The following is a 144179-nucleotide window of genomic DNA, read 5'->3' as shown; positions in this document are numbered from 1 at the left end:
ATGAACTTCTGTATTTGTGCTGGTTTCTCTGGAAGAGCAACAAGTACTCTTAAACACTGAGCCTTCCCTTAAGCACCCTCCCCCTCACCCACTCCCACTTTAACACTACTGGTGAGAACAGAGCATTTCCAAGCTGACTTTGCTCTAGCAACCAGCATTACATCATTACATTTATAACAAGATATCTGGTGACATAAAGCTGCTTAGATGTCAGGACCTGCTCATTGAGAACTGAACCTGAACTCTGCTTGGTTTTTGTAGAAGGACCACTATTTGTGAAGCTAATGAAGATGCCCTGTTATCTAGAATAACTGATGTCACTTGAAAAGAACATTTCTTTATAAGCTTCTTAACAGATAGTAACATCAGAACTTTAAGAACAATGGAACTGAACTTCTGGGCCTCATCTTAGACAGTACTTGATTTCCGATCTTGAGAGAGATGTGGGAATTTTTCCTGTAGAATTTTTCTTTCTTTTCCTGTAAATGTCTCTTTCATGCTTCAGTGTGGGCATGTTTCTCAATTCTCAGTCTGACAAAGTGATCCACGTAAGGCATTGCAAAGAACTACCTCATGCTGTATCTCTTATTTAGGTACCAAGGTATAGGCCATGGCTTCAGTTTATGCCAGATGACTCTTCCAAATATGTCCCTTCTCCAAGCACCAGGAATTTGTTTTTCTTGATCAGTCTGAAGAAGTCTTAAAGCATCTTCCCTCTCATGGACAACTTTATCTAAGGCATCCATGGAGTCAACAACATTTTCTAACTGCTCTGGACTTGGCATTGGCAATCTCTGTCACTTGGCCTCCTGCTCTAGAGATAGAAGCATGCTTCTTCCCTTCAGAAGGACACACCAAAGCTTATGTAAGTCTTTATTACTTTTGTTCCTCTGCTGCTGGCTGGCCCATGATGCTCAAGATATGACTTTTTCTTCTCCCCAGTACTTTGGGTCATCAAAACATTCTTCTAGTCCTTTCCTCAGCATGGGGGTTTGAAATAGTTTACATTGGAGAAAGGATGTAACATGTGGTGTGTTCTTATGCAGCAAACTAAGAGAAGGCCCAGAGTGAGCAGGGGCCTTGGGATTTACTAGGGAACAAGCAGCCTTCAGGAATGCTGAGGCTTTTCTACAAATACCCACTAGACTGGTCGCAGTCATGTTTCTAAAGTAGACCCACTGGGCCTGGGACCAAAGTTTTTAAACCATGGAAATGAACTCAAAGAGGACAAAACCAAAATTATTTGCAGGCAACAAAAATTAGCAAATGCCTGAAGAAAATGAGGGCAAATTAGGATATAAAAATTGAGTTTAATAGGTGGTTAGAAACAAAAAAAAAAAAAAAAAACTGAAAAGAAAATGCAGTAAGGCAAATAATAATGATTCATAGAGAAGCTGTGGGAGACACATTATAAAACTTGAAGAAAAGGTACAGGAGCTACATGCCTCAGTCATAGAAAATGAATTAAAATGATGGTAGGTTAAGGCACAATATTATTTACTACGGGAACGGTTAGGTAAAAAAGAGAGAGGGAAAAAGATATATATATATCTTTATACATATATATATATATATATATATATATATATATATGTATGCATAAAGAGAGAGAGGGGGAGGGAGAGAAACTGTCTAGATTCTTCTCAAAAAGAAAGAAAACTAGAAAGAGAACTACAATCCACATTGTACTGTTTGGCCATTTGCTCATACTTTGTTTCCTGATTGTTCCCTATAATTCTCTTTGTACACACGTGCACATCTGCATAGGCTGGGGAAAGGAGACTCAAATATTACCCAAGTCTCTTTAGAGATTAAAGCTAGGAAATCAACTCTTTTCCTGATCATAATGAGACCTGGGATTCTCAGGAGACTTCTGAGGTTCAAACCTGATGTGATGATTGTGACAGGTTAAAATGGATTCCAGCTCAGCATGGAGGTGAGAGCTCATAAACACAAGCCATGACCTGGGGGTCTGTCCTTAAATCACAGGAATCTGAGCCCATGGTCTCTGTTCAGATGGCAGGGCTACTTGTTATCATTGTGGTGAGTTTGGTTCTTTCCCACATTAGACTGATGCAAAAATAAACAAACAAATAAATAAACAAATAAATAAATAAATAAATAAATAAATAAATATATAAATGTCACCGAGTCTGCATGTGGGAATAGATCAAACATAATGGTGATTAGTAATTCAACTGAAATTACTTAAAGAAATACAAGCCATTTTCTCAGATGCATTTATTATTTTCTTTATTGGTTATTTTCTTTATTTACATTACAAATGTTAACCCCCTTTCCAGATTCCCCTCGACAAGCGCCCTGAGTAGTACTATATGGTGTAAATGTACCACATTGTCTGTACCCGTTCTTCTATTGAGGGATATCTAGGTTGTTTCCAGCTTCTGGCTGTTATAAATGACGCCGCTATGAACATAGTGGAGCATGTATCCTTGTTATATGTTGGATCATCTTTTGGGTATATGCTCAGGAGTGGTAAAGCTGGGTTCTTAGGTAGAACTATTGTAAATTTTCTGAGGAATCACCATACTCATTTGTAGACTGTCCAGAAACTGCATTTTAATGTTAATTCCACTTCCCCAAGAAGGGCTGCCTAGTCACATGACTCAAAATGGACCTTCCCATTTTAATTAGTAAAATAAAGGATACCCAGAGACTGGGTAGGGAAAGGGAGGTGCAAAGGGTTGAGAGGTCAGAGGAAGTCAGAGGATGGACGGTGAAAGTTGTGGCAAGATTGAGGTTCCCACGGACCAGCTAGACCCAGATGATATTTATTGGCATTAAATAGTTATAAACTTTAAGGATTTTATAGGTTTAATATTTCATATAGAAGGGCAGTTAGTATATTTGTCTATTTGATGCAATCTTGTGTAGAGGGTTTGTGGATTGAGAATTGAATATATAAACCTGTATGATAAGCTATGGAGCTATAGAGTTATATTTATGTGGGCTTTGGAGTTAGAGAAACACCCCGGGGCAAAGGCAGAGAACAGGTGGTAGAAAACAGCCTGGGAAGGGAGTTTCCAGGACAAGTTGGATTGGTGGCTGCTCAGAGAGGGCGCCAGAGGTGCGCACAGCTCTGTATCAGGATCAGGCCTGAGGAGTGAGACCTCAGGGCCAATAAAGAAGAGATAAACCGATATTTTATTTTTTTAATATTTACTGCAAGAGGTGTCACAGCAAAGTGTTTAGCAAGAATCGACTAAAAGGTTTATAGCTATCAGCCTAAGAGTTAGTTAAAAGGTGTTTATTTTCTGTGTAAGAGGGGGCAAAATGCCAGTTTGAGTTACGCGGTGTCTCAGCATGGGAACCTTAAAGAGACAGGCTTTCTGACAGGCTGTAGTGTCTTGTGGCAAAAAAGCAGGTGACCCAGGTACACACAGAGATAAAGAAAAAGAGAGAGAAAGATATAGAAAAAATTAGTCACTGACTCCAAGAGAGAGTGGTGATTTTTGCAGGTTAAGGTTTCTCATTAGCAGATGGATATTAAGTTAGGTATTAATAATGAAGCTCTGATTCTCCAGACTGAGAGAGAAGACAGACCGAAATACTTTGGCCTAAGGTCCTAGATTTACAGAATTGTTTAGTAAATGCATTAAAAGTTGGTTCAGAATTGGAAAAGGTGTTTACTTTCTGAGGAGGGGGCAAGCACCATTTTGAGTTACGTGGTGTCTCGGCGCGGGAAACTTCAAGAGACAGCCTTTGCTGACAGGCTGTAGTGTCCTGTGGCAAAAAAGCAGATGACCCAGGTACACACAAAGATAGAGAAAAAAAAGAGAGAAAAATGAAAGAGGGAGATAGAAAAAGAGAGGGAAAGATAGAGAAAAAGAGAGATGGAGAGAGATAAAAAGAGAGATACAAAGAGAGAAAAAGAGATTAGAAACTATTTGATACATTAAAAAATTATTTTCAAACATTAAAAAGGTTATTTGTTTGTTTTAAGATGGTATAAATGATTAAGATACAAATCAAGTTTGTTTTTCTAGTTAGAAGAATAGAGTATAGAATTTACCTGAATCACATGGGAATTTTCACCAGCGGTTCAGAACTAAGATGTGTCTCTACACCAGAAGAGTGAATACAGACAGATATTAAAGTCGGTATTAATAATGAAGATCTGATTTTCCAGACTGAGAGAGAAGACATATCAAAATACTTTGGGCTAAGGTCCTAGATTTATAGAACCCTTTAGTAAATGGATAAAATATTGGTTCAAAATTAGATGAAGAAAATTAGTCACTGACTCCATGAGAGAGAGAGAGAGAGACAGAGAGACAGAGAGACAGAGAGAGACAGAGAGAGAGACAGAGAGAGACAGAGAGAGAGAGAGAGAGAGAGAGAGAGAGAGAGAGAGAGAGAAAGAGAGAGTGTTGTGATTTTTGCAGGTTAATGTTTCTCATTGATAGAGACCTGTGTCACAGAGAATATATAGAGAAATATATTAGGGAACTATTATTAATTAAATATCTGATACTCCAGATTGAGAGCTAGATAGATGAAAATAAAGTCTTGGTTTACACATTGCTTACTTATTGATTTGTAAGTGATAGTAGTTGTTTTGTGAATTGTCCCATTAAGGCCACGTGGCTCATCGGATGCAGGCTAGCGTGACTTTATAATAATTATCTTAATTGTTTACATTGTTTCAAAATAGATATGATGTTGAGTTTTGTGTTAATATTATTTCTGTGGGAGAGAATACAAGATGCAAGATACATTAGTTGCCAACTAAAGGACACGCTATTTTGGGAAAAAGGTTTTTCTTTGCGTTTTAAAAAAGTGTGATTTGGTTTTATGTGCCTTCCAGGAGGAGGGAAAGATGATCAGGGACTGTGGGGGAAGAACAGGCGAGAAGCCCTGAGGCCAGCAGAAGGAATGGAAATATGCAACCTCAGGGCTCAGGGGGAGGAAACCTCTCGAATCTACCAGAGACCTGGTATGAGAAAAACTCTCAGGACTCAGAGGAAGGGGCCTTAAAGGAAATGCCCAGCAGTGGGGAGAGGGAACTTGTAGAGCCCACCTCCAGTACAAAGAGAGGGCATCAAGTGGAGAGACGGGATAGCCATCCCACAGTCAAAAAAATCTGACTGGGAATTGTTCCTGCCTGAAAGAACTGCAGGGACAAAAAACAAGAAGAGACTGAGGGAAAGGAGGTCCAGAGACTGGCCCAACTTGGGATCCAGCTCAAGGAGAGGTTCCAAGGTCAGACACTATTACTGATGAGATGGTGTGGCAGACAGGAGCCTGCTGACTAAAACACATACAGATACTTACACCCAACCATTGGGGACCACTGTGTTTGAATTAGGAACAGGGTGAAGAAAACTGAGGAGGAGGGCTACTCCATAAGAAGACCAGAAGTCTCAACTAACCCAGACCCCTGAAATCTCTTAGACACTTAGCCACCAACCAGGCAGAATCCATGAGCTGGTCTGAGGCCCCCCAACACATACACAAGCAGAGCACTGCCAGGTCTGGCCCAAGTGAGAAGAAGGCCTAACCCTTGAAAGACTTAAGGCTCTAAGGAGTGGGGAGGCCTTTGTGGGGGAGGGCGTCCTTTGGAGACAGAAGGGAGGAGGAATGGGATGAGGAACTGTGGGATGGCAGACGGGGGTGGGGGTAATGACTGGACTGTACGAAACTAAATGTAATAAAAAAAAATCTCCTTCTCTTATGATAAAAATAGTATATTTAGGATCACTTGGATATTCTATTATTTCCTGGGATGGAAAAGTAAATATAAGTCTGCACCAGTGTAAGGAAATGTAAACTTTTAAAAACCAAATGCAAGAAAGAAGATTGTTAAAGAAACAGTGTGTTTGCACTAACTGCTTTATAAGTCATATGCCCAGGTGAAAACAAGTCTATTCTGTTTTTCTGTGTATGTTTACCTGTGTTAGCAGGAATGTCTTTGATGTGTGTACAAGTGCCACACCAGAGAAGAAGGTGTCAGATCCCCTGGATCTTAATTAGCAGGTGGTTAAGGGCCTGGGTGTTGTTATTTTAAGTCAAGCAAACTCCAAGAAGAGTAGTTTCTGAGTGACTTGCACAGAATATATACTTTTGGTTATTCAATAAATAAAAATTTCTAAACATATTAACAACAAAAACCTAAAGAAAGAAGCAAATAAAAGATCCCTGAGATCATTATTAAAAAGTTTAGTATGGGGGGCTGGAGAGATGGCTCAGCGGTTAACAGCCCTGACTGCTCTTCCAGAGGTCCTGAGTTCAATTCCCAGCAACCACATGGTGGCTCACAAATCTGGTGCTTTATTCTGGTGTGTCTGAAGACACAGCTACAGTGTGCTCATATACATTAAATAAATTAAGAAATAAATAAGTGAAACCAAGTGATATTTACAGAACATTCCTCCCAAACACAAAGAAATATGCCCTCTCAGCAACTCATCAAACTGTCTCCAAAAATTGATGGCATGCTCAAGCAAAGTGCAAGGCTCTACAGGTAGAAAAAAGGAAAGAAAGAAAGGAAGGAAGGAAGGAAGGAAGAAAGGAAGGAAGGAAAGAAGGAAGGAAGGAAAAGAAAAAAGGAAAAGAAAGAAAATAATAGAAAAGAAAAGGAAAAGAAAGAAGGAAAAAAATGGCCCCTGCATCTTATCAGTTCACCACGGAGTAAAGCTGTGAAATTGAAGAATACATCAGGAACTATAGAAAAAAATCTCTCAAGTTCATAGAACAGTTGGATTAACACAGCAAAAATAACCATCCTACAAAAACCTACAGATTCAAATTAGTCCTGATCAAAATTACAACAGAATTGTTTACAGACCTTGAAAAAACAACTCCAACACTTCATATGGAATAACAATCTTGAACAATAAAAGAACCACATGGCATTGGCATAAAGACAGACATGTTGATCAATGGAATCAAATCAAAAACCCAGACATAATTCCACCCACAAAGGACAACTGGTTTTTGATTAAGGAATTCACATAATATAAGGAAATACATAATGAAACAAAGATAGTACTTTAAAAGAATGGTGCTGGTAACACTGTATCTCTCCATTTTAAAAAATGCAAATGAATTCAAATTCATCACCCTGAAAAAAACTCAAAACCAAGTGGATGGAAGACCCCAAATTAACCAGAAACTGGAACTGAAATTGATCAAAGCGAACACCCCTGAATGAGCCGGCACAGGAGACAACCTTCTGAATGCAATACCAATGGCTCAGGCTCTAAGACCAACAATTAATATATGGTACCTCATGATTCTGAAAAGCTTCTCTAAGGCAAAAAGCAAAGTCAACTGGACTAAGAGACAAGACAGCCTAAGGAATGGGAAAATATGCTAACCAAGATATATATTTCACAAACACAAATTGTATAAAGAACTCAAGCAACAAAGTTGTTCAAAGAAAAAAAATTCAATTTAAAAATGAGATACAGGTCTAAGCAGAGAATTCTCAAAAGACAGAATTCAAATAGCCTAGAAACGCTTTTAAGAAATGCTGAACATTTTTAGCTGTCACAAAAATGCAAAGGGAAACTACTGTGAGATTTCTCTTCGAACAAGTCAGAATAGCTAAGGTCAATACTACAAATGACAGATCATGCTGACATGGAGGTGGGGGAGGGGAGCATTGTTCCATTGCTGGTGGGAGGACAAACTAATGCAGACACTATGGAAATGAATATTGTGTTTCCTCAGAAAACTGGGAATTGGGCTACTTCAGACCCAGCTTGAGCATTTACCTAAATAAAATGCTCCACTCTACAGGAAGGATACCTGTTCAGTACGTTCATCTTGGCTTCACTCATTAAACTCTATTCTTACACAGGTCCCTCTTTATTTTTCATCCCGCCAACAATCCAGGGAGGTAGGAGGACCCTCACTCAGTGGTCAGGGCCCAGCCTGAAAAGAGCTGCACAGTAGAGCCAGGATTAGTGATTCAAAGAAAGTCTTAGCTACACAGCATGAGGAAGGCTGAGCTACATGGGGCCTTGCTATAAAGAAATATGAAAGCCCTTCAGAGGGCTGGAGTGATGGCTCATCGGTTAGGAGCACTCACTGTTCTTCCAGAGGTACTGAGTTCAAACCCAGCAACCACATGATGGCTCACAACCATCTGTAATGAGATCTGATGCCCTCTTCTGGTGTGTCTGAAGACAGCTACAGTGTACTTATATATAATAAATAAATAAATCTTTAAAAAAAAAAAAAAAAAAGAAAGAAAGAAAGCCCTTGAGAAAAAGAAATGGAATTTTTAGTGAATTGGAGACACTGGAGAGTAGAAACAAGTATGAGACCGGAGCAGTGATGAATAAAGAAAATGAAATTTAAAGAGTAATAGCAACAATTGACTTTAAAAAAAATATATATATATATTTGAAAGTCGGCTAAGTACGGTGAGTTTGAAAAAGAGCAGACTCTTCCCTGGTAGAGGGAATGGCATTAGTAAGACACTGTTTCATCTTGGCCCAACATTAGCTGCTGAGATCTGTAACCTGACACACACAGCTACAGCCAATAGCCCCTATCTGAAATCTCTGACCTAGGTTATGGGACAGCATTATAACTAAAGAATTTAGAAGTTTAATCAAGAGAAAAGCAAGGTCATTGCCCTGGGGAGCAATAGACTGGGATTAAGGTGACCTGACTCAATGCAGCTTGTCTCAGAAACAGTTTGGTAATAGGCTGAAGATATAGCTGTCCTAGGATTAGTACGCCTTCACAGGAAGAAGAAATCACTCTAAGCAATAATAAAGATTAATTACGAAAAATTAATGACAATAATAAAGATTAATTACGAAAATCTATGACACCATGCATTTGGCTCTGGACAGTCCTCAAAGACAAATCAGCATAGAACAGATGTTGCTATCCACATGGGCTGTCACTCTTAAGTCTCTTTTAGGATCAAAACCCAGGTTTAGATATGGACTGGAGACTGCAATTCCAGACACTTCAGCGGTTAGGAGATCTACAGAGCAAAGATATTCCCACACTTATTTCATAAGTACACCAGTGCCCTAAAATAGCAGGTCATTCTCCCTAAGTGGTAAGTCCCAGAGAGTGAGAAAGACAGCAAAAGTAGAAGATGGAAAAGATGAAGCTGCAGTGGAGAGCTCGGTAGTTTTTAATAAATTCTAAATCATTCAACTTTACCAAGGAGGACTCAGGATCCAGATGCTGGTGTGAAAGCCTCCTAGTTCAGAAAGGCAGAGAAAGCACACCATTGATGTTCCTCTTCAGCTGAAATCCCAGAAGGAATCCCTTTCTGATGCTCCAGACTGAATATCTTTCTTTTCAGCTTCCTAGACATCTCTCTGCCCTCCCAACTCCCTCTTAGTCTCTATGATTTCTTATTTAATAATCTAGGTTCTCTTCCAATTCCCTGGTTGATTTTCTTATCTCTTGACCTATAGTTGATTTTATTTAATCATGTTTACACTCGGGGTTCACAGTATGATCAAAATATGCTGTGACAGAAGTCTTGCATAAGCTACATGTCATGCCATATCTCCTAAGAAAAATAGCATCTTGGATACTACTTACAGGTGAAATATGGGAGACTTCTTTGAAGTCATCAGAAACTATCATACAATGGGAAAAACTCAGGAGGAGTCTAACAAATCCATGCTGTTTACAGGGAACACGGGATATGTGAGGTACATTACTGAAAAAGACAACAGTGGACCTGGGACTGATAACCACAGCCCCATGGGTGGCAAGAGTTAGGTCCTCAGGATGTGACATAACCCCTCCCCACAGGTCCTGCCCCAGACCATTACCAGCTTTCTTTCCCAAGCATATTCCTTGATTTAGAGAAGGACGTCTGTAAAAGTAATTTTATTAACTTCACGTAATTGTCTTCTCTGAGGCATATCAGTCTGCTTACCTAGCCTAGTCATTAGCAATTTCTAATCACTGTACAATCATATCTAGTCTTAGAATATTTTCATACTCAGAGATTTGATGCTGAGCAAGTTCACCTTTCCTAGTTCTTCCTGAACTCTTGCTGGCAGCTCAACTCAGCTTTTCTGGCTCAAAACTCCTCTACACACTGACTGATTCAATCCTACTCCTCCCACCCCTCCCCCCCCCCCCCACATCTTCTGAATCACTCTGCTTGGTCTCATACTAACTCTACCAACACGTTCTAACCTTCTGTCTCCCTCTCTGGTTTGTTCTGTCTTTACCTGTGTTTAGTTTGTCCTCTCTTCAACTTATTACACTTGGTTGTAATCCTATGATGTCACCTTGACCAGCTTGTTAGAGGCCAGTTCTTTGATAAGCATGTTTGGTTTTGAGAGGCCAAACCCATTTCATCTCGGTACCAGCATCCATCTTAAAGGAAAGAAAAGCCCAAGAACTTGACTTGCAGCAGAACCCAAGATGCACCAACATACAATGAAGGACCACAAGGCTTGTCCTTGGCAGAGTTTACTCCCTAGCTACTTCCTAGCAATAGTTACTCAAAGATTCATTTGATTGTTCCAGATGCACTTTCAGACCATTTGTGATGGTATCCAGTCTTGCTTCAGAGCACCTGTCCGCTTACAGTCATTCTATTAGATATTTGACAGACTGGATACCCCCTTCCTCACCCCCTCACTTGCTCCTATTTTTCTATAAAACCTTGTCCTGCTGAGGGTTCAAGGCTTCTCTACCTGCCCTCCCTGTCTTGCTCTTGTCACCACATAGGACTGTGGTTATAAGCAGTAAAGAGACCATAACACTACTACATAGAAAACGGCTCCTGGCTGGTTTTGTGGGGGTTCAAAAACATTTCCTGGCACAACAGTTTCATAGCCGGGACAAGAGACAAAGGTACATCTTTTATGTATAAAAGCAGATCAGGCCTCAAGGTTCTCCCAGCATCCCTCAGTTCGACCTCATCCCTACCCTATCCCTGAACTTCCCAGCACAGGGCTAGCCTGCCCTTGCCCTAGAGGCTCTTTCCCAAATCATCCAGTCATTTGGTACCCTTATCCTCCCATCCACCCCCTTCCCTTATCTCACTTTCATGCCTGCTTCCTCTCTCTCTTCCTGGTGACCTCGGACTTTGGGGCCAGTGAACTTGCCCAACAGCAACTTCCCAATAAACTGGCACTACATTTTATCTAGTCTGGCTAGAATTTGGCTCATTTCATCAGCAGAGAACAAAGAACTTATCGATGAGGATGGGCCTACTGGTTCGTTGTGGATCGGGGTTGTCCCCTTTGTTGGGGTCTGGAGCCATGTTGCTGAACAATCCTAGTGAATCCTAGCATCCTATCTCTAACAGGCACGGTTAGCATAGTACCTATCTGTGGGGTGTTTTAGAGGGAGTCTTCCCTCACCTAAATTCTACTCCGCGTGACTTACACTCTCCTAAGCATTTGGAATTCCTTTACTCCTCTACATCACAGCTTAATACTGGAGTGCTACCCAACACTTGAGATACCTTTTACAACCGCCACAAAAAATAGAACACCAAGTGGATCTTACAACGAAATCTTAAATGCTAAGGTCAGAAGTTATAGACGTTACTAAGTAAAACTCGGGCTCTTCGAGTTTGACATTTTGCCAAAGATATTTCTGCACACAAGCCCCTACTGCAAATGTCTGGTAAAGGAGCCATAGTGAACTAATTCAGAGACAACCGCCGGATCCACGCAACGAGTAGGACTAAAAGAGACCCCACATGTGGCCACATCTGTCCTCTGCTTACCGAGTCCCAGGGAGGACCCACCACACCAGCTCCCGAGGCGCTGCCGCCTGCTTCTCCCCGACGTGGGCAGTGACCCTATGCTCACCGTGCCGCAGCTTCGGACCTTGCCTGAGCGTCCCTCAGAGCACCCAGTACGCAAGTCCACTTCTTCCTCCAGAAACCAAGGTGGAGAGCTTACATCTATAATTTTGAAATTAACCCCGGAAGTCTCCTCGGACCAGGAATCGCGTGACTTCCTGGAATGCTGGGAATTGTAGTTCCTTGGATATAACAAACGCTCATGGGAAAGTATGGTGACCTAATTGTCTAAGCACTTGTAACAAGTGACTGAAGCTTTTCGAGCTGGCAAATTCCGGGGGAATTTTCCTGATCAACGTCCATCTCTCGATCAGTATTTAATATTAAATAAGTGTCTGCTTTCAGTTTGGTTTAAAATAGTTGAGTTGATTTTTTTTCCAGCAAAAATCAGGTTTAACATACAGAGATAACTCTGCCTCACAATTGCTCTTCAATCCCTTATACTGGAGCGTGAGCTGAGTTGCCAAGGATGCTAAGTGTTCTGAGGGTCAGATTTTTCACATCAGGAAGCTGAAGCAGCATCCTTACAAAAGCAAACACTCTCTAAAAGAATCTAAGATAAGCAGTTAGCCAGAGGGGCTTCCAGCACAAACTGGCTGAGATAAGTTAGAAAGGATGTCCTGACCTTGGGTTCCTAGAAATACAGTTGGGTAATTTCTTACAGAATTCTTGATCAAGGAGATCCAATTCTAGTTCAGACTGAAATGGGAGTGCTCTGAGTAAGTGTGCTAATAAAGCTGGGAGCCCTACACTTCCTGTTCCTATGTAAGCCTCTCTTTTCTGCTGGTCCTCTTGATGTCTAGGTGTCCTGGCCTCATTTGGTCTCACTTTGCCTAAGAGAGCACTGGCTACCTGGGGGTACACACCCACTACTGAAAATGTAGATTTGTGTGTGTGTGTGTGTGTGTGTGTGTGTGTGTTTGTGAGTGTGTGTGTGTGTGTGTGTGTTCTCTACTATATAGTCTCACAAATCCCAGACTGTTCTGGAACTTACAATGTAGCCAGGTATGTCCTTGAACTTTGGATCCTTCTGCCTCCACTTCCTGAGTATGGAATATGGTCACGTGCCTCCTGGCCACGCTCAGGATACTAGCTTTGTCAAATCAGCATTAGAGTAGAAGCAGCTACAAGAGAGGGATCTTGTTTCTCCCATGCCTTGTATGCTTTAGGTTGCTTAAGATTAAATCTCAGCTTTGATGCGCGAGTGAGCACACACACACACACACACACATAAAGGTTTTTTTGTTTTTTTTATTTTTCAGTTTAATGCTGGAGAAATGGCTCAGCGGCTGGCATTGGCTGCTCCTTGAGAGGTCCCAGATTCAATTCCCAGCAGCCACGTGGTGATTCAAAACTTTCTGTTGAAAGACCCCCGAAGGGAGACCCTCATTCAAGTCTCAGGAGAGGCGCGCACCCAGCGAGGCAACGAGACCAGACTTGCTGCAATCGAAAGAGGAAGTTTATTGAAAGTGAAACAGAGTGAGATCTCAGGCCACCATGCTGGGGTCGAGACTCATATACCACACAGGGGTAGAGGAGTTCCACCCAGTCTAGAACTTGTAACGAGCTTATAAAGGCAAAAACCACAAAAGAGGGGGAGGATAGGGGAAGAATGAGGAAATTCAAAGGGGACAATGAGGAAATTCGAAGGGGAAGAATCATACATTTTTTATCAGTACACCCAGGACACACCTAGGGCATTGGAACATTCCACAGAGGTCAACAGGACCTTCTGCGGCTATTTTGGGAACTCAAATCTCAAGAAAGTTCTGGGAGCAGAGGAGAGGGCCCTAGGGCAAGGAATCAGTGTCCTTTGACAACCCTTTACTCTTCACTGTAACTCCAGTTCCAGGAAATTTCTTGGTCATTTCTGGCATCGTGGGTACCAGGCATACACGTGATGCACAGGAGGTCAGGCAGGTAGGTCACACACTTATATCTTTAAAATAAAACAAAACCAATCAAATCAAAAGACACTTTTTCTTTTCTAATGCCAGATTCGTACATTTAAAAAAAAAAAAACAAAAAAAAAAATGAAAAAGAAACAGCAAAAAGGAACTTGAACCATTCAGAGGCATCTTCTTTTTGTGTGTTCTGTTTAAGGTTCTTGAGATGAAGAAAGCCTAGATCTTAGCAGGTTAGCTTCAGAGGCATAGCCTCTGGGTGGAAAGAAAACAGGTATGCCATACCCTGCTAAGCATGTGGTCTTCAGTTTTTTGGTTTTTTGGGTTTTGGTTTTTTATTTTTATTTTTTTTATCTTACAGGATTGTATTATCCTGTGGCTTCTGCTCATGAAGCTGTAAAAATGCTTTTTCCTAACTTTCATGTCCCATGTGTTTGTCAGGGTAAGTCAACTATGCTGCAGTAACAAGTTAATGCCCCAGATCTCTAATGTAAAGGCTTATTTCATTCATTTCTAAATTGTTCCATTTATTTATTTGTATACAATGTTGTACCTTTTACTTAGGAGACACTTTTATTTTTCTCACTTGTGGCTGGAAAGGTGGCTTGGTTGTTAAAAGTGGAAGCTCACAATCATTCATAATCCAGCTTCTGGGGAATCTAGCACCCTCTTTAGGCCCATGTACCTGGGCACATGCACACATGCTGGCAAAAGACTGGTACACAATGAAATAAAAAGAAATAAACAGTTTCAACTAATATTCTTCTCATTATTCACATCCAAAGTAGAAAAAAATGAATGATTTCTTTCCGGACAGGTTATTTAAGAAGATTGAAAGCTATCAGGGTATGGGCTGTTTAGAATCTGAAGAGACAATCTGTCCTTTAAAGGCTTTGCCTGTCTCTCTTTATTGTAAGTGTGTCCATATGCCACAGTGCACAATTGGAGGTCAGAGGACATTGCCAAGGAGTCAGTTCTCTCCTCTGTGTCAGTCCTGGGCTTCAAACCTACTTGAACTATAATGCCAGCACTAGAAATCTTGTCCAGCTTCCCTCTCTCCATCTGAGGAAACTCTGTCCCCATTAAGTTTCCCTCGAGATGCCTGTTTATCTTGTTGATGGCAGCCATCATTCTTTCTGTATCTAGGAATGTAACTAGTCAGGATCTGTGTTAAACTGAAATCTAGCCACATTTCTCCTTCATTGATGGCTTTAGCTCACTGTGTATTAAGTCAATAAGTTTCATCCATGGTGGAATATGTTAATATTTCCTTAAGAGTTTTATTTTTTGGAAGAAAAGATGTTTATTAAATATCACATACTATCATGGGTAGTGAGTGCCAATGACTGGCTTTGGCCCGCATGTGGTGGGTAAACTGAGGCAAGCAGTCAATGGGGATAAGTGCTTAGAGCCAGAGTGGATCCAGATGCCTGCATGGGCTGCTGCCAAAGGCAGCCAGAAATTAGAGAAGTTACACAGCAGACTCTTTCTGAAAAAACAAAGCTTAATTCCCTGGATCTGGCACTCCCCGTGGCCAGCAGAAAAACTAGAAACTCTTTCACCTCCTTGGGGCTGGCAAGAAAGAAAAGGAAAGATAAGATTAGCACATGCATATGTGTGTGTACACGTACACATATACACGGGGGGGGGGGGGGAGAGAAGAAGGGAGGGAGGAAGGGAGGGAGAGAAGATAAAACAAAAAACCAAGTCCAATAACTTCATTTATACAAACAGACATGTATACATACATACATGCATGCAAGCATAGAGACCTACATGCATGCATGCATGTATACAGGCTTACAGACATATATCTTCACATTCACATGTAGAATGATTACAGCAAAGCTCCAGCAAGCAGGCTCCAAACATCTCATATATACATATGCACACATAAATACAGACAATTGTTAGCAAGCTCCAACACACCCAGAGAAGCCTTACATACATATACACATACATATAGTTGATTGATGGAAGGAACAATGTTCTAAACCTCTACTCACACAAACCTTACACAGAGTTGATGGAATCTCTAATCCTCATAGTTTATTCTTTCTTCCATAGCTTCTATACCCCCTCAAAATCGTTCAAGCAGCATAAAATTACAATGTGATTACCTTTTAGTTTTCTTCTAGTGAATGATTATGAAAAAACAGTGTGTTCTGCAACAATTTTACAATAAGTAACATTATGTACTACAGATAAAGAAAACAAATTATTTCCAAAAAACCCACATATATTTGTAAATAAGCAACTGGTTATAGAATAACAAATTGTAAGAAAGCAAGGTCATTTTCTCAGCCATTTTCCCTTAATGTCAGGCAGTGGTTACACATAATTATTTTATTATTTATCTTTAAAAGAACCTTGTAAAAATCGTAAAACAATCACAGATCTAAACTTTCATTTAAAGATCAGTCACATCTCCCTTAAATCCTTAAATCCTAAAAATTCATATCTTCTCAGCAAGTCTTAATAAGTCATATCAGGAAGCTGAGGGGGAAATGGGTGTTAAAAATCAATCATCACAAGTCCCGCCTTAGTTACAGCTACGTCAGCCATTGTTCTTATTCCCTGACCTAAAAGGTTTTAATTTAACTAATAAGAGGTGTGCCTTTCTGAACTTCAAATTGTTCCTTTAGATTTTCTACATCAGCGCCCCCAGTAAAAACATCTCAACCTCCTTTCGTTGACAACTTCACTTTTCCAAATGTTTTTAAGAATGGCGGCCATTGCTGACAGTCTATGTCTCTAAGTTTTCCACTAGGGTGGTGATTGAATCATTGATCTGCTCCAGCAGCGATGCCTGAAAGAGATCAAACATTGTTCTTGTGAGTGCCAGATATGCTGCTCAGTGAAGGGACTGGAAGCTTCCTTACAGTGTCCATATAATTCTTGAAGTGAGAAGGATATGAATTTCAGCCCAAATACAGAGAGCAGAGTGTGGATTCAGAAATGCTCCTCCCAACATTGTGACCTTGAGTATGTTATGTAACCTCCCAAGCTGTCATTCATCACTTCTGACAATCCCTGTGAGAGAGGTGAAAGGGGACATTGCATCTCTTTTTAGAATTACAACAGGGCCACTGACTGCTGAGCAGTAATTCACTGCACCTGTCTGGCCACAGCCACCCAGGGTGCTGCAGATTTTATCCATGTATCATCTGGAGGGTTTGTCCTCATAATCTCCTGGCTGGGAACTGAATTGGGATATTTGTCCAGCATCAAGAAAGAAGATCTTAAGCTGGACGTGGTGTCAGAGGATCTCTTGAGTAAAGACCAGCCTTGTCTATAGAGCAAATTCCAGGGCAGCCTGGGCTATACACAGATATTCAATAAAATCCAAAAAAAAAAAAAAAAAAAAAAGAGAAGAGAAAATAAAGAAGGAAAAAAAGAAAGAAAGAAAAAGAAAGAAGGAAGGAAGGAAGGAAAAGGGGAAAATGAAAAAAGAACTTGCTATGATCTGCCCTTTGTTCTTTTTTTTCCTTCAAAACAGGATTCTATGAAGCTCAGACTGGTCCAGATTGAATGTGTAACTGAGGTTGATCTTGAATTCAGACCCTCCCACCTTTGCCTCAAAAGTGCTGAGATTACAGGCCTATGTAACTACACCCAGCTGTTCCATTTTCTCCCCTACCTTCTCTCTCCTCCTCCCCTACAACTTTCTTCTATGTTCCTCCTTTTCTCTCCTTCAGTGTTGGGAATTGAACTCAGGGCCTTATGCTTGCTAGACAAACATTCTACCCATGAACGATACCCCTGAGTTTTCTTTTCCTGATGTGACTTTGAACAAGTCACCACCACACTCAATACCTTTTGTCTTTCTTTTTGAGACAGGTTCTCACCATGTAGCTCTGCCTGGCCTCAAACTCACAGAGGTCTTCCTGACTTCATTTCATGAACGCTGGGATTAAAACATACAACATGCTTCCTCAAGTCAATATCTTTTTAGAGGGGAAGCCTGTTGAACAGGTTTTCTCTGTGTAACAGAGCCCTGGCTGTCCTGGAACTCATAAATATCTGCATGCCTCTGCCTCCCAAGTTCTGAGACGAACGGCATAAACCACAACTGCCCAGCTTGTCACCTTTTTAAAAACGTTCCTTTTATTTTTGTATATAAGTCTATGTAAGTATATGCCATGAGTATGCCCTATGAGGCTAGCTGGATCTATGGCCATAGTGTTGAGAACCAGATTCAGGTCCTTTGTAAAAGGGGCAAGAGCTCTTAACTGCTGAGCCATCCCTCCAGCCCACTTAACTCAGTGTCTATCTACGAAAGGCATTTTTTATGATGCCCACTTTGTGTGATATAGAGCAGAGAGATGAACATGGTCTGAACTGTGTCCCCACACCCCCACATGTCTGTCCAAGCTCTAGACTCCCCAGTAGATGGCTGTATCTGGAGGGAAAGCATTTACGAAGGTAAGCAGGCAATGGTCTAGCCCTACTCCAGCAAGATTACTGTCTTTTTAAACAGGGAACTTCAGCAAGGAGCAAGCACAACGGGGTTGTATGGGAACAACTAAGGAAGTGACTCTGTCTAAAAGCCAAGGAGCTAGACTCTTAGAAAAGCCAGACCACCAAAGCCTGACCTTGGGCTTCAGCCTCCAGAATCAGGAGCAGTTAGATTTCTGTTGGGTAAGCATCCAAGTCTCTGGTGTATTGTCATAGACCAGGCAGAAGATATTCTAGGCCCACTGTCCTAGCCTGAAATGGTTGAAACTGGGCCTAGTTTAGATTTCAGGATTTTAAAGTACTTGCATATATAATGAAACATCTTAGACATGAGGCAGAAATTCAAACACATAATTCATGTGTGTTTTATATACATGTATTTATAGGAGAGGGCTGCCTGACACAAAAACAAGGTACCTTTTCAGGTAAATGTACTGGCTTCACAAACCTCATATGGGCTGAGTCTGTGTGGTATACCCTCTCAGTGGAAGGAGAGAACCAAGTCCTGCAAGTTATCCTCTGACCTCCATAATGTTGCATGAGCGCACACACACACACACACACACACACACACACACACACACACACACAGGGTGGGGGGAAGATAGAGAGAGAAAGTCAGAGAGAGCCAGACCTGACAAAAGCAGCTTAAGGAAGGCTTTGTTCAGGCTCCTGGTTCCAGAAGGATACAATCCCACCTGACAACAAAGATGTGGTTGCAGGAACCTGAGGTGGCTGCTCACATTGTGTCTGTAGTCCAGAGACAGAGAGAGATGAATGTTAGTTCTCAGCCCACTTTCTACTCTCTATGTAGTCCAGGTCCTCAGCCCACTAGATGGTGCTGCCCACATCCAGAGTGTGTTCCCTCCTCTGCTGAAGCTTTAAAGAAATGTCCACACAGACCTGTCTAGCAGCATGTTTCCCAGATGATTCTAAGTTCAGCCTAGCTGACAATAAAGACTGGGGTCACGTAAGATCAGGGACAGAATTATCCATTGATGGCATTACTCTGACACTTGAAGAATTATAAATGGAGGGATGTTTTGCACTTTGAATTTTCATATTAGGGGTTATGAGCCTGTGATGGCTGGCATGCACATAACAGCTGCTCAGTGAGGTAACAAGTACTGTTCAGGAAGAAGTCCTGAAACCAAGAAATGCATTTTCATCTGCCTGGCACAGGAAGGCATCCTCCTATGGGGTACAGGAGACTCTGGAGTGTTTTCTCAGAGCAGAGATTGGATAGGCTTTCTCGTTTTCCCTTGGGAGATTGGGGACTCCTCTCTGTGTGTTTGGCATCCCCAGGGTTAAGAGACACAATACATCCTACAACCTTAAAGAGCTAGGAGAGAAAGGGAGGCACTGGGGAGATTACACCAGGCACACCGATGCACACCTGTAATTCAGCACAGAATCGGAACAGAGCAGATAGCTCTAAATTCCAGGCTAGCCTGGTCTACAAAGGACGTTCCAGGACAACCTCCCTCTTTTGACCCAGAGATGAGCTTGCAATTATGCAACACACCTGACTTGCTTGCTTATTTATTTACTTATTTATTTATTTAATTTGTTTTATTTAGAGATGGGGTCTCACTGTGTAGCCTTCGCTGGTCTGAAACTTCCTTATGTAAACCAGGTTGGCCTGGAACTCTCGGAGATCTACCTTCCTCTACCTCCCCAGAGTTGAGATTAAAGATAGATGTTCACCACTGTGCCTGCCTATTCCAGGTTTTGATAGGATTTCTCAAGCATCCCTGGCTGACTCCAACTTCTGATCCTCCTGCCTCACTTCCCCAAGTGCTCGCTTTATAGGCTTAGACTGCCACAAGGGGTTTTCTGCAGCACAGGTGGTCGAACTCCATGATTTCTGCACACTAGACAAGCATCACAGTGAACTCCTCCCACAGCCTGGACCACAAAACCTGCCCCCTTTTCTCTTTTACATGCCTGGATATCTCCAATTACACAGGGATTTTCCAGACACAAATGGAGTCTCTGTGGACTGGTTGTTTTTATCCCAGTCAGGGGGAAGGACACTGGGACCAGCTGAGGGAAAAAAATGCTGTCCTGCTACCTGAATCTGTGCAATGGGGCACTCCCCAGACAAAACCCTGATCTGGTCATTTGGAGACGAGGGCCCCTCTTGTAGGTAGCACGAATGCCCAGTGAGCTACAAGACAGGCCTGAAACAGCAGGCATGAGATGAGTCATCCAGAGCTATTTCTCACCCAACATTTCTCACTCTGATTGGTTTGCTCACAGGCGGAGCCCTCTTTCTTCTCAGAGCTGAGTCAGTTGCCTGAACTGGCTTTGCCCACTTTTGGCCTCCCTTGGGGCTCATTACCCTTGCCTTCAACACAGGGGTCCCCTGGGGCTGCTGAAAGTCCCCATAAAGCCTTTCTTAAGGTCTTTCCAGCATCCCCTTCTGCTTCTTCCTTTAATTAGGTATCAGAAAACATCCTCTTCAGAGCAGCCCTCCCTGGTCACAGTCCCCATTGTTAGAATGGGCTGTCCTCACAGTTATCTGCTGTCTTTTAGGATAGCCACCTTCCCCGACTCTTCAGAAGCCCCACCTGTGCACATTGTCTTGCTCCTTCCTTCTTCTCACATCCAATCACCGGCCAATTATTTCACTTCTACCTCACACTTGGTCCAGGCTGTGGCTTCTTCTCTCACTGGCCCTGCCTGATGGGAGAGACCATTTCCTTCCCACTGATGTAGAGAACTCCAATCTGCCCTTCCCTCACGTCTATTTTTAACATACCAGTGACCTCGAGTGAACCCCTGGAAAGGCACACAGTCCATAGTGGTCTCCCACCTCCTTCTACTTCTTTTCAGTCCCCTCTTTCTCCTCTCACAACAGTCCCCCTGCTGGCCTCTGTAATAGCTCCGTCCCTCAGGGCTTTTGCACCTTCTCTGACTGCCAAGCTTTCTCAAGATTCAAGAAGCCACCTTCTTTCTCAGGACAGTATTTCTAGTCACATAATAAAAGAAAAACCAGGAAACCCCCAACTTCATTCACACTGAGACATGCCCTACCTCTCTTTCACACCCACAGTGTCCTGACCACATCAAACTTGTGTGAGACCCTCTGCTCCGGCACACTCCACCATTTGTTTTTGTTTTAATTCTTTTGACCATGGCTTCTTAGACCAACTGTCTCCATGTTAAGGTCAGAGAGCTTATACTAGGCATGTGAGTTGTGCTTAGACAGTGGAATCTCATGTGTCCTAGTCTAGCCTTGAAGTCCCTTTGTAGTTGAAGATGATCTTAAACTTCCTGTCCTTCTGCCTTCTGCTCTTCCCCCCAACCCTCCAAAGGCTTTGATTAACTGTCCAAGGGGGAAAGCCCCAGGACTTCAAGCATGCTTACCAAGTGAACCACACCTCTGGCATTCGGATACTGGGTGCTGAGTGTTAAATGGGCATTGTTCACACAGCATCACAGCAAGCTGCAGACATAGCCAAATGAGCCCTGGAGTCCTTGTCACCTCTTTATGTCATGAAGTCTGCATCCCTGCGCTCAAGTTCTTGCTCCCTGATGGTGGTTTGCAAGAGGCATCCACCAGGGAGCCATAGATAAACACATAGAGGCTGCTGGTGGCCAGTGGGCTGCTGTTGTATCTCAGGATCTGGGTCAGTCAGGCATTGGAAAGATTAGAGTCTCCCTTCCATCCTGCTTTCCTGGGAGCCCTAAAATGCCTTCTGATACTAATCAACAACACAAAGAGTTGTTGAGTGTCAAATGACTTTTGCTCAGTTGTTCCTATTACTAGACATCACAAGCCTCAGATCAAGCTGAAGCCTGAGTGAAGTTAACATTTCCCCCATAGCTTGAAGATTTCATGGCTGGCAAGCCTCGGGCTAGAACAGTTTTTTAAACACTTCACAACCCCTCTGTTTGAAAAGAGAGGAATCCTGATTGGCATTGGTCCTACCTTGCTGCTTACTGGAATTGACTGGGGAAACCTCCAAGAGATTGTCTGCGAGAGCCACTCATGAGTGAACAGGGTCTTTCCTTGTTAAATACCTCATGCCTGGTGTAGTGACAGCAAGAATGACGGCTCTGAGGAACAGCTACATGTCTACTTCTTTCAGAGATCTGTGTTTTCAGCAGTGTTGACTCTTCCTGATCGGCTCAACATACCCCTTGCTGGAGCTCCAGTAGCAGATCTCACATCTTTCTGCAAAGCTTCCTAAAGCTCATTACCTTGGCCACCATTAGGGCCACCCACTTACATCTACTATCCCAAGTATCATCTCCACCAGCCAAACGGTCAGTTTTGAATGAGTGGATTTAAATTGTGTAGGAAGAATAATTAAAAATAATAAGCCAAATGAGGTAGCACATGCCTTTAATCCCAATGCTCAGGAGGCAGGAGCATCTCTGTAAAATAGAAGCCAGCCTAGTCTACATAGTGAGTATCATGAAAAGACTATCTCAAAGAGAAAAAAAATCCAAAAAGAATATATAGCAATTTGGTAGATTTATGGCAGAACATCACTAAATCAGGCTCTTAAAACACAACCTGCACAAATCTACTAGGAAAGCCCCTCTGAGGCAGCCAGCTGGAGTTCCCAGTAGACAGAGTCCTGGGCTGAGTGAGGGGCCCCTGGGTGAGTCTTATGAGTAATAGATGTATGATGTAATCAATTGGGATCTCACAACATCTAACAGAAACCAACTGGGCAAGTTGAGACAATCAGGTGAAATTTCTAATGGAGCTTTTGCTTCACAACTGAGCATCCCAGAGCTGACGTTCCAGGTTCTCTCTCCCTCTGGCCGGCACTTTCCCATTACTGGATGGTGATGATAGTAACTTGTTGGCAATGGCCGCCCTTCTAACTCTTCTCAAGGGTTCACGGTTTCGCTCTTGGGAAGTATTTCTCTTTACTTCCCTTCCACTGTTAAAGAGACCAGCCCATCCGCAAACAAGGATTCTTGGTGACACTTTCAGACAAACAAGCTAGAGTCTGAAATGGTGGTGGTGATGGTGGACAACCCTAGTTCCAAAGCTAACTAACTTCTTGGTGAGATTAAATAACCAGACAGTTTACTAATAGAAACATCATAAAAGGCAGACTCAGTCTTTGTCCCCCTGTTTCCCAGGAGAAGTGAGCCTGTGGTAAAGTGGTACTACTGGGAAGAGGGGGCTAGGGAAGGTTTATAGTTGACTAAGGATTTTGGTAGTATTTGAGGAAGAAACAGTGTCACACACAGGGATACACAGGAAGAAAAGACCTGTCTCAAAATAAAAGGTTTTATGCAACATTTGAAAACTTTGTATTAGGGCTCCCACACAGCTCATGGACAAGGGTTATTGCCACCAAGTCTGATTATCTGAGTGTGATTTCCCTGACCCCACATAATAGAAGGTAAAAACCCACTTCTACAAGTTGTTTTCTGACCTCCACCTGCAGGCTGTCCTACCATCCAGATAATCAAAGGAACAAACAAACAAATAAATAAAAATTTTAAAGTATTCAACTCTACTGAGAGCATAGTAAACATAGTCTACTACTTAATTTACTATTTTGTGTTCTTTTGAGACAGGATTGTATGGGGCCGGCTAGTGTCAATTTTGTTTTTAAATCATTTTGTTTTGTTTGTTTGGTTGTTTGGTTGGTTGGTTGGTTGGTTGGTTGGTTTTTGGCTTTTTTTACTTACTAATTTATGAGTATGAATTTTTTTTGCCTACATGCAATTATATGTGCCACGTGTGTGCCTGGTGCCCATAGAATTCAAGAGAGGACATCAGTCCCCTAAAACTGGAGTTCTAGATGGTTGTAAGCTACTGTGCACATACTTGGAAGCAACCTAGGTCCTCTGCAATAGAAACAAGTTTTCTCAACCACTGAGCCACCTCTCCAGCTCCTTCAGTCCTTCCTCAAACTCTTCTATACTGATCCCTGACCTCAACTCAATGGTTGGCTAGATGTACCTGCAACTGTCTCAGCCAGTTGCTGGTAGAATTTCGCAGAGGACAGCCATGCCGGGCTCTTTTCTGCATGTACAACATGGCCTCAATAATAGTGTCGGGACTGGGTGTGTGCAACCTGAATAAATGAAACATCGGGAAAAAAGAATGGGTCATCAAGAGAAAATGTCCTAAGAAAAAAACAGTAAATTAGCTAACTTATCACCAAACTCCATCTTGTCTCTTTTGCCTTCTACAGACATCGTGCTAAATGATCTATATGTGGTCCTAATTTAGAGTGTGGCTCTCTCCTTCTCTAAATCTATGCGTGCTTGTTAAAGAAAAATCCAAAATCTCTATCTCTTAACAGAAGAGTCACTTGGTATGGACAGAGGGAAAGAAAATAAGGAACTGATCTATGGCCACTAGTCTCATACTGTTTGTTATTCTTTTCATTCTTTAGAACTTTTTAAAGGTACAAATATTATCTCAAAATCTATAAGATCATTATTTACTCTGAACTTTCTGTAACGATACTAGTATCATACTGAATACTAACTAATTCTAGAAATAAGCTTTATCTAGCTTCCTGTGTGTGTTTTCAGGTTTGAGTCTGAAGCAAGTAACTACAAAGTTTGTATACCTTGGATGTACTAACAGATCACTGTCTGAAAACCTTTCTGAGATCTACTGAATATGGCATTTAAAATGTTTAAGTTTTCTAACATTCCTAACAGTAACCTATTAGGTTTCCGAGATGATGATAAGGCCCCCCAATGGTGAATCTATCTGGATTGTAGTAATTCTACCACTAAAGCAAAACTTGTGGCTCATGTCTATAGGCAGGTGAGGGCAGGCACAAGATAAGGCAAAGCCTGTGATTGGACAGTGAAAAAGTAAGGCAGGGACAGAGTTTCTGAGAGGCCAGAGAGATAGAGGAGGAGGGAAGAAGAGAAAATGGAGGAGGATGATAACCCAGACGTGTATGGTTTTAATTAGCCACAGATGGCTATGTGTATCTTATAAGAGATGGATTTTTACAGGACAATTTGTCTTATCTAGATGAATGGTTTATATCAATATCAGTTGGCTCTGAGTTTATTATGTGGATGTATTGTGGAATGAGGATTTACTGATATAAATCTGATTGATAAATCACAAGCTTCTAGAGTTTTGATTTTGTAGGGTTACTGGGAATTGTGACAATAACCACAGGGGATGCTAAAAATGTGAGCAGAGCTCACAACAGAGAGTCGCAAGAGGGTGGCTGCTGCTGGAGACAGAGACTAGCCAAGAGGGCCGCTGTCAAGGACAGAGGGCAGGAGGAGGTAGCGTGACATGGTTTATGGAACCGTTCACCTTTTTAAAAATGTTTACCGCTATAAAAACTGCCCTATCCCAGGTTCTGTTCAAACAGTGGACACCTTTGGGGTTACTGCTATGTTCTACATAGCCAGGGTTGCCACTGAATTGACAAATACCACCAAAGATCAACTTCAGACTACAAACTGCTCAGGACATTCAAACTGCTGAGTTCATGTGAGACTAACACAAACATTCTACAGATCTTGACCTAAAAAATATTTAATACTAAGACTGATAGATACAACCAAGCTGGGGATTGTGGAAAGCTTGGCAGAAGTAGCTTCATTATTGTAAATAGGTTTACTGTGTTAGCATTAAAATCTTTTCTATTTATTTAGACAAAAAAAGGGGGAGAAGGGATATAGAAACAATATAGGAATATTAGGAAAAGGGCAGATTATTGAATCTGCTCCAACAGATTTTGTATCTTGATAGAAAAATAAGGTTATATTTGGTTGCATGGGTATAGATCTTTGTATACTGATATAAAATTAAGGTTATATTTTGGTGACAACATATCAGGTCCTTTTATGATATTGTACCTATCTAATTCTTAGTTGTGTGAGTTATCTGCAGTGGAAAGTCCTAGCCTTTTTGAGAGCTACTATTGCAAACTTTTAGGATAATTAAGAAATGCAACTTAATAGTCAATCAAAGTTATGGTTTGATTCAATAATTACTGGTTCAGTTAATCACAGATTTTTCTAAGCTAATCAGAGAGTAAATAGCTAGAGATGAGCAAAATTTACCTATCAAATATTCTGAGATAGATGGTCTTCAAAACGCTCAGAGATCTCTAGAATATGGCACTCAAAATTATTTTTTTAATTTAAGACTTTTTAAATTAAATTGAACAACCTTATTTTAAAAACGCAGATAAATGTACAGATTTTAAGCATTTTTTGCATAAAAGTATATGAATACATTTAATTTAAGACTTTTTAAACAATGAGACATGTCAGGTCCTGGCAGCACCCCCATAGTATTTCAAGGAAAATGGTGAGGATGGAAGAACCTCCCTCCACGCTGCATTTACAAACTAGACAGGAAACTGCCTGTGCCTCAGCTGCTGACAATATGATGTCCAAAATGTGAAGAAGCAGAACACGTGGGGAACTGAACTCTGCCAAGACAAGGTAGAGAAATTCCTCATAATTCTTGCTTCACAGAAAAATTGGGATGTTCTGGGAAAAGAGATGTTGCAGAGGAGTCTTGGCACTCAGCAGTCTCTGTCACTGCTATAGTTTTGGACGCTGCTTTCTCTGTACTTCCTGTTTATTCCAAGCATATTTATTCTTCTCAGGTCTCTGATGGAGTTAAAGACTAGATAGTGAATAGTCCCACAGTTAAACTTAAGTTCTTTAGAATTTAGGAAAATGTGTTAAGGTCTAAAAAGATGTTTTTAGGTTGATAAGTGATAGAAAGTACAGAACTTTGGACTCACCAAGACAGGACAGATAGAAGAGTACCTTTTCCAAGGTTGCCAACTACAAATAAACTGGATGGACACTGAGCATGTAATTCTTACCAGATAGTTTATGATTTATTAATATTAGAAAGTCTTTTATTTAGACAAATTTGAAAGGAATTTTTTTTCTAAATTTTTTTCCATCTCTCCTGTCCTTCTCCACACCTGATGCTGAACTCCCCCCCATTCCCTTCCTCATTCCCCACTCCCTCTCAGATCCCTTTCTACATCTGCCTCTTAGGGTTACTCCATTCCTTTTCCTAAGTGAGATTCCAGCATCCTCACTTGTGCCTTTCTGCTTGTGTAGCTTCTTGGGTAGACAAAAAGGGGGAGAATATACTGTCATAGTGAACCCCAAGATTGTGAACTGGAAACCCCTGTTTCTTGTGGTGTTGCTTGGTCCTGGGACATACCTTTACTCCAAGAGCTTTCTGTAAATAGGATTAAATAGAGCCAACAATAGCTCAAGAAGTGGTTCAAGCATCAGCTGACAGGGAGTGAATGTAAGAAAACACAGGGAGTAGAAAGGAGCTGAAAATTATTTAAGACAGTGTGGAGAAGAAGCTTGTTCCTTCGGGGACATCAGTGGAGTAGGAAGGGTAGCTGGTGCTTGCTCTGCCTCTCTGAGCAAGCAGGCTTTCACCACAGTGTCTGGCTCCTGCGTCTTGATTGGCAAAATTGAATGTTTTGAGCTTTTGTTTTATAAAATAAGAGGACAATGTGACAAGGGCTGCTCCACATAGGGGCTTGTTTGGCTGAAGTGGGCATCTGAGGTCTTTATTGTCATACCCTAAGCTGGAAACACAGTTAGGCTGTGCTAGACTCAGTATCTTTTGGCCCCATTCTCCAGATATCTTCTGAGAAAACAGCCTATGTGAGGCCTGACTCTTACCAATGACTTAGCAAGTGGTTTCTCTAGAAATGATTTACATATAACAGACCTTCAGGACCCTGACCAGAAGCAGTGACTAATGGTGGCTTTTCAGAGTTGAGGGGCAGGCCAGTAGGTGGAGCCTCAATTCACCAGTCCTTCCAGTACAAATGTGGAGCTGCCCTTAGATTGAGGGCCATGGGGTCTGGGTGTAGAGTGTGGTAGGCAGGAACAAAGGTTGAAAGGGTCAAAAAAAAGTTCACGGGAACACTGGCTAGGAAGTACATTGGAAGACTCTGAATGCTTTTTCCCACCTTGGGGTGATGTAAATGTGTTCAAAAGTAGGACGTTTATGATATTTCTGAGAGGATTTAAGTTTCAGGTCTTTGTAAACTCTTAGCATAGAGTAAACAGACAACCTGGGCCATGGTCAGTCCTGCCAAATCAAGAATACAGGGCTAGCAAGGGGCTTATTGTGTAGACGCACTTGTAGAAATGCCTGGGTGTACAGAGAAGCAGGAAGCAGTGAAGAAGCCACGGAAATGGCCATTTCATGGTATAGTTAAAGGAAAGGGGATTTTGTTGTTGGTGTTGGGTTTTGTTTGTTTGTTTTATTTTGCTCTTTGTGAATAGGAGAAAGAAAATATTCAGAGACACCTGAAAGAGTTGGGGGCAGAAAGAGAAGTGGACTGGACGTGGCCAGGGTGATCTGTGAGAGGTGAGCATGGGAAAGGATGGAGACGGACATGGGTGTGGACAAATCCCATAGGTTAGGGACGGACATTAGCCAGGGAAAGGAGACTCTGTGGACTTGGAAATGAATAAGGAGTGCTGTAAGGAGGGACTCAGGGAGCCTAGAGACTGGCGTGGGCTTTGGAATGCAACCATAGGTACATGCCCCAGTGCCAGAGACAGGAAATTTACAAGATCCTGAGGAATGCTGGCTTTTCTCCAACTTCCAGTCCTTCTGTAGTCCTCATTCTAAGACATACGGACTGTCTGAGACCAAATACGGACCACCCTCCAACCATCAGAGTTTGATCCTCTGAACCATGTTAATAAAAAAAAAAAAAAAACAAAAAAAACAAAACCGAATGAGATGGCACATGCTGTGATCTCAGCACATCTTTGGGAACATGAGAGGCCTCGGGCCAGCAAGTCCGGAGGACACAGTAGTGCAGCAGCGTCCACAAGAGAAACCCTGCCTCAGAACAAGGTGGAAAGGGAGGGCCAACACTGGAAAGCTGTCTCTGAACGTCACCTATTCCCTGTGACACCTGTGCATGAAGACTCACACATGTGTGTCGCATGCACATGTACATACACTAAAATAGTCAGTTTTTTTTTTTTTTTTTTAAGGATAAGGGTCTCCAGGGATGAGGCCCCTTTCCCAACCCCAGCCACAGCGAACCTCTGCTAGGGTCTATGCTGAACAAAGGTCTGGGGACATGTGTGGAGCAGAAGTTACCTGTACTGAGGGAGGGCAGTAGGGAGAGATGAACTTCTAGATCCACAGTATTATCATTTTGAGTGGATGTGTCATAGTCCATAAAGTGAGCGAACCTGTTTCCATACTCACTTCCTACTGTGACTCAGAACATTCCCAGCAGTTACAGATACAGTCTAAGGGACACTTTTTAAATTAATAGTCTTTATGTTGTGGTTGTTCATTTCCAAATCAGACTGCTGATTTTCACTGGTTTGCTGATGAAATTATGGAGCAAGAAGTTGTAAACTTTCTAAAAATTTTGTTCTTTTGCTTTTCCTAACAAGGACTTTCTGACAAGGATGCTTTCTCTGCGAGGTCGTACCACTAGTCAGTACAACGGATTGAAGTTGTTTTCTATCTCACTTTCCCTGTAACTATTATTATGATTAAAAACCCCACAACTAACTTAAAGGCCCAGAAGACTAACAAAGACTGGTTTCATTTGCATGCCTGTCACGCGCCCACGCTTCCCGCTGATAGGAACAGGCGTGCAACAAACAACAAGATTCTTCTGCGGACAACCTTTATTGTACAGCACTCTGAGCAGGGGACTTCTTGAGCAGGAAACTTCTCTCTGAGACGGGGACTCCCTACCGGGGTCTACTGTATAGGCGACCTCTCACGTGTAGTCTCCCACGTGCAATCTCTCTGCCCAGTCTCTCTCCACGTGGTATCTCTCTGCCATCTCTCCACGTGGTGTCTCCCGCAATCTCTCCACTATCTCCCTCTCCACGTGGGGGCGAAATGCACTGCTACATATGCCTAAGACACTTGTGTTGCTACCTGATTGGTGAATCCTCCTGTAGCTCAATCAGGTGCCCCGATATTGGGCTGTGACTTATGTGGTTGCCAAGCAACACGAGGGGAAAGGTTTTGTAGGCTGAACAATGGGCGTGAAGCTGTTGCCATCTATTGGCGCCAACGGCTTCCTACACATGCCTTTGGTTACTAGGAAGGTTGGACTTTCACCATGTGTGATTTTTTATTTGGTTTAAGCTGGTGCAAGCTATTTGGATGCTACATTTTTATTCTCCCTGAGTGTTTAAACACCTGCTGTGTTCTGGGAAGCATGGGCTCCAGGTTCTTCTGCCCCTCCCTGGCTCTATAATTATTCGAAGCTGAAGTGCCAAAATTTAGTCTCACCACCAGCCCAAGAACCAGGTATCTTCTTGCAATGCTGTAGGTTGCATGTCTTAGAAAAATAATAAAACTTCATTAGAAACTACAGTGGTCTATACTGTAGCCAGCAGCATGTGAGCAGAGTAAATCATTGGGTCAGGATATATTTAATACACCTTGCCAACATACTGGAATTGGTTTTAATCTGGCGGTACCCAGAGTCAACAGAATCTGCCATATATTCGTACTACATTTTTCACTCATAGCTAAAATGTAACATTAATAACTAAGTCTATGAAGACACATTTCCAAATGCTGTATTTACAACACAGGCTGCATATACCTCAGTGTAAAATTAATGGACACTATAACTATACTGAATTAATCCAACTACATCCAGAGCTACTGCCAGTCCCATTGTCATTGGAATTTAGTGCATGCCCATAGAGGACACAGGACCTATCTCCCTTCTGAGCCCTTGGGACCACAGACATACACAGCAGGGACAATGATTTGAGACAGAAGCAGACTGTGGATTGAAAGCAGACTGAGGCTGAGGGGCCCACAAAGGGCTGCAGAGAACCTTCCTCCCCAAGCTCTAAGATGGAGTCTACAGCCAGGGTTAGCACCCTAGCCTGGACCTGGACATGGATGTCCCATGCTAGATTCCCATGGAGGGACAGAGGGCCTAGACAGCAGCTGCCTGAAAGGTTGCTTCGAGCAGATCTAGACATTTAAGCCTTCTGAGCATTTGTGTTCGAACTGCCACTTTAGCCCCCACGTGTGCTCAGGACATGGACAGCCACCAGCTCTCCTAACTGCTCTTTCTGCAGCTGCCTGAAATCAGCACACAAACACACACTGCCAGCTATAACACAAACAACAGACAGAGAGCCAGTTCAGAAGCACAGAAGCAACTGGTTTTTCCACAGTCAGCCACATCCGGGGAATAAAAGAATCTGAGAGGACTGCAGAGTCCTGAATCCAACACCAGAGGGAGACAAAGGCCCAACAGGCTCCAGATTAGATAATAAGAATCATCTATTACTGTGTGAGGGGCATGTGGGCTTTGAGGTTTAGGAAAGCTTCTTTTTGAAGATGGGTACCCTTGCACATGAAACACGTATGTTCAGAATTGAGAGTATATCTTGGTAGATATCCCTTTGATGGTTATAGAGTGTTCTTCCTTATCTTTTTTGAAAATTTTTAGTTGAAAGGAAAATGTATTCATATATTAGAATGGCTACTCCAGCTTGCTCCATTTGCTTAGAAATTTTTATAACCTTTTACTTTGAGGTAGTATCTGTCTTTGTTGCTGAGGTGCATTTCCTGTATGCAATAAAATTCTGGGTCCTGTTTAGATATACAGTCAGTTCATCTATGTTTTTATTGAGGAACTAAGTTAATTTTAAGAGATATTAAGGTAAAGTGATTGTTGCTTCCTGTTACTTTTGTTGTTAGAGGTGGAATGATATTTGAGTGACTACTTAATTTTGTGTTTGTTGAAAGAAGATTAGTTTCCAGCTTTTTCAGGGTACTGTTTCCTTTCTTGTGTTGGACTTTTCCATGTCTTAGTGTTTGTAGGGCTGTATTTCTGGAAAGATATTGAGTCAGTTTGTTTTTTTCATGAATATACTGGTTTCTCCACCTATATTAATTGAGAGTTTTGTTGGGTGGTTCCTAAGAAAACTAGACATATTACTACCTGAGGACTCAGCTACACCACTCCTGGAAATGCAACCAAATGATGTTCCAACATATAATAAGGAAACATGCTCAATTATGTTCATAGGAGCCTCATTTATAACAACCAGAAACTACAAAGAACCTAGATGTCCTTGAACAAAATAATGGATACAGAAAATGTGGAAAAGTACAGGCAGAGCCTTGAAAGAAAAAAAAAAAAAAAACAGGAACTCAAGGATAAGGAGTGACAAAAGGGAAGATATGAAGCATAGACACAGACTTAAGAGAGGAATTAAAATTTCATTGAGGAAATTCCTTAGTCAGAGAAAGAAGGTAATGAATGTCAATCAAATATTCTTAGAAAACACCTTTGGTATATCTGGTTATTGTACAACATCAACATCCGGAGGATGATCATCCACACGTTATCAGGAGTTCAAATAGCAATCCATGGATGTGTTCCATTTGAGGAAATTTGTTAAATATGTCACTACTTTTTAAATGCGTTCTGCATTTGCACAACAAATTCTGAGTTCTGGGCCTATTAAAAATAGTATGATCCCCCAAATCTAGAAGGATATGGCAAAAGCAATACTAGAACACATGTCACATTTAAAATGTTTCTCATGGTAGAGAAACATAGGTCAACTTCTTGATGAAGGTTGCTTTCCTGAATCGGGGATTCTGGCTGCATTTGATGAGGGAACTTTGGCATCCTGTTGCTTGGCAGCCTTGAATGCCTGGGACCGAGTGGAGGATCAGGGGAAAGAATTGACCTGCTTCTTCAAGTCATGTTAGTTATAAGGAGAACTCGCATGACATTTTTCAAAGGTTTACTTCAGCTGTGGAAATAGTGCATTAGATCCAGCCACAAGAAAGGCAATGATTAAGTTTTTAGCCTTTAAACAAATTAATGCTGAATGAAAGTAAATAATCAGATAACTGAGAGCAAGTACAGCATCTAGAGGTGAGTGGATTAGACATAGAGCTGATGAGAGACCTCATTCACCTGATATGACATTAGTAGGAGAGGCTGCCACTAGAGGCTTAGAGATAGACAACATGAATTTTAAATGTCTTAAATGTGATAGTAGGGGCTATTCCAAAATAAACTGCTGGGGATTCCAAATTAATCTCAAAGGGTGCTTACACATTCTCAAATATATCAAAGGTGTGACAAATTCTGACTTTTCGCTACAGAATGTAGAGCAAAAACAGACAAATGGGTCGAACCTTACCAAAAGTCTCTGAGGGGTCCTCCTATAGGTCCCAAAGCCAGGCAGGGAGAGTTCTCTTCCTCAGGACAATTAAACATTACTGGCCTAAAAACAGATATTTTGAGACCTCTTAATGATGCTGAGGTAAATTCTACAGACAATTCAAAAAAGCAAAATGGGCAGAAACAAATTTTTTGGCAAACTTTCATAGAGGATCAAAGGCCACAACTCAGAATACTAGGAAACTACATTGAGATTGAAGTGATGGTTAACATTGCAGCATATATCATCATTATCTCTCCAAAATCGTGGACTTCACATTGGCCTCTTCAAGACATATACCTCCAATTTCAAGGAGTTGGAACTTTATCACAAAAAAGCAAAGCACCACAAATTAAATGTATAAGATCTGAAGTTCAAGTAGGAAAACTGAGGTCATACATGGCTGACATAGCAATTTACTTAGGGGATGAGAACTGTTGTGACAACAAACAGCAGAAATTACTAGCCCTTAGTTTCACAATCTGGCCACAGAACCAGTCTGACTCCTGACAAAACAAATTAAATTAATTAAGGAATGTTATCAGAGATATTTATAGACTGCCTCGGCTGTCCATAAACAAGATATATCAGGGGCTGACTATTTAGGTCTACCTCAAGGAGCCACTGCTGCTAAGACAGTATCACCTTAGCACTATGGTAGTTGGCTGTTTGATCAATTTGAATTTATCAATAGGACAGTTAGTCAAGGAACAGCTGGAGACTCAGCCTATAGAGAATATCACCAGCTCTTGGAATCTATGGCATTTGTCATATAGATAAAATATGACAACAGTCACGTGGGGACTAGCCGGGAAAATGGCGGCTTCGGGAGAGAGTAGTGCTTCTGTCGGCGAAGGCAGCACAGAGGAGGCATTTATGACCTTCTACTGTGAGGTGAAACAGATGGAGAAGAGAGATTCAGTTCTAACGTCCAAAAATCAGATTGAAAGATTGACTCGCCCTGGTTCCTCGTACTTTAATCTGAACCCATTTGAGGTTCTTCAGATAGATCCTGAAGTGACAGATGAAGAAATAAAAAAGAGGTCTCGCCAGCTGTCCATCTTGGTGCATCCTGACAAAAATCAGGACGATGCTGACAGAGCACAGAAGGCTTTTGAAGCTGTGGACAAAGCTTACAAGTTGCTACTGGATCAGGAACAAAAGAAGAGGGCCCTGGATGTAATTCAGGCAGGAAAAGAATACGTGGAACACACTGTTAAAGAGCGAAAAAAACAACTAAAGAAGGAAGGAAAGCCTACAAATGTAGAGGAAGATGATCCGGAACTGTTCAAACAGGCAGTCTACAAACAGACCATGAAGCTGTTTGCTGAGCTGGAGATTAAAAGGAGAGAGAAGCCAAAGAAATGCAAAAGTAGAAGCGCCAGAGAGAAGAGATTGAAGCCCAGGAAAAAACCATGCGAGAAAGAGAGTGGCAGAAAAACTTTGAGGAAAGTCGGGATAGTCAAGTGGACAGTTGGCGAAATTTCCAGGCAAATACAAAGGGGAAGAAGGGGAAGAAGAATCGGACCTTCCTGCGGCTACCGAAAGTCAAGATGGAGCAGCGGGAGGGAGCAGGGGGACGTGGTGGAGCCTCCCTGGCCAGAGCCTCCCCTGCCTCCTCCTGCTTCAAGGACTCATTATTTCTCCACCTCCACCCCAACGTAGAGTAGCGATTGCTTTTTAGTCTGTTTTGTTTTCAATACAATTTAATATCAATCAGAGTAATTCTTTGTACTTTGAGAGGAGGGACTTGGTCTAACCTTCCATCCTTACCCACGGAACCACCAGGACTGGAAGAAGCTACTGACTCATGCTGCCTTCTTTTCCCACAGCTTGTAACTCAATGTTTTATATTTGAATTGCAGTGGCTCGAAGGTCATGTATAGTTTGTGGAAATCTTTCAATTAAATGTCTTACTTACAGTGATGTTGCCCCAACTCCAGATTAGCCTGGGCCACCTTGGGAAGCCATCTTTGAGGCCCTTGCTCCAATAGGAGAGGCATTGGGGTTTCACACAGCAGGTACTTGTTGCCCTGACACCCTGTGGTGTTTGGCACAAGGATCCAGCCACTTAAACCTGCTCACTTTCCAAAGAGTTCGCCATTTTCCAGCCAGTCCTATTGTGTCCTCGCTTGTCTGCATTCATTAGTGGTAATATTCTTTTACGTACAATAAATTTTTATGCCCAAAAAAATATGACACAAGGAATTTGTTCGCATATCTAGGAGCAATTGAGATTATTCACCAATGGGTGCTTTGCAGCCTGAAATCAGATTGCCTTCTTTGTTAAGGAATGGCCGATATTTGCAATCGATCTAAAAATTGCTTTTTCACAATTTCTCTTAATGAACATAAGGAAAGGATTTCGTTCCCGGAACCTACTTTCAATAGAGTTTACCCAATAAAAAGATATTATTGGAAAGTCCCTACATATGGAATGTTAAATAGCCCTAACTTGTGTCAATATTTTTTACAACAGCCATTGAAGATGATTCGCAAACAATTATCCCTATTCATTATCTATCATTTGACATCCTATTGCCTGGTTCAGATTGTGGTGTCAGAAATCCCACAGAACTCCTTGGCTAATGAAAAGACAGACTCTGCCACCTCTACCGCTCTATCTGCCTGGCATGGACAAGTTCCAGAAAATTGTGAGATGGCCTGACTCTACAACTTCTTGGCTGTTGAATCTGGGAGACTAGCCTTGCAAGGCTACTGGGCTCAGTGAAGCATGGAGTTTCCAGTACAGACAAGGGAAGCCAACCCAAGCATAACCGAGTCAGCAAGAGGCTTCGGGTTGGGATGCAAGAAGCTTTCGGAGAGAAAATCTCTTCCCAAACAAGGGTTTTATCAGCTCTTCAAAACAAAGGATTTTAGGCGGAGAAATGGTTTTTACATGTGTCTTTGTACTTTTCACCCAAACTCCCATATATAAGGTATAGAAATGGTTCAAAGTCTGATCTGGTTTTTACATGTGTCTGTGTACTTTTCACCCCAAATCCCATATATAAGGTATTGAAATGGTTCGAAGTCTGATCATTATTACTTCCTATTCACTTGGTCTGAGGATTTGGGGAATTCTTGTCTACATATTTGAGGGAAGTTCTGATTCTCTCTAGAGAATATGTGACCTGCCGTGATGTCTTGCTGAGGAGGTGGAGCAGTGATAAGCCATGGCTGATGTGGCTGGGGTCTACTTCATATCCTCCTACAGAGGTAGGACTTAGGGCATTGCCAATGGCCTAATGGGCTGTGCACAACTTCAGGCAGTGTGAAGATTTCTAATTTTTGAGAGATTGTGGAATTCCTGCTGTCTCATTTCTCATTCCCAGGGCTTCTACCATCTCAGCATAGAATCAAGGTTGCCAAAATGGCCTACTTGCCCCACCATAACTTCTTGGAAGTATGGTTGAATGCAGCAAAACAAACAAACAAAAACAACAACAAAAATGAAAAAAATTGCCTTCTTGTGGAATGACAATCACCCCAGAAAAATACAAAGAGGGGATTCTATTAATTATGTAGAATACAGAAATAGTCTGCAAACAGTTCTGTCATAAAAGGTACAAATCCAGAAGAGCCAATTGATGACTCTTAATAATTTTCATGAGGGCTCAGACTATCTGCCACCTGGACCAGCAGTTCACAAAGGTTGAGGCCTGGTGAGAAGGAGATTTGAGCAGCCAGGGAGCAGAGAGAACTCTGCCGAGTGGGCACGAAAAGCCCGCCCCTGCCCTTCCTAATCCAGGGACCAGGAACCCAGCATTGGGACCTCTGTTCCCACGTGGTGGCTTTGGGGCACAGAACAGGGCTTGGCATATCTGCCACCTGGACCAGCAGTTCTCAAAGGTAAAGGGCTGGTGAAAACTTGATCCGAGCAGAAAGGGGGCTGAGAGATCTCTGCTGACTGTGCATGGAAAGTGCGCTCCTGCCCTGCCTGATACAGGGACCAGAAACCCAGCATTGGGACCTCTGTTCCCACCCGGTGGCTTTGGGGCAAAGAACAGGGTTTGGACCATCTGCCACCTGGACCATTGGAGATCCAGGAACACAGACCAGGTACAAGGGAAAGGCAAGAACATATCACTGAAACAAGATGGCAAGAGGAAAGCTAAAGAGGATATCCCAAGAAAACCAAGACAATCTGGCAACAACAGTACCCAGCTCTCCCATCACAGCAAACATTGGAATGCCAAACACTCCAGAAAAAGAAGACGCAGACCTAAAATCATATCTCAAGACGACGTTAGAGATCCTTAAACAAGAACGGGAAGAAAAAAAAATAAGCAGAAGCTTTTAAAGAGGAAACAAGAAAATCACTCAAGGAATTCAAAGAAGTAGAGGAAAAGAGAACCAAAGAGATGAAGGAAGGGAAGAAGGAATTTAAAAAGGAAATTGACACAATAAAGAAAACACTAAAAGAGATAACCCTAGAGGTAGAACACCTAAAAAAGAAATCAGGCACAGGAGAAAATTTTCTGAACAAAACACCAATGGCTCAAGCTCGAAGATCAAAGATTAACAAATGGGACTTAATGAGATTGCAAAGTTTTTGTAAGGCTAAAGACATTGTCAAGAAAATAAAACAGAAACCAACAGAATGGGAAAAGATCATTACCAACTTCACATCAGATAGAGGCCTAATATCCAAGGTATACAAAGAACTCAAAAACCTAGACACCAGAGAATCAAACATCCCTATTAAAAAATGGGGTACAGAGCTAAAGAAAACATTCTCAATTGAGGAATATCGAATGGTTGAGAAACATCTATGGAAGTGCTCGACATCCTTAGCTATCAGAGAAATGCAAATCAAAACAACCCTGAGATTCCACCTCACACCAGACAGATTGGCCAAGATCCAAAACTCAGATGACAGCAGATGCTGGCGAGGTTGTAGAGAAATAGGAACACTTCTCCACTGCTGGTGGGGTTGTAAACTGATACAACCACTCTGGAAATCAGTCTGGTGATTCCTCAGAAAATTGGACATAGTACTACCTGAAGATCCAGCTATTCCACTTCTGGGCATATACCCCAGATACACTCCAATATACAACAAAGATACAGGCACCACAAAACTCATTGCAGCTCTATTTATAATAGCCAGCAGCTGGAAAGAAACCAGATGTCCTTCAGTAGATAAATGGATTCAAAATTGTGGTACATTTACACAATGAAGTACTACTCAGCCATCAGAAACAATGACTTAACCAAATTTTTAGGAAAATGGTTGCATCTAGAGAATATCACCCTGAGTGAGATAACCCAGTCACAAAAGAACAGACATAATATGCAGTCACTGATATTGGGATGCTAACCAGAGTGACTCGGACTGCCCCAGAAACAACTCACAGACTGTGTGAAGTTCAAGAAAAAAAGAAAAAAAAAAAAAAGTCATGCTCAATCCTTACACACCAAGAAAACTTTGACTAATTCCAGGTTACATCCTGTTTTACATGTACTTTTTGCTCATTGTAACTAGTAAGACCTTAATACACACTATCAAACATTAAAAGAAAAAGAAAAAAAAAGCCAAGCACTGACACAATTGTATTTGTATACATTTATGCAAAAATGTTTAAAATTTTTTTCTTTCATCTTTGTTTTTTAAAATAAAGTTTAAAAAAATAATAATTTTCACAATTTATTGTGAGATATTAACTGGCTATGGCCTTCGATTCACTTGGCCATTCAAAAGCTAAGCACAGGTAAAAATATGATTAACCAGCTACTGATAGGAAGTAAGCAAGAGGTTTTGGAATTCCGTAAAAGAAAAACATGATCTTAAAAACAAAGTTTAAAGAAAGAATTCTCGGCCTTAGGATGTCTGTTTCCAGCTGGTGGCCTGTGCATCCAGAAAAGGCGCTCAGGCCATCTGTCACCAGGAACAGTGAAGATCCAGGGACATAGGCCAGTTGTGACGGTGTAGATGGCAAGCAAAGAATTCTGTGCCAAGTGTTGGGAAAGTGTGCCCACCCCCAAATTGGTTCAGTGGAACAAAAACCTGCCTTAGGGTGTCTGTTTCCAGCCTGCAGGCTGTGCTTGCATAACAGGCACGCAGGCCATCTGCCACCAAAAACAGCTGAGATCCAGAGCCACAGGATTGGTGAGATGGCACTCCGAGTAGCCAGGGAGCCTTATGTGCAGAACAGGCACTCAGGCAATCAGACACCAGGAACAGCAGATCCAGGGACACAGGCCACGTACAAAAGAGAGACGAGAAACAATCACTGACAACAAGACCACATATAATCACTGACAACAAGATGGCAAGAGGAAAGCAAAAGAATGCAACCCAGAGAAACCAAGACAACCTGGCAACGCCAGAACCCAGATCTCCCATCACAGCAAACAGCAGAATGCCAAACACTCCAGAAAAAGAAAACTCAGATCCAAAATCACACCTCAAGATGATGATAGAGATCCTTAAACAAGAACAGGAGGAACAGCATAAAAAAATAGAAGCTTTTAAATAAGAAACAAGAAAAACACTCAAAGAACTAGAGGAAAACAGAACCAAAGAGATGAAGAAATAGAAGAAAAAAATTTTAATGGAAATGGAAACAATAAAGAAAACATTAAAAGAGACAACCCTGAGGTAGAAAACCTTAAAAAGAAATCAGGAGTCACAAATGCAAGCATCTCCAACAGACTACAAGAGATGAAAGAGAGAATCTAGGGGGCCAAAGACAACACTGAAAACATAGACAAAAAAGTCAGAGAAGATGCAAAAGCCAAAAACCTCATAAACCAAAATATCCAGGAGATCCAGGACACAATAAGGAGACCAAACCTAAGGATGATAGGAATAGAAGAGGGTGAAGAATATCAACTAAGAGGAACAATATATATCTTTTTAAAAAATCATAGAAAACCTCTCTACCCTTAAGAATGAGATGACCATGAGCATAAATGAAGCCTACAGAACTCCAACTAGAGTGTACCAGAAAAGAAATTCTTCCCGACACATAACAGTCAAAACTGCAAGTGCCCAATCAAAGAAAGAATACTTAATGCTGTAAGGGAAAAAGGTCATGTAACATATAAAGGCAGACCACTCAGCATCAAACCCGACTTCTCAACAGAGACTATGAAAGATAGAAGATCCTGGACATATATCATGCAGATCCTAAGAGAACAAAGTGGCAGCCCAAGCTGCTATATACTGCAAAACTCTCAACTACCATAGATGGAAAGAACAAAATATTCTAAGACAAAACTAAATTTACACTAAAATACCTAAGCAAGAAAACCAAAAGAAAGACTCACAGGCCCAATTCTACCTCTAAAAGCAAAAATAGCAGGAAACAGCAACCAATATTCCTTGATATCTGATAACATAAATGGACTCAATTCCCCAATAAAAAGATATAGGCTATAGACTGAATACATTAACAGAATCCAGCATTTTGCTGCATACAGGAAATTCATCTCAGAGACAGACACTATCTCAGAGTAAAAGGTTGGGAAAAAAACCTTCCAAGCAAACGGCCCCAAGAAGCAAGCTGTAGTGGCCATTCTAATATTGAATAAAGTAGATTTTCAACCAAAAGTTATCAATAAAGATAAGGAAGGACACTTTTTACTCATTACAGGGAAAATCTGTCAGGAGGAACTTTTAATCCTTAACAAATATGCTCCAAATACAAGAGCACCCATATTTACAAAAGAAACCCTACTAAAGCTCAAAAAATAAATTGCATCCCGCACAATAATAGTGGGAGACATAAACATCCCACTCTCATCAAGGGACAGATCATGGAAAAAGAAACTGAACAAGGATTCAGTGAAACTAGCAGAGGTTATGAACCAATTGGAATTAATAGATATCTAAAGAACATATCATCCTAAAACAAAAGAATACACTGTCTTCTCAGCACCTCACAGCATCTTCTTCAAAACTGACCATATAATAGGTCACAAAACAAGCCTCAATACATATAAGAACATTGAAATACTCCCATGCATCTTATCAGATCACCATGGTCTAATACTGGTCTTTAATAAAACAAAGACAACAAAAAGCCCATATGCACATGGAAAACCAAACAATGCTCTATTAAACGATAGCATGGTCAAAGAAGAAATAAAGAAATTAAGGATTTTCTAGAATTTAATGAAAATGAAAACACAACATACCCAAACCTATGGGATGCAATGAAAGCAGTACTGAGAGGAAAACTCATAGCTCTGAGTGGTTCCCCTCCCCCCCAAAAAAAAGAAAAGAAAAGAAACTGGAGAAAGCATACACTAGCAACTTGACATCACAGTTAAAAGCTCTAGAACAAAAGAAAGCAGTTACACCCAAGAGGAGTAGACGGCAAAAAATAATCAAAGTCAGAGCAGAAATTGACCAAATAGAAACAAAAAGAACCATTCAAAGAATAAACAAAAGCAAGAGCTGGATTTTTAAGAAAATTAACAAGATTTATAAACTCTTAGCCAGACAAACTAGAGGGCAGAGATAATATCCAAATTAACAAAATCAGAAATGAAAGTGGAGACATAACAACTGAAACTGAGGAAATTCAAGAAATCATCAGATCCTATTACAAAAGGCTATACTCCTCAACAAAGCTGGAAAATGTGGAGAAAATGAATTCCTAGATAGATACCAGATGCTAAAGTTAAACCAGAACCAGGTAAATGATCTAAATAACCCCATAAAACCTAAAGAAATAGAAGCAGTCATCAAAAGCTTCTCATTCAATAAAAAGTCCAGGTTCAGATGGGTTCAGTGCAGAATTCTATCAGACATTTATTGACGACCTAATACCAATACTCACCAAACTATTTCACAAAATAGAGTCAGATGGAACACTACCTAACTCATTTTTTGAAGCCACAATAACTCTCGTTCCTAAACCACACAAAGACCCTACAAGGAAAGAGAACGTCAGACCAATCTCACTTATGCACATTGATACAAAAATACTCAACAAAATCCTTGCAAACCAAATCCAAGAACACATCAAAACAATCATTCACTATTATCAAGTAGGCTTCTTCCCTGAGATGCAGGAATGGTTTAATATACAGAAATCTATCAATGTAATCCACCATATAAACAAACTCAAAGAAAAAAACCACATGGTCATCTCACTAGATGCTTAGAAAGCATTTGACAAAATCCAACACCCCTTCATGTTAAAAGACTTGGAAAGAAAAGGACTCCAATGCCCATACCTAAACATAATAAAAGCAATATACATTAAACCAATACCCAGTATCAAACTTAAAGGCGAGAAACTTGATGCAATCCCACTAAAATCAGGGACTAGACAAGGGTGTCCACTCTACCCCTACCTATTCAACATAATACTGGAATTCCTGGCCGGAGCAATTAGAGAGCAAAAGGAAATCAAAGGGATATAAATTGGAAAGGAAGAAGTAAAAATATCACTGTTTGCAGATGACATGATAGTGTATGTAAGTGACCCCAAAAATTCCACCAGAGAATTCCTACAGCTGATAAACAACTTCAGCAAAGTGGCTGGATATAAAATTAACTAAAAAAAAATCAGTAGCCTTCCTCTACTCAAAGGACAAACATGTGGAGAAAGAAATTAGGGAAATGATACCCTTCACCATAGTCACAAATAATATGAAATACATTGGTGTGACTCTAACTAAGCAAGTGATAGACCTGTATGACAAGGACTTCAAACCTGTAAAGAAGAAAATCTAGGAAGATCTCAGAAAATTGAAAGATCTCCCATGCTAAGGGACTGGAAAGATCAACATTGTAAAAATGGTCACCTTACCAAAAGCAATCTACAGATTCAACGCAATCCCCATTAAATTTCAACCCAATTCTTCTTAGAGTTGGAAAGAGCAATGTGAAATTTCATCTGGAATAACAAAAGACCTAGGATAGTGAAATCCATCCTCAACAACAAGAAAACATCTCCAGGAATCACTATCCTTGACCTCAAGCTATATTACAAGGCAATTATGCTAAAAATCGCATGGTACTGGTACAGAGATTGGCACGTGTATCAATGGAATAGAAGATCCAGAAATGAGTCCTCAGATATATGATCTCCTGATTTTTTAGAAAGGAGCTATAAACATTCAATGGAAGAAAGACAACCTATTCAACAAATGGTGTTTGTCCAACAGGCACTCAGCATGCAGAAGAATGAAAATATAGACCCTTACTTACATCCTTGTACAAAGCTCAAGTGCAAGTGGATCAAAGATCTCCACATTAAACCAGGTACACTGAAACTATTAGAAGAGAAAGTAGAAAAAACCTTAGAATACATAGGCACAGGAGAAAATTTCCTGAACAGTACACCAATCAATGGATCATGCTCTAAGATCAAATATTGACAAATGGGACTTAATGAGATTACAAAGTTTCTGTAAGGCTAAGGACACTGTCAAGAAAACAAAATGGCAGCCAACAGAGTGGGAAAAATTCTCTACCAACCCCACATCTGATAGAGGCTTAAAATCCAAGGTATACAAAGAACTCAAGAAGCTAGACACCAGAGAATCAAACAACCCTGTTAAACATGGGGTACAAAGCTAAACAAAAAGTTCTCAATTGAGGAATATCCAGTGGCTGAGAAGTATCTAAGGAAGTGTTCGTTATCATTACCCAACAGGTTAATACAAATCAAAACACTTCATACCAGTCAGAATGGCTAAGATCAAAAGTTCTCATGACAGCAGATGCTGGCAAGGAGGCAGAGAAAGCGGAACACTTCTCCACTCTTGGTGAGGTTGTAAACTGGTACAACCACTCTGGAAATCACTGTGGCGATTCCTCAGAAAATTGGACATAGTACTACCTGAAGACCCAGTTATTCCACTTCTGGGCATACACCCCAGTGAAGCTCCAACATACAACAGAGACACATGCACCGCAATGTCCATAGCAGCCCTATTTATAATAGCCAGAAGCTAGAAAGAACCCAGATGTCCTTCAGTAGATTAATGGATACAAATATTGTGGTATTTTTACACAATGGAGTACTGCTCAGCTATCAGAAACAATGACTTAACCAAATTTTTAAGAAAATGGATGCATCTAGAGAATATCATCCTGAGTGAGATAACCAGGTCACAAAAGAACAGACATAATATCCAGTCACTGATATTGGATACTAACACCAGAAACCTCTGAACACCTCAGAAACAACTCACAGACTATATGATCAAGAAAAAAAAAGGAAAAAAAAAAGAAAATGAAAAACCATTATGCTTAATCTTTACACACCAAGAAAACTTTGACTAATTCTGGGTTACATCTTGTTTTACATGTACTTTATGCTCATTGTAACTAGTAAGATCTTAATGCACACTATCAAACCTTTAAAAAAAACCAAGTACAGACAAAAATGTATCCGTATACTTTTATGCAAAAATGCTTAAAATCTGTACATTTATCTTTGTTTTTTTAAATAAAGTTGTTCAATTAAAAAAAAGAAATAATTCTCTATCATTTGGGAAAAATGCCAAGGAAAATATGAGGCAATTTCCTATTTGCCCATTACATAACAAAACTCCATTACTTGTAGAAATTAAACCCAACAGGACACATAGAAATAATATTTGGAAAAGAAATACCATCCTTTTTCCAGATTGGTCAACTGAAATCTGTGAATCATACTATAGACATATATTCAGGATTTCAATAAGCAACTACCTTAATATCAGAAAAGGCTGATTCTGTAATTATACATTTATTAGAATTTATGGCCATTCTGGGAATGCCCATATAAATCAAAACTGACAGGTAATAGCATATGTACTTAATATGATGAAGCAGGTTTTTTATCATATTTTAAAATAAAATATGATAAGGCATATTGTTTAATCCTACAGGACTAGCGATTGTTGAATGATCTAATAAAATCTCAAGGAAATACTTAATAGAAGAAAGGGGCCAACAAAATTTCTCAGAAATATATTACATAATGCATTATTAACAACAAAGGTTTTGAATACTAATGAACAAAAACTACAGATGTTAAAATATTCTTTTTTTTAAAGATTTATTTATTTTCCGCATATGAGTACACTGTCACTCTTCACACACTAGAAGAGCCCATCAGATCCCATTACAGATGATTGTGAACCATGATGTGGTTTCTGAGATTTGAACTTTGGACCTCTGGAGGAGCAGTCAGTGCTCTTAACCACTGAGTCAACTTTTCAGCCTCTGAAATACATTCTTATAATAGAATATAAAATGTGTTAAGCTGAGGGAAGGGTATAGCATGGCTTATACCTTCAGTCCAGAGCTAAAGAAAGTTTTATTTATGTACAGTACAGGGTAAAGTAGGGTAGGCAACCTGTAGATTGCGATTTAAAGGAGTAAGCTTAAGGCTCACCTTTACGAAAAAGACTCTGATTCATGATGGGTGAGTAAGTTTGTTATTTCTCAGAATGTACTAATTTACATGTGTGAATGATCAAACCAGATTGGTATGTGTGAAATTTTAAATGCTATCTTGAGAGAGTGAATATTGAATTAAATGTCTGTAATATGTAGATATGTGCAATTCTCAACGACACAGTAATGTTGCCTCAGAAATTTGAGACATGGACTATGATGCTGTGTTTCAGGTGCAGATAGCAGAAGCTTACATTGACATAGGGGCGTGTTCAAAAGTATCTCATTGATGCTCTTCCTTCTACCAGGGAAGAACCTGTTCTTTAACAAAGTCACTATAACTATGCATTTCTCAATAACATTCATCTTTCAGCATAAAGATGGCAGATAAAACAAGACCAAAGTGGAGGAATGGTATCACCAAACCACCTTTAAGGAGCTGTAGGGAATGGCAACCCCAAAGAGAAGTCCAACTAAACTAACCCAGAAGCCTGGGCTCTCCCAGTCTAACCAGCCAACCAATGGTCAAAAAAGAGATCTTCAAAGGCATATAAAACATATGCATCATAGGACTTCCATTTTGGCCCCAGTGAAAGAGAATATGTTATGTAGAGACTTTTATTTCAGGCCATAAAGATGCCTGGCGGTGGAAATGGGGCTCTGCGTGTAACGGGAGCACCCTCTCAGAGGAGAAGCAGAGGGATAATGGCAGAAATATCTTTGGAAACAAGGCTTGGGATGTGGAACAACATTTGGAATGTAAAAAAATTATTAAATTTTAGAAAAATAATGTTTTAAAATAAAGTTTAAAAAAAAGAAAGGCAATAAATAAAGAGAGAAAGAAAGAAAAATAATGAAAGGATAACTTAAGATTTTGAACAATTCTTTAAATGCTTCAGAGCTAGTCAAGGTTCCTTTTTTCAAGACTTCTATTTAGTTTTATATCCCATTTCTTGATTTCATTGTTTAGTATTCTAGAGTTTAATTTCTTGAGATAGTAGTATATTTTACATATTAGTGCTCTATCAGATATTTGATTAGTGAAGAGCTTTTCCCAATTTTAAGGTTGCCATCTTGTCTTATTTAGAGTGTACACTGACTTTCAGGTTTTAATCTCCCCATTCTTTTTGATAGTGTTTGGTTGAAACTCTAAGTTTTTGAACATTTAAATTGCAACTTCAGCTTGTATACTGGAACCATTTCCTGAAAATGTTTGTTCGAGGTGTTTACTTTGAGGTAATGTCTGTTTTTGTCTCTGAGTTATGATTCTGATATGCAGTAAAATACTCAGTCTTGTTGAAATATCCATCCTGTTAGTCTATGTCTTTTTATTAAAGAATTGAGTTCTTTGATTTTTCAGTGGTATTAAGGACCAATGATTATTGCCTCCTGTCATTTTGGTTGTCACAGGTAGAATTTTACTCATGTAGGTCTCTTCTCTTGCATTTATTGTGAGACTAATTCTAGTGGGTTCCTCAAAATGTAGCCACTGGAGGTTCTTTGAGGAACGCCAATCAGGCTTCTATAGCATGGCTCTTACCGTGCATCTTAGAATGCTCTTCCAAAAACACTAAATATTCCAAATCTAGCAAGCCTCAGTTTCCATGGATTTCTAGCATGATATGGTTAATTTACCTGAGACCATGACTTGCATCTTCCCCAATTTCCGTACGCTTTCTTTACATAACTCCAAGAGTGTGTCTACGTGGACCTATTTTATGCACCATCAACATGATTCCTGATTTGATGATGCATTCTGAATTTTGTAGATATATTCTAACATAATACTGTAGAATTGAGTAAAGATTTTTTTTCATTATTTCTATTACTCCCCAATGTACTCCCAGAATATTTAGAGTTATAAACTGTGCAAGAGTATATGCCTCATATACTATATGGAACATCTTTATTTAAATATTTGTGATATAAAAAGATTTTAAATATAAAAAGATTCATGATATTTGTATGGACTCACTCAAAAGATTAAGATGAAGATAATATCTTAATAGTGAGTTGAGTTATTCTTCAGAATCTACCTTTTAATATGTTAAAATTTTTAGCATTCTATAAATTATTTAAGAATGGAAATCTAAGTTCCCAAAGGTTAAGGCCTGGTGAGAACAAGATCCGAACAGCGGGGGGTGGGGGCAGAGAGATCTCTGCCGAGTGCTCACGGAAAGCTCAGCCCTGCCCTGCATGATCCAGGGACCAGAAACCCAGCATTGGGACCTGTGTTCCCACACAGCGGCTTTGGGGCGCAGAACAGGGCTCAGCCCATTTGTCACCTAGACCAGCAGTTCCCAAAAGTTAAGGCCTGGTGAGGAGGAGATCCGAGCAGCCAGGGGGCAGAGAGATCTCTGCTGACTGGGCATGGAAAGGATGCCCCTGCCCTGCCTGACCCAGGGACCAGGAACCCAGCATTGGGACCTCTGTTCCCACCCAGCGGCTCAAACAAATCAGTAGCCTTCCTCTACTCAAAGAACAAACATGTGGAGAAAGAAATTAGAAAAAAGATACCCTTCACAATAGTCAAAGAAACTAAGAAATACCTTGGTGTGACTCTAACTAAGCAAGTGAAGGACCTGTATGACAAGACTTTAAACCTCTAAAGAAGGAAATCGAGGAGGTTCTCAGAAAATGGAAAGAACTCCCATGCTCATGGATTTGAAGGATCAACATTTTAAAAATAGTCATCCTACCAAATTCAATGCAATCTCTATCAAAATTCCAAACCAGTTCTTCATTGAGTTGGAAAGATCAATGTGCAATTTCAGCTGGAAAAACAAAAGACCTAGAATAGCGAAATCCATCCTCAACAACAAGAAAACATCTGCGGGAATCACTATCCCTGACCTCAAGCTATATTACAAGGCAATTGTGCTGAAAACTGCATGATACTGATACAGAAATAGGCATGTGGATCAATGGAATAGAATAGAAGATCCAGAAATGAGCCCTCAAGTATATGGTCACCTGATTTTTGACAAAGGAGGTGTAAACATTCAATGGAAAAAGGACAGCCTATTCAACAAATGGTGTTGGTCAACTGGCACTCAGCATGAAGAAGAATGAAAATAGACCCTTTCTTATCTCTTTGTACAAAGCTCAGATGACAGCAGGTACTGGCGAGGTTGTGGAGAAAGAGGAACACTTCTCCACTGTTGGTGGGGTTGTAAACTGATACAACCACTCTGGAAATCAGTCTGACGATTCCTCAGAAAATTGGACATAGTACTACCTGAAGATCCAGTTATTCCACTTCTGGGCATATACCCCAGAGACACTCCAATATACAACAAAGATGCATGCACCACAATGTTCATAGCAGCTCTATTTATAATAGCCAGAAGCTGGAAAGAACCCAGATGTCCTTCAGTAGATGAATGGATACAAAAATTGTGGTACATTTACACAATGGAGTACTACTCAGCCATCAGAAACAATGACTTAACCAAATTCTTAAGAAAATAGTTGCATCTAGAGAATATCATCCTGAGTGAGATAACCCAGTCACAAAAGAACAGACATAATATGCAGTCACTGATAGTGGGATGCTAACCCCAGAGGCTCGGACTGCCCCAGAAACAACTCACAGACTGTGTGTAGCTCAAGAAAAAAAGAAAACAATACAAAACAAACAAACAAACAAACAAAAGCATTGTGTTCAATCCTTATACACCAAGAAAATGTTGACTAATTCCGGGTTACATCCTGTTTTACATGTACTTTTTGCTCATTGTAACTAGTAAGACCTTAATACACACTATCAAACCTTAAAAGAAAAAAAGAAAAGAAATCCAAGCACTGAAAAAATGTATTTGTATACATTTATGCAAAAATGTTTAAATTTTTTCTTTTATCTTTGTTTTTTTTAAATAAAGTTTAAAAAAAAAAAAAGAATGGAAATCTAAATTGTTCCTTGTGGTACAGTGGAATATTAAGGCACAAAAGTGCAGGATACCATAATGATCGGTAATATGTTCAAATGGGTAGCTTTGTTCTGAGTGTTTCTGCAGTTTTGTTCAATTGAGGGGTATTAATGACTTCAGAGCCATTCACAAAAACAGCACAGTTTGAATGGATATCTCTGAAATGATGTCATGTTTTCATTTATTTTCTTGTAGAGTTTTCTGTCATTCTAGTTTTTATTCAAGAGAGAGAGCAGACCAACTGCTAAGGATCTGAAAACCTCTACAACTTTTCTGTTTACAACCTTTTTTGTCATTCTTTTTATTAGATACTCTGTATTAACATTTGAGATGTTGTTCCTTCCACCACCCCCGCTCCCATTCCTCCTCATCCTCCATTTTTCTTCACAAAGGTACACTCCCTCCTAATCACCCTCTCCACACCATTTTCTTGGCATTCCCTACATTGGAAAAACATGCCCTCCCTGGACAAAAAGCCTCTTCTCACATTGATGCTCACAGACACTGCTAACTTCAGTTACATATGCAACTGGATCAACAGGTCTCTCAATATGTGCTCAAAGTTTGGTATTTTAGTAAGTCTAGACTCTGGACAAAAATCTTCCCTGTTTTAGTTTACACAAATCAACATTTGTAATACAGTGTGTCTAACTTTTGTGATGTTACACACTGACATGTGATTCAAATTATTATAATGTGGGCAGACTAACTCTGGATATGAGTGAAGGTTTTTTGAGTTCCAAGACCAGTGGAATTATAAGTTTTCCTGTATTTTTAAGCGGGCCCATGACAGGGCATTTGTGGCCCAAAGTAATGTTATCCAACCATTCAAAATTATTACTAAAAAGGTTATGCTAGAGCCTTGCAGAAAATTTTCATGACATCCACATATATTTTATGAGAGACATTACCTGGGAAGTGAAACAGATATTCATATTAGTATCCTAAATGAAATTGAAAAAAATTAAGTCAATCTTGTTGAATCAGTCATTTTATAAACAGGACAATGGGAATAGAGTTGTTTACCACAGCACAAAGAACTCCTAAATAGTTGTTTCCAAAAGCAGGAAACTGGTATGTAATAAGAATTATGAATTCTGGATCATCCAAAGAGACATTATATCTAGAGACATATTAATATATAGTATAAAAAATGCAGTCCTGGTAGATCAGTTAGTCAAATACACCGTTTAAAATATAATTTGTATGAATTGATATTTGAAATTCTATATAATGCTGTCAGTTGTTTTACATATGTTGAGCTGTGTTTAGGTATGTTATTGGTATTTTCTGTAGCCATGAAAATGTTACACAAACAATATATTCTTCTGGCTTCCACTTGTCTTCCTTTGGAATATCTGAGGGTAAAGAATAAAAGTTTAATGAAAAAAACTTTCCTATATTGTCAAATTTTCAGAGTTTTTCCAAGCACTAGTAATTGACATTTTCTGAGATTTATTCATTGAATGAAAGTATTCACAAGATTTTTTGTAGTCATATAAATTATCTAATTTGGATCCTAAAGTGTTGCAAAAAATACACTTTGACTTAAACTTATGCCACAGTTTTTTCAGCAAAAAAACTTAAAAAAAATTTTTTTTACAAGGTTTCTCTGACCTGAAATGAAGTCATGGATATTTCTGCATACATCATATCCCTTAAAAGTGTTGACTGTATGTATTCTGTTACATTCTAAGAGGCAAAAAAAAAAAATCACACCTTCAATGTATTTAAAAGTTTTCTCTCCTGTAAATATTCTCTAATGAATTTTAAGGAGATATTTATTAGTAAACATTTTCTCATTCACTTAATTTCTTTACTGTATATAATCTATCTGTCTGACATTGTAGGAAACAAATGTGTCATGTATGACATTTAAATGAATTATTATATGTATGAATTTTACGATGCTTTATTAGACTAAGTTTTTGGGCAAAGCATTCATCACATTCACTGAATCCTGTATGAATTCTCTGATGAATTTTAAGATTGTATTGTTGGCTAAAGCATTCGCCACATTCACTGCATTTTTAAGGTTTTTCTCCTGTATGAATTCTCTGATGAATATTAAGATTGTTTTGTTGACTAAAGCATTTGCCACATACACTGCATTTGTAAGATTTCTCTCCTGTATGAATTCTCTGATGAGCTTTCAGACTCAATATTCTCAATAAAATTTTCCAGAATCATTAAGGAACTAGAATTTGGCAAAAATAAATACAAGTCCTCCTTCCACAGAGAGGGGAGCCCTACCCCAGGCCCTGCTCAATCCCTTTAACATACCTGGATTCTTTGTTAAAGTCTCCTTGGCCTTTACCATACAGGGCCATTAGAATTGACTTATAGCTATGCAAAAATGGTTTAGCATACAGAATCCTGAAAATAGGAAAATCTTACTCAGAAAGAACCTGGAACTTTCCACGTATCAAAAATGAAAGACACCAACAACTGGCAAAAAGATAAACATGAAGGAAAAAGAAGATGTCATGAAAATGTCTCTTTTCTCTGAGGATTTCACTTCATCCTATGAGATGTGAGAGTCAGTCACACAGTAAACAGAGTCCTTTTCCAAGCAACACTGACGAGGAGGAAGGAAAACTGCAAGAAAATTATTGTGACCCATAAAATCCAGTCTATTGAACTTCTCCAACAACAGGTCTCTGGAAAAAAAAGTTCTTAGTTCACGATCTAAGCATTCAAACACCTGCAAGAAGTCCACATTGCAGAACTCAACAATCCATGAATGTGCATGGGAAGAGAGCTTTTCATGAGCCAAGAAGCCACGTTTCATGTAATTGGAAATCATAATTACTCAAAAGATGCTGTCTAATTATGTCTTAATCTGGGGTAAGTTTGCTATTTATAAAAATATCTTGGCCTGATGTCTTCCTCTAGCAGCAGGCTGACCTGAACCAAGGAAGGATTCAAGGAAATTCAGGAGGAATGGCCATCTGTGGTACCTATTAACATATCAATGAAGAAAATGATTTCTAGGCACTTCCTTAGCTCCAGATTTTCTCCTGGCCAGTCAATCTATACTCCATCCCCCAACCCCAGTCACTAGGCCTGGTTCAGTCTGCTCCCAACCAGATACCTCTGCTCTCACCCTCACACTGATTTGCCAAAAAGTAGTCTCACCACCAGCCCAAGAACCAGGTATCATCTTGCAATGCAGCAGGTTGCAAGTCTTAAGAAAATAATAAAGCTCCATTGAAAACTACAATGGGCTACGCTGTAGCTTGTAGCATGTGACCAAAGTAAGTCTCTTGGTCAGGATACATTCAATTCAGCTATCCAACATACTGGAATTGCTTTTAATCTGGCAACACTCAGGGTTAACAGAACCAACCATATACCTTGTCCTTAGCTGTACCTGCCTGAAATCCTGTCTCCATCTTTCATTCAAACCTAAAGTGTAACATTAATAACTAAGCCTATGAAGACACTATTCCAAACACTGTATTTACAATGGAGCCTGCATATACCTCGGTGTAAAATTAATAAAGACAATAATTATACTGAATTAATGTTAATATTTACAGCCATGTGATAGTGCTTTACAACGAATATTTTCTAATTCAATCAAAACTGCCATGAACCCTCATATGACTCATATCTACAAAGCTCTCTCGGGATGCCTGTTCAGTCCCCTGGAAGAAGGGTAATGAAATGACAAACAGAAAAACAGGAGTTAATTTGAATGAATTTGAATGTGAGGAGCTTTGTTAAAGTTTTAGAAAGAGAACCCAGGTACGTAAACGACAGATATGGCCAAGAATCTATGAGGTTATTTTAGAAAAATATTCTGGTAACCACATAAAATTAATGAAAATATCACCACTAACACAATTCACAGGACCTCACACTTTCTGACAACGCTACAATATCCACAACAGAACTGTGAGAGTGGTAGCAGGAAATGCGCCCCTGCCCCACAGCCCTGCTCTGCTCCTGCCCCTTTCCCAGCCCAGCAGCTCCTCTGAACTGGCAGGAGACAGGACCAACTGCTGAATGTCCTAGGAGGCCGGCTCAGCAACTGCAGCTTCAGGAAGTTTTCGGGTACCTCAGATACTGAGGACTAGATTCCTACCACAACTCCTGACCACGAGACTACTGCGGTGCAGGAAAAAAGATGGAATGGTGGAAATTCCTGTCATTAAGGTCTGATTCTTCAGAAAATCTCCTTCTGGACCCGCCCATTATTCAGCAGCTTCCTGTTCCGCAATTCTTCTAAACCCACCTACTTCTGGACCTTTGGATTAATTAATTAGTGGGAATCTCCATATGAATCAAAACAGTCATTTTAAGGAATATTTTAGAAATGTAGCATTAGACAAGGAAGGAACTATAAAGCTAGATTCAGGGATTTAAACCTTTACTATTCTATTCTCTACCAATTCTTCTTAGGTAAAGGAAAACAGTGGAAGACATTGTACATTAGTATCTAGACAAATTACACAAAGGAACAAGAGGGAGCCCATCACACTTTCCTCTCATGGGGGTAAAGTACATGGGACATAAAGACTCCAACATACCAATAATTTTGAAAAAGGTAAGAGTCCATGACACTGTGGTAAACAAATGTCTCAGTCAAAGGAATTTAAAGATGATGACTATAATCAAATAACACTTGCTCTGATCAAGCTCAGTGCCCTTGCTGCATATGTAGAGAATACCCTGTTGGTGACAGATGATGCTTTTCCTAGTGATGAATACCCTTGAGGTTAAGGGTTAGAAGGTGCAGAGTCAATGACCAAGTCTCTGGGTGTCCAGCAAGTGGTCAAAACAGACTCGGTTATTGCACGAACCTTTAATACCACCATAGGGCATCTCAATGGCTCTCAAGAAGCCAGATGTGGGGCTGCCTCTTTCTCATCGGATGGCACCACTGCCCAATTCAGAGTCAGAGGACTTAAGCCATGCCAGGAATTCTAGTATGGCTTGGGAGTAAAAGGCATTGTGCCTGAGCATGGTTGGCTAAACTTCTATATGTCGTGAACTGTGCATTGAACAAAAGTAAAAGGATTTGCATGTATAACATGGGATCTACCTTCAGTGCAAAACAAAACGAAGAGTTTTATTTGTATACAGTACAGGGTAAAGTTAGGAAGGCAACATGTAGATTGGACTTTAAAGGAGTAAGCTTAAGGCTCATCTTTATGAAGAAGAACCTGATGCAAGAACGGTGAGTGGTTTTGTTATTTCCCAGAATGTACTAATTCACCCAGGTGAATGAGCAAACCAGATGGTGTGTGTGAAAGTTGTAATTGTTATCTTGAGAGAAACAATGAATATTGAGTTTTCAATTAAGTGTCTGTCATATGCAGATATGTGCAATCCTCAATGTCAGTTATGTCACCTCAGAAATTAAAGACATGGACTATGTTGCTGTGTTTCACGTGCAAATATCAGAAGCTGACATTGACATAGGGGCATGTTCAGAAGTATCTCACTAATGCTCTTCCTTCTACCAGGGAAGAACCTGCTCCTTAACAAAGTCACTACATGTGTGCATTTTTCAACTGAATGCATGTATTGAACAGTTTATTGTTGTTAATTTTTATGTTTCATTGTCTTTATGCATCAGTAGTCTACTCCCTTGTTTCTCATCTTGAATGTTTCTTATGAATTAAGAATTTTATTCTTTTATTCTCAAGTGATTTCACATAGTCAATGCCAATGCCTCATGTAGCCCAGCTTAGCTTTTCTAATGCTATGTAGTTAGGTTTTCCTTTGAACCTCTATTCCTGCACAGCTGACCAGGGTCTGAACAACAGTCCTACAGTTCATTTCAGGATGGGCCCTGAATCAATAGTGGGACAGAAAGGAGACCAATAAATGTGTGTATCCGAACAACCTGACTTTGTTTTTGGCCTGCTTTGGGGGAATTACAAAGAAAGAACAACCTGTGTAGGAATTCAGTTCAACTAAGATTGGAGTTCGGCTTGCCAAGCATAGAAAAATATGGAGAGGAAGTGTATTAGTCAGGGTTCTCTAGAGTCACAGAACTTGTGAATAGTCTCTATATAGCAAGGTATTTGTTGGTGACTTACAGTCTGTAGTCCAATTCCTTAACAATAACCGGCAGCAGTTGTGAAGTCCAAGGATGTAGCAGATGCTCAGTCAGACAAGACAAGCAGGCAGACAGAGGGGGTGGACAGAGGGAGGCAGGGAAAGGAGGGAAAGGGAGAAAGACACAGGAGAAAGAGAGAGAGAGAGAGAGAGAGAGAGAGAGAGAGAGAGAGAGAGAGAGAGAGAGACATACTTGTTCCAATGTCCTTAAGTAGGTCTTCATCTGAAGGTGTCTCCCAGTTTAAAGGTGTGTATCACCAGATCTGGATTTGGAACTTGCTTGTCCCAGATGACATTGAGTTCAGTGATCTCTTCCCCATCTGAAAACAAAACTTTTAGGCCAGCAGAATCTAGAGTTGAGAGAACAGGAAGCAAAAATTTTCCTAGAGAGTCACTAGGAGACTCAGTGAGTGCAACTATTCTCTTTTCCACCCCTTGATTCCAGGAATCATGGGTCCTGGCTATGGGAGAAACCGTATCATATATCAGATGCTGAATCAAAGCATATACTGCATCCTGAAGAACTCTGCCCCAACCTGCAATGCTGCTGCCACTGAATTGGCTGTGTAACTGCATCTTCAAAAGGCCATTCCATCTTTCTATCAGACCAGCTCCTTCGGAATGATGAGGAACATTCTAAGACTAGTGGATTCCATGATCACTGGCCCATGTTCACATTTCTCTGGCTGCAATATGACTTCCTTGATCAGAAGGAATGCTGTGTGGAATAACATGATGATGGATAAGGCATTTCTTAAGTCCACAAATGGTCATTTTGACAGAAGCATAATGTGCAGGAAAGGCAAATTCATAACCAGAATAAGTATCTACTCCAGTAAGGAAAAAACATTGTCCGTTCCACAGAGAAAGTGGTCAAATGTAGTGAACCTGCCACCAGGTTGCTGGCTGGTCACCTTGAAGAATGGTGCCATATCTGGGGCTCAGTGCTGGTCTCTGCTGTTGGCACATCTGACATTCAGCAGCAGCTGTAGCCAGGTCAGCCTTGGTGAGTGGAAATCCATATTGTTGAGCCCAAGCATAACCTCCACCTCAGCCGCCATGGCCACTTGGTTCATGTGCCCATTGAGCAATGACAGGGATTGCTGGGGAAAGAGGCTGCATTTCCACAGAAAGGGTCAGCTTATCCACTTGATTATTAAACTCCTCCTCAGCTGAATTCACCTTTTGGAGAGCATTTACATGGAACACAAATATCTTCACAATATTTGCCCATTTGGAGAGATCTATCCACACACTTCTTCCCTCAATGTCTTTCTCACCAATTTTCTAATCATAATTTTTCTAAGGCCCTGACCTTCCAGCCAATCCATTGGCTACAGCCCATGAGACAGTGAACAATCATATACCTGTCCACTTCTTCTTCCAAACAAATTATAATACTTTATGTACTGCCTGAAGTTCTGCCCATTTTGAAGATTTTCCTTCACCTACATCTGACCAGTTTGTCCCAGAAAGGGGTTGTAATGCTGCAGCTATCCACTTCCATGTAGTACCTGCATAAAGTGCAGAGCCATCACTAAACCACGTCCTAATCTTCTCTTCTTCAGTCAGTCTATCATAGGGAACAGCCCATGAGGCTATATAGGTGCATGCATTGAAACAGGAGTAGAACCCATAGAGATTTGAGGAAGTTCTTTATGTAATTTGCTGGCGACTTCCGGAACTTCCTAGGCTTGATCACAAAACTAGCAGCTTTCTGATTTACTTAGTAAAGAGGCCTAGTAACAAACACAAGTGAGGAATGTGCTGTCTCCAGAATCCAGATAGTCCCACTAAACCTTGTGCTTGTTTTTTGGTTTTGGGAGGGGCCAGGTGCAATAACTTACCTTTCACTGTAGAAAAAACATGTCTGCATGCCCCACACCACGGGACTCCTAAAACTTCCCTGAATAGGTGGTCCTTGAGTTTTGGTTCGATTTATTTAACATCCTCTGATATGTATATGTGTTACCAATCATTCCAAAGTGGTTGCTACTTCCTGCTCACTTTGTCCAAAAGGCATAATGTCATTAATATAGTACACCAATGTGATATTTTGTGGGAGAGACAAATGATCAACATCCCTTCTGACTAAGTTATGACACAGGGAAGAACAGTTAATATATCTTTGAGGCAAAACTGTAAAAGTATACTGTTGGCCTTGCCAACTAAAAGATAATCGTGTCTGGTGGTCATTATGGACAGGTACTGAGAAGAAGGCATTTGCTAGATCAATAGCGGGATACCAGGCACCAGGAGATGTGTTAATTTTCTCATGTAAGGAAACCACATCTGGTACAGGAGCTGCAATTGGCAATACTACCTGGTTTAGTTTTCAATAGTCACCTGTCATTCTCCATGATTTATCTGTCTTCTGTATTGGCCATATAGGAGAGTTAAAGGGAAATGTGGTGGGAACCACCAACCCTGAATTTTTCAAGTCCTTGAAAGTGGCTGCAACTCCTGAAATTTCTCCAGGAATCCATTATTGTTTTTGATTCACTATTTTCTTTGGTAGAGGCAACTCTAAAGGCTTCCATTTAGCCTTTCCTACCATAATAGCCCTTACTCCATGTAGATTGTCCTGAAGCTGTTGTATTTTAATGTTAATTCCACTTTCCCAAGAAGGGCTGCCTAGTCATATGACTCCATCTGAACCTTTCCATTTTAATAAATAAAATAAAGAAAAGTCAGTGAATGGGCAGGGTGAGGGAGTAGAGAGGGCAGAGAGCTCTGAGGATGTCAGAGGACAGAGAGTGAAAGTCATCGTGGCAAAATGAAGTTTCCCAAGGACCAGCTAGAACCAGGCCATATTCATTGATGTTAAATGGCTGTGAACATTAAGGGTTTTATAGGTATAGCACTTTATATGAAGGACAGTTTGTATCTTTGTCTATTTTATGTAATCTTGTTGTGTAGAGGGTTTGTGGATTGAGAGGTCAACATATAAACCTGTATGAAAAGCTATCAGGCTGTAAAGTTGTGTTGTTGTGGGATTATAGGGTACAGAAATACCCTGGAACAGAGGAGGAAAACAGGTGGTAAAAAAAACACAAGTTGGGCTGTAGTGACTCAGACTGGGTGCCAGAGTTCTGTGCGTGGCTCCGTATCAGAGACAGGCCTGAGGAGACCCCAGGTAAAAGAGGTAACCAATTTACGTTTTTAATAATAATTGCAACAACTACAATGTGAGGACTCTGCCAACTTCTAAGTATATCTATCCCAATTAAACATTCTGGGACTGAAGAAATGACCACAGGATGTTCGAGGACATACTGGACCTACTGTGAGTCCAACAACAGTCAAAACTCCATTAATCACGTGTCCTCCATAAGCCCCTACTTTGACTGGATGTCCATGCTGTTTCTTAGGATCTCCTGGGATCAGTGTCAATTCAGAACCAGTATCCAATAGACCCCTGAAAGTCTGATTATTTCCTTTCCCCCAGTGCACAGTTACCCTTGTAAAAAGCCAGAGGGTCCTATGGGGAAGAACTGGAGAAAGGCTAACAGCAAAACTTTTAGATGTCTTATCAAGATCCTTCCTCAGGCCAACCTGACCACTCCTTCATTCAAGGGGTTCTTGGTCTTCAAACTGGCTCAAGTCATGAAATTGGTTCACTGGCTGAAATTGCCTTTTGCCACCATCCAATGTAGCCTTTTTTCATTTGTTTGAGAATTTTTCTGCTCATACAGAGTAAACAGATAGTCAGTAGACTTCCTATGTGTATCATGCCTGGAAAGATCATGATGGATTAGTCAGTAGCAAAGGTCTGACCCAGACATGACATTATAAAGATCACCTCTCCTGTGCTGGCCATTACAGGCTATGTCATTATAAACACTTTTTTGTATACACTGTCCATTATGATAACCGCCATCACCTTATCTCTGGAGATTTAATGCTGCCACCTGGCCCTTGTTACCTTGGGGCCCAGTAAGCCGATTGTATTTAATTCATACAATTTAGCAGCAGCATCTCCAACCCTAAGTTCTGGCACAAGAAAAGGGGCTAGAACAAAACCTTTCAAGTGTGCTGAAGCCCCTCTCACCAGTTTCCATCTTATAGGATTTGTGATGTGATTTTGTGAAGGCCCTATCTGCTGGGACTTCCCTTGTGAAGTATGAGATACACAATGTATCCAGTCTAGCATTGCAATTTCCTGGAGCAAAACATTAAGATGAAAATAATATCTTGGCCAAAACCCTTGTCACATTCAATGCATTTGATAGGTTTCTCTCCTGTATGACATCTCTGATGCAAACAAAGATTCCACTTTTTGTAAAACAAATCTTACATTCACAACATTTGTTAAGGTTCTTACCATTGCTGTTTTGATTCAGAATCAAGTTATCATTAGAGAAAAAAATTGTTATCAAATTCTGTACTATTGTGTTTTTTTGTTTTCTATGTGTACTCTCAAATTTACTTTAGTGATAGTGCATTCATTTGCAATCGTAATACAGTCTTTATATTTGCAAACTTTCTGATTTTCTCAGTTTTATGCCCTTTCAGGTTTGAATATTGCAAGGAGGCATCTTGGTGATTAGTTTTATAAGGTGTTCTTTGGGTGGATTCTAGTGTTATTTTACTAATTTCCTCCTATTTAGAAAACTCTTCTTGAACATTCACATGCTCATGGAATATATGTAAGACCTCATGTTTGCTAGATATGAGCTGATTTTCTGATAGAAAAAAAAAGTACAATTAGCAATGACAAAGATTAGTGCACTGAGGAATAAGAGATTCAATATGAATGTTTACCCAAGTTTCAGGTAAAATAGACACTCTGAAAGGTTTATGGTCTCAAAAGCAGTTTTTCTTTTTTCACATTTATTACATGAATCATCAGAAGATTCTTAACTCTGATTTTCTTCAATTGGAAGGAATGATAATACACTATATAATAGTATCTTAACAACTGCACCTTGTACAAAATAGGAAAAACAAGTGATCACTAGTACTCAACATACACAAACTATGTCTCTGAAAATGTACCTCTACTTTTTTATGACTTTTTGTTCCACAGTGGCACTGAATATCTTTGGTCAGCTAGAAATTCATAATCATAAATGAATCCTATTCATGTTTGTTTCAGTCTTCAAAAAGCTGAAGATAAAGAACATCCTGTATCAGCTCTAAACTCAGTGACCCCATGTAAAATGTAAATAAATAATCAACATTAAAATTTTCAAACCTATCAGCTCTATATTCACTTAAAACATTTGAATTATTAAAAATAATAATTAGCAAAAAGTTTAATGTTGTAGTAAAATTATTGTGTGCCAAATATTAGTGTCCAGAAGTTTATATAAGTGTGTTGAAAAATTCAAAGAAAGATACAAGAATTCAACAAGAGGTCCATTCTTACCCACAAACAATAGATTATTTTAATTCTCCAATATCATATCCATGTTCAGTGTTCTCTGAGCAAAACTGAGACATTCCCATTCCTCTAGGGTGAAATCCACAGCCACATCCTTAAAGGTTAAGAGACCCTGTGATGGAAAACTACCTACTGGTTACTATATAAAATTGCTTTTGTATATTAAGAAAATGTGCCAAGGAATTTGAGATACTTTGTAATATATATTAGGAAAGAAAAATATTGAAGGACAAATAATTTCTCACAGTTTAATGAATATATGTTTGAAGTTATGAATTGCTTTTCTTCTATAGAAAATCTATAGAATGACTTACTATAATGCTCTCATTTATCAAGGCTCTCACCATCATGAATTTTATGTGGTTTTCTGAGACCTTAGCAGCAAAGGAAAGACTTGTGACAATCACTATATTTCTTTTATTTTTTTTCTTTTTGCATACCTTGTATTGTATAATATCTGTAAAAGTGTTCTATTATGAACTTTATTTGCCTACAACCTCATAGTTCTACACAATGAATTTTTATACCGAGTTCTATAATACCTAATACATTTAGGTGAACACTTTTGGCAGGAAGAATAAACAACATCTATGCATGATTTCAGAGAAATGATACCAATATTTAATATATAGAAAAAGACACTAACTCCAAACTAATACACTTACTAAAATAGTAATAATTGCCTTCTACTTACATCTCTGAGAATGAATGGTACAATCATCTCAAAAGCTGCAATCCTTTATAAAATGTAACATACACATTTGATTTCTGAATGCAGTAATTTACCTGTATTGTAGTATAGTTGAATATCAAACAGAGTCCTAAAGTCACATCACAGATATTCAAGTTATAATCAGGAAAAATATGCTATCAATTCTGCAGTGTCTCCTTACTCTGGTTATATAGAATTTTTATTAGAAATTGAATCACATATAGAAACACAGAAAAGGAAAAAATAAGTAAAAGGTTAGGACACTTGTTGTGATTTTATCTCAAAGGTTTAGTGCTGAACTCAGGAAGCTAGGAGCATAATGTATTACTCAGTGTACATAAAAACATGCAGAGGAAAAGTTAAATACTAAATTACAAAATATATTCCAAAGAACAATGACAACAATGAAAAAATATGGTCACAACCCTTCAGTATTTTTCCCATGTACAATATTTTTGGGAATAGTTTAAAGAACGGATGAATCATTTCTTTTCTAAAGACAAGAGGAGAACAAAAACAGAAAGAAAAGTTTCCAAGAAAACAATCCCTAAAACAAGCTGGTGTAAGCCTGCTAGTATCAAAGAAAATTGACTTTTACCCAAAACATTTTGAAAAACATAAGGAAGAAATATATATATGGGCATGAACTCTCAATCTGAATATCACACAATAATAGTCGAAGACTTAAACACTCTACTCTCACCAAAGGACAGATTATGGAGATAGAAGCTAAAGGGAGACACAGTGAAACTCACAGAAGTTATGAACCAAGTAAACTTACAAGATATCTATAGAATATGTCATCGTCAAATAAAAGAATATAGGTTCTTCTCTGCACCTCATGGTACATTCTCGAAAATTGATCATATACTCCAACTCAAAACAAACCTCATTTCATTCAAGAAGATTGAAATCATTCCATACAGACTATCATATCACCACTGAATTAGGATCTTATTCAAGGAAAACAAGATAAAGGTCACATACACATGGAAACTGAACAACACTCTACTCAATGATAAATTGGGCAGGAAAAAATGACAACATAGAAAACATAGACATAATAGTTGAAGAAGATGCAAAAAACAAAAATCTCTTGACCCAAAATGTCCAATTGCAATTAACAGACATATAGAACACATTTCATCCTGAAACAAATGAATATACCTTCTTCTCAGCACCTGTTGGCACCTTCTCAAAAACTGACCTCAACAGATACAAGGAGATCAAAATAATCCTATCTATCCTGTCACATCACCATGAACTAAGGCTGGTCTTTAGTAAAAACCAGAAAGAAGCCTACGTATACATAAAAGCTGAACAATGTTTTAATCAAAGATACCTTGGTCAAGGAAGAAATAAAGAAAGAAATCAAAGACTTTTTAGAATAAAAGTACAACATACCCAAATCTATGGGATGCAATGAAAGCGGTACTAAGAAGAATATTCATAGCTCTAAGTGCCTCATAAAAGAAAATGGAAAGAGTACATACTAGCAGCTTCACAACAGAGCTGAAAGCTCTAGAACCAAAAGAAGCAGACACACTCAAGAGAAATAGACTACAGAAAATAAACAAAGAGGAGAAACAACAAAGTAGAAACAATAAGAATCATAAAAAGAATTAACAAAAATTGGACCGGGTTCTGTGAGAAAATCAACAAGATCATTAAAACCTTAGCCAGACTAACTAGAGGGCACAGAGAGAGTATCCAAAAAAAAAAACAAAATCAAAAATGAAAGGGAATACATAAGAACAGAAACTGAGGAATTTCAAGAAATCATCAGATGCTACTACAAAAGCCTATACTCAACAAAACTGGAACCTCTGGAAAAAAAATTTCTAGACAGATACCAGATACCAAAGTTGAATCAGGATGAGATAAACCATCTAATCAGTCCCATAAAACCTAAAGAAATAGAATCAGTCACCAAAAGTCTCCCCCAGCCTAATAGAAGTGCAGCACCAGATGAGTTCAGTTCAGAATTCCATCAGACCTTACTAGAAGAGTGGATACAAATGTTCTGCAAATCATTCCACACAATAAATACAAAGGGAACACTGACCAACTCATTCTTCAAAGCCACAATTACTCTCATTCTTAAACCACACTAAGACCCTAAAGAAAAGAGAATTTAGACCAATCTCTCCTCAGGAACAGTGAGGCAAAAATACTCGATCAAATTCTCACATACCAAATCCAAGAAAACATCAAAATGATCATACACCATGATCAAGTACATTTCACCCAAAAATGCAAGGATGGTTCAATATATAAAAATTCTTCACTGTACTCCACCATAAAAACAAACTCTAAAAAAAATACCACATAATCATCTCACTAGATGCTGAGAAAGCATTTGACAAAATTCAACACCTCTTCTTTTTAAAAGGCTTAGAAAGAGCAGCAACCTGGACCCTTACTTAAATATAGTAAAAGAAATATACAGCAAACCACTAGCCAAAATCAAACTAAAGAACAAGAATCTTGATGCAAATCCAGTAAAATTAGGGACTTGACAAGGATGCCTACTCTGCCCCTACCTAATCAATATAGTACTGGAAAGGGTGGGTAGAGAAATTAAACAACAAAAGAAAATCAAAAAGATATATATTGAAAAGGAAGAAATCAAAATATCATTCTTTGCAAATGACCTTAATATATTATGTGACCCCAAAAAGTCAACCAGACAACTTTTACAGGTGATAAAAGACTTCAGAAAGGTGGCTGAATATAAAATTGACACAAACAAATGAGTGGCCTTCCTCTATTAAATGGATCAAAACCCTGAGAAGGAAATTAGGGAAAAGATACCATTGACATTAATTACTCACAAACAATATGAAATGCCTTGATGTGACCGTAAGCAAAAGAAAGATCAGTATGACAAGAACTTCAAATCTCTAAAGAATGAAATTGAAGAAGATATTAGAATATGGAAAGATCTCCCATGCTCATAGATTAGAAGGATCAACATTGTAAAAATGCCCATTTTACCAAAAACAATCTACACACTCAATGCAATCTCCATTAAAATTACCACTCAGTTCTTCAAAGAGATAGAAAAGGCAATTTGAAAATTCATCTGGAATAACAAAAAAAAAAAAAACTAGGATAGTGAAATCTATTCTCAACAACAAGAAATTTTCTGCAGGAATCACCATCCCTGAATCAAGCTATATTACAAAGAAATTGTGTTAAAAAACAGACACAGGCAGGTAGATCAATGGAACGGAATAGAATATCCAGAAACTAACCCTCCCACATATGGTCATTTAATCTTTGACAAAGGTGCTATAAACATTCAATGGAAAAAGAACAGCCTTTTCAACAATGGGAGTTGTTTAAACTGGCAGTCAGCATGAAGAAAAATAAAAATCGATCCTGTTTCATATGTTGTACAAAGCTCAAGTGCAAGTGGATCAAAGATCTTCATATAAAATTAGATACACTGAAACTATTACAAGGGAAAGTGGAGAAAAGATTAGAACACATAGGCACAGGAAATTTTTTTTTGCAAGAACACCAATGGCTTATGCTCTAAGATCAAGAATTGATAAATGGGACTTAAAGAGATTACAAAATTTCTGTAAGGCTCAGGATGCTGTCAAGAAAACAAAACAGCCGCCAAGAGACTGGGAAAAGATGTTTATCAATTTCACATCTGACAGAGGTCTAATATCCAACCTATACAGTGAACTCAAGAAGTGAGACACCAGCGAATCAAACAATCTTATTAAAAATGGGGTACAAAGCTAAACACAAACTTCTCAGCTGAGGTGTACAGAATGGCCTAGAAGCACCTAAAGGTGCAAATGACAACATCCCTGAGATTCCACCTCACATCAGTCAGACTGGCTAAGATCAAATATTCAGATGACAGCAGAGGCTGGCAAGGATGCATAGAACGGGGAACACTCCTTCACTGTTGTAGAAGTTATACGCTGGTACAACCACTCTGGAAATCAGTTTGGCAGTTCTTCAGAAAATTGAACATAGTACTTACTACCCGAAGACCCAGCTACTACACTTCTGGGCATATACCTCACAGATGCTCCAACATCTAAAAAGGACACATGCTACACCGTGATCACAGCAGCCTTATTTATAATAGCAAGAAGCTGGAAAGAACCCAGATGTCCTTCAACAAAGAAATTGATACAGAAAGTATGGTACATTTACACAATGGAGCACTACTCACCTATTAGAGACAATGACTTTACTAAATTCATATCAAATTAATATAGCTAAAGAAAGAAAGAGTGAGGTAACCCAGTCACAAAAGAACACACAATGTATGTAGTCACTGATAATTGGATACTATCCTTGGAAAGCTCTGAATACCCAAGAAATAACTCATAAACCTTATGGAGTTCAAAAAAATAGAAAGGCCAAAATGTGGAATCCTCAGTCCTTCTTAGGAAAAAAAATTGTGTATTCTTCGAATATTATTATGTGAAAAAATTGGGAGTTATAATAATAATTTATGAAATAAATAAATTAATAAAAAATAATGAGAAAAATGAAATTATTCTCTTTGAGACCTGAAGGTCTTCAGTCCTTGGAAGTTGTATGTCCACACAGTAGAAAGTTCAGCGAAAATATAATGGTGTTATATATGTGAGAGAAATAAACCTTACATTATCATAATATCAGACAAAATGAGATCATAGAAAATGAGCCATTTAGGAGGTTAAAGAGATGGCTCAGTGGTTAAGAGCACTGACTCCTTTTCTAGAGATCCTGAGTTCAAATAACAACAACCATGTTAGAGGTCTCAACAATCTGTAATGAGATCTGATGTGCTCTTGTGGTGTGTCTCAAAACAGTTACAGTGTACTTACATAAAATAAATAAATAAATCTTTTTTAAAAAGATAAACAAACCTTTGAGATAACTTTACCAATTATAGATAATAAAACTATTGAATGCTTTGAATAAAAAGGGATTTTTCAAAGAAAAGAAAACAGCACACTGACCTGTAGAGATTTTAGGAGATTCACGCTCATTCTTTATTATGTTCTTCTCCAAGATTTAAATATTGGAAGTCTTCTAACTTTCAAAACATGGTTGAAAAGACAAAGATTACATTAATAAAACTTTATTATGGACTATATAAAAGGACATTAAAAAAAAGAAGAGGAATAATTTCTACAGACATGGGAGCATGGAATCACATATTTAGAGTGGTAAGGAATATGAGTATAAACTATCAGCAGGCTCCAGAAACTAAAATAGAACACATGATTACCTTCTATAAAACATAATTAATCAGGGTTATTATGGAGAACATATATCACTGAGTCTAGACACAAATACAAATGTCAAATGGCTACCATGAATGATGCATAGATTTGAATGGTGATTCATTGGCCATCACAGTATAATACATTATCTGACCCTTTGATTCGATTACACATTATGCTACCAGGCAGATACAGTATATCTATTGTCTCCTCTTGTCTTGGAGTACAAAGATTCTATCTGCCAATTATCATGTTATTTACAAAATAATATGTTGTCAAAAGATTTAGTTATATCAACTTTCATCATTATCTAAAAAGACTTGCAGCTGTTCATAAGATAAGTATTTTAATTCTAACTTATGTCTTCTATCAACATGGCCTTGATTTCTAACTCCAATGCACAAATTTGTAGGCATTGACTTAACATTTTAACATCCACACAAATGCATTAATATGTAGAATATTACAATTATAGCTTGAATGTCTTTAAATGGAATTTACTTATACTAAAACTTTAAGCCAGTTGTTCTTCACATATCTAATGGTGTGGTAAACTCTTATTACAGTTCCAGGAACTGGTAAGTTGTGACATCTACATGTTTCAGACCCACATGCAGATTGATAACAGGAGTGGTGTATAACTTCCCAAGAATATGAAAACTATGTGTTTTATGATGGTCAGCCTTTTACAAAGCCTGTAAAAGTGTTAACTGAGCACAAAGACATCACAACTCAAGGGTTGAGAATGAGACTTCTAGGCAATGTAAAAGCAAAATTAAGAAGATGAATGGTTGAAAGTCAAGTACAGCGACTAGTACACAGGGATAGTTTCCCTCATTATATAAAATCTGCTAAAATACTATCACTGTTGGAATACATTCCTGAACATGAGTATATCTGAATCTTGATATTTTCCAAGCATTTATCAGAAACAAATTCATATTAAATATGAATATAGTGAGATCCTTCAAGCCTTTTTGCTATGAATTTCCTCTCTGGTAATCACTCTTATAAGTTTACGTGAATGAATATCTGATAGGGGTTTCCTGGCATACATACCAATACATGTACATGCACAAATATGCAGACACATACATAAGTTTATGCATAAATAAAAACTAAAAGTTGATTCTAAATGTTTAGAAGCTATTAATACAGAAATTCTTGAAGACCATTGCATCAGCAAATATTCAGCCCTATTTCAGTATGACTTTAACTTTATATTTTTTCATGCCCGCTATTTCTCTTGGCATTTAATAGGCAAATGGATGGACTCTTTTGATGCCCCTGCCTTAGTAGATTAGATTGTCACTGGGAATTAGGAGATGATGCAGGGCTTGGAAAAGTCATATAAGATTAACGAGAATTGATGAAGACAAAAAAGGTTTTTCTGGGAAGAGGTGAACAAGGAAACTTTCAATGATATAACACTAGGTGAAGCAATAAGCAAGTGCTGACTTTCAGGTCCTTAGTGTTTCTTCTAAGATTCTATGAGGACTAAAGGATCCAACCCTGCGATGCCAAATTTCTTTAGGAAATCTCACAATAATTTTTCACAGAGAACTGAGCAGAATACAGAGAAAAAGGATGCTGAACTGTTATCAAATCTGTATTCAAAAGCAATAACCATAAAAATAATCACAAAGAAAATGATGTGCACCAGTCCATGTAACAGTCCATGTGCACCAGTGAAATTGAAAAAAAAAAACCTTCTCTCTAATGAATGAAAAAAGTGAACTCCACTTGATTTCATACCAGAGATGAATGACTGCTTCAACAAGCACAAACCAAAAGAATCAAGGCAGAAACTACATACAGTCAGTGACAGTAGGATCTCAAACATGTTACCATATCTTCAAAAGGCCTGGAGCAACATATCACAGTGGATCACTAAGACAGTTCTAAGACTGTGAGAAGAGAAAGTCTAGGAAGATAATACCCAAATCCTAAACTTAACTTTATGACAATTCAAGAGAGCTACCAAGCCTCCACACTAACTTACCACAGTGCAGAAAGGCTTACATAGAGCAAGAAAGATTTCAAATATATTCAGTGTTCAAATGAGGATACAAGGAAGGCAAGTTTTCTTAAACTACAAGTGAAAGACCAGGATAAAGTCTGACTCACTAACTGGTAAATTAGAAGACCCCTAGCAGGTAGAGACAAAAATGTAGGCTAGCCAGTACTGCAATACTATTCTTCTATTCTAGGAACTAGCTGACCAAAAAAGAATTCATGGCGTTAAGGTAAGGGTGACACTGTTTCAGAAACTGATGACCATAAAAACATAAAGTTAAATAACACATTATAAACAATTTTGAGAAACCGGATGTTCCCCTCACGATTTTTCACTGGTAATTTTCTCCTTATAAACAATCTTGAGGAACCAAGTATTTCCCTTACGATTCTTCACTGGTATTTTTGGTATTCTCCAATGACTTTCTTCCCCCCACCCCGTTTCTGGACTGTTTTCCTTAAAAACCCCTTCTCTCAGCCACTTGGTGTCAGACTCCTCTACCCCTGCGTGGGATATGAGTCTAGATCCCAGTGCACTTGTTCATTAAAAAACCTCGTATAATTGCAGCAAGGACAGTTTCTTGTGAGTTCTTAGGGGGTCATGTTATCCCTAGACTTGACTGAAGGTCTTCTCTCTGTAGGGGGTCATTCACAGGAAACATATTTCTTTAACTCAAGAAGTACAAACATTCTAAGAGAATACTCCAATCTCATAATGCACTTAACAAGCTCCAAATAGTACTAGAAAATGCCATTGGGTTTTATATATTCCTAAAGAATAATCTGAGAAGGCAGAAGAATGCTCAGTGTCTAAGAGGATCTGAAATGATTATGTAGATTACAAACTTTCTCTGTAGGATGCTGGTTGTAAGGAGTCTTCAATGATCTTCTCTAGATGCTAACCCGTTATGCTGAAACATCAACATGCTTTCAGTCTAAGTCAGCCAATCATGGATAGTAAAGGGAAACTGCCAATTCAGAGAGTGCTGAGTAAATATCCAGGAGACAGGGATGGGAAGACTGTAAAAGATGGAGGAAGTGGAGTTATGGAAACACATAGTGTCACGGACCAGGCACATGGAATTATGAATATATGAAATCAGGGCTGCTCATCCAAACCTGCTACAGAATATACGTGATTCACAAGGATAGGATGAAATCACTAACAATTAGGGATAGAATAAAAAATGAAGAGGGTAACTATCCACGAATCTAGGGCACTTCATGTGCAAAGGCCATTCACCTAAAAATGTAAGCACTAGGGGTTTTAGATAAAACAGATTAAATTAAACTCTGGGGCTTCATAATGTGTATAGCAGTAAGTTAAAAAAAGGAGAAAACTGAATTATTCTACCACAATTTTTCTCTGTACATATTCTAATAATCATAATATGAATAAAAAATAAAAATGATCCCTAGTTCATGTGATTGTAAATTAATTGATGACAAAAATTTCTAAATAATTCAAATTGGAGATTCAGGAGAGAATATGGTGTAGTCAAAAATTTGAAATATGTTAAAATTGATATATTGGGCACTTTCAGACATCAATAAGTCAGTCAGAGAAAGTGGGCACAGGAATGCATAGATTGTCATGAAATATTCAGGAGGCTTATGCAAATTATGTCAAATTATGATCCTTTCCTGTGACTTATGGGCTGAGTATTGTTGATTTCTGTATCAGCAAGAGATCATAGATTCCTACTTAGTAATAGACACTAGGATAAATTATAAACAACATGAAATACATTAAATAAATGTGTATCATTGAATTATTTTGTCTATGAGTATAACGGGAAAAGTATATCTTCTCTTTCACAAAATCTGAACAAGAGCTCATTATACAATGGGAAGAATATCCCATGGTATTACAAACTTCCACTATGCAGTCATCATGAACACTATAGCTGCTACTTTAAAAGTTGGAACTAACATTACCTCAAATACACACCTGATTCTAAAGAAACACATTTCTGTATTTTTTGAACCTTCCAGACCATGTTAACTACCATTTGTTTCATCACAATCTTTTTGAAGTAGATAAAGTCAAATAGCAATGTGTAGCGTTCAGACACTGGGACTCTTGAATAGTAGAAGACGACTGCAGCCTAGCCTAACATTCCCTGGGAAAAGATTTCAGACATTGGCTGCCCCTACTCCCACATGAATCTGAATATTGTCACATCTAAGTGCTGTAACATGCACAACTTTTTCCAGTTGTCCTATCCTTGAGCCTCATAAGAGGCAACATTATAATAGCCTGTATTAGTAATAAAGATTTTTAAACTTATTAAAATCAGGGGATCATGGAATCATATTTTTCAAGCCCTAAGAGAAAATAACTGGCAACCATAAAATTAAATACAAAAAACTAGTATTGACAATGTATGTACATTTGAATGTAGTAATTCATTAAGGCATGGTTTTAGTCATAAACCTACTTAGGTGATAATCTGGTGAAAACATGCAATACAATCAGTGGATAACACAAGGTTTTCAGGTTTAAGCTGAGGTCAGTTCCACAGAAAATAAAATTCAAAGCCTGCACTGGGAATCAGGCTAAATTCCAGTGAGGAAGGTCACAGACCCAAGGAGGAAATTCAATACTGACCATTGCTTCATGTGTAAATAGCCTTTGTCATACCCATAGCCTGATGCTGTTTACAGTCTGTGTAAAAAAAACTTAGTTTTCAAGGGGTAACAATTATTTCAGAGTCTCAAAACTCATCAAATATTGACATTATTGACTGCTGTTTGCACTGCCTACCAAGGAAAATCCATATGATCACATCTAATAATATTCCCAGTGAAATTTTCCAGAATCATAAAGGAAGCAGAATCTGGAGAAATCAAATCCATGTCCTCTTTCTACTGACAGGTGACCACCACCCCACTCCCTGTTAATTCCCTCTAACATACCTGGATTCTTTGATAAAGTCTCCTTGGCCTTTACCATCCAGGACTTTGGATTTGATTTACAGCTATGCCAATTCTACTGAACATTTAGAGATCTAAAAATGAAAAAATGAATGGTGCCAACACCTTGCAAAAAGATAAACATGAAGGAAAGAGAAGATGTCATGAAAATGACTCTTTTCTCTGAGGATTTCAGCTTACACTATGAGATACGAGAGTCAGTCACAGTAAACACATACAGAGTCCTTTTCCAAGGAACAAGGAGGAGGAGCAAAAACTGCAAGAAAAATAATGAGACCCACAGAATCCAGACTTCGAACTTCTCCAACAACATGTCTCTGAAAAAAGTTCTTATTGCAGAATCTAACCATTTCCAAAGGCTGTATTTACAACAAAGGCTGCATATACCTCGGTGTAAAATTAATGGAGACTATAATTATACAGAATTAATGTTAATATTTACAGCCATATGGTGGTTCTTTATAACGAATATTTTCTACTTCAATCAAATCTGCAGTGGTCCCTTTTACAACTCATATCTACAAGGCTCTCTTGGGATGCCTATTCAGTCCCCTAGAGAAAGGCAAATGAAATGGCATACAGAGGACAGAGGATTTAAGAAAGCATGAATTAATTGATGACAGGAGCTTTGTTAAAGTTTTAGAAAGAGAACCGTGCTGCACAAACTAAAAATATGGCCAAGAATCTATGAGGTTATTTTAGAAAAATATTCTAAAACCAGAAAATTAAAACATAACCATGAACACAAATCACAGCACCACAAACATCCCAACAATTCTATGACATCCACAACAGAATTGTGAGAGTGGCAGCCGGAAATGCACCCCTGCTCCAACCCCTGCTCTGCTCCTGCCCCTTTCTCAGCCCAGCAGCTCCTCTGACAGGAGACAGGACCAACTGCTGAATGTCCTAGGAGGCCAGCGCAGCAACTGCAGCTTAAGGAAGATTTCAGGTACATCAGATACTGAGGACTAATCTCCCACCATGACTTCTTGATCATGACACTGCCCAGATGCAGAGACAACACTGTAATGGTGGAAATTCCTGTCACTTAGGCCAGTGTTAGTACTCTAAACACTGCAGTACTCCAGTGTTAGTACTCTAAATACTGCAGGAAATGGGAAAAAAAAAAAAAAAAACAAAACAGTAACCGTCCACCAATATTCTGAAGTGTGTGCATGTTGTGCCGGGATCTGGTGGCACCAAAATGTATGAATCACCAACCAATATTTCATTCATCTTGAGCCCCAAACAATGAGAGGTAACTCATGCCTTATAAGCCCTTGTCAGTAACAATTCACAGAGACTTAAAGGACAGGCACGCAGGATGCAGAGGTCTTCTGCTCATGTGAGGGCTTTTAGTTGGTGATTTTGTGAATCTCCTAATAGTGGGAGCAGGTGTAGCTCTGACTCTCTCACCTGTTCTTGAGAAACTTCCCTACTATTGGGTTCACTTGGCCAGCCTCAATATGAGGCTCATTGCATTGGCTTTTTGTATGTTCATTGTCTATCCTCTCTTGAGGCTCTGCTCATTTCTAAAGAGGAAGGAAAGGATCAGGAATAGATCTGGGAAGAGTAAGATAGTAGGATAGAGGAGATAGTAGGTAGCTGGGAAGAGAGGAGGGAGGAGAAAATTGTCAGAACATATTGTATGAGAGAAGGATCTATTGTAATTAAAAAGCATCAATCCAATTTGTCCTAAAGAAAATACAAAGGGAAGCAATACTGCACAGAGAGAAGCAGCACACTGAAGCCAGGAAACATGATGTTGACAGGGACAGTTCTTCTATATGTGCAGATGGAGAACACACAGAGTCTATAACACACTCATTCTTGAGTCCTGTCTACATCTCTGAAGTCAGAAATCTTGCTCTCAGCAATATGAAATAAGCTTCATGAAGGAAGAAAACCCAGGTCATTTTCCTCATGGTAGTTTTCACTAGTTTAGATTGTGGGTTTAAAGAGGTCCCAGGTCACTTAATTATAATAGAGTCTTCTTGCTTCTCTTTATAAAAAACTAATGTTTAAATGGCTATTCAAGTGACGGAAATACATATGTAATGCTATTGGATTGTATTGGAACATACAATATACAATACATACAAACAAACATATAAAAATATTATATGTTTTAGCACACTCTCCAAGCCAATTTGAAAGTGTCAAAACCTAAGGCAGGTTATTGGATCAGAAGACAAGCAAAAGATGTACTGCTAGGCTAACACTATTACATTTTGGTTAAAATATATTTTATTGTAATTATGTAAATTAAAACAATTCAGTCTGTTCCTGAGCCACATTTTTAGTTTTTCATTCACTATGACTCCTGAGCACAAAGCTCTCCTATCATTCAAATAAATCAACTTCCTGCATTTTTGCAGTTTTCTATAATAGCATGTTTGATTCTCGTCTCCATTAATAACTCTTGCTACAAAAACCTTGACAATCAATGTTTCTTCTCTACATGCTGACTTAAAGAACACTAGAAAAACACTTTCAAGGTGATAGATTCAGTGAGATTCTGTGCTCTCTTCCCTGCACTTCCTATTGCTACCTGCAGTGTAGGCGAGACAGCTGCAGCTCTCAACACATAGACAACTGAAAGAGAGAGGATCTGGGATTGATCACCACAGCCCCATGTGGTGGCAAGAGTTGGGTCCTCAGGATGTGACATATTCCCTCCCCACAGGCCCTGCCTAAGACCATTACCAGCTTTCCCACGCATATTCCTTGATTTAGAGAAGGAGCTCTGTTAATGTAATTTTATTCACCTGACATAATTGTCTTCTCTGAGGCATACAGCCTAAGTGTGCTTACCTAGCCTAGTCATGAAAATTTCTAGGCTTCACACAATCGTATCTACTCTTAGAATATTTTGGGACCTAGAGATTTGAGGCTAAATAATCTCACCTTTCCTTGTTCTCCCTGGCCTCCTGCTGACTGCTCAGCTCAGCTCTTCTGGCTCAAAATTCTTTTACAAATATACAGAATAAGTATTCTCTCTCTCTCTCTCTCTCTCTCTCTCTCTCTCTCTCTCTCTCTCTCTCTCTCTCTCTCCCTTTCTCTCTCTCTCAGTATCATTCCCTCTACCTTCCTCCCTATCTGCTGTCTCCCTCCCACTGTGTCTGTTGGTGTCTTTGCCTGTTTCTGTCTCTCTTTCATGCCATCAACTTCTCTTCTCTCTGTTTATGCCTGTTTTTTCTCTTTTCTCCATTGCTGCCCACCTCTCACACCCTAATTACTTCACAGAGCTCAGTCTTTGGGGAGGGTGAACTCATACAAAATCAGCTTTCCACTAAACTGACACTTAATAGAACCTAATCTTTCTTTAATTTGTTCATTTTACCAGCAGAGAACACATAAGGTACCAATGGGGATGGGCCTAATGGCTGGTTATAAATAAGGTTTGTTTGGTCCAGGGAATAACCAGAAATAAATGAGACTGCACAGGGAGCCGTATCTGTCTACTGCTTACCACCCAGCCCCACACCACACTAGCTCCTGAGGCTCAGCAGACAGCTTCACCCAGACATGGGCAATGACCCTGTGCTCACCATGTAGCAGTGTTGAAGCTTCCCTGAGCCTGGTGAAGAAGCCTGAAGCGTCTCAGAGCACCAGGTACGCACTTCCTCTTCTTCCTACAGCAATCAAGATAGATAGCTTGCATCTGTACTTCACAAAATAAACCTGGAGGCCTACTCAGCCTAGCAACCACATAACTTTCTGGAATGCTGGGAGTGGTAGTTCTTTTGGAAAACAACGGCTCATGGGAACATTCTGTGGCCTAATTGATCTAAGAAGTAAAAGGTCTTAAAGTTTATAACATGTGACTGAGGATATTCTTGCTAATTGAGAGTAGGGGATTCTACCCTAGGTCCAACCTTTCATCAGTATTTAATATGTAATAAAGGCTTGATTTAAATTAGGTCCAAGTGGCTGGTGAGATGGCTTAGTGGTTACAAGCACAGCTTGCTCATTCAGAGGTCCTATGTTCAATTCCCAGGAACCACATGGTGGCTTACAAGCATCTATGATAAGCCCTGTTGTCATTTTCTCATGTGCATGAAGACAGAGTACTCATATGTGTTAAATAAATAAATATCATTTTTTTAAAAAATGAACCTAAATTAGATTCAAAATGGTTAAGTTAGTTTGTTACACAAAAATCATGGTTAATGCACAGACGTCTATAGGGAGATAACTGTACACAAATATGGCTCTTCATTTCTGATCCTGGAAAAGGGAGCTGAGCTGCCAAGTGCACTGTGTCCTGAGTGTCAGATTTTCACATCAGGCATCTGAAGCAGAATCCTCACAGGAGCCAGCACTCACTAATAGATCTGAGAAAAGCAAATAACCAGAGGGGATTCCAGCACAAACAGGCTAAGTCATCCAGGATATCCTGACCTTGGGTTCCTAGAAATGGGATTGAGTAATTTTCATAGCTTTCCTCAAGGAGATGAAATTCTAGTTAAACAAGAATGGCCTCAGCAACAATACAAGATGGAGGAGTGGCGGCATTGTCTGACTTGCTCTGTCACAACACAGTGTTTGAAGCCTTATACATCTTGGAAAGCAAACCCAGGTTCTCCACGAGATCATGCAGTGCTCTAAGTGATTGAGTCATCTCTCTTCAGCCCTTAGCATAAACTAACATTTCTTCTTACCGGGGCCTCAGGATTGACCCTGAGAACAGAGTGGGAAAACAGGCTACTCATCTCACCTACTCTGGCCACTGAGAGTGGTTGGTGGCAGGGTTTACCAGCTACAACCCTTGATACAGCAAACATGATAAGACCCAGTAAAAATAAAATTAAAGGCACAGAGTAGGTGGCAGCTCACACGTGATAGCTGAGCTGAGACATGAGGACCTTCATTTCTTGGCAAACATGGAATACACAGGGAAACCTGTATCTACATAAGATGGAAGCCTGGGGGGAGTGCACTTGCTTTGGAACCCAGTATTAGTGGGGGGGAAATGTTGTTGGGGTCCTGTTTATCCTCAGCCATACTAGAGGTAGAATGTTATTGGGGTCCTCAGCCACAGGACTAGGCTGCTCCAAGAGGCTGGAGGTCAACCCCATTAACCCCAGACTGTTGCTGATCAGGTGTTAAGCTGTAGGACAACACTCCGGGTGTGGCTAAGCACAGTCGGAGGCACAGGGCAGTCAGAGCTCACTTGGGTGGTCCCAGGGCCTGGAAAGAGACTGGGGCCGTCTGACACCCAGGCACTACTAATACCTGCAAAAAAAGTTGAGAAGGAGTGTGGGGGAATGGGAGGAGAACAGGCTAGATCTAGCCAAAAGCCAGTGGAGGAAATGAGGGAGCTCCAGCTGGACATGCAGGGATCCTTGGCTTGTCAGCTGGTGGCAGGCTTGGATTCAGCTTGGCTTGGTTTCAGCCATGGCCGGGAGCACAGAAAGCCCTTCTACAGGAGATTAGATGACTGGTCTATAAGTTAAGACCTTCAGTTTGCCTTCCTATAGCAGATCCCAATGAAAAAAGGCAGTCCATGGTTTCAAGGTATTTACTGCCATGACAGAAAGTGGATGTATATAACCTAAGCACACTCAGGGTGGGAAGGAGGATAAATAATTTTTACATGAAGAAGAATCAGGGAAGGATAAATTATTGGCTAAGCCTAAAGGCATTTAGGTACCTCATTAAAATGGAGATCTGTCTTGAGACTATGTGACCACAGGCCAAGTCCTGTACCTGTGGAGAGGCTTGGGGCACTGCCCTTATGCAACAGATGGCCACAAACCTATGGGAGCTGCAGCTAGTGACAAGGAGCTTGAGCCCAGGAACAAGTGAAATGCCTATCATCCCTTCATGGTTTCTGGACGTTTTAGCCTTAGCTCATCCAGAAACAGAGCTGAATTTCATGGTGCCATATCTGCTCCTTTTACTTTCTTAAAGGAGAGGCACCACTGGAGTGACTGTCATTTGTAGTGAAATTCTTCAGTGCAGTTAAAGTATCAAAACAAAACAAAACTCTACTCAGGCAGGAGGTGTAGCACAACCAAGCCAGAGAGTTAAAGAAGGTTGAGTGTGGGGGTTGGGAAGACAAGGCATTATTAAAACAATTAATTATTCCATGGATTGTATAATTTGTGAGTGTATTAACATCAGTTATAAACATTTCATTGATCTAGACAGACATCATGTTTTTCTTACTATCATGTACCTTTCCCCAAATTCAGCTGCCATTAGAATTTGGCAATAGTTTTTCTGTAGTTGGAAGGTCTTAAGTGTGTCCTCTGTGGGTTCCACTGGTCATTTGTGGATGTCAGCATATGTTTTGGGAGCCTTCAGTCAGAGGAAGTGTCTGGGGGAAGGCAGCTTTGTTGTCCCAAGAAGATCACAGGAGATGCCATTATCTTGGCCAGATCTCTGTCAGCATCCCTGTAGAAAAACCTGTAGGATAATCACAACAGAGGAGCAGAACCCCAGCAGGGGGATGAATGTCTGCATAGGGTGGGTAGTGTGTGTTAATCCTGTCGTGGGTTGCTTGGGACCACATCATTGTCTGTTATTATGATCCTGTTAAAGAAAAGGTTTTTGAGAACTTTAGTCCTGGAAGAATTCTTTAAGTCACTTGTGGGTGGCTGAGGATGAAATTGTCATGTTAATTACACATCTGGGATAGGCAGTAACAGTTTGTCTGTAAAACGAAACTGATTTTGAATTAATGATTAAATAATGCTTATCAGTATAATTTATTTGACCTATGGCAGTAGATTAGATGAATTTTGATCCTCAAAAGAAACCTTAAACAGACTGAAAAATATTTTTATATATATAATCCATGGGTGCTATGGTGATAATACACATATAAATAAAGAAGCATGAAAATTTGGAGTTGAAAAGCACAAACATTGTGCACTGGCTGGTTTTGTGTCAACTTGACACAAGCTGGAGTTATCACACAGAAAGGAGTCTCAGTTGAGGAAATGCCTCCATGAGATACAGCTGTAAGGCATTTTCTCAACTAGTGATAAGGTTGGAGGGCCAAGCCCACTGTGGGTGGTGCCATCCTTGGGCCTGTAGTCTTGGGTTGTATAGGAGTGTGAGCTGAGCATGGCTGGATAAGCAAGCCAGTTCAGCAACATCTCTCCATGGCCTCTGCATCACCTCCTGCTTCCTGACCTGCTTGAACTCCAGTCCTGACTTTATTTGGTGATAATCAGCAATGCGGAAGTGTACGCTCGATAAACTCTTTCTTAGTCATGTTGTTTTGAGCAATAATAGAAACCCTGACTAAGACACAATGTTTAGATGGCCAGTAAAAGATGGCCAGTGTAGATCTAGATTTGTGGCCTCCTGGGCACCTCATGAATGTCAGGTTAGACCTGGGTGGCAGACCAGAGGAAGGGAGAGCTCAGGGCACGTGCTGTATTCTGAAAGGCAGCTCCATTCACTACATAGGATCCCTTGATGTGGTACTGTTGAGGGGCAGAGTAGAGGCTAGTTGTCACCTAAGAACATTTATCTAAGTTCAAAATGAGATTTGGAGATGTACTGACCAGTCAAAGGGGGTGAGAGAAGCTGGCCAGAAACATGTTGGGGAAGGAAGGGAGGGAGGGAGGGATGGGGAGGAGATGAGAGGATAGCCTAGGTCTTCTGAACGAGGGCAGGGGTTACTCATGTCCTTCAGTAATCTGGAGTTTCAATGTGGGTCTCTTGGTGTGAGTCACCAGCTGGGGATATGCTTCAGCTGGGATTGTCCCACAATGGTACCACCAGTTGAAGGATCCAACAAGGTGGGCATGTAGGCCCATCTCTCTTAGGTGAAGATCAGCCTGGTCTACGTAGAAAGTAACAGACTAGACTTGCTTCTTAGTGATGCCCTATCTAAAGTGACAATAAAACAGAAAACAAGGAAACCAAAGAAGGACATGTTTGTCAGGTAAAAATCACAACAGAGTTATTGTTTTTTATCCTCTCACATAAGTCTTCACATTCATTACAGGCAACTTACATATAATCTTGGAATCAGACCTTCCAACTCCTAAGATTAAAAGTGTTTCAACCCATGCAAAAAAAAATTGGCACCAAAATATATCAAATAAAATGGAATATTTAAAGTGACTTAATCTCACATCAATAAACAAGGTCCTGGTTTCTACCCCTATCCTCAGTGAAGCCCCTCTTCCTATATCTGTAAATGGCAGCCTCCTGAACCTAATAAGTCAAGCGATGCTTTGGGCTCAGCCTTGACTTTGCCTCCCTTTACATATTCCATGTATTGAAAGCTACTAGATTCTCTAGAATTTCCTCAATACAATTCTAGAATTGACAACTTCTCTCTTGCTGTCAATGCTTTTTCTCTCCTCTCACCATCGAGGAGGAATACTGGAAAAATATGTCTAACCGTGCCCTGAACACACTCAGAGTCTGAGCTGCACTGATCCACCTCACCCTGCACTGTGCTCTGGCCATGGACTCATCCTGACTGTTCCTCACACACCAAGCTCCTGACTATTCAGTGCTTTCACAATGTCACCTCCTGGGGTAACCTTTTGAATTGTCCCTGTTTGTTCCTATAACCCTTCCCTGGTTACCATCTTGGACTTCTCTGAGTGTCCACCCTGTGTCATGCCAGCACCTGGATCTGGCCTTTAGCTTCCCAGCAAGTGTCCCTATTCTGTATTGTATGACATAATTCCTTGGCGATTAACTGGTCCTTCATCTCTTTACAATGTGTCTTTCTCAGAGAGGGAAACTTGACTAGCCTCCCTCTCTTTCTCCAGCTAATAAGTAAGACAGGTCCGTGCATATTAACTCTGCACTCGGAACTGGAGTCAAACTATTTAGTATGAAGCTAGCATGGGTTAAATGGGATCTTGTCTCTGAAACAGAACTAAGCAAGGAGACATGGGCCTTTAATCCCAGCATTCAGGAGACAGACCCATTTCATTTACATACTTACTTTCTCAAAACAGAAGAAGAATGAAGAGGAGGAGGTGGAGCAAAAGGAGGAAGAGAACAATAATGTGTGTCCCCTATGAAGTGATCTGTCTTTTCAATATTAATATTGAGAGTATCACAATGAGTAATTAGTTACTTATGTTTATGGACAGGTTATTTAAGACCAGTTAGACACATCAGGAAATGTACTATTTAGAATCTGAAGAGACAATCTCTCCTTTAAAGGATCTGCATGTCTCTCTATTATTGTAAGTGTGTCCATATGCCACAGTGCACAATTGTAGGTCAGATGACATTGCTGAGGAGTCAATTCTCTCCTCTGTGTTAGTCCTGGATATCGAACCTATTTGAACTAGGTTGCTAGCACCAGAAATCTTGTTCAACATCCCTCACTTCATCTGAGAAAACTCTGATCCTATTAACCTTCCCTTGCTGTGTTTCAGGTGCAGACAGCAGAAGCTGACATTGACATAGGGGCATGTTCAAAAGTATCTCACTAATGCTCTTCCTTCTACCAGGGAAGAACCTGCTCTTTAACAAAGTCACTATATGTATGCATTTTTCAACTGTATGCATGTATTGAACAGTTTATTGTTATTAATTTTTATGTTTCATTGTCTTTATGCATCACTGATCTACACTCCCTTGTTTCTCATCTTGAATGTTTCTTAGTAATTAGGAATTTTATTCTTTTTTCTCAAGTGCTTTCATATTGTCAATGGCAATGCCTCATAGCTCAGCTCAGCTTTTTTCATGCTATGTGGTTAGGACTTCCTATGAACCCCTATTTTTTTCACAGCTGGCAATGGTCTGAAAACAGTCTTGCAATTCATTTCAGGATGAGCCCTGAATAAATAGTGGGACAGAAAAGAGACCAATAAATGTGTGTATCCAAACAACCTGTCTTTGTTTGTGGCCTGCTGTTGGGGGCATTATAAAGAAAGAACAACCTCTGTGTGAACTGAGTTCAGCTAAGATTTAAGTTGGGGTTGCCAAGCATAGAAAACTATGGAGAGGAAGTGTATTAGTCAGCGTTCTCTAGAGTCACAGAATTTGTAAGTACTCTCTGTATAGCAAGGTATTTGTTGGTGACTTACAGTCTGTATTCCAATTCCTTAACAATGACAGGCAGCAATGGTGAAGTTCAAGAATCTAACACATGCTCAGTCATGCAAAACAAGCAGGCAGGCAGGCAGAAAGAACAGGAAAGGAAGGGAGATGGGGGTGGAGGAAGAAAGACACACAAAAGAACGAAAGACAGAGAGGGCAAGCCTTACTTGTTCCAATGTCCTTATGTAGGTCTTAGCTAAAGGTAGGTCCAACATTAAAGGTGTGTATCACCTGACCTGGATCTGAGACTTGCTTGTCCCAGATGACCTTGAGTTCAGTGATCTCCCCTTCTGGAAACAAAACTTCTAGGCCAGCAGAATCTAGCGTTGAGATGACAGGAAGGAGAAATATTCCTAGAGGGTCACCAGGAGTTACAGTTAGTGGAACAATTCCCTTTCTGCCCATTGATTCAAGGACCCATTGATCCTGGCTATGGGACAAAATGTACCATATATCAGACCCTGATTCAAAGCATATACTGCATCCTAAAGAACACTGCCCCAGGATGTGGGCTGCCACCTAATTGGCTGAGTAACTGCATCTTCAAAGGGCCATTTCATCTTTGTATCAGACCAGCTGCTTCGGGATGATGAGGAACATGTTAAGACTAGTGGATTCCATGATTATTGGCCCATGTTCACACTTCTCTGACTGAGAAATGAGTTCCTTGATTAGAAGGAATGCTGTTTGGTATAACATGATGATGGATAAGGCATTCCATAAGTCCACAAATGCTGATTTCGGCAGAAGCATTATGTGCAGGAAAGACAAATCCATAACCAGAATAAGTATCTACTCCAGTAAGGAAAAACCATTGTCCCTTCCATGGAGGAAGTGGTTCAATGTAGTCAACCTGCCACCAGGGTTTGGGCTGGGCATCTCGAGGAATGGTGCCATATCTCAGGCTCAGTGTTGGTCTCTGCTGTTGGCAGATCTGACATTCAGCAGCAGCTGTAGACAGGTCAGCCTTGGTGAGGGGAAATCCATATTGTTGAGCCCAAGCATAACCTCCATCTCAGCCGCCATGGCCACTTGGTTCATGTGCCCATTGAGCAATGACAGGGATTGCTGGGGAAAGAGGCTGGCTTTCCACAGAATGGGTCATCTTATCCACTTGATAATTAAACTCCTCCTCAGCTGAAGTCACCTTTTAGTGAGCATTTACAGGGGACACAAATATCTTCACAATCTTTGCCCATTTGGAGAGATCAATCCACATACTTCTTCCCCAGATGTCTTACCAATTTTCTAATCGTGATTTTTCCAAGTCCCTAATCATCCAGTCAATCCATTGGCTACAGGTCATGAGTCAGTGAACAATCATACATCTGTCCATTTCTTCTTCCAAACAAATTGTAATACTATATGTACTGCCTGAAGTTCTGCCCATTGTGAAGATTTTCCTTCACCTGTATCTGACCAGTTTGTCTCAGAAAGGGTGGTATATGCAGACCCATCAGTAAACCAAGTCCTAATCTTCTTCAGTCAGCCTATCATAGGGAACAGCCCATGAGGCTATATAGGTGCATGCATTGTAACAGGTGTAGAACCCACAGATATTTGAGCAACTTCATTATGTAATTTGCTAGAGACTTCAGTAACTTCCTTGGCCTGATCACAAAACTAGCAGCTTTCTTATTTACTTAGTAAAGGGGCCTAGTAACACACCCACGTGACAAATGTGCTGTCTTTAGAATCCATATAGGCCCACTAAACCTTGTGCTTCTTTTTTGGTTTTGGAATGGTCAGGTGCAAATAACTTATATTTCACCTTAGAAGGAATGTCTCAGCATGCCCCACACGACTGGACTCCTAAGAATTTCACCAAGGATTTGGTCCTTGAGTTTTGGTTAGATATATTTCCCATCCTCTGAAGCACATATGTGTTACCACTGAGTCCTAAGTGGTTACTACTTCCTGCTCACTTGGTCCAATCAGCATAATGTCATTAATATAGTACACCAATGTATTATTTTGTGGGAGAGAAAAACGATCAAGATCCCTTCTGACTAAGGTATGACATAGGGAAGGAGAGTTAATACATCTTTGAGACAAAACAGCAAAAGTATACTGTTGGCCTTGCCAACTAAAAGCAAATCACATCTGGTGGTCCTTATGGACAGGTACTGAGAAGAAGGCATTTGCTAGATCAGTAGCGGGCTACTAGGTACCAGGAGATGTGTTAATTTGCTCATGTAAGGAAACTACATCTGGTACAAGAGCTGCAATTGCCAATACTACCTGATTTAGTTTTCAATAGTCACCTGTCATTCTCCATCATTCATCTGTCTTCTGTATTGGCCAGATAGGAGAGTTAAAGGGAGATGTGGTGGGAAACAACAACCCAGCATCTTTCAAGTCCTTGATAGTGGCCACATTTTCTGCAATTTCTTCAGGAATCCCATACTGTTTTTGATTCACTATTTTCTTTGGCAAAGGCAACTCTAAAGGCTTCCATTTAGCCTTTCCAACCATAATAGCCCTAACTCCATGTAGATGGTCCTGAAACTGTTTTATTTTAATATTAATTCCACTTCCCCAAGAAGGGCTGCCTAGTCACACGACTCCATCTGAACCTTTCCATTTTGATAAATAAAATTTAAAAAAGCCAGTGACTGGGCAGGGTGAGGGAGTAGAGAGCAGAGAGCTCTGAGGATGTCAGAGGACAGAGAGTGAATGTCATTGTGGCAAAATGGAGTTTCCCAAGGACCAGCTAGAACCAGGCCATATTAATTGATATTAAATGGCTATGAACATTTAGGATTTTATAGGTATAGCATTTTATATGAAGGCCTGTTTGTATCTTTGTCTATTTGATGTAATGTTGTTGTGTGGATGGAGAGGTGAACATATAAACCTGTATGAAAAGCTATAGGGCTGTAGAGCTGTGTTTGTGTGAGATTTTGGGGTACAGAAATAACCCAGAAAAGAGGTAGTAAATAGTGAGAACAGGCGGTAGAAAACCACAAGATGGGCCATGGTAGCTCAGACCTGGTGCTAGAAGTCAGTGTGGCTCCATATCAGTTTCCGGCCCAGCAGACCTCAAGTAAAAGAGATAAACCAATTTATATTTTTTAATATTAACTGCAACAACTCCACAGGTCAGCGGAACAATGTTACATTCTGCCAACTTCTAAATATATCTATCCCAATTATACATTCTGGAACTGGGAAAATGGCCACAGGATGTGTTCGACGGCCTACTGGATCTACTGTGATTTCGACATCATTCAAAACTCCATTAATCACCTGTCTTCCATTAGCCCCTACTTTGACTGGAGGGCCATGATGCTTCTTGGGATCTCCTTGTATCAGTGTCAATTCAGAACCAGTATCCAATTGACACCAGGAAAGTCTGATTATTTCCTTTCCCCCAGTGCACAGTTACCCTTGTCAAAAACCAGAGGGACTTCTTGGGACAAACTGGAGAAATGTTAACAGCAAAACTTTTAGATATCTTATCAAGATCCTTCCTCAGGGGAACCTGGACACTCCTTCATTCAATGGGTTCTGGGTCTGCAAACTGGCTCAAGTCAAGAAATTGATTCACTGGCCGAGATTGCCTTTTGACACCATCTGATGTAGCCTTTTTTAAAATTTGTTTGAGAATTTTTCTGCTCATACAGAGTAAACAGATATTCAGTAGGCTTCCTATGTATTTCATGCTGGGAACACCATGATGGATTAGCCAGTACCAAAGGTCTGAGTGAGTCATGCCATTATAAAGTTCACCTCTCCTGTGCTGGCCATTACAGGCTATGTCATTATAAACACTGTTTTGTCTACACTGTTCATTATAATTAACATCACCATGTCTCTGGCGATTCAATGCTGCCACCTGACCCTTGTTACTTCGGGGCCCAACTAAACCCATTGTATTTAATTCATCCAATTGAGCAGCAACAACTCCAACCCTAAGGTCTTGCACAAGAAAAAGGGCAAGAACAAAACTTTCAAATGTGCTAGAGCCCCTCTCACCAGTTTCCATCTTATAGGATTTGTGATGTGATTTTGTGAAGGCCCAATCTTCTGGGCCTTCCCATTGTGAAGTATTAGATACACATGTATCCAGACTAGCATTGCAATTTCCTGGAGCAAAACATTAAGATGAAGATAACATCTTAAGAACGACTTGATGAGTTTTTCTTTAGAATCTAAATTCTGATGTGTGTAAAATTTTAGCATTCTATTAACGAATGAAGAATAGAAATATAATTTATTCCTTGTGGTACAGTAGAATATAAAGGCACAAGAGGAAGGATATCATAATGACCTATAATATGTACAAATGGATAGCTTGTTCTGAGTGTTATTTCAGTTTTGTTCAATTCAAGGGTATTAGTGACTTCAGACCCATTCAGAAAAAAATGGAACAGTCTGAATGGATATCTCTGAAAGAATTATATCATGTTTTCGTTTATTTTATTGTTGACTTTTCTCTCATTCTCCTTTGTAATCGAGAGAAAGAGAGAGAGAGAGAGAGAGAGAGAGAGAGAGAGAGAGAGAGAGACAGAGACAGAGACAGAGAGAGAGAGAGAGAGAGGGAGGGAGGGAGGGAGGGAGGGAGGGAGGGAGGGAGAGCAGACCAATTGTTGAGGATCTGAAAGCTTCTACAACTTTTCTGTTTACAGCCTTTTTTCACATTCTTTTCATGATATACTCTGTATTAACATTTGAGATGTTATACCTTCCACGCCTCTGCTCCCATGGCCCCTCTCCATTTTTCTTCACAAAAGTACACTCCCTTCTAATCCCCCAACTCCACCCCATTGCCTTGGCATTCTCCTACATTGGAGAAACATGCCCTCTCTGGAACAAATGCCTCTTTTAATATTTATGCCAGACACTGGTATCTTCAGCTACATATGCAACTGGATCAATAGGTCTCTCAATGTGTGCTCAAAGGTTGGTGTTTCAGTAAGCCTGGACACTGAACTATTTTAATAAATAAATAAATCTTCCCTGTTTTAGATAACATAAATCAACATCTGTAATACACTGTGTCTAACTTTTCTGATGCTAAATACTGACATACAATTCAAATTATTATAATGTGGCCAGACTAACTCTGCAGATGAATGAATGTTTTCTGAGTTCTAAGATCAGTGGAATTACATGTTTTCCTATAATCTTAAGCAGGCCTATGAGGAGGATATTTTTCACAAGGGATTATTACATAACCATTCAAAATCATTACTGAACATTTATGCGACAGCTTTGCAAAAATATTCATGACATGTTTTATGAAACACATTTCCAGGGAAGTTGCACATATATTCTTAATAGTATCCTAAATGCAAATTGAAAAAAATTAAATCAATCTTGTTGAGCCAGCAATTTTATTTAAAGGACAATAAAGCAGGTGTTTACCACAGCACAAGGGACTCATAAACAGTTATTTCCTAAAACAGCAGTCCATCTTGTGAAAAGAATTATGAATTCTAGATTATTCAAGGAAAGGTTATATCTGGCAATCTATTTATAAAGAAATGTGGTCCCTGGCCCTCAGTGAATCAAACCCACTTTTAAATGTATAATTTGTCTGAATTTATAATTAGAGTTCTATATAATGCTGTTAATTATATTTTGTATGTTGAGCTTTCTTTTCATATGAAATTGGTAATTTCTGTTGCCAGGAAAGCGGGACACAAAAAATATATATTCTTCTGACTTCCCACTTGTTTTTATCTTTGAATATCTGAGGGTGAATCAGAATAAAATTAATAAAAATTTTTCTATATTGTAATGTTTTCAGAATTTCTCCCTAAATTAGTAATTGATGTTTTCTAAGATTTGAAGTATAAACGAAGATTTTCCTAATTTGTTTTATAATTATACAAGTTCTCAAATTTGGAGCCTTAAGTGTCTTCAAAATATACACTCTGACTGAAATATATGCCACATTTTTCTCAGCAGAAATATTGCTACCACAAAATGTTTTTACATAGTTTCTCTAATCTGAAATGAAGTCAGGGATATTTCTACATACTTTACATCCCTTAAGATTATCGGGTGTATGTATTCTGTTACTTTCTCAAACATAGGCCAAAAGAAAGGAATTCATACCTTCAAAACATTTAAAAGTGTTCTCTCCTGTAAATATTCTCTATTGAATTTTAAGCTGATATTTATTGGTGAACATTGTCTCACTCAATTTCTGTTTCTTTACTATATGTAATCTATCACAGACATTGTAGAAAATGGATGAATCATGTATATATAATATTTCTAAGGTTCTATTGTACAAATTTTTTGATGCCCTATCAGAATTAACTCTTTAGGAAGAGCATTGATCACATTCACAGCACATTTAAGAATTTCTCCTGAATGAATTCTCTGATGAATCCTAAGATCAGATTGTTGGATAAAGCATTTGCCACATTCACTGCATTTGTAAGGTTTCTCTACTGTGTCGACTCTCAAATGAATTCTCAAGACACCTTTTCTCACCAAAACATATTTTCATATTTGCTGTATGTGTAGCTTTTCTATCCTGTATGAATTCTCTGATGTATAGTAAGATCACATTGTCTAACAAAGCACTTGTTACATTCACTGCATTTGTAAGGTTTCTCTCCTGTACAGATTCTCTGATGAATAGTAAGATGGGATTGTTTGCAAAAGCTTTTGCCACATTCACTTCATTTGTAAGGTTTCAGTCCTTTATGAATTCTCTGATGAACATTAAGATTAGATTGTCGGCTAAAGCATTTCCCGCATTCACTGCATTTGTAAGGTTTCTCTCCTGTATGAATTCTCTGATGCATGCTAAGATGGGATTGTCGCCTAAAGCATTTGCCACATTCACTGCATTTGTAAGGTTTTTCTCCTGAATGGATTCTCTGATGAACTCTCAGACCTCTTTTGTCACCAAAACATTTTTCACATTCAGTACATTTGTAGGGTTTCTCTCCTGTATGAATTCTCTGATGATCTCTCAGACCACTTTTGTCACGAAAACATTTTTCACATTCAGTACATTTGTAGGGTTTCTCTCCTGTATGAATCATCTGATGAATACTGAGTTTGGATTGCATGCGAAAGCATTTGTCACATTCACTGCATTTCTGAGGTTTCTGTCCTGTATGAATTCTCTGACAAAAAGTTAAGAAAGGACTGTGTAACAAACCCTTTGTCACATTCACTGTATTTGTAAGGTTTCTCTCCTGTATGACTTCTCTGATGAACTCTCAGATGACTTTTGCAAACAAAACATTTGTTACAATCACTGCATTTGTAAGGTTTCTGTCCTGTATGAATTTTCTGATGAATATTAAGATTGGATTTTTGTCTGAAGCATTTGCCACATTCTGTGCATTTGTAAGGTTTCTCTCCTGTATGAATCCTCTGATGAACTCTCAGATGCCTTTTGTCACCAAAACATTTTTCACATTCACTACATTTGTAAGGTTTCTCTCCTATATGAATTCTCTGATGAACTCTCACTTGGCATTTGTCAGCAAAAGATTTGTTACAATCTCTGCATTTGTAGGGTTTCTCTCCTGTATGAATTCTCTGATGAATTCTAAGATGGTATTGTCGCCTAAAGCATTTGCCACACTCACTGCATTTGTAAGGTTTCTCTCCTGTATGAATTTTCTGATGCGTATTAAGATGAAATTGTCGGCAAAAGCATTTCCCACATTCACTGCATTTGTAAGGTTTCTCTCCTGTATGAATTTTCTGATGAACTCTCAGATGGCGTTTGTCAGCAAAAGATTTGTTACAATCTCTGCATTTGTAGGGTTTGTCTCCTGAATGGATTCTCTGATGAACTATCAGACCTCTTTTGTCACCAAAACATTTTTCACATTCAGTACATTTGTAGGGTTTCTCTCCTGTATGAATTCTCTTATGATTTCTAAGATGGTGTTGTCGCCTAAAGCATTTGCCACATTCACTGCATTTGTAAGGTTTCTCTCCTGTATGAATTCTCTGATGAATTCTAAGATGGTGTTGTCGCCTAAAGCATTTGCCACATTCACTGCATTTGTAAGGTTTCTCTCCTGTATGAATTCTATGATGAACACTAAGATGGGATCCTTGGCAAAGGCATTTGGCACATTCAATGCATTTGGAAGATTTCACTCCCGTATGAAATCTCTGATGCAAACGAAGATTCAATCTTTTGGTAAAACATATCTCACATTCATAACATTTGTTAGGGTTCTTACCATTGCTGTTTTGTTTCAGAATCAATTCATCATTAGAGAAAAAAATGTTAGCAAATTCTATGCTATTGTGTTCTCTGATTTTCTCAGTTTCATGCCCTTGCAGGTTTGAAGATTGCAGAGAGGCATCTTGATGATTAGTTTTATAAGGTGTTCCTTGGGTGGATTCTAGTGTCATTTTGGTAATTCCATCCCGTTTAGAAATCTGTTCTTGGACATTCAAATGCTCATGGAATATATCTAAGATCTTCCCATGTTTTCCATAAATGAAGTGATTTTCTGCAAGAAAAAAAAATGCAAGTAGCAATCACAGAGATTATTGCACTGAGGAGTAAGGGATTCAATATGGATGTTTGCCCAAGTTTTGAGTAAAGTAGACATTCTCAAAGATTTCTGTTCACAAAAGTAGTTTTTCTTTTTTCACATTTATTACATGAATCCTCAGAAGAACCTGAACTATGATTTTCATCAACTGAAAGGAATGATAATACACTATATAATAATATCTTAAAAACCGTACCTTGCATAAATTACAAAAAATAAGTGATCAATCAGGACTGAACATACACAAAGTTTGTCTCTGAATAAGGTACCTCTACTTTTTAATTAGATTTGTTACACAGTGGCACTGAATAGCTTTGGTCAGCTAAAAATTCATGATCATAAATGAATCATACGCATATGCTTGCTTCAGCATTCAAAAGCTAAGGATAAAGAACATGCTGTATCAGGACTGAGCTCAGTAACCACATATTAATTTGTAAATAAAAAAGCAAAATGAAAATTTTCAAAACTAACAGCTCTATAACCACTTCAAACTTTTTCATTATTAAAAATAATAAGTAACCAAAAAGTTAAATGTCATAGAAAAATTATTGTGCCCCAACTATTATGTGTCCAGAAGATTATACAAACATGTAGTAAAATTTAAAGAAAGATACAAGAATCCCTCAAGAAGTGCATTCTTACCCACAAACAATAGATTGTTGTAATTCTCCAACATCACATCCATGTACAGTGTCCTCTGAGCAGAAGTGAGACATTCCCATTCCTCTGGTGTAAAGTCCACAACCACATCCTTGAAAGTTAACAGACCCTTTGATGGAAAACTACCTATTAGTTACTATATAAAATTGCTTTTTTATATTAAGAAAATATGCCAAAAAAATAGGTACTTTGTAATATAGATTAGGAAAGAAAAATATTGAAGGACAAACGATTCCTCACAGTTTCACAAATATGTGTTTGAAGTTATGTATTGTCTTTCTTACGTAAAAAAATCTATAGAATGATTTACTATAATGCTTTCATTTATCAAGGCTCTCACTATCATGAATTTTCTGTGGTTTTCTGACACCATAGCAGTGAAGGAAAGACTTGACACCATCACTATATTTTTTTTTCTTTTTGCATACTTTGGATTGTATAATATCTTTAATCATCTCAAAAACTGCAATCCTTTATAAAATGTAACAAGCACATGTGATTTCTCAATACAGTGATGTAGTTATATGGTTTGATATCAGACTCCTATAGTCATATCAAAGATGCTCAAGTAATGATCAGAAAACTTATGCTATCAATTTAAATGTCTCCCTCCTAAGTTATATATTATTTTTTTAGAAACTGAATCAGATATATAAACCAAGGCAGGAAAAAATTGAGTAAGAGGTAAAGACACTTGATATGACTTCAATCTCAAAGGTTTGTTGCTGAACTCAGGAAGCTAGGAACATAGTGTATCACTCAAAGTACATAAAAAATATGCAGAGGAACACTTAAATACTAAATTATAAAAAATATTATAAAGAATAACAACACCAACAATGACAAAAACATGGTCCCAATCTTTCAGGTTTTTCTTCCATGTACAACATTTTAGGGAATAGGAAAAAGAACAGATGAATCATTCTCTCTTCTAACGACAGAAGGAAAACAAAATGAAAATGAAAAGTTTCCAAGCAAACAGTCCCACAAAACAAACTGGTTTACCCATTCTATTATCATAGAAAGTTGATTTTCACCCAAAACTTTTTAAAAACAAAAGGAAGAGCGATATATATATATACATACACATACATACATACATGTGTGTGTGTGTGTGTGTGTGTGTGTATCAGCATGAACTTTCATTCTGAGCATTACAAAATAATAGTAGAAGACTTAAGCACTCTCCTCTCAATAATGGACAGGTTATGGAAATAGAAACTAAACAGAGACACAGTGAAACTAACAGAAGTTATGAACCAAGTAGACTTACAAGATATCTATAGAATATATTATCCTAAAACGAAAGAATATACCTTCTTCTCAGCACCTCATGGTACCTTCTCCAATACTGATCATATAATCCAACACAAAACAAACCTTGTTTCATTCAAAAAGATTGATATCATCCCATATATCCTATCATATCACCATTGATTAAGTATCTTCTTCAAGAAAATTAAGAGAAAGGTCACATACACATGAAAACTGAACAACACTCTACTTACTCAATGATATATTGGTCAGGAAAAAAATGACAACATAGAAAACAGACAAAACAGTCTAAGAAGATTCAAAACCCAAAAATCTGCTAACCCAAAATATCCAAATGGGATTAACAGGCATCTACAATATATTTCATCCTGAAACAAAAGAATATACCTTCTCCTAAGCACATCTTGGCACCTTCTCCAAAACTGACCATATAGTAGGTCACAAAACAGACCTCAACAGATACAAGAAAATTGAAATAATCCTATTCCCTCCTGTCACATCACCATGAATTAAGGCTGATCTTCAACAACAACGGAAAAAAGCCTACATGCACATAACAGCTGAACAATGTTCTAATCAAAGATATCTTTGTCAAGGAAGAAGTTCAGAAATAAATGATAGACTGTTTAGAATGTAATGAAAATGAAAGAACAGCATACCCAAAACGATGGGATGCAATGAAAGCAGTACTGAGAATACTCATAGCTCTGAGTGCCTGCAAAACGAAAATGAAGAGAGTATATACTAGCAGCTTGACAGCAGAGCTGAAAGCTCTAGAACAAAAAGAAGCAGACAAACCTAAGAGGAGTAGACTACATAAAATAATCAAACAAAAAGAAACAACAAAGTAGAATCAAAAAGAACCATAAAAAGAATCAAAGGAAATAGGAGCTGATTCTGTGAGAAAATCAACAAGATCAATAAATTACTAGCCAGACTAACTAGAAGGCACAGAGAGAGTATCCAAAATAACAAAATCAGAAATGAAAGGGAAGACATAACAACAGAAACTGAGGAAACTCAAAGAAATCATCAGATGCTACTACAAGAGCCTATACTCAACAAAATTGGAACATCTGGAAGAAATAAAAAAAATTTCTAGACAGATACCAAAGATGAATCAGGACAGGATAAACAATCTGAACAGTCCCACAATACCTAAAGAAATAGAAACAGTCATCAAAATCTCTCAAACAAACAAACAAAAAAGTGCCATTAGCCAACATCAAACTAAGCAATGTGAAGCTTGAAGCAATTCCAGTAAAATCAGAAACTTGACAAGGCTACCCACTCTGACCACACCTAATCAATATAGTACTGGAAGTTGTATGCAGAGCAATTAAACAACAAAAGGAACTCAAAAAATATAAATCCAAAAGAAAGAAGACAAGATATCATTTCTTTGCCGATGACATAAGAATATTATGTGACCCCAAAAAGTCAACCAGACAACTTTTACACGTGATACACAACTTCAGCAAATGGGCTGGATATAAAATTGATTAAAACAAATGAGTAGGCTTCCTCTATTAAAACGATCAACATGCTGAGAATGAAATTAGGGAAAAGATAACATTGACATTAGTCACAAACAATATGAAATACCTTGATGTGACCCTAACTAAACAAAAGAAAGATCTGTATGACAAGAACTTCAAATCTCAGAAGATGGAAAGATCTCCCATGCTCATGGATTGGAAAGATCAACATTGTAAAAATGGTCATTTTACCAAAAACAGTCTACAGATTCAATGCAATCCCCATTGAAATTCCAACTCAATTCTTCATAGATGTGGAAAGAGAAATTTGTAAATTCATCTGGAAAACAAAAAACCTAGGAAAGTAAAATCTATTCTTAAAAACAAACAAACTTATTTGGAAAACACAATCCCTTACCAGAACACTAATGGCTTATGCTCTAAGATCCAGAATAGCTAAATAGGACCTCATGAGATTGCAAAGTTTTTATAAGGCTAAGGATACTGTCAAGAAATAAAAATGGCAGCCAACAGACTGGGAAAAAAATCTTTACCTATCCCACATCTGATAGAGGTCTAATATCCAATATATACAAAAAACTCAAGTGTTGAGACACCAGAGAATTAAATAATCCTATCACAAATGCTATACAGAGATAAACAAAGAATTCTCAACATGGGAAAACCAAATGGCCAAAGAGCAGCTAAAGAAATGCTAAATATCCCTAGAAACCAGGGAAATGCAGATCAAACAACCCTGAAATTCCACCTCACACCACTCAAAATAGTTAATATCAAAAACTCAGACATCAGCAGATACTGGCAAGGATGCAGAGAAAGAGGAACATTCCTCCACTGTTGGTGGGGTTGTAAGCTGGTACAACCACTCTGGAAATTACTTTGGAGTTCCTCAGAAAATTGGACATAGTCTTACCCGAAGACCCAGGAACAACCACAACATTCTCCAACATATACAGTTAAGGACATATGATCCACCATGTTCATAGTAGCCTTATTTATAATAGGCAGAAGCTGAAAAGAATCTAGATGTCATTCAACAGAGACATGAATACAGAAAGTGTGATACATTTATACAATTGAAGACTACTCAGCTATTAGACACAGTGACTTTACTAAATTCATAGGCAACTGGATGGAACAAGAGAATATCATCCTGAGTGAGGTAACCCAGTCAGAAAAGGGGAGATATAATATGCAGTCAGTCATAATTGGACTCTAGCCCCAGAAAACTATGAACACCCAGAAACAACTCACAAACCTTATGAAGCTCAAACAATAGGAATGCCAAAATGTGGAAACCTCAGACCTTCTTAGAAAAAATGGAAAAAAATGTGATTTCCTCATATATTATTATGTAATAAATGTTGTTAGTTATAATAAACTTTTACAAAATAAATAATTTAATAAAAAAATAAAACCTAAAGACAAAAAAAGCAATTACCATCCATATATATTTTGAGCATCATTTCCAACAGATTCTCTGAGACCTGCAGGCCTTCATTCCTTGAAAGTGGTATGTCCACACAGTAGAAAGTCCAGGAAAAATTTAATGGTGTTATATATGTGAGAGACCTAAACCTTACATTATCATCATATCAGAAGAAAATGAAGATCATAGAAAATAAGCCCTTTAGGAAGCTGGAGAGATGGTTCAGTGGTTTAGAACCCTGACCCCTTTTCCAGAGGTCCTGAGTTCAATAACAGCAACCACATGGGAGCTCTCAACCATCTGTAATGAGACCTGATGCCCTCTTCTGATGTGTCTCAACAGTTACAGTGTACTTACATATAATAAATAAATCTTTTAAAAAGGAAAATTAGCCCTTGAGGTAATTTTAGCAATTATAGATAATAAAACTATTGAATGGTTTGAATAAAAGAGGGAGTTTTAAAGAAAATGAACAGCACACTGACCTGTAGAGATTTTACGAGAGACACACTCATTCTTTTTGATGTTCTTCTCCCACCTTCAAATATTGGAAGTCTTCTAATTTTTTTTTTTTTTTTTTTTTTTTTGTATTCTAAATTTCAAAACAGGGTTTGAACAGTACAAAGATTAAATTAATGAAACTTTATTATGGATTATGCTAAATCACATAAAAGGACACTAAAAACAAATAATGATGAACCTTGTGAACATTTCTATAGATACAGGAGCATGTAATCAAATATTTAGTGTAGTAGGGAATATGGGTATAATCTATCAGCAGGCACCAAGAACTTAAACAGACCACGTGATTACCTTCTGTAAAACATAATTACTCAGGGTTATTACTTTAAACTTATTTCCCTGGGTCTAGAGACAAGTACAATAACTAGTGGCTACCATGAATGATCATAATTTCCTACTATAGCAGTAGGCACTGGAATAAAGTATCAACATCATGAAATACATCAATGTGTATCACTGAATGATTTATGCATAAAATGTGAAAAGTATATCTCTTTCATGAAGTCTGAACAAAAGCTCATTGTAAAATGCAAGAATATCCCATGGTATTATAAGCTTCCATGATGAACTGACCATGAACACAATGGCCTCTACTTTAAAAGTTGGAACTCACATTATCTCAAATACACACCTGATTCTAAAGAAACACATTTCTGTATTTTTTGAGCCTTCCAGACCATGTTAACTACCATTTGTTTCATCACAATCCTTTTGAAGTAGATAAACTCAAATAGTAATGTGTAGTGTTCAGACACTGGGACTCTTGAATAGGAGAAGACCATAGCATCCTAGCCTAACATTCCCTGGGAAAAGATTTCAGACACTGGCTGCAACTACTCCCACATGAATCTGGCTATTGTCATATCTAAGTGCTGTAACAATGCACAACTCTTTCCACTTGTCCTATCCTTGAGCCTCAAAATAGGCAATATTATAATGGCCTGCAGTAGTAATAAATATTTTTCCATAAGTTAAAATCAGGGGATCATGGAATCATATTTCAGGCCCAGAGAGAAAATAACTGGCAATCATATAGTTAAATTCAGAAAACTAGTATTGACAGTGTATGTACATTTGAATATATTAATTCATTAAGACATAGTTTTTAGACATAAACCTACTTAGGTAACAAATTTAACTGGTGAAAATGTGCAATACAATCTGTGGGAAACAGAAGGTTTTCTGGTTCAAGCTGAGGTCAGGTCAACAGGAAATAAAAGATGAGACTGCACTGGGAATCTGGCTAAAATCCAGTGAGGAAGGTCACAGTCCCAAGGAGGAAATCCAGTACTGACATTTGCTTCATGTGTAAATGGTCCTTGTCACACCCATTGCCTGATGCTGTTTTCAGTCTGGGTAAAATAAACTTAGGAGTTTTCTAGGGGCAACAGTTATTTCAGAGTCTCAAAACCAATCAAATGTTGACATCACTGACTGCTGTTTGCACTGCCTACCAGAGGAAATCCATATCATCACATCTAACAATATTCTCAGTGAAAGTTTCCAGAATCATTAAGGAACTAGAATCTGACAAACACAAATACAAGTCCTCCTTCTACAGAGAGGGGAGCCCTACCCCAGGCCCTGCTCAATCCCTTTAACATACCTGGATTCTTTGTTAAAGTCTCCTTGGCCTTTATCATCCAGGGCCTTTAGAATTGACTTACAGCTATGCACATTTGATATAGCATACAGAATCCTGAAAATGGAAAAATCTTATTCAGAAAAAAAAATGGAACTTTCCACGCAACAAAAATGAAAGACACCAACAGCTGGCAAAAAGATAAACATGAAAGAAAAAGAAGATGTCATGAAAATGTCTTTTCTCTGAGGATTTCAGTTCATCCTATGAGATGTGAGAGTCAGTCACACAGTAAACAGAGTCCTTTTACAAGCAACACTGATGAGGAGGAAGGAAAACTGCAAGAAAATTATTGCGACCCATAAAATACAGTCTATTGAACTTGTCCAACAACAGGTCTCTGGAAAAAAAGTTCTTAGTGCAGGATCTAAGCATTCGAACACCTGCAAGAAGTCCACAGTGCAGAACTCAACAGTCCATGAATGTGCATGGGAATAGAGCTTTCCATGAGCCAAGGAGCCACGTTTCATGTAATTGAGAAATCATAATTATTCAAAAGATGCTATCTAATTATGTCTTAATCTGGGGTAAGTTTGCTACTTATAAAAATATCTTGGCCAGATGTCCTTCTCTCACAGCAGGCTGACCTGACCCTTGGAAGAATTCATGGAAATTAGGAAGAAATTGCTAACTGTGGTGCCTATTAACATATCAATGAAGACAAGGATTGCTAGGCACTTTCTTAGCTCCAGATTTTCTCCTTGCCAGTCATTCTATACTTCATCCCCCCAACCCCAGTCACTAGGCCTGGTTCAGTAACCAGATACCTCTGCTCTCACCCTCAGACTGATTTGTCAAAAATTAGTCTCACCATCAGTCCAATAACCAGGTATCTTCTTACAATGTAGCAGGTTGCAAGTCTTAGGAAAATAATAAAGCTCCATTAGACACTACACTGGGCTATGCTGTAGCCTGTAGCATGTGATCAAAGTAAATCTCTTGGTCAGGATATATTGAATACAGCTTGCCAATATACTGGAATTGGTTTTAATCTGGCAACACTCAGGGTTAACAGAACCAACCATATATATTTTCCTCAGCTCTACCTGCCTGCAATCCTGTCTTCATGTTTCATTCAAAGCTAAAGCGTAACATTAATAACTAAGCCTATGAAGACACTATTCCAAACACTGTATTTAAAATGGAGCCTGCATATACCTCAGTGTAAAATTAATGAAGACTATAACTAGACTGAATTAATGTTAATATTTACAGCCATGTGATGGTGCTTTACAACGAATATTTTCTGATACAATCAAATCTGCCGTGGTCCCTCATATTACACATATACAAAGCTCTCTCAGGGTGCCTGTTCAGTCCCCTGGAGGAAGGAAAATAAAATGGCAAACAGAAACGGGATTTAATTTGAATGAATTTGACTGTGAAGAGCTTTGTTAAAGTTTACAAAGAGAACCCTGGTGCACAAACGACAGATATGGAAAGAATCTATGAGGTTATTTTAGCAAAATATTCTGGAAACCATAAATTAATGAAAACATCACCATAAACACAATTTACAGGACCTTATACTTCCCGACAATGCTACAATACATCACCATAAACACAATTCATAGGACCTCATACTTCCCAACAACGCTACAATATCCAAAACAGAACTGTGAGAGTGGCAGCAGGAAATGCACCACTGCCCCCCAGCTCTGCTCTGCTTCTGCCCCTTTCCCAGCCCAGCAGGTCCTCTGACCTGGCAGGTGACAGGACCAACTGCTGAATGTCCTAGGAGGCCTGTGCAGAAACTGCAGGTTAAGGAAATTTGAAGTTACCTCAGATACAGAGGATTCATCTCCCACTATGACTTCCTGACCACGAGACTGAACAGAGGCGTGGAAAAACAGGGAATGGTGCAACTTCCTGTCACTTAGGTCTCTTCCTATGAAAATCTCCTTCTGGACCCTCCCATTATCCAGCAGCTTCCTGTTAGGTAATTCTCCTAAGCCCACCTATTTCCGGACATTCTGATTAATTAGATTTCCAAATCTTCATAGCTATTTTTTGTTGGCTTGAATTTTTGCTTGTTTCTCGGCTTCCTTGTTTCTTTTATTGTTTTGATTTTTCTTAAACTCATCTGATCAGGCAGATGTGCCCCTCCCTTCCCCAGGAGGAACCACTCCTCCAACTCTGTTGCTGGCTTCCACTCCTCCAACTCTGTTGCTGGCTTCCACTCCTCCAACTCTGTTTCTGGGCATGGTCTCTAGAGAAGACAGAATATGGAGTGTTTCACTGCTCTTTTCCCAAGCTGCAGCCAGGGCTACTTCAGGGTTGTAGGGAAAAGCTTAAACATTCAGAGAGCACTCCTGAGTCAGAAAGCATAGTCTGAGATGTGGGGAAGCTGAAGCTGTTTCCAAGGCCTTTGGGCCTAACAAGGAGGCTCTGGATTTAGGAATTCTCAGATTCTTACACACCCACCAGCCACTCTTAGTACTGAAAAACAGAGAAAGAACTCTGGGCCCTGTGAGCTACACACTGTCTAACCCTGGCCTGGAGAAAAAGGGAAGTTCCAGCTGTTCCCAGCAGTTGGTGTCCCTAGGATGCAATTAGTATCTCTAGGACGTGGGTAAACTTGGGCTATTACTGGGCTGAAACTACAAAGAGACCTTCAAAGGGAGATTTAAGTTGCAGTTGTCAGATGCTTCCTCAAGGATTCCCAATGGGAGATCATGAGGAAAGAGACAGATCATGATTCTAAATAGTTTCTTGTTGGTTCATGGCATAAAATGAATGTATAAATTTCCACACCCACTACTCAAAGTAGATACGTGTTTAAATACCATTTGCAGTACAGAATGCCTGTAAAGGAAGTTTAATAGTGTAAGACCCCCTTTCGGGGACCCCCACTCCAGTCTCGGGACACAGGGTAACCCAATGAAACATGAGGGACCCTCTTGCAGCAAAACCACGAGGTTTAATGATAGAGCTCCAGGCTGATACGTATCTCACGAAGGAGACAGAGGTAATGAACCCTAGACTCAAAAGTTGGGGATTTTTATATGGAGAGGGTCAAGAGGGGGCTTGGAAGAGAAGCTCCCCCAATACTCACTGCAGTCAGGGAATCAGGAGCCCTGACTCCACACAATCACCTCTTTGCTCCATTGCCCCTATGTGGGAGCATGGGCTCTTCTCAAGGACCTGGTATTTACACAAGAACTAATTACACTCCGGGGTTCCACAGTCCCAGGCACTGCGGTGTTTATACAAGATAAGTTATATCTTCACTAATGACTGTGAATTCCAGAGCTCCACAATCGATGGCGTCCAGGTTTCAGGAGGAGGCAGTTAAATAGTTAAGCCCTAAATTTCCTAGCTAACAACTGACAATATACTCCTCTCTGTCTGTTCACTCCTGCATTCCATTCCCTTGTATAAGAGATAGCCTAGACAAATCATATTCAGACAATAGGAAACATTATTTCTCCTGAAAGAGCGAATTCAGCATTGTAAAGACTGCCAGATAGTGGACGGTCTTAATTATTAAGGACTGAAATACACTATGAAGAGAATACCAAAAACCAGCAACAGGATTATCAGGCCTCGAATTTAATTTTCTTTCATTCTGCCTTGAATCTAATTCCCTTTCAATAGCTAAGCCCTATGGATCTGTGAATACATCATTAGCATGTTGAACATTTTTAAGCTTATGTGAACATAGGAAACATTATTTTATTCAAGGAATATGAAATATTGTTTCAGTTCAGGAATCTGGCAGGAGACTGGCAGGGCACATAAGCCTTAGGTGTGTGACCACAGTCTTCAAGTCTCAACCTGCTCTACCTTAAAAAACTCCCTAGCATGGTATTAAATCCAAAATTGGCTACTGAGTCTATAGGATAAAAATTTAAAGCTTACTTCCTCATTTTTATAACTCAGAAATCCCTGAGCTTATCCAAGCTCAGAACCTAATACCCTTCCAGTCTCTAACATGAGATATTACTATCCTTGAAAATCCTAACCCATAAAGAAATCCTATATGAAGTCTGCCTTCCAACCAATTGTCTGTTTCTAACCTGAGTAATGGTAGCCTTCCTCCTGTGATTTTCCCAGTAAACCTCTTATGTGTGGTAAGCTATGCCATGGGGCTTTGGGACAGATCTTAGCTTCTGATTGCCAGGAGACATTTTACTGAGGAGCTGTAACACTTACACTAATACACGTTTTCCAAGAGTGCTGCAACTTGCTATTCAGGGTAACCAACAACACACACCCCACCAGAGATGAAAGAATTAGCCAGTGTTATTTTATTAAATTTCTGTTTTGTCTCATGAGTTGTGACTCTGCCAGACTATGCAGAGACCTTCAAGATGATATCACCTAACCAGTAAACATCAAGCATAGTCTTTCATGCACATTAAATACTAATAATGATATTTATAGTGTACATAAAGATCAGTATTAGAATTTCAAAGAATTAGTCTTTGAAATCAAGAACTAAGTTCTATTTGGCCAAAACTGTGAGGAAAAATCCCAGGCTGTTCAACTACAAATGTGTTTGTTTATGTAAAAGAGGCTGAGTTTGAACGGATAGCAAGGAACAATGGAATAATAGAGAGAAAAGGGCAGTATGTAGCTGAGACTGTGGTTAGCAGACGTCCAAATGAAGGAGGCTCTGTGTTTCATAAGCACCAAGAATCAGAGCCCTGAAGGCAGTGAAACATAGAGGCACACAGGAAAGAGACAATCTTAGGGGTCTCCATAGGCCACAGGTGTCACAAGGTTCTAGAGCCAGTAGTGATCCTCTGTGTTGGCAAACCAGTCCTCTGGACGCTCCACTCACTAATCCTCATGTGATGGAGAAAAGAAAGTATCATCATGGCAGCTTCCACACCTCTGATCTACAGGACTCTTCACTAACCTTCATGGAAGAAACTTTGCAACATGTTCAACCTTGCAGTTGACTGTGAAACCAAACGACATCGGTGAAGAGCAAGAATTATAATTCACAATGCTCATCATATTCACTAAATAAAGTTTAAAAAATATATTTTTTTAAAGTTTATTTACCTAGGTGTGGATGTTGCATTCATACTGTTGTTGCTAAAAACACACATTTCTTAGTACTTTCTGGTTAATTGAATGGAATGGGCCTTCCAGCCATAATAAATAAAAAATAAAGCAGTATAGCTGATTGCCTGTACCAACAATATGAGACCCTGAGAACTGGAATGAAGAATATGAGTTACTTACCAGAGACACCTGAGTGTAACTCCAAGATTTGAGCTTGTACAAAAAAAAAAAAAAAAAAAAAGAGGAAATGAAGAACCCTAGGAAATTTGGCCAGCTTTATTCTCTTGATTCCTGTAAAACCCATAAAATTCCTGGCAGGTGGAAACTAGACATAACAGTCATGTCAAGACAAAAATAATAGGATGGACTCAGGAAACCATGAGCAATTCCCAGGTCAGGATGCTGCTTCTGGATGTGTGGTCCCTCCTTGTGATTAAACTAGGTGCTATAAACCAATGAGTTTACAGGCCAACATATGTTTACCTTCTAACCCAATGATGTAATGTCAACTGTGGAAATTCGCACTTGTGTTTTATATGTTTGTTTGTTTTCTGATTTATAAAACGAATTAACCTAGACTTTGGTGCAGCTCTCCTATCTCTTTTCATCAGGGAGGTTTATAGCCTGACCACAAGCTTGAATAAAGACTTTCCTGTGCTTGGATTAAAGTTGTGGTTCCTGGTGATCTCACTGGGGGTCTCACAATCTGGGCAAAGTTACATCTTCAGTCTTTTACAAAAATGTTTCCGTGACAAACTCTTTTGACTCAGGTCACCTTAATGCCAGTCTTTGGTTCCCCAAGAAAATGACTTTTATTTTCTCCTGAATAACTTCCCAAATTCTTTGGTGAAAAGGCTATACCACCACAGAGTTTTAAAACTACATTTGAGTTATGTATTTGGTGTTTGTGACCTTGACCTTGATGGTGATTTAAGAAAACTCAGTATCAAAGGCACAGACTCTGGGACACAGGAAAGTGGCAAAAGCAGACTGGGTTATTGCAGGAACTGTAAAAACCTTTATACCCACTCCCAGCATCTAAAATGCTCTCAAGTAGGGATCTCTGTGAACGGCTCTTCCTCAATAGTTTACTCCATTGCTTCATCCAGCATAAGGGGTCTGTAACCATGCTGCCGGGTACTCAATTAGATCAGGAAGGTTGAGACATCTTCTCTTTGGCTAATTTGATCCTACATTTCCAACATATTTTAAAAATTTCTGATAGCCCAGTGAGCGTCAGTGTTATTTCCTTTGGCACTACCTTAGAAGGTCTACTATTTAGTTGAGGATGCTTATCTTATGTTGACCTGTCAAGCAGGTTCTTACCCTTTATTGACAATGAGGCCTGAAAGAACAGCCATCTCGGACAGCATATCTGTGTGTAAGAAGGGATCCTAAACCAAGGCCAAGAGGACTGCAGGGAGGCAGTTATGGATACAATCACACTCTCTTTCATGACAAGCTTTATTGTATGTGGCAATAACTTCCTCTGGGGAAGAAGATTTTAAACTAATAATAATGGCAATAAAAATTAAAACAAGGGCCCACAGCCATCTGGACTCTCGGCCTGCCCACCAAGAGTTGAGCTCCCAGAGGAGACTCTAGAGTGTTCTCCTACCTGAGCCTGTGGGTGAACCACCACATTCTCCCTGCTGACTCTCCAGGGAAACTGCCAGAAACTTAAAGGGTGCATTTATCTTGGTACTGCTTGGGTCTAGACCTTTCAGGCCTCCAACTGCATCCAGAGCTACTGGCAGCCCATTGCCATTGGAACTCACAGCCTGCCCATAGAGGACACAGGACCTATCTCCCTTCTGAACACTTGGGTCCACAGACACACTGAAGAGGGAAGCTCCATTCAGAAACAACAAGACCAACTAACATCAAAGATATCAAGATGGCAAGAGGCAAGCACAAGAACCCAAACAATTAATACCAAGACAACGTGGCAGCATCAGAACCCAGCTCTCCCACCACAGCAAGTAGTGTATGTCCCAACACACACACACACACACAAAAAAAAAAAAAAAAAACCTTAAGATTGGGATTTCAAATCATGCCTCATTGTTGAGGATACAGGGCCTTGAGAAGCACATGAATAACTCCCTTAAAAAATACAGGAGAACACAGAGAAACAAGTACAATTACTTAGAGAAATACGAGAAGAAACAAGCAAACAGATGAACAAACCATGGGGATCCAACTGGAAGAGCTAGAGAAAGGACTGAAGGAGCTGAAAGGGTTTGCAACCCCATTGTAAGAACAGCATTATCAACCAACCAAACACACCAGAGCTCCAAGGAACTAAAACACCAACCAATGAGCACACATGGAGAGACCCATGGCTCCAGGTCAAATGTGGCAGAGGATAGCTTTGTCTGGCATCAATGGGAGCAGAGGCCTTTGGTCCAGTAAACGTATGTTCTCCTAGTATAGGGGAACACCATGAAAGTAAGGTGGGAGAAGTTGGTTGGAAGAGGGAGGACCTTCACAAAAGGAAGTAGAAGGGAAGGGGGGAGAGGGAAGAAAACCGGGTAAGGGGATCTCATTTGTAATGTAAATACACAGAATACCCAATTTAAAAAAAAAAAAACTTATAAAAGAAATAAAACCAAGGCATCAGGAGCAACTATCTGAGAATTTGCCACACATTTCTGGGTCTGAAAGAAAACCTTCCTCAGAAATTCAGTTCCCTCAGGTTATCAGAGAAATAAACTAGAACTGCTGAAGCCTCAGTGAAGAAGGTTCCAGATCTGAGAACTTGACATTCCTGCTCTTGGGGACAAGTAGGAACCTAAGGTAAATTATTTGGGGCTCCGTGCACTGATAGGGGAGTCTACTGGTGGTCAGATAACACACAGGGGTAAATTAACAAGAATTGGAAAATGAAAAAGGAGCAAAGTGTGTGTTGACTCTGCTGTTTTGTGCTTAGTAGAGGACTTCCATGGTTGTTAGGCCATGGCTGTATGCCCACATCCTGTCTCCAGTGGAGGAAGGTCATCAGAGAAGCCAGTCCTTATGGTTAATTTCCCTGCTGCTCTTGGTGTTTATGTGCTAATTTTGCTTCCTCAAGGAGGCTGCCAAAAAGGCTCTCAAGTACCCTTGTTATTTCTTTCTTTCTTTTTTGTTGTTGTTTCACCATGCTGTTTAATCTAGCATGTTGCCTAGAAAGGCTTCTATTAGCCAGAGGAAAAATACTTCTCCAGAGACCATTTCAGCCTCTGCTGTTTGACTGCCAGCCTCTCCTCTCTCTTCAGCAATGGTGAGGCCGATTCCTTTTACTAGGGGAAGAGAGACCCATGGTTTGTTGCTCTTGCCAATAACAAAGATGTCGGACAGCCGAGTGACAAAGCTGTTGCCATTGGCATCTTTCACATGAACCACATCAAAAGGGCCGGCATGTCTCTCTATTGGTTATTACATCAATTCTTCCTGAGTTAGCACCTCCAGTCACCATACACAGGATACCTGTGTCAAACTTGATGAAAATAGGGAAATGAAGCCCTTCACAATAGTCACAAATAATATGAAATACCTTGATAGGACTCTAACTAAGCAAGTAAAGGGCCTGTATGATAAGAACTTTAAACCTCTAAAGAAGGAAACCTAGGAAGATCTCAGAAAATGGAAAGATCTCCCATGCTCATGGATTGGAAGGATCAACATTGTAAAAATGGCCGTCTTACCAAAAGCAAGCTACAGATTCAATGCAATCCCCATTAAAATTCCAACCCAATTCTTGATAGAGTTGGAAAGAGCAATGTACAATTTCATCTGGAATAACAAAAGACCTAGAATAGAGAAATCCATCCTCAACAACAAGAAAACATCTGCGGGAATCACTATCCCTGACCTCAAGCTATATTACAAGGCAATTGTGCTGAAAACTGCATGGTACTCGTACATAGATAGGCATGTGGATCAATGGAATAGAATAGAAGATCCAGAAATGAGTCCTCACATATATGGTCACTTGGTTTTTGACAAAGGAGTTGTAAACATTCAATGGTAAAAGGACAGCCTATTCAACAAATGGTGTTGGTCCAACTGGCACTCAGCATGGAGAAGAATGAAAATAGACCCTTTCTTATCTCCTTGTACAAAGCTCAAGTGCAAGTGGATCAAAGATCTCCACATTAAACCAGGTACACTGAAACTATTAGATGACAAAGTAGGGAAAACCTTAGAACTCATAGACACAGGAGAAAATTTTCTGAACAAAACACCAATGGCTAAAGCTCTAAGGTCAAAGATTGACAAATGGGACTTAATGAGTTTTGCAAAGTTTCTGTATGGCTAAGAACACTGTCACGAAAACAAAATGGCAGACAACAGAGTGGGAAAAGATCTTTACCAACCCCACATCAGATAGAGGCCTAATATCCACGGTATACAAAGAACTCAAAAAGCTAGACACCAGAGAATCAAACAACCCTATTAAAAAATGGGGTACAGAGCTAAACAAAAAGTTCTCAACTGAGGAATATCGAATGGCTGAGAAGCATCTAAGGAAGTGCTCGACATCTTTAGCCATCAGAAAAATGCAAACCAAAACAACCCTGAGATTTCACCTCACACCAGACAGATTGGCCAAGATCAAAAATTCAGATGACAGCAGATTCTGGCGAGGATGTGGAGAAAGAAGAACACTTCTCCACTGTTGGTGGGGTTGTAAACTGGTACAACCACTCTGGAAATCAGTTTGGTGATTCCTCAGAAAATTGGACATAGTACTACCTGAAGATCCAGCTATTCCACTTCTGGGCATATACCCCAGATACAATCCAATATACAACAAAGATACATGCACCACAATGTTCATAGCAGCTCTATTTATAATAGCCAGAAGCTGGAAAGAACCCAGATGTCCTTCAGGAGATGAATGGATACAAAAATTGTAGTACATTTACACAATGAAGTACTACTCAGCTATCAGAAACAATGACTTAATGAAATTCTTTAAAAAATGGTTGCATCTAGAGAATATCATCCTGAGTGAGATAACCCACTCATAAAAGAACAGACATAATATGCAGTCACCGATAATGAGATACTACCCCAGAAAGCTCTGAACACCCCAGAAAAAATACACAGACTATGTGAAGTTCAAGGAAAAAAAATAAAACCTTATGCTCAATCCTTACACACCAAGAAAAGTTTGACTAATACCATGTCACATCCTGTTTTACATGTACTTTTTGCTCATTGTAACTAGTAAGACCTTAATGCACATTATCAAACCTTTGGGGGAAAAAAAAAAACCCAAGCACTGATAAAATTGTATTTGTATACTTTTATGCAAAAATGCTTAAAATTTGTTTTTTTATCTTTGTTTTTTTAAAATAAACTTGCTAAAAAAAAAATACTCAGTCCCAGTGGGGGGGGGGGGGGATGTGGAAACATATGTATTTGACATTCACAGGTCTACAGAAAATGCAACAAACTTTCCATAAGAAACAAGTAAGAATATCAATTGGAGAATTAATGGATGGACCAAATGTTAGAGTACTTTCTTAAAAGAGAAATGGCGTGCAATGTCAGGATATACAATAAACATTCCAAGTGATATACAGAACCAAAAACGTAGTAATATTAAGTTATTTCAGTATATTCACACCAAAAAGTTAAAAAAAGTCACTATTAAAGAGAATTAATTATTTATGGTTCTACAAAAGCTGGTATCAGCAATACATACATAAAACAAAAAAAATAGTATAAGTGACATAATCATTCACAAAAGAATCCTTAGATATGTATTTTAAATGAAGGGCATATGATAATGCATTTCAATGAAGCAAAACCAGTTTTTTGATTAATTCTCTTATTAATTGTAAGATAATTATGCTAATTCTTCATAAATATCAAATTTATTATTCCTATGATATTGACATAACTGAAAATTTCAATGTTGTAATTTTAGCTTTATTATCTTTTCTTTTTTATACAAACTGATTTGAGGATAAGATGGTCATGTGAACAAATAAGTATTATACACAAAGATTAGGAAGGCCTCCGTCCTTCATTGAAAAAAAAAAAGAATAAAAATGTGTATTCATCATATATTGTTATGTAACAAATTGTGTGAGTTATAATAATATTTTATAAATTAAATTAATAAAACTAATGAAAAAAAATTAAAATTAGCCATCCACATATATTTTGAGCATCATTTACAACAGATTCTCTGAGACCTACAGGTCTTCAGTCCTTCAAAGTTGTATGTCCACACAGTAGAAAATCCAGTGAAAATATAATGGTGTTATACAATGTGAGAGACCTAATCCTTACATTTTCATCATATCAGAAGAAAATGAAGATCATAGAAAATAAGCCCTTTAGGAGGCTGGAGAGATGGCACAGTGGTTAACAGCACTGAATCCTTATCCAGAGGTCCTGAGTTCAAATAACAGCAACCACTTGGGGGCACTCAACCATCAGTAATGAGATCTGATGCCCTTGTCTGGTGTGTCTCAAGACAGTTACAGTGTACTTAAATATAATAAATGAATAAATCTTTAAAAAAGGAAAATAAGACCTTGAGACAATTTTACTAATTACAGATAATAAAACTGTATGAATGGTTTGAATAAAAAAGGGATTTTTCAAAGAAAAGTGAACAGCACACTGACCTGTAGAGTTTTTACAAGAGACGCTCTCATTCTTTTTGATGTTCTCCCAGCTTCAAATATTGGAAGGATTCTAAATTTCAAAACAGGGTTTGAACGGTACAAAAATTAAATTAATGAAACTTCATTATGGACTATGCTAAATCACATAAAAGAACATTAAAAACAAAATATGAGAAAACATTTCGACAGACATGGGAACATGGAATCACATATGTAGTGTGGTAAGGAATATGAGTATGATCTATCAGCAGGCACCAGGAATTTAAACAGAGCACATGATTACCTTCTGTAAAACATAATTACTCAGGGTTATTACTGTGAACTTATCTCCCTGGGTCTAGAGACAAGGACAAATGACTAGTGGCTACCATGAATGATGACTAGGACTGAATGGTGACTCATTGGCCATCACACTAGAATACATGATCTGAGCCTTTGAAGAGATTCCACTTCATTCTTCCAGGCAGATACAGTATATCTATTTTCCATGTGTGTCCTAGTGGGTTAAAGTACAACAATTACCTGCCAATTATCATATTACCTGCAAAATAATATTTTGTCGAAAGATTTAGTTACAGGAATTTTTATCATCATCTAAAAAGGCTTGCAGCTGTTCATTAGATAAATATTTTAAGTTATGTATCCTATCAATATGGCCTTGATTTCTAACACCCATGAACAGATATGGATGCACTGTCCTTGACCCCTTAACATCCACATGAATGCATTAATTTGTAGAATGTTACATTTATAGCCAAGAATGTCTTTCAATGGAATTTATTTATGGTACACATTTAATCCATTTGTTCTCCACATTTCCAATGGCGTGGTAAACCAGGAACTGATAAGTTGTGGCATCTACATGTTTCAAACCCACATGCAGACTGATAACAGGAGTGGTGTATAACTTCCAAAAAATATAAGAAATATGTGTTTTGTGATGGTCAGCCTTTTACAAACCCATGAAAGTGGCATTTGACAGAAAGACATCACAACTCAAGGGTTGAGAATGAGACTTCTAGGCAATGTGAAAACAAAATCAAGAAGAATGGTAGAAAGTCACTTTCTTGTAGAAAGTAGAAAGTGAAATTCTTGTAGAAATGGTAGAAAGCTGCGAGGTGTTCTATTAATACACGAGTATAGATTCCCTCGTTATATCAAATCTGCTAAAATACTATTACTGTTGGAATACATTCCTTAACATGTATATATCTGCATCTTGGTAATTTTCCAGGCATATATTGGGTTCCAAATCCATACTAAATATGAATATAGTGAGATTCTTCTAGCCTTGGTGTATGGATTTCCTCTCTGGAAATAACTCTTGTAAGTTCACATGAAAGAATGTCTCATATGGGTCTTCTGCCATACATACCAATACATGTACATGCACATATATGCACACACATACATATACATACAAATGTTTATGCATAAATAAAAACTAAGAATTGATTCTATATGTTTAGAAACTATTACACAAGGTTGTGAAGATCATGGCATCAGAAAATATTCAGCCCTATTTGTTTATGACTTTGACTTTATATTTTTCTTATGCCAGCTATTTATTTTGGCATTTATTAGGTAAATGGATGGTGTCTTTCGATGCCCCTGCCTCAGTAGTTTAGATTGACACTGGGAATTAGCAGATGATGCAGTGCTTGGGAAAGTCATAAAATTAATGAGAATTGATGAGGAAAATAAGGATTTTCTGGGAGCAGGTGAACAAGGAAACTTTCAATGATATAACACTAGGCGAGGCAATAAGCAAGTGCTGACACCCAGGCCCTCAGTGCTTCTTCTAAGATTCTATCAGGACTAAATGATCCAACTCTGAATTTCCAAATTTCTTTAGGAAACCTCATAATAATTCTGCTAAGAGAATTGAGTAGAATACAAAAAAAAGGGGATGCTGAATTATTATCAAATATATATCCAAAAGCAAATGACCATGAAAATAATCTCAACGATAATAATAGCAATCCAGGAACACCAGTGAAAATTGAGAAGTTTCTCTCTAATGGATGCAAAAAATTAACTCAACTTAATTTCATACCAGAGATGAATGACTGTTTAAATAACCAAATGGCTCAAGGTAGAAACTACATACAGATATGTGAGAGGAGATAGAATATCCCTCAGTCTAATGAAGATAATGCCCAAATCCTAAACTTAAATTTATGAAAATTGAATTCTGAGGACTGTAAATTGTAGAAAAATAATAAAGCCTCATGGTAAACTACAATAGTATATACAATTCCCTGTAGCATGTGACCAAAGTCCATCATTTGTCAGGATCCAATATTTAATAAAACCTATCCACATGTTAAATTCATTTTTTTTTTCTGGAAATACTCAGGGTTCACAGAACCTACAATAAATCTTCCTCTCAGACATACCTGGCTGCAATACTGTCTTCATTTTTCATTCAAACCTAAACTGTAACATTAATAACTAAGCCTAGGAAGACACAATTCTGAATTCTGTATCTATATCAAAGACTGCATATACTTCAGAGTAAAATTAATGGGGAGTATAACTTTTCTTGGTAAATGTTAATATTCACAGCCATATAATGGTGTTTACAAATCTGGACTGATTCCTCATATGACTAATATCTATAAAGGTAGGTTGGGATGCCTATACAATACCCTAAAGAAAGGGAGATGAAATGGCAAAGAGGAATAGGGATTAAAAAACCATGAAGGACTTTAAATTCGGGGGACTTTGTTACGATTTTAGCAAAGAAAACGCCAATGTACAAGCTGCATATACCACCAAGGAGCTACAAAGTCATTTTAGAAACATATTCTTTTAACCATAAAATTGAAACGTCATCATAAACACAATTCACAGGACCTCACACTTCCCAACAACGCTACAATATCCACAACAGAACTGTGAGAGTGGCAGCAGGAAATGCGCCCCTGCCCCACAGCCCTGCTCTGCTCCTGCCCCTTTCCCAGCCCAGCAGCTCCTCTGACCTGGCAGGTGACAGGACCAACTGCTGAATGTCCTAGGAGGCCAGCTGAGCAACTGCAGCTTCAGGAAGTTTTCATGTACCTCAGATACTGAGGACTAGTCTCCCACCACGACTTCTTGACCAGGAGACTGTAGAGACAAGTGGAGAAGGCTGGAGTGGTGGAACTTCCTGTCACTTAGGCCAGATTGCTTCTGGATCCGCCCATTATTCAGCAGCTTTCTGTTAAGTAATTCTTTTAAGCCCACCTACTTTGGGGTCTTTTAAATAATTAGCTTTCCATACTTCAGAGCTTTTTTTTCTTTTTCTTTTTTTTTTTTTTGGTTTGAATTTTTGCTTGTTTCCTTGCTTGCTCCCACGCTCACTTGTCTCTTTGTCATTGTTTTGTTTTTTCTTGAACTCATCTGATCAGGCAGATGTGCCCCTCCCCTCCCCATGAGGAACCACTCCTCCAACTCTGTTGCTGGCTGACTTCCACACAACTGCAGCTGTCAGGATGCTCAGGACCTACTCTGCACAGCTTCCACACAAGATGCTGCCAGTCTAGACCAGAACTGGATGTAATAGGACTCTGCATGTGGGTTTTGAATCCTTCAGATACCAGTGATCCTGCCTAACTTCTCCAAGTGTGAGTCTAGACCGCTGGGCTAAAGATATAGAAGACATCAATTCCCCTGATTTCTGATGCTCAGAACAAACACCCAAAACAAAGTAAAAGTAAGATAAAATGTCCTTGGTTCAAACCAGAAACTATATATGTATCTCATAAGGAGAGCAATTTACATGATATCAAAGATAATGAATTAAAACCCAGACGTAGAACCAAAGGGATCAACTTTAAAGCCATGGAAATCAACTCAAAGAGGACAGGAACAAAACTATTCACAGGCAACAAAAAGTAGCAAATGCCCAAAGGAAATAAAGGCCAGTTAGGATATGAAAATTAAGTTAGTTAAAAATATCAAAAAAAAAAGGCAATAAACTGAAAAGAATAATCAGTAAGGCAAATAATAATAATTCATAGAGAAGCTGTGGAAGACACATTATCAGACTTGGAATAAAAGTACAGGAGCTAAATGCCTCAGTAAAAGAAAATAAATAAAAATGATGTTAAGTTAAGCCACAATGTTATAATACTTACTACTTGAATGGTGACGTAGAGAGAGGTAGATAGAGGGAGAGAGAGGGAGAGAGAGAGAGAGAGAGAGAGAGAGAGAGAGAGAGAGAGAGAGAGAGAGAGAGACAGAGAAAGAGACAGAGAGAGAGACAGAGAGAGAGAGACAGAGAGAGAGACAGAGAGAGACAGAGAGAGAGAGAGACAAAGACAGAGAGAAACTCCATTGGAAAATTGTGAAGATTTTTGTCAAAAAGAAAACTAGAAAGAGAACTACAACCCACACAGCACTCTTTAGGCATCTGTTCATAGATGGTTTCCTGATTGTTGTTTATAATTCTTTATGTCCACCCATCCACATCTGCATATGCCCAGAAAAGTAACTTCAGAATTACACAAGTCTCTTTAGAGATTCTAGCTAGGAAACCAACTCTTTTCATGGTAATTATGAGGCCCAGGATTCTCAAGGGGACTTCTGAAGTTCAAAAACTGATGTGGTGATTGTGACTGGTTAAACTAAATTCAACTTCAGCATGGAGGGGAGAGCTGAAAAACACAAGCCCAGATGTGGGAGAGCCCTTAAATCACAGAGTTCTGAGCCCATGGACACAGTTCAGATGATAGGGCTACTTGTTTTCCATGGTGGTAGAGTTTTATTCTTTCCCATATTAGGCTGATGCACAAAAAAATAATGTCACCAGTAAACAGAGTTTACATATGGGAATAGATTAAACATAATGGTGATTAGTAATTCATCTCAAAGTACTTAAGGAAAGAAATAAAATCCTTTCTCTAAAATGCATTTATTCTTTTTTCTTTGCTATTGGTTATTTTATTTACAATACAGATGTTTTCCTTTTCCAAGTTTCCCTTCCCCAAGCCCCCTGTGTGTAAATGCACATTTTCTTTATCTGTTCTTCTTTTGAGGGACATCTGGGTTGTTTCCCCCTTCTAGCTGTTATAAAGAAGGCTGCGATGAATATAGTGGAACATCTATCCTTGTTATATGTTGGAGCATCTCTTGGATATATGCTCAAGAGTGGTGTAGCAGGGTTCCTAAGTAGAACTATTGTAAATTTTCTGAGAAACCAACATACTGATTTCCAGCGCATTTTACCAGCTTGCAATTCCACCAACAATGGAGGAGTGTTCCCCTTTTTCTTGTCAGAATCTGCTGTCACCTGAGTTTTTGATCTTCACCATTCAGATTGGTGTAAGGTGGAATCTAAGGGTTGTTTGGATTTGCATTTTCCTGATGACCAGGGGGAGATGCTGAGCATTTAAGGTGCTTCTCAGCCATTCCATATTCTTCAGTTGAGAATTCTCTGTTTAGCTCTGTACCCCATTTTTAATAGGGTTATTTGGTTCTCTGGATTACAACTCTTTCAGTTCTTTGGATATATTTAAATATCAGCCTTCTTATCAGTTGTAGAATTTGTAAAGATCTTTCCCCAATCTGTGGAAAACTGTTTCGTCCTATTGACATGGTCCTTCACTGACAGTAGCTTTTCAATTTTATGAGATCACATTTGTCAACTCTTTTTTTTTTTTTTTTTTTTTTTTTGAGGTTTCAATATTTTATTCAAGTTTTATTGAGAGTGATGTTAATTATAGCATTTGAAGGGAAGTAGCTATTTCCACGCAAAATGTGACACTCTATAATGTACCCAACTGCTAAAAAATAGTGGTGAGGTTACAAGGAGTCAGTTTAGATCCATAGTGTTGTCAGGGTGTGACCACAATCACCCTGCCAGCTCAGAGCCAGAGAACCCAGAAGCTATTTCATACTCTGGTGCAATGGGGGGACAGAGGAATTAAAAAAGAAAGAAAACCCTATCAGAACACAGGGAAGAATTTAGTCCTGAATGACTGTCTCCATCATGCCCAACCTCTCCACCTTAACCTGGAACAAAAGAAATAGCTAGCTACACCCTAAAGACTACTTTTATTGTAATACTGGAAACTGATGGGCTAGGATGGGAACGGGGCATGTTGGGACCAGGTCAGGACTATGTGTCTAAAGAACTGTCCCTTCCAAAGAGGTGTAGACATGCTTCTGAGGATCGGGACACTAGGGTTAGATGGTCAGGAAGTCACAATTTCATTCCTGGAGTGGATACAGATTCTCAAAGGGTCCACAGGTTCCCAACTTCCACTTGCAGCCTGGAGTCTCTAAAAGGGATCCTCTCCCATCCACTCCTAGAGCTAAAAGGACCCTTCCTGGAATGGGGAACTGTTCCTGGAATGGGGGTTACCTCAGAAATGAAAACACCTTAGAGCCCAGTCATCCTTAGCCTCTAGGTCTAACATGGTATTATCAACTCTTTCATCCCCAACACATAACATTAAAAGGTACACTAAATTCTGAAGATAGCTATGCCACAAAATAGTTTTGAATTAACGACTATACAGTATTCATTCATGCTTGAAATTCCAGTCCTAATCCAAGCTTGTGGCCGCCCTCGTTGATGTTCTCGCCATCCAGCAGGCTGACAGTCAGGCTGATGCCTGAGTCTGAGTGTACCCTAAGCCAATCAGGCTACAGTTGCTCACTTTGGCCCAAAAGCAGGCAACAGGGTCTACCTGATACTATGCTGCTATTCCAAAGCGAGTGTTATTGTTTCCTGCAATGTAGGTGAGATTGACAGCAGCCTCCAACTTCTTGTTCACATCAGTATAAAGCTGGAATCCACCTGTCTAATAACCAACTGCGAAGTTGTTTTGGGTCACTCCAGACTTCAAGGTCTTAAAATTCATCTGATAGTCAGCCAGCCAACCCTCATAGCCAAGTACCAGAGCACCCCGGATTGAAGGTCCAGTGATGTCAAAAGTCCACATTACAGACAAGGTTGATATTGCTCCCTCTTGTACCCTTAGCATTTCCCCCCAAGTATTAGGCATGAAAGATAAATCAAAGGTCAGCTTAGTCCAGGAGAAGCTGGTCTTCCACAGTGATCTCAGTGCCCAGTGTGCTGTCTGTGTTCCACCTCTCTGGAAATGTTAGAGCATGCTCAGTCCATCTGGACTTGGTTTCCAGACTCCCGTTCACTTTGGTGGTTTCTGTGTTGGCAGAGCCTGAGCTGAAAAACTCCAATCCATTCTCAAACTCCGTTTTCAAATCAAGTTTTATTAATTTTAAATACTTTCATAAAACAAATCATATCACAGAAAAGGAAGGCATAACTTTTCAGGAATCAGGACATTTTTGCAAAGCATGCCACTTTATGATTCCTGCCTGTGATAAACAAGCTGAGTATTGTCATTACTATCAGCAACAGATCATAAATTCCTACTCCAGTGACAGACACTGGGCTTTAGTTCCAACAATAGGAAATACATAAAATAAATGTGTATCATAGAACTATTTTGTCTTTGTGCATAACGGGTAAAGTACATCTTCCATTCCATAGAGACTGAACAAGAGCTCATTCTAGGATGGGAAGAATAACCCATGGTTTTACATGGTTCCATCACAAAGTCACAATGAACACTAGGGCTTGATTTACATCCTGGTCTAGCATTCTCTAGGAAAGTCTCTCAGAGACCGGATTCCTCTACTCCCACATGAATCTGCCTATTGTCACATCTAAGTTCTGTAACAATGCACATCTCTTTCCAGCTGTCTTGTCCTATCCCTTACCATCAAAAGAGCAACATTACAAGAACATACAGTAGTAATCGATATTTAGCCATAGATTAAAGTCAGGAGAGCATGGAATATTTTTCAAACCCTGAGAGAAAATAACTGGCAACTGTAGTGTTAAATACAGAATTGAACAGTGTAGGTTCACCTGAATATAAAAATTCATTAATACATGGTTTTTAGTCAGAAGCCTACTTGGATAATAAGCTGATGAAAACATGCACAAAAAAACAGGACATAAATTTTTCATGAGGTCACAGGAAATAAGACATTTCTTGTGAAAATGAATGAATACATGAAAACTAGGAAGTATCCTCATGTACATCACAGTAAAGAATTTCATCAACTAATTTTCAAAGAAATTCAAAATCCCTGGGAAGAGCCAGAATAGATGAAACAGATATATACATAATAAAGAGTGTTATGTATAAATTTTGGTTTTTCAGTTCAGGGGGAAGAAATTCTGCAGAACTAAACTGACAGGATTATTATATAAGGATATTTGAACCTGACTTAGGGAGTGGTTCCACCCATGGCACACAACTTTAATCACTGTGGTTTGAATACAAGTAAACTCTTAGTACTCACTTTAATCCCAAACAACGAACAATTACTACCTAAAACAAACAGTCACTATGTAAAAGAGGCACCTATGTTTGAAAGTAATGTCTAATTGAATAACAGAAAATATGAAATGTCAGAGAAAGGTCTGACAGAAGAGGATATGCCCAATATTCCTGAGATGAGAGGGAAAGTGAGCTACTTAAGGGAGAGAGAGAGACAGTACAGGAAGGAGAGAATCGTAGAGGAATACAGTAGAGTTCATGGGCAGCAGTACAGTACAGTTGAGAGAGCAGAGCAACAGAGAGGGAGAAAACAGTTTCACTGGGAGACTTTCACCGAGTCAGACTGGAGAGAACATGGTAGACACAGACAAAGACAAAATGAGCAAGAGAAAGAGAAGGATCAAGAATTTTAGAAAAAAAAATTAGTATGGTTAATTTAAGGTCAACCAGATGGTTAGAAGGGGATCTGAGTAGGCAGGGAGCAGAGAGATCTCTGCCGTGCCCCTGCCCTGCTTGACCCAGTGACCAGGGACCCAGCATTTGGACCTCTGTTGCCACCCAGCGGCTATGGGAAGCAGAACAGGACTCAGACCATCCGCTACCTGGACCAATGGACAATCCAGGGACACAGGCCAGGTACAAGGGAAAGGCAAGAACCAATCACTGGCAACAAGATGGCAAGAGGAAAGCCAGAGAGCATACCCCAGGGAAACCAAGACAACCTGGCAACACCAGTACCCAGCTCTCCCATCACAGAAAAAACTGGAATGCAAAACACTCCAGAAAAAGAAGACTGAGACATGAAATCCTACCTCAAGATGATGATAGAAATCCATAAACAAAAACGGGAGGAAAAGAATAAAGAATTAGAAGCTTTTAAAGAAGAAACAAGAAAAACACTCAAAGAACTCAAAGAACTAGAAGAAAACAGAACCAAAGAGATGAAGGAATGGAAGAAGGAATTTAAAACAGAAATGGACACAATAAAGAAAACACTAAAAGAGACAACCCTAGAAGTAGAAATCCTAAAAAAGAAATCAGGAGTCACATATGCAAGCATTTCCAACAGACTACAAGAGATAAAAGAGAGAATCTCAGGAGCCGAACACAACATTGAAAACATAGACAAAACAGTCAGAGAAGGTGCAGAAACCAAAAAGCTCCTAAAACACAAAATGTCCAGTAGATCCAGGACACAATGAGAAGACCAAACCTAAGGATAATAGAAATAGAAGACGGCGAAGAATATCAACTAAGAGACACAGTAAATATCTTCAATAAAATGTAGAAGAAAACTTCCCTACCCTTAAGAATGAGATGACCACGAGCATAAAAGCCTTCAGAACTCCAAATAGGTTGGACCTGGAAAGAAATTCCTCCCGACACATAATAGTCAAAACACCAAGTGCCTAGAGCAAAGAAAGAATACTAAAAGCAGTAAGGGGAAAAGGTCAGGTAACATATAAAGGCAGACCAATCAGAATCACACCCGATTTCTCAACAGAGACTATTAAAGCTAGAAGAACCTGGACAGACATTATGCAAACCCTAAGAGAGCACAAGTGCCAGCCCAAGCTGCTATACCCTGCAAAACTATCAATCACCATAGATGGAGAGATGAATATATTCCAAGACAAATCTAAATTTACACAATATCTGACCACAAACCCAGCAGTACAACGAATTATAGGTGGAAAACCCAATACAATGAGGGGAACTACATCCTAGGAAAAACAAGAAAACTCCTAAGCAAGAAAACCAAAAGAAGAAAGAGAAACAGACACAATTAAACCTACAAAAGCAATAATAGCAGGAAACAGCAACCACTATTCCTTGATATCTATTAACATAAATGGACTCAACTCCCCAATAAAAAGACATAGGCTATCAGATTGGATACATAAACAAAATCCAGCATTTTGCTGCATACAGGAAACTCATCTCAGAGACAAAGACAGACACTATCTAACAGAGTAAAAGGTTAAGAACAAAACGTCCAAGCAAACAGCCCCAAGAAGCAAGCTGGAGTGGCTAGTCTAACATCGAATAAAGTAAATTTCCAACCAAAAGTTATCAAAAAAGCTAAGGTAAAACACTTTTTACTCATTACAGGGAAAATCTATTAGGAGGAACTCTCAATCCTTAACATATATGCTCCAAATACAAAAGCACCCGTATTCATAAAAGAAACCCTAGTAAAGTTCAAAAAATACATTTCATTCCACACAATAATAGTGGGAGACTTTAATACCCCACTCTCAAAAATGGACAGATCATGGAAAGAGAAACTGAACAAGGACACTGTAAAACTAGCCGAGACTATGAATCAACAGGAATTAATAGATATCTACAGAACATATCATCCTAAAACTAAATAATACACCTTCTTCTCAGCACCTCACGGCACCTTCTCAAAAATTCACCACATAATTGGACACAGAATGAGCCTCAATCGATATAAGAAGATTGAAATACTCCCATGCATCCTTTCAGATCACCATGGGCTAAGGCTGATCTTTAATAACAACAAAGACAACAAAAAGTCCAAATACATATGGAAACAAAACAATGCTCTATTAAAGGATAGCAGGGTCAAAGAAGAAATAAAGAAAGAAATTAAGGATTTTCTAGAATTCAATGAAAACGAAAACACAACATACCCAAACCTATGGGATGCAATGAAAGCAGAACTGAGAGGAAAACTCATATCTCTGAGTGCTTTCAAAAAGAAACTGGAAAGAGCAAACACAAGCAACCTGACAGCACAATTAAAAGCTCTAGAAAAAAAAGAAGCAGATACACCCAAAAGGAGTAGGCGGCAAGAAATAATCAAACTCAGAACAGAAATAGACCAAATAGAAACAAAAAGACCCATTGAAGGAATCAACAAAAACAAGATCTGGTTCTTTGAAAAAGTTAACAAGATTGATAAACCCATAGCCAGACTAACTAGAGGGCAAAGAGAGAGTATCCAAATTAACAAAATCAGAAAGGAAAGTAGAGAAATAATGACTGAAACTGAGGAAATTCAAAAAATCATCAGATCCTACTACAAAAACCTATACTCCACAAAGTTGGGAAATTTGGAGGAAATGAATTAATTCCTAGACAGATACAAGATCCTAAAGTTAAACCAGGACCAGGTAAACTATCTAAATAATCCCATAACACCTAAAGAAATAGAAGCAGTCATCAAAAGCCTCCCAACCAAAAAAAGCCCAGGTCCAGATGGGTTCAGTGTAGAATTTTATCAGACATTTATTTCCGACATAATACCAATACTCTCCAAACTATTCAACAAGATAGAATCAGATCAAATACTACCTAACTCACATTTTGAGGCTACAATAACCCTCGTTCCTAAACCACACAAAGACCCTACAAGAAGAAAACTTCAGACCAATCTCACTTATGAACATTGATGCAAAAATACTCAACAAAATCTTAGCACACCGAATCCAAGAACACATCACCATGTAGACTTCAACCCTGGGATGCAGGGATGGATTAATATACGGAAATCCATCAATGTAATCCACCATATAAACAAACTCAAAGAACAAAAATCACATGGTCATCTCACTAGATAGATGCTGAGAAAGCATTTGACAAAATTCAACACCCTTTCATGTTAAAAGTCTTGGAAAGAAAAGGAATCCAAGGTCCATACTTAAACATAATAAAAGCAATATACAGCAAACCAACCGCCAACATTAAACTTAATGGTGGGAAACGTGAAGCAATCCCACTAAAATCAGGGCCTGGACAAGGCTGCCCATTCTCCTCCTACCTATTCAACATAGTACTGGAAGTCCTGGCTGGAGCAATTAGACAGCAAAAGGAAATCAAAGAGATACAAATTGGAAAGGAAGAAGTAAAAAGATCACTTTTTGCAGATAACATGATAGTGTTCTTAAGCGACCCCACAAATTCCACCAGAGAACTCCTACAGCTGATAACAAGTTCAGCAAAGTGACTGGATACAAAATTAACTCAAACAAATCAGTAGCCTTCCTATATTCAAAGGACAAACATGTGGAGAAAGAAATTAGGGAAAAGATACCCTTAAACAATAGTCACAAAAACTATGAAATGCTTTGGTGTGACTCTAACTAAGCAAGTGAAGGACCTGTATGACAAAAACTTCAAACCTCTAAAGAAGGAAATCGAGGAAGATCTCAGAAAATGGAAAGATCTCTCATGCTCATGGATTGGAAGGATCAACATTATAAAATGGCCATCTTACCAAAAGAAATCTACAGATTCAATGCAATCCCCATCAAAATTCCAACCCAGTTCTTCATTGAGTTGGAAAGAGCAATGTGGAATTTCATCTAGAATAACAAAAGACCTAGAATAGAGAAATCCATCCTCAACAACAAGAGAACATCTGCGGGAATCACTATCCCTGACCTCAAGCTATATTACAAGGCAATTGTGATGAAAACTGCATGGTACTGGTACAGAAATAGGCAAGTGGATCAATGGAATAGAATAGAAGATCCCGAAATGAGTCCTCAAGTGTATGGTCACCTAATTTTTGACAAAAGAGCTGTAAACATTCGATGGAAAAAGGACAGCCTATTCAACAAATGGTATTGGTCCAGCTAGCACTCAGAATGCAGAAGAATGAAAATAGACCCTTTCTTATCTCCTTGTACAATGCTCAAGTATAAGTGGATCAAAGATCTCCACATTAAACCAGATACACTGAAACTATTAGATAAGAAAGTTGGGAAAACCTTAGAATACATAGGTACAGAAGAAAATTTTCTGAACAAAACTCAATGGCTCGTGCTCTAAGGTTAAAAATTAACAAATGGGACTTAATGAAATTGCAAAGTTTCTGTATGGCCAAGGACACTGTCAAAAAAACAAAATGGCAGACAACAGAGTGGGGAAAAGATCTTTACCAACCCCACATCAGATAGAGGCCTAATATCCAAGGTATACAAAGAACTCAAAAAGCTAGACACCAGAGAATCAAACAACCCTATTAAATAATGGGGTACAGAGCATTCTCAATTGAGGAATATTGAATGGCTGAGAAACATCTAAGGAAGTGCTTGACATCATTAGCCATCAGGGAAATGCAAATCAAAACAACCCTGAGATTCTACCTCACACCAGTCAGATTGGCCAAGATCCAAAACTCAGATGACAGCAGGTGCTGGCGAGGTTGTGGAGAAAGAGGAACACTTCTCCACTGTTGATGGGTTGTAAACTGATACAACCACTCTGGAAATCAGTCTGGCGATTCCTCAGAAAAATGGACATAGTACTACCTGAAGATCCAGCTATTCCACTTCTGAGCATATCCCCCAGAGACACTCCAATATACAACAAAGAAGCATGCATCACAATGTTCATAGCCGCTCTGTTTATAATAGCCAGAGCTGGAAAGAATCCAGATGTCCTTCAATAAATGAATGGATACAAAACTTGGGGTACATTTACACAATGGAGTACTACTCAGCTATCAGAAACAATGACTTAATGAAATTCTTTAAAAAATGGCTGCTTCTAGAGAATATCATCATGAGTGAGATAACCCAGTCACAAAAGAACACACATAATATGCAGTCACTGATAGTGAGATGCTAACCCCAGGGGCTCAGACTGCCCCGGAAACAACTCTCAGACTGTGTTACGCTCAAGGAAAAAAACAAAAAAAATTATGCTCAATCCTTACACCCCAAGAAAACTTTGACTAATTCTGGGTTACATCCTGTTCTACATGTACTTTTTGCTCATTGTAACTAGTAAGACCTTAATGCAGAGTATCAAACCTTTAAAAAAAAAAAAAAAGCCCAGCACTGACAAAAATGTATTCATATACATTTATGCAAAAATGCTTAAATTTTGTTCTTTTATCAGGTGGGCCCCACCCCCCTTGTTCAATCCCTCTAACATACCTGGATCCTTTCTTAGAGTCTCTTTAGCCTTTACCATCCAGGGCTCTTAGTTTTGATTTACAGGTGACCAGATGGAGACTTGAAAATGGGAAACTATTGTTCAGAAATACCTGAAACTTTTTCATGAAACAAAATTAAAGATACTAACACCTGGCAAAAGAATAAACATGAAGAAAGGAGAAGATATCATGAAAATGTCTCTTTTTCTCTGAGGATTTCAGTTTATCCTATGAGATGTGAGAGTCAGTCACAGTAAACACACACGAAGTCCTTTTCCAGGCAACAAGGAGGAAGAACAATGAAGACTGCAGGAAACTAGTGACCCACAGAATCCAGACTGTTCAACTTGTCCAACTAGAGTTCTCTGAAAAACAGCTCTGAGTGCAGGGTTTAAGCAGTCTCATACCTGCAAGAATTCTGCACTGAAGAATTAACCAAACCATGAATATGCAGGGGAAGAGGACTTTTTTGAATAAAAGAGACATTTTTCTTATGTAAGTGAGAAGCCATAATCATTCAAAAAATGCTGTCTAATTTTGTCTTAATTTATGCTGAGTTTTCTACCTATAAAAATATCATAGGCTAATATCCTCACAGCATCCAAACCAGCCTGGACTCCCTTAGGTCTCAAAGAAACTCAGGACAAATAACTAGGGTGCCTATTAACATATCAATGTGGACATTGTTGGCTTAGCTGCTTTCTTAGCTCCTAGTTCCACACTTGGCCAGCCCATCTATCCTCCCTTCTCTTTCTCCATCTCCCGCCCCCTCTGCTCATGACCTGGTTAGGTCTGGACCCATCCATATGCCTCAGACTGTTTTCTCCCTCAGGCTGTAATGCCCAAACTTAATCTGTTAAGCAACACCTGCCCAAGAACCAGGTACCTTCCTGAAATGCTTCGAGTTTAAGTCTTAGGGAAACAATAAACACTCAAGGGAAATTACAATGACCCACATGTCTTTGACTTTTATGTTCCAGTGTGCTTGTAATAAGACAGTGTTTGGCTACATAAATGGAAATGCACACACTGAACCAAACACAAAGTTCTTGATCTATAATCTGTCCTTCCTACAAAACATCCCAGGTCAATGATTCTATGAAGATATTGGGAGTAACCAATCAATAGCTGATTTGACTTAAATACCAAAGGCACATTTGATAAATATTATATAACTGTGTGCACATGTGTTTATGGGCTTAAGTATAGCAGGAACTTCTCAAGAACACAATAGTGTAATAAATAATGAGATGTCTATATAGTTAAAAACTTAGGCCTTTTATTGGGGGAATAGACCAGTTAGCAGTTAAAATTAAGACTGTCCAAGCCTATGACTTGCCATGTGGCTAACTCTTTACCTCTCTGCTCCTGTTCCCATATATATACATATACATATACAAATACAAATACATATATATATATGTATATATATATATATGTTCTCTTCTGTCTCCCACTAAATTTCCTGCATCTGCTTTGCCGTTCCTGCATCCCGCTCTCTGCCTAGGAATTCCATGCTCCAATTCTTGTCCCAGGTATTGGAGGTCAGGTTTTTCTTAAAAGCTCTCAGGTATGAGAGATTACCATCTTTAGATGGCCTCTACTCAGAGAGCTGCCTGACCTTCAAGTACCTGAGCAGGCTTGGAAAGGCAAGCATTTGCCAATGTAAAGCTGTTGACAGAACACAGAAATGACAATACCAAGATCCCACCAGCATTTGGGTCTCTGCCAATATAGCAATCAACATATGAAAATACAGAGACACACCTGCATACAATGTGAAGAGAAGTCTCCTCAACCCATGTGCAATATCCATGCAGGTCAGAAGAGGGAACTGGAGCCCACAGTTTGGGATGACACTTTAATGTAGAGTAGTGCCTCTTATGAAGAGGAATGCACCAGCCCCAGGTATTCTGAATGCTGAGACTGCCAGAAGCACTTCCCCTGTTTATGGCTCTGCAGTCATGTGAGGTAATCACACTTAGCATATCTAAATAACATAATTTATGTTCTAGAAAACATCTTTTGACTCTGCATTTACACTAACATAACATTAACATCCTAAGAAGTAGAGACATCCATAAAATCTATTTTATTTGTAGAAGGCAAAGGTTCTTGTGGTCAAAGATAAGCTCTGGGGTGACCAGAAATGTTTAACCACAGGGTTTTCTCTTCAGTGGTAGAGAAGTTCACTCCTTTCTGACCAGAAGTGAGAGAATGGATGTAGTAAGTAGCTTGGTGACCTGTGGTATATGGAGTACCAGGCCACACCTGAAAGTTCAAGACTCTTCTTCCCTAGGCCTTTGTTTCTCAGTTAATAGAATGAAGTCTTAAGGGAGATGTCACAGGCACTTTATAGCCTGGTGACCTCTACACTGTGGCCTCCTCTAGGATCTTTGGTTTGAAGACACAGCTTTATGAAAGAGTGACATGTACTTTGCAAAAGAGCTTTGAGGTTGTCACACCTTAATCTTTATTGTGCAAAGGACTGAGTTAATTGGTACTGGGAAAATGATTCACAAAATTGTGGAGAGCATTTTTGGCATCTCTGAACAGTTGATGGCAGAGTAATATTAATATTATCCCAGGAAATCTTGGGGCCGGCCAAGGCAGGAATCTGGCTTTTGTGCTACACCCAGTAAGGGTTATTATCAAGCACATCTAAATCGCAAGTTCAGGCAGGACTCTCAAGGATAAGGCTATAAGGAAGTACATCTATATCTGAAGTATGGGGCAGGGCTTTTAAGAATTCGGCAGCGGGAAGTACTTTCATATTTGATGCTCCAGACAGTAAGTATCCTTAGGAATGCAACTTAGGACAGGGTGGATTTTGGACTGTGGGCACAGCAGTATCCAGTTTTGTCTCTGACCTTTTCACCTGACCTCCAGTAAGATGTTTACAGGATCTTTGGTTGTTATCCGGCTTATTCCATGTTTCAGAACACTGATGTTACCATTTTTGCATGTAATTAAAATGATTTAAAAAGAGGACAAACCGGCTAATGTCAAGCTGCAACTTTAACTAACTTGTCTTTTTTCTTTCAATCCCCTGGAGGACCTGTTGGGTGTCTGAGCTGGCCTCGGACACAAAATATCACTGTGCTCAAAATATTCCTAAATAAGCCACCCTGGGGTCAGACCTGGAAGTCTGATCAAACACTGCCTACTGAGTCTGGAAAGCAGAAGTTTAAAATTTACTTCCCGGTTTTAATAAAACATGAATCCCTGACTTCACTCTAGCTCAGGACTTAAAATCCCACTAATCTCCAACCTGAGACATTTCCACTCCTGAAAATCCTACCCCACAAAGAAACTGTACAAAGTCAGCCTCCCACTCAGTTTTCTTCTGCTTCTCACCTGAGCAGAGACAGCCTCCCTCCAGTGTTTTTCCCAGTAAACCTCTTCTGTGTGGTGAGCTGTTCCATGGGGCTTTGTGCTTGACCTTGGCTTCTGACTGCCAGGAGACCTTTTACTTCAGAGCGGTAACACTGGCCCTGGGACGCCTTTTCTCTAAGAGTTACAAGACTTACACTGGGGATAACCCACAGCACATCCATGGCCAACACTGAAATACTTACAGAGTGATACTGAAATTCATTTCTTTTTTTGTCTCATGTGGATTGTGACTCTGCCAGACCTGGGATTTGCACAGACCCCCACACTTACATCAAATAACCAACATAGTCTTTCATTCTCATCAATAAACTCAGAGTTAAACACAATCTTTCTTTTATTCTGAAACTGTATCTTGTTGGTGTCTTTTCAAATAATGGACTCATCGAGAATATTCTTTACTGCAACATAGAAAAAAACTGTCTCTGAAATTTTCAGGAAAACAGGCCAAAAATCTGAGACTAGAATTTGTGGGACCCAAATACTAAGACCTGCATATCAAACATTAAGGAACACCAATAACTTGAACTGTCAGAGTGCCCCAATGGCCAGCATGTTGTGTTTGAAAAACAACTGCCTGTCAGCAACCTCCAGGATGAAATGTGTATAGTGAACACATTGGTAGCATATGCAGCTATGTTTAGTAAAGTCATCAAAAGAGAGAAATGGAGGTAAATGGGTTAAAAGTGTCAGACAATACAATATCTAGACATAAAGACAGCAGATCCATACATCTTCTCCACTTATACTCACTTGAACACACTGTCTGAAAATATAATGACCAAAAAGATTCCCAGGGACACAACCCTTGCCCAACAAGGCAAAGCCCAAAATCAGCATTCCAAACCCAGATGCCTAGACACCAGCTGTGGGCTGATGTTAAGTTGATACATAACAGGACAATCAAGAGGTAGGTGGGGAAAAGGCTAGGAAAAGAGGAAAGAAGGGAGATTCCAGGAGGAATGAAGATGGAGGCAGATGTGTATGTTTCTCTCTGTGCATCTCTTCATAAATAAGGTTGTTATATATGTTTTATAAGGGATGGAACTGTACAAGATCATTTGAATTACCTAGGTGGGCAAATTATATTATATACCTATTAGATCGGAGAAGTTTGGAGTGTTCTTTGATTTAACTACTTATTTGAGTTCAAAGGGTGTAGTGAAGGAACTCGTAAAGCCCACCACGGAGTTTCAGTGTGTGTGTGTGTGTGTGTGTGTGTGTGTGTGTGTGTGTGTGCTCGAGCCTGTCTAAGGCTTGGCCACAACATGCCAGGGGAAGTGAGTGAAAACAACAGACAGGGGCGGTTGTACCCACCCAGGACAGAAGCAGCAGGGGCAGTAGAATAAACCATGCCTGAGTTCTTAGAGGCATGGAGCTCCAAGTGGGGTAGGGACCACACTGTGTGTACTTGGTTCTAAACTAGAGAAGCATCCTTGGAGTGAGACCTCAGAAACCTATAAAAGGATAAGTCATCCATTTCATGTTTGCCACACAACCAGCATAGTTACAATAACAACCAGGAAAATATGTCACTCACAGAGACAACTATCCTAACATGGCAGATCCTGAATATTCCAACATAATTAAAATTGCAAGAAAAAGGCTTAAAACCAACTGTGTGAAGATAACAAGGCTCTCTGAGAAATTAATAAATACCTAAAATAAATCCATGAAACACGAACAATAAGAGAAAAATCAATAAAGCCCATAAATAAAGCTGAGAACAAACAGTTGATTGAATCACATAAAACTTTCCAGACCCAAAAATTGAAAATAGAAGCAGTAAAGAAAGCAGAAAGAGAGGCAATCCTGGAAATGAAAATTGTAGGAGCTTTTCTAAGGCAAAAAGCACAGTCATTTGGACAAAGAGAAAAGACAGCCTAAAGAATGGGAAAAGACTTTTACCAACTATATATATTACACATAAAGGCCTTAAAGAACCAACAATTCTATTTAATAAGAATGGGAAAAGACTTTTACCAACTGTATTTATTACACATAAAGGCCTCAAAGAACAAACAATTCTATTTAATACAGGCTGCAGATCTCAACAGAATTCTCAAAAGGCTGTGTGAGAAACACAAGAAACACTTTTAAGAAATGTTGAACATTTTTGGCTGTCACAAAAATGCAAACAAAAACTACTGTGAGATTTCTCTTCGAACAAGTCAGAATAGCTAAGGTCAATACTACAAGTGACAGATCATGCTGGCAAGGAAGTGGAGGAGGGGAGCACTGTTCCATTGCTGGTGGGAGGACAAACTAATGCAGACACTATGGAAATGAATATTGTGTTTCCTCAGAAAACTGGGAATTGGGCTACTTCAGACCCAGCTTGAGAATTTACCTAAATAAAATGTTCCACTCTACAGGAAGGATACCTGTTCAGTACATTCATAGTGGCTTCACTCACTAAACTCGATTCTTACACAGGTCCCCCTTTATTTTTCATCCCGCCAACAATCCAGGGAGGTAGGAGGACCGTCACTCAGTGGTCAGGGCCCAGCCTGAAAAGAGCTGCACAGTAGAGCCAGGATTAGTGATTCAAAGAAAGTCTTAGCTACACAGCATGAGGAAGGCTGAGCTACATGGAGCCTTGCTATAAAGAAATATGAAAGCCCTTGAAAAAAAGAAATGGAATTTTTAGTGAATTGGAGACACTGGAGAGTAGAAACAAGTATGAGACCGGAGCAGTGACGAATAAAGAAAATGAAATTTAAAGAGTAATAGCAACAATTGACTTTAAAAAAAAAAAAAATATATATATATATATATATATAATTGAAAGTCGGCTAAGTACGATGAGTTTGAAAAAGAACAGACTCTTCCCTGGTAGAGGGAATGGCATTAGTAAGACACTGTTTCATCTTGGCCCAACATTAGCTGCTGAGATCTGTAACCTGACACACACAGCTACAGCCAATAGCCCCTATCTGAAATCTCTAACCTAGGTTATGAGACAGCCTCTAACTAAAGAATTTAGAAGTTTAATCAAGAGAAAAGCAAGGTCATTGTCCTGGGGAGCAATAGACTGGGATTAAGGTGACCTGACTCAATGCAGCTTGTCTCAGAAACAGTTTGGTAATAGGCTGAAGTTATAGCTGTCCTAGGATTAGTACACCTTCACAGGAAGAAGAAATCACTCTAAGCAATAATAAAGATTAATTACGAAAAATTAATGACAATAATAAAGATTAATTACGAAAATCTATGACACCATGCATTTGGCTCTGGACAGTCCTCAAAGACAAGTCAGCAGAGAACAGATTTTGCTATCCACATGGGCTGTCACTCTTAAGTCTCTTTTAGGATCAAAACCCAGGTTTAGATATGGACTGGAGACTGCAATTCCAGACACTTCAGCGGTTAGGAGATCTACAGAGCAAAGATATTCCCACACTTATTTCATGAGTACACCAGTGCCCTAAAACAGCAGGTCATTCTCGGTGATAGGGTCTAAGTGGTAAGTCCCTGAGAGTGAGAAAGACAACAAAAGTAGAAGATGGAAAAGATGAAGCTGCAGTGGAGAGCTCTGTAGTTTTTAATAAATTCTAAATCATTCAAGTTTACCAAGGAGGACTCAGGATCCAGATGCTGGGGTGAAAGCCTGCTAGCTCAGAAAGGCAGAGAAAGCACACCATTGATGTTCCTCTTCAGCTGAAATCCCAGAAGGAATCCCTTTCTGACACTCCAGACTGAATGTCTTTCCCTTCAGCTTCCTAAACATCTCTCTGCCCTCCCAACTGCCTCTTAGTCTCTATGGTTTCTTATTTAATAATCTAGGTTCTCTTCCAATTCCCTGGTTGATTTTCTTATCTCTTGACCTATAGTTGATTTTATTTGATCATGTTTACACTCGGGGTTCACAGTATGAAGAAAATATGCTGTGACAGAAGTCTTGCATAAGCTACATGTCATGCCATATCTCCTAAGAAAAATAGCATCTTGGATACTACTTACAGGGGAAATATGGGAGACTTCTTTGAAGTCATCAGAAACTATCATACAATGGGAAAAACTCAGGAGGAGTCTAACAAATCCATGCTGTTTACAGGGAACACGGGATATATGAGATACATTACTGAACAAGCCAACAGTGGACCTGGGACTGATAACCACAGCCCCATGGGTGGCAAGAGTTGGGTCCTCAGGATGTGACATAACTTCTCCCCACAGGTCCTGCCCCAGACCATTACCAGCTTTCTTTCCCAAGCATATTCCTTAATTTAGAGAAGGAGGTCTGTAAAAGTAATTTTATTCACCTGAAGTAATTGTCTTCTCAGAGGCATATCAGTCTGCTTACCTAGCCTAGTCATTAGAAATTTCTAATATCTGTACAATCATATCTAGTCTTAGAATATTTTCAAACTCAGAGATTTCATGCTGAGCAAGTTCACCTTTCCTAGTTCTTCCTGAACTCTTGCTGGCAGCTCAACTCACCTTTTCTGGCTAAAACTCCTCTACATACTGACTGATTCAATCCTACTCCTCCCACCCCTCCCCACCACCCCCCCACACACACACACACCTCTTCTGAATCACTCTGCTTGGTCTCATACTAACTCTACCAATATGTTCTAACCTTCTGTCTCCCTCTCTGGTTTGTTCTGTCTTTACCTGTGTTTAGTTTGTCCTCTCTTCAACTTATTACACTTGGTTGTAGTCCTATGATGTCACCTTGACCAGCTTGTTAGAGGCCAGTTCTTTGATAAGCATGTTTGGTTTTGAGAGGCCAAACCCATTTCATCTCGGTACCAGCATCCATCTTAAAGGAAAGAAAAGCCCAAGAACTTGACTTGCAGCAGAACCCAAGCTGCACTAACATACAATGAAGGACCACATGGCTTTTCCTTGGCAGAGTTTACTCCCTAGCTACTTCCTAGCAATAGTTACTCAAAGATTCATTTGATTGTTCCAGATGCACTTTCAGACCATTTGTGATGGTATCCAGTCTTGCTTCAGAGCACCTGTCCGTTTACAGTCATTCTATTAGATATTTGACAGACTGGATACCCCCTTCCTCATCCCCTCACTTGCTCCTATTTTTCTATAAAACCTTGTCCTGCTGAGGGTTCAAGGCTTCTCTACCTGCCCTCCCTCTCTTGCTCTTGTCACCACATAGGGCTGTGGTTATAAGCAGTAAAGAGACCATAATACTACTACAAAGGAAACGGCTCCTGGCTGGTTTTGTAGGGGTTCAAAAACATTTCCTGGCACAAGAGTTTCATATCCGGGACAAGAGACTAAGGTACATCTTTTATGTATAAAAGCAGATCAGGCCTCAAGGTTCTCCCAGAATCCCTCTCAGTTCGACCTCATCTCCACCCTATCCCTGAACTTCCCAGCACAGGGCTAGCCTGCCCTTGCCCTAGAGGCTCTTTCCCAAATCATCCAGTCATTTGGTACCCTTATCCTCCCATCCACCCCCTTCCCTTATCTCACTTTCATGCCTGCTTCCTCTCTCTCTTCCTGGTGACCTCGGACTTTGGGGCCAGTGAACTTGCCCAACAGCAACTTCCCAATAAACTGGCACTACATTTTATCTAATCTGGCTAGAATTTGGCTCATTTCATCAGCAGAGAACAAAGAACTTATCGATGAGGATGGGCCTACTGGTTCGTTGTGGATCGGGGTTGTCTCCTTTGTTGGGGTCTGGAGCCATGTTGCTTAACACTCCTAGTGAATCCTAGCATCCTATCTCTAACAGGCACGGTTAGCATAGTACTCATCTGTGGGGTGTTTTAGAGGGAGTGTTCCCTCACCGGAATTCTACTCCGCGTGACTTACACTCTCCTAAGCATTTGGAATTCCTTTACTCGTCTACATCACAGCTTAATACTGGAGTGCTACCCATCACTTGAGATACCTTTGACAACCGCCACAAAAAATAGAACACCAAGTGGATCCTACAACGAAATCTTAAATGCTAAGGTCATTAGACGTTACTAAGAAAAACTCGGGCTCTTCGAGTTTGACATTTTGCCAAAGATGTTTCTGCACACAAGCCCCTACTGCAAATGTCTGGTAAGGGAGCCATAGTGAACTTATTCAGAGACAACCACCGGATCCACGGAATGAGCAGGACTAAAAGAGACCCCACATGAGGCCATATCTTTCCTCTGCTTACCGAGTCCCAGGGAGGACCCACTACACCAGCTCCCGAGGCGCCGCCGCCTGCTCCTCCCCGACGTGGGCAGTGACCCTATGCTCACCGTGCCGCAGCTTCGGACCTTGACTGAGCGTCCCTCAGAGCACCCAGTACACAAGTCCACTTCTTCCTCCAGAAACCAAGGTGGAGAGCTTACATTAACAATTTTCAAAATTAACCCCGGAAGCCTCCTCGGCCCAGGAATCGCGTGACTTCCAGGAATGCTGGGAATTGTAGTTCCTCGGAAATAACAAAGGCTCATGGGAAAGTATGGTGACCTAATTGTCTAAGCACTTGTAACAAGTGACTGATGCATTTCAAGCTGGCAAATTCCGGGGGAATTTTCCTGACCAACGTCCATCTCTCGATCAGTATTTAATATTAAATAAGTGTCTGCTTTCAATTTGGTTTAAAATAGAAGAGTTGATTTTTTTTTTCCAGCAAAAATCAGGTTTAACATACAGAGACAACTCTGCCTCACAATTGCTCTTCAATCCCTTATACTGGAGAGTGAGCTGAGTTGCCAAGGATGCTAAGTGTCCTGAGGTTCAGATTTTTCACATCAGGAAGCTGAAGCAGGATCCTTACAAAAGCAAACACTCTCTAAAAGAATCTAAGATAAGCAGTTTGCCAGAGGGGCTTCCAGCACAAACAGGCTGAGATAAGTTAGAAAGGATATCCTGACCTTGGGTTCCTAGAAATAGAGTTGAGTAATTTTTCACAGAATTCTTGATCAAGGAGATCCAATTCTAGTTCAGACTGAAATGGGAGTGCTCTGAGTAGTGTGCTAATAAAGCTGGGAGCCCTACACTTCCTGTTTCTATGTAAGCCTCTCTTTTCTGCTGGTCCTCTTGATGTCTAGGTGTCCTGGCCTCATTTGGTCTCACTTTGCCTAAGAGAGCACTGGCTACCTGGGGGTACACACCCATTACTGAAAATGTAGATGTGTGTGTGTGTGTGTGTGTGTGTGTGTGTGTGTGTGTGTGTGTGTGTTTGTGTATGTGTATTCTCTACTATATCATCTCACAAAACCCAGACTGTTCTGGAACTTACAATGTAGCCAGGGATGTCCTTGAACTTCGGACCCTTCTGCCTCCACTTCCTGAGTATGGAGTATGGTCATGTGTCACCTGGCCACGCTCAGGATACTAGCTTTGTCAAATTAGCATTAGAGTAGAAGCAGCTACAAGAGAGGGATCTTGTTTCTCCCATGCCTTGTATGCTTTAGGTTGCTTAAGATTAAATCTCAGCTTTGATGCTCGAGTGAGCACACACACACACACACACACACACACACACACGAAGGTTTTTTTGTTTTTTTGATTTTTCAGTTTCATGCTGGAGAAATGGCTCAGCGGTTGGCACTGGCTGCTCGTTGAGAGGTCCCAGATTCAATTCCCAACAGCCACGTGGTGATTCAAAACTTTCTGTTGAAAGACCCCCGAAGGGAGACCCTCATTCAAGTCTCAGGAGAGGCGCGCACCCAGCGAGGCACCGAGACCAGACTTGCTGCAATCGCAAGAGGAAGTTTATTGAAAGTGAAACAGAGTGAGATCTCAGGCCAGCATGCTGGGGTCGAGACTCATATACCACACAGGGGTAGAGGAGTTCCACCCCGGCCTGAACTTGTAACGAGCTTATAAAGGCAAAAACCACAAGAGAGGGAGAGGACGGGGGAAGAATGAGGAAATTCAAAGCGGACAATGAGGAAATTCGAAGCTGAAGAATCATACATTTTTTATCAGTACACACAGGAAACACCTAGGGCGTTGGAACATTCCACAGAGGTCAACAGGACCTTCTGCAGTTATTTTGGGAACTCAAATCTCAAGTAACTTCCAGGAGCAGAGGAGAGGGCCCTAGGGCAAGGAATCAGTGTCCTTTGACAACCTTTTACTCTTCACTGTAACTCCAGTTCCAGGAAATTTGTTGGTCATTTCTGGCCTTCGTGGGTACCAGGCATACACGTGATGCACAGGCAGTCAGGCAGGTAGGTCACACACTCATATCTTTAAATTAAACAAAACCAATCAAATCAAAAGACACTTTTTCTTTTCTAAGGCCAGATTCGTACGTTTAAAAAAAAAAAAAAAACAATGAAAAAGAAACTGCAAAAAGGAACTTGAACCATTCAGAGGCATCTTCTTTTTGTGTGTTCTGTTTAAGGTTCTTGAGATGAAGAAAGCCTAGATCTTAGCAGGTTGGCTTCAGAGTCATAGCCTCTGGGTGCAAAGAAAACAGGTATGCCATACCCTGCTAAGCATGTGGTCTTCAGTTTTTTGGTTTTTTGGGGTTTGGTTTTTGATTTTTTTTTTTTTTAATCTTAGAGGATTGTATTATCCTGTGGCTTCTGCTCATGAAGCTGTAAAAATGCTTTTCCTGTCATGTCCCATGTGTTTGTCAGGGTAAGTCAACTATGCTGCAGTAACAAGTTAATGCCCCAGATCTCTAATGTAAAGGCATATTTCATTCATTACTAAATTGTTCCATTTATTTATTTGTATACAGTGTTGTACCTTTTACTTAGGAGACACTTTTATTTTTCTCACTTGGGGCTGGAAAGGTGGCTTGGTTGTTAAAAGTGGAAGCTCACAATCATTCATAATCCAGCTTCTGGGGAATCTAGCACCCTCTTTAGGCCCATGTACCTGGGCACATGCACACATGCAGGTAAAACACTGGTACACAATGAAATAAAAAGAAACAAACAGTTTCAACTAATATTCTTCTCATTATTCACATCCAAAGTAGAAAAAAATGAATGATTTCTTTCCGGACAGGTTATTTAAGAAGATTGAAAGCCATCAGGGTATGGGCTGTTTAGAATCTGAAGAGACAATCTGTCCTTTAAAGGCTCTGCCTGCCTCTCTATTATTGTAAGTGTGTCCATATGCCACAGTGCAGAATTGGAGGTCAGAGGACAATGCCGAGGAATCAATTCTCTCCTCTGTGTCAGTCCTGGGCATCAAACCTACTTAAACTATAATGCCAGCACTAGAAATCTTGTCCAGCTTCCCTCTCTCCATCTGAGGAAACTCTGTCCCCATTAAGTTTCCCTCGAGATGCCTGTTTATCTTGTTGATGGCAGCCATCATTCTTTCTGTATCTAGGAATGTAACGAGTCAGGATCTGTGTTAAAGTGAAATCTAGCCACATCTCTCCTTCACTGATGGCTTTAGCTCACTGTGTATTAAGTCAATAAGTTTCATCCATGGTGGAATATGTTAATATTTCCTTAAGAGTTTTATTTTTTGGAAGAAAAGATGTTTATTAAATATCACCTACTATCATGGGTAGTGGGTGCCAATGACCGGCTTTGGCCCGCATGTGGTGGGTAAACTGAGGCAAGCAGTCAATGGGGATCAGTGCTTAGAGCCAGAGTGGATTCAGATGCCTGCATGGGCTGCTGCCAAAGGCAGCCAGCAATTAGAGAAGTCACACAGCCGACTTTTGCTGAAGGAACAAAGCTTAAAACCTGGATCTGGCACTACCCGTGGCCAGCAGAAAAACTAGGAACTCTTTCACCTCCTTCGGGCTGGCAAGAAAGAAAAGGAAAGATAGGATTAGCACATGCATATGTGTGTGTACACGTACACACATACACGGGGGGGGGGGGGAGAGAGAAGAAGGGAGGGAGGAAGGGAGGGAGAGTAGATAAAACAAAAAACAGAGTCCAATAACTTCATTTTACAAACAGACATGTATACATACATACATGTATGCACGCATAAAGACCTACATGCATACATGCATGTATACAGGCTTACAGACATATATCTTCACATTCACATGTAGAATGATTACAGCAAAGCTCCAGCAAACAGGCTCCAAACATCTCATATATACTGGTGCAGACATAAATACAGACAATTGTTAGCAAGCTCCAACACACCCAGACAGGCCTTACATATATATACACATACATATAGTTGATGGATGGAAGGAACAATGTTCCAAACCTCTACTCACACAAACCTTACACAGAGTTGTTGGAATCTCTAACCCTCATAGTTTATTCTTTTTTCCATAGCATCTATACCCCCTCAAAATCTTTCAAGCATCATAAAATTACAATGTGATTACATTTTAGTTTTCTTCTAGTGAATGCTTATGAAAAAACAGTGTGTTCTGCAACAACTTTACAATAAGTAACATTATGTAGTACAGATAAAGAAAACAAATTATTTCCAAAAAACCCACATATATTTGTAAATAAGCAACTGGTTATAGAATAACAAATTGTAAGAAAGCAAGGTCATTTTCTCAGCCATTTTCCCTTACTGTCAGGCAGTGGTTACACATAAAAGGAGTAATTATTTTATTATTTATCTTTAAAAGTAACCTTGTAAATATCGTAAAAGAATCACAGATCTAAACTTTCATATAAAGATCAGTCACATCTCCCTTAAATCCTTAAATCCTAAAAATTCATATCTTCTCAGCAAGTCTTAATAAGTCGTATCAGGAAGCTGAGGGGGAAATGGGTGTTAAAAATCAATCATCACAAGTCCCGCCTCAGTTACAGCTATGTCAGCCATTGTTCTTGTTCCCTGAACTAAAAGGTTTTAATTTAACTAATAAGAGGTGTGCCTTTCTGAACTTCAAATTGTTCCTTTAGATTTTCTACATCAGCGCCCGGAGTAAAAACATCTCAACCTCGTTTCATTGACAACTTCACTTTTCCAAATGTTTTTAAGAATGGCGGCCATGGCTGGCAGTCTATGTCTCTAAGTTTTCCACTAGGGTGGTGATTGAATCATTGATCTGCTCCAGCAGCGATGCCTGAAAGAGATCAAGCATTGTTCTTGTGAGTGCCAGATATGCTGCTCAGTGAAGGGACTGGAAGCTTCCTTACAGCGTCCATATAATTCTTGGAGTGAGAAGGATATGAATTTCAGCCCAAATAGAGAGAGCAGAGTGTGGATTCAGAAATGCTCCTCCCAACATTGTGACCTTGAGTATATTATGTATCCTCCTGAGCTGGCATTCATCACTTCTGACAATCCCTGTGAGAGAGGTGAAAGGGGACATTGCATCTCTTTCTAGAATTACAACAGGTCCACTGACTGCTGAGCAGTAATTCACTGCACCTGTCTGGCCACAGCCACCCAGGGTGCTGTAGATTTTATCCCTGAAGCATCTGGAGGGTTTGTCCTCATAATCTCCTGGCTGGGAACTGAATTGGGATATTTGTCCAGCATCAAGAAAGAGGATCTGAAGCTGGACGTGGTGTCAGAGGATCTCTTGAGTTAAAGGCCAGCCTTGTCTATAGAGCAAATTCCAGGGCAGCCTGGGCTATACACAGATATTCAATAAAATTCAAAAACAAAAAACAAAAAAGAAGAGAAAGGAAAGAAGGAAGGAAAGAAAGAAAGAAAAAGAAAGAAGGAAGGAAGGAAGGAAAAGGGGAAAATGAAAAAAGAACTTGCTATGTAGCACCAGCCTATGGAAGAGTCAAGGTAAGATCAAGGTGTAGATGATTTTATTGACTTCCTGTGAAAGCATGGTAGTCACATGGAAGGTTGTAAGTTAACATCATAACCCAGGAGGACAGGGAGATTCTCCTCAGCTATCCCTGCCCTCCACTCTAGTATGTTCTAACATCAAGATCATCCTCAGTGGCACTGAAATCACCCGTGATCAATATTCCCCAGGCTTTTTGCCTTTGCCTTCTGTGAACAGATAGGGGATGCATTCTGACCTCTTTGGACCCTGAGTTCTGTCCATAGACAGGAAGAAGGGATGTGGGTGACCAGGGATTTCCCTGTCGCCAGCACCTGGAAAATAAGGATGGCTGCAGTGTACAGAGAAATGAAAGTGGAAATACAGATTAATATGGCCAGTGAGAATGGCCTGGGGTTGGGTCCAGAGCAATAGTTTCTATGGTGGAATCGAGCCAGCCTAGCAAGAACAAGGCTCCTCTTTATCTATGAAATCTGTGAAGCAGTGAGCCCCTAACAATCTGGATTGACCCAGGAATCTCAAGCTAGGATAAGGAAAAAAGCAGAGAGAATGACATTTTCTAGGATCAGAAATCAGTATCACACAGTTTTGAGTTGTCAGACCACCTGGCAGGAGAGACTAGATTTGAAAAGAAGGGCCAGTTTAGCAGGGTGTGAGGGTGCCCATCTTTAATTGCAGTACTAGGAAGCAGAGACAGGCAGATCATAATTTGAGGCCAGCCTGGTCTAGAAAACTAGTTCCAAGTACACCAGGGTTACAAAGAGAAACTGTCTTTAAATATATATATGTATATATATATATATATATATATATATATATATATATATATAGAGAGAGAGAGAGAGAGAGAGAGAGAGAGAGAGAGAGAGAGACAGACAGAGGGAAAGAGACTGGAATGTTGAATGTCCAAAGAGTAGTTACTTCACATTGGGCCAGCCCAGAACAGCCATTCCTATGACCTGCCCCCACGTGACCTCGTGTCACTAACAGAGAAAAATCCTTTTAGAATCTGTTACCAGACAACTATCTCCCACCAGCCCAAATGCTCAAGTAGTATCCTGAGCATAGAGAACAATTTCCCCCATCTCACTGGACCTGCCTTTCTGATGTACCCACAGATGTATTTTAAAGTTTCCTCGGACTATGACTCACTTCACTGTTTAAAGCTATTCAATAATAGTAATAATAATAATAATAATAATAATAATAATAATAATAATAATAATAAGGATTTCCTGAAACTGCTTCCACGTTGGAACATATAATTTGCGAGGATCTGAATGTGTGCACTCAGGCCATGATCACTCAGAATGGCTCTAGAATAAACACTGTAATTTCTATTAAGAAGAGAGCTGTGGTTCCTTCACATTTCTATTCACCCTACCTCATGTTCCTGTATTCACCCATGCCCCAACACACGTACACAAGCATGCACGCACACATGGGCTGCAGGAGGCACCACCTTCATCACCATGGCCTCAGAACTGAGTCATTTAACAGCCCACGGGCTACATGTCTTTCACAGACACCACCATCGGGCTTCTCTGTAGCTGAAGCCTTAAACTCAGTTTCTCTTGGTCTCACTTTTTCATTCTGACTCTGAAGGGCTGTTTTTGATCTCTCTCATGTGGTTTTCAACAGAGCCCTGAATGGCGCTCAAAACTCTAGCCTCCAGGCCACGCCACCTGCTTCTCTGGTCAGTCCACCAGTGCTGGAAAAGGCCCAGAACTGCCCTGCTGGCCAGCCCACAGTTTGAGAGTTGGAAGGTAGAGAGGAAGGAGACAGGAAAGATCAGAAGTGCTGTAATGGGGAGGGGTGCGGGGACAGACCCAGGTGCTTAAGTATGTCATTCAAATGTCCTCATCTTGTGCTGCTGAGAGCCATCCGAGAAGTGCTGGTTCAGAGAGGTATGAGATGAGTTATCTGTGGAGACATGCTGACACTTTGTGGTCACCATCTGATGGCAGAGTTTCCCCAGGGTCACTGCCACCTGTATACCCCATTCGTTCCCTGCTATCAGACTTGGGGGGGGGTTCATCCATACACTTATACACCCTTCCTGCAGCTGTGTGGGATCATGGGACCATTGCTGGCAAATCAATCAACTGAACAACTCTGTGGTGAGTCGGATGCCACCTGCTCAGGGACCTTTGGGACTCTAGCCCACCACGCCCCCACCCTTACTTCCTTCCTTCTTGGTTGTATGAAGCTGAGCATAACAGAAAACTGTGGATCATGAAGCCCGGTGGAATGATCTGCCCTTTGTTCTTTTTTTTTTTTCAAAACAGGATTCTATGAAGCTCAGACTGGTCCAGATTGAATGTGTAACTGAGGTTGATCTTGAATTCAGACCCTCCCACCTTTGCCTCAAAAGTGCTGAGATTACAGGCCTATGTAACTACACCCAGCTGTTCCATTTTCTCCCCTACCTTCTCTCTCCTCCTCCCCTACAACTTTCTTCTATGTTTCTCCTTTTCTCTCCTCCAGTGTTGGGAATTGAACTCAGGGCCTTATGCTTGCTAGACAAAGATTCTACCCATGAACGATACCCCTGAGTTTTCTTTTCCTGATGTGACTTTGAACAAGTCACCACCACACTCAATACCTTTTGTCTTTCTTTTTGAGACAGGTTCTCACCATGTAGCTCTGCCTGGCCTCAAACTCACAGAGGTCTTCATGACTTCATTTCATGAATGCTGGGATTACAACATACAACATGCTTCCTCAAGTCAATATCTTTTTAGAGGGAAAGACTGTTGAGACAGGTTTTTCTCTGTGCATCAGAGCCCTGGCTGTCCTGGAACTCATAAATATCTGCATGCCTCTGCCTCCCAAGTTCTGAGACGAACGGCATGGACCACAACTGCCCAGCTTGTTACCTTTTTAAAAACGTTCCTTTTATTTTTGTATATAAGGCTATGTAAGTATATGCCATGAGTGTGCCCTATGAGGCTAGCTGGTTCTATGGCCATAGTGTTGAGAACCAGATTCAGGTCCTTTGTAAAAGGGGCAAGAGCTCTTAACTGCTAAGCCATCTCTCCAACCCACTTAACTCAGTGTCTATCTACAAAAGGCATTTTTTATGATGCCCACCTTGTGTGATATAGAGCAGAGAGATGAACATGGTCTGAACTGTGTCCCCACACCCCCACATGTCTGTCCAAGCTCTAGACTCCCCAGTAGATGGCTGTATCTGGAGGGAAAGCATTTAGGAAGGTAAGCAGGCAATGGTCTAGCCCTACTCCAGCAAGATTACTGTCTTTTTAAACAGGGAACTTCAGCAATGAGCAAGCACAATGTGGTTGTATGGGAACAACTAAGGGAGTGACTGTCTAAAAGCTAAAAAGTCAGACCCTTGGAAAAGCCAGACCACCAATGCCTGGCCTTGGGCTTCAGCCTCCAGAATCAGGAGCAGTTAGATTTCTGTTGGGTAAGCATCCCAGTCTCTGGTGTTTTGTCATAGACCAGGCAGAAGTTATTCTAGGCCCACTGTCCTAGCCTGAAATGGTTGAAACTAGGTCTAGTTTAGATTTCAGGATTTTAAAGTACTTGCATATATAATGAGACATCTTAGACATAAGGCAGAAATTCAAACACATAATTCATGTGTGTTTTATACACATGTATCCATAGGGGAGGACTGCCTGACACAAAAACAAGGTACCTCTTCAGGTAAAAGTGCTTGCTGCAAAAACCTCATATGTGCTGAGTCTGTGTGGTGGACCCTCTCAGTGGAAGGAGAGAACCTAGTCCTGCAAGTTATCTTCCGACCTCCATAATGTTGCAGGAGCGCACGCGCGCGCACACACACACACACACACACACACACACACACACACACACACACACACACACAAACACAGGGTGGGGGAAGATAGAGAGAGAGAGAGAGTCAGAGAGCCAGACCTGACAAAAGCAGCTTAAGGAAGGCTTTGTTCAGGCTCCTGGTTCCAGAGGGATACAACCCCACCTGACAACAAAGATGTGGTTGCAGGAACCTGAGGTAGCTGCTCACATTGTGTCTGTAGTCTAGAGATGGAGAGAGATGGATGCTAGTTCTCAGCCCACTTTCTTCTCTCTATGTAGTCCAGGTCCTCAGCCCACTAGATGGTGCTGCCCACATCCAGAGTGTGTTCCCTCCTCTGCTGAAGCTTTAAAGAAATGTCCACACAGACCTGTCTAGCAGCATGTTTCCCAGATGATTCTAAGTTCAGCCAAGCTGACAATAAAGACTGGGGTCACGTAAGATCAGGCACAGAATTATCCATTGATGGCATTACTCTGACACTTGAAGAATTAAAATGGAGAGATGTTTTGCACTTTGAATTTTCATATTAGGGGTTATGAGCCTGTGGTGGCTGGCATGCACATAACAGCTGATCAGTGAGGTAACAAATACTGTTCAGGAAGAAGTCCTGAAACCAAGAAATGCATTTTCATCTGCCTGGCACAGGAAGGCATCCTCCTATGGGGTACATGAGACTCTGGAGTGTTTTCTCAGAGCAGAGATTGGATAGGCTTTCTCGTTTTCCCTTGGGAGATTGGGGACACCTCTCTTGTGTGTTTGGCATCCCCAGGGTTAAGAGCCACATAACATCCTACAGGCTTAAAGAGTTAGGAGAGAAAGGGAGGCACTGGGGAGATTACACCAGGCACACCGATGCACACCTGTAATTCAGCACAGAATCGGAACAGAGCAGATAGCTCTAAATTCCAGGCTAGCCTGGTCTACAAAGGACGTTCCAGGACAACCTCCCTCTTTTGACCCAGAGATGAGCTTGCAATTATGCAACACACCTGACTTGCTTGCTTATTTATTTACTTATTTATTTATTTAATTTGTTTTTTTTAGAGATGGGGTCTCACTGTGTAGCCTTGGCTGGTAGGGAACTCCCTATGTAAACCAGGTTGGCCTTGAACTCTCGGAGATCTACCTTCTTCTACCTCCCCAGAGCTGAGATTAAAGATAGATGTTCACCACTGTGCCTGCCTACTCCCGGTTTTGATAGGATTTCTCAAGCAACCCTGGCTGACTCCAACTTCTGATCATCCTGCCTCACTTCCCCAAGTGCTCGGTTTATAGGCTTAGACTGCCACGAGGGGTTTTCTGCAGCACAGGTGATCGAACTCCATGATTTCTGCACACTAGACAAGCATCACAGTGAACTCCTCCACAGCCTGGACCACAAAACCTGCCCCCTTTTCTCTTTTACATGCCTGGATCCCTACAATTACACAGGGATTTTCCTGACACAAATGAAGTCTCTGTGGGCTGCTTGTTTTCATCTGAGTCCGGCGGAAGGACACAGGGATCAGCTGAGGGAAGGAAACGCTGTCCTGCTACCTGAATCTGTGCAGTGGGGCACTCCCCATACAAAACCCTGATCTGGTCATTTGGAGACGAGGGCCCCTCTTGTAGGTAGCACGAATGCCCAGTGAGCTACAAGACAGGCCTGGAACAGCAGGCATGAGATGAGTCATCCAGAGCTATTTCTCACCCAGCATTTCTCACTCTGATTGGGCTGCTCACAGGCAGAGCCCTCTTTCTTCTCAGAGCTGAGTCAGTTGCCTGAACTGGCTTTGCCCACTTTTGGCCTCCCTTGGGGCTCATTCTCCTTGCCTGCAACACAGGGGTCCCCTGGGGCTGCTCAAAGTCCCCATAAAGCCTTTCTTAAGTTCTTTCCAGCATCCCCTTCTGCTTCTTCCTTTATTTAGGTATCAGGAAACATCCTCTTCAGAGCAGCCCTCCCTGGTCACAGTCCCCACAGTTAGAATGGGC

General features: G+C 39.7%; 1 protein-coding gene and 3 pseudogenes across 4 annotated transcripts; 1 reads left to right on the top strand and 3 right to left on the bottom strand.

Moving 5' to 3' along the window:
- Positions 1–408: 408 nt before the first annotated feature.
- Positions 409–1160, bottom strand: LOC308424806 (large ribosomal subunit protein uL29m-like; annotated as a pseudogene). Its single transcript has one exon. The product of its transcript is annotated as a large ribosomal subunit protein uL29m-like (transcript).
- Positions 1161–34121: 32961 nt separating this feature from the next.
- LOC308424366 (dnaJ homolog subfamily C member 8-like) lies at positions 34122–34985 on the top strand (annotated as a pseudogene). The gene has a single exon. The product of its transcript is annotated as a dnaJ homolog subfamily C member 8-like (transcript).
- Positions 34986–77069: 42084 nt separating this feature from the next.
- On the bottom strand, positions 77070–133046 carry LOC308424364 (uncharacterized protein; the record flags this gene model as incomplete). The annotated part of the gene is made up of 7 exons (XM_080921278.1): positions 132917–133046; positions 109177–109246; positions 97496–97588; positions 95853–95959; positions 91147–91255; positions 89734–90456; positions 77070–77206 (listed from the first exon to the last, which is right to left on the bottom strand). The coding sequence occupies exons 3-7, from the start codon at positions 97530–97532 to the stop codon at positions 77070–77072; spliced, it is 1113 nt and encodes a 370-aa protein (XP_080777404.1). The 5' UTR covers positions 97533–97588; positions 109177–109246; positions 132917–133046.
- On the bottom strand, positions 115690–126950 carry LOC308424363 (non-selective voltage-gated ion channel VDAC1-like; annotated as a pseudogene). Its single transcript has 4 exons — positions 126751–126950; positions 125025–125064; positions 115941–116412; positions 115690–115829 (listed from the first exon to the last, which is right to left on the bottom strand). The product of its transcript is annotated as a non-selective voltage-gated ion channel VDAC1-like (transcript).
- Positions 133047–144179: the final 11133 nt, after the last annotated feature.

The sequence above is a fragment of the Micromys minutus genome (assembly GCF_963924665.1).
Source record: "Micromys minutus genome assembly, chromosome: 9".
NCBI classification, from domain to species: Eukaryota; Metazoa; Chordata; class Mammalia; order Rodentia; family Muridae; genus Micromys; species Micromys minutus.
Note: the sequence above shows the minus strand (reverse complement) of the source record. Positions and strands in the feature narration are given on the sequence as shown.